General features: G+C 39.8%; 1 protein-coding gene and 1 pseudogene across 5 annotated transcripts; both read left to right on the forward strand.

Annotated features, from left to right (window-relative positions):
• Positions 1-12,412: 12,412 nt before the first annotated feature.
• On the forward strand, positions 12,413-100,115 carry LNPEP (leucyl and cystinyl aminopeptidase). 5 transcript variants are annotated; one of them, XM_075020779.1, is made up of 19 exons: positions 12,413-12,785; positions 58,229-58,335; positions 61,171-62,011; positions 65,848-65,986; positions 70,845-70,976; positions 73,515-73,635; positions 74,311-74,465; positions 74,784-74,897; positions 77,010-77,141; positions 79,902-80,033; positions 85,760-85,920; positions 88,581-88,669; positions 90,455-90,635; positions 91,372-91,525; positions 93,514-93,698; positions 94,377-94,538; positions 95,381-95,521; positions 96,495-96,576; positions 97,538-100,115. In XM_075020779.1, the coding sequence occupies exons 3-19, from the start codon at positions 61,194-61,196 to the stop codon at positions 97,667-97,669; spliced, it is 3,030 nt and encodes a 1,009-aa protein (XP_074876880.1). In that variant the 5' UTR covers positions 12,413-12,785; positions 58,229-58,335; positions 61,171-61,193; the 3' UTR covers positions 97,670-100,115. The 5 variants fall into 5 exon arrangements, with proteins under 5 accessions (XP_074876880.1, XP_074876879.1, XP_074876884.1 ...); XM_075020780.1 differs by lacking the exon at positions 12,413-12,785 and adding an exon at positions 22,279-22,348; XM_075020778.1 differs by lacking the exon at positions 58,229-58,335.
• Positions 100,116-106,512: 6,397 nt separating this feature from the next.
• LOC142026552 (uncharacterized) lies at positions 106,513-108,030 on the forward strand (annotated as a pseudogene).
• Positions 108,031-144,179: the final 36,149 nt, after the last annotated feature.

The following is a 144,179-nucleotide window of genomic DNA, read 5'->3' on the forward strand; positions in this document are numbered from 1 at the left end:
AGAGGTGAGAATCAGTTATTGTTCAGTGGCTGCATGCAATCACAGTCACTCTCCTCTGCTGGAGAAGTGCTCTGCCACTAGCAAGTAGAGGTAGGTGTCATGGTTTAACCCCAGCAAGCAACCAAGCACCACGCAGCCTCTCACTCACCCCCCCCCGCCTCAGTGGGATGGGGGAGAAAATCGGGAAAAGAAGTAAAACTCATGGGTTGAGATAAGAATGGTTTAAGAGAATATGAAAAGAAGAAACTAATAATGATAAAGATAACACTAATAAAGTGACAGCAGTAACTAAAAAAGCATTGGAATATACAAATGATGCATAGTGCAATTGCTCACCACCTGCTGATCAATGCCTAGTTAGTCCCCGAGTGGCGATTCCCCCACCCCCACTCCCCCCAGTTCCTATACTAGATGTGACGTCACATGGTATGGAATACCTTGTTGGCCAGTTTGGGTCAACTGTCCTGGTTGTGTCCCGTGCCAACTTCTTGTGCCCCTCCAGCCTTCTTGTTGGCTGAGCATCAGAAGCTGAAAAAAATCCTTGACTTCAGACTAAATATTACTTAGCAACAACTGAAAATATCAGTGTGTTATCAACATTCTTCTCATACTGAACTCAAAACATAGCACTGTACCAACTACTAGGAAGACAATTAACTCTATCCCAGCTGAAACCAGGACACTGATAAATAAAATATATTAAGTGAATATATCTTGAATGGAGGTTGTTACACTGTGGTAACATTTCTGATTACCTGGCTAGTGACACTTTCCCATCCACCTTCTGCCCAATAAATTAATCAGGAATTTTTGCTTAATGTGTAATGTCAGGACTGCAAGGAGAGGACTTTGAATGACAAATTATCTGAAACTTAGAAGCAATAGTGGGGTTTATATAAGGATGAATTTAGGAATGTTAGAAGCCATTTCCCCCCTGCAGAAAAAGAAAAAAAAATAAAAAGTTTTATATTGTTCAGTTACTAGTAATCAGGACACTTACCTAGGGCTTGGTAACTCATATTACAGTCCTTGTTTTACCTGACTCAGAGGTGATAAATACAACTAGATGACATAGTCTCAGGACTGCAGTATCACACCATCTGTTTCACTAGTGACCTTAATAACTCATTTATTAGGGAGGTATTTTGACCTTAAAACAGTTTCAACCATAATATGTACTATGCATAAGACTGTGAGAATTAGTGTGTTAACCAGGACACAAAGACCTAAAATCAAGTCTTTGCTATCTTCAAGTTCACACCAAAATTTGAGGACAATCCTATAGTTCACCTTTACTATTGCTCAGTAACATCCTGGCAGATCAGATCATCAAGGATCATCAGATGATCTAGGATCAGCTCTCTTTCTGTGGATTTACAGGCACACACCAAGCCAGAGGACACAGCCCAAGCAAGCTCTACAATTCTCTGCCTTTAGTCATCCTGCTCTCAAGTTTCTGTCTATAGTTATTAAACCAGAAAGAAGGACAGAGTAGACACCCTAAAGTGGACAGCACAAGAAATCATTAGTTCTTGTTAGTCAGGACAGGTTAGGATTGCCTTGTTCTAAGACACCTGCATTTTAGATGGCTACTGTACCTGCCAAGTAATTGGTTAGATTAATATCTCTTTAGATTTGTCGTGGTTTAAAACCAACTGGTAACAAAGCACAATAGAGCTGCTCACTCACTCCTCCCCCTCGCTCCAGGCCACGGTGGGATGACGAGAAAATATGAAGAAAGGCTCGTGGGTTGGGACAAGGACTGGGAAGGATCACTCACCAGTTATGGCCTTGGGCAAAGGACAGGCTCAACTTGGGGAAGAAGCAAAATCAATTTAATTTACTACAAATCAAATTAAAACAAGGATATTAGGAAGTAAACTCAAACCTTATAACACCTTCCCCCCACCCCTCTCTCCTTCCCGGCTCAACTCCACTCCCAGTTTTCTCTACGTCCTCCCCCCAGCAGCACAGGGGGACTGGTAAGGGGGGTTGGGCCAGCTCGCCACACATTGTCTCTGCTACTCCTTCCTCCTCAGGGGGAGGACTCCTCACTCTTCCCCTGCTCCAACGTGGGGTCCCTCCCGTGGAAGACAGTCCTTCACGAACTTCTCCCATGTGAGTACTTCCCACAGGCTGTAGTTCTTCATGAACCTCCCTGGTGTGGGTCCTTTCCGTGGGCTTCAGTTCTTAACAAACTTCCTTGACGTGGGTCCTTTCCATGGGCTGATCTTCAGTCACAAACTGCTTCAGCGCAGGCTTTCCCATGGAGCCATGGCCATCTTCAGGGGCATTTGACTACTTCGGCATGCGCTTCTCCACAGCCTGCAGGTAGGCAACTGCTCCATTGTTCACTTCCATGAGCTGCAGGGGAACAGCCTGCCGTCTCACCATGGGCTGCAGGAGCATCCCCTCCTCCAGCACACCTCCTCCCTCTCCTTCTGCACTGACCTTGTTGTCTGCAGAGGGGTTTCTCTCACATTCCAATCCTCTCACTCACTGCAGGTTTCCCTTCTTAAATCTGTTATTCCAGAGTCACTACCACCATTGCTGATTGGGTAAGCCTTGGCCAGAGGCAGGTGTGACTAGGAGCCAGGGGAGCTTCTAGCAGCTTCTCACAGGAGCCAACCCTGCAGGCCTCTCCCCTGCTACCAAAAATCCACGCCATACAAACTCATAACAAGACTCAAGTTGGAATTCCATGTCTGATGAGAAGAATGTCTTCCAACTAACATTTTATTAGCCACAGTACATTTCTAGGGGAAAAATGCAATTTGACAAGTAATATTTTTCCAAAAATGTATAGTTTACTGTAAAAACTCTCAACTGGTTCTAGGCATTGCATGAGTTTTCCTGTAAGTTTTCATTATTCATGGCTACCAGCCTTTCCAAGCATAAATATACAAGACATATGTCAAGGTACCTCCAATTTCCTAATAGCTGAAGCCTGTATTTATTCTGTATCTTAAATACGTTGTCCATAAGATGATGAAATATATCAAACAATAACTGCTTCTCCAAGGTAGTTAGGCAAGTAACAGTATTTCAATATTATCAGGTACATGACAGGTTAAGATTGTTCTTAGAATATTGTGTTTCTGGCCTGTGATTCATTGGTTGACATTTTAAGGGGAAATTTAAAATAAACCTGATTTTGCATCATCTCATCTTGCTGGTGTAAACAGAGGCATTAATGTTTTTTTTAAATCTAATTTTTTGCTAGTATCTTACCACAACTGAATGAGCAAAAAAGCTTTTTTCCTTAGCTTGACAACTATTTTTTGGTAATACGATGGTTACAGGAACATCAGCTGAAGCAAAGATAAATAAAGCTAAGTGCATTCACATCTCAAACCAATCTACATTTTGTAAAACCACCAAAACATACATAGAGAGTTTAGACCTTCCTATGTGTCTAAGTACTTTTTATCTTTCTACCTGATTTATTCTTCACTTGGATTTGTAAGAAGCTAAGCAACAGAGTTGACAAGCCTCTTTCGAAGGGGAATCTGGATGCAAGGAACCTCCTTTGCAGAAGACAGTGTCTTCTGATTAATTTAACCCAAGTGCTTAATGCAGCTAAGATGCCACATTAGTGCCAGAGCGGCGACTGTCTTAAGGAGGCAGTATGCTCCCACTGCTTCCCAGCCCCAGCCTGACTTGTTCATGATCAGCTAGGAATTCTCTGCGTGTAAATGCTTTGCTCTATGTGGGTGTGCCCAGAAGCTTTTCCCATGGAAATAGCCATGTAAGGCAATGCTGCTAATAGATACCAGCATCCTTTGGGCACTCACTCTTCTCACACAATTTTTTGTTAAAATGTGGCAGCAACACCTTGTCTGCTACCTATGGAGATGTTTTTCATTTAGCAGCCTTCTGGTTTTGTTTGTAGTTTGTCTTCTCATTTGGCAGTCTTAAAGCATTGTCTATACTTGAAACATACTGCTATGTATCAGTACTAAGTGATCCGAGGCAGCTGTTGACTACCCCTGACATTGTTACGTGTTGATTATATTACATATTCCTGGTATTATATCACCTCACAACACATTGATGTTTCAAATACTCTTGCTTTCCAGGCAGATACCCCATGAAGCACTGCTCTGTTCCAATACTGTGTGCATCTAGTGGTATTCATTGTTTTGCAAGATTCCCTCCAGACATGAAAAGTTCTTTGAAAGTTTCAGTTACAGCATAGTCTTATCAGTCTTCTTATAGTCTATACTCTGTTCTTTTCCTTCAAGACAGTGCCATTTTTCAATGCCCAGCCAAAGTAGCACTGGTGAGTGCTAAAGTTCTTGTAACAGTGAGTACAAACAGGCTGCTGCACACACAATCAAAGTCGTGTGAATTCCTCAGAAATAGGAGAATAAGACTCCTAGATGTTATTCAGAACCTTATATTTTATTTTCAATAGATATGCACTTCCTAAGACTGTTGAAGTAACTGTAACGTTCCTGGCATCACACTATTTGGTCATTGTTGTTGCTGCTGTGTCACTGAAGACTAGAGGTTAGTGTGGAAAGTTCAAAACTGTATGCTCCAGGTGAGCTGTTTTCTATTCTCCATTCTCAGGCATTTGGTCCAAGGTTTCTGAACTATCCCTGAGGTTCTCTGCCTAGGTTTCTTACACTAATGAGGGTAATGTGGGTGGAGATAGTAGGACAAGAAAAAATGGCATTTGAATTATGATGGAGACTGATAAGCGCCAGACATACTGTGGGTATTGTGTTAAGCTAGCTAGGATGTTGCAACAGTAGGCTAGCAATTGCATATGCATACCTGCAGTTGGTTATTCCAGAGAATGATATTTTTCCTTTTTTTTTCCTTTTTGGAAACATACTTTTGCACTGGGGTATCCTGGTTCACCAAATCATGACAATTCAGATTACTGTGAATTGCAGAGCTCTGTTTCTCTTCTACCTAGCTGGCAACTGTCATATGTGCTGGAGAGATTTTATTGCATCATTATGATGATGACTCTACACTTGGATAGGAACCACCGGTGTGAGAACCAAACATACTCTTGCAATTAGTGTGCAAGTAAGTGTGTATCATTCCCATGGTTTCACTTCCAGGGAATTTAGCAATTTTTTGATTGCTTCATACTAGTCTATGGGAAAACTAGTTTTCAGTCTAGAAACTATGGAGTTAATTCCTTACCTTTTGTAACTCATTGTAAAACTACTAAAGTCCAATACAGATATGTCAGTCTACCCATTCATATCAGTAGTGTGGCCCATTAACACAATATACAGTATACAGACAGTCTTGAAAATTGGGGGCTATCTAAAAAGTTTTCAAAAATTGGTGCATTTAAAACATTGCATAAAGGAAAAATAATTGACAGAACCAGTTAACTGAGCCTTTGGGACTGACATTGTATGTTATTTGATTCTCAAATAAGTTATAACTTAAAAGTTATTTCCCTTTAAGTCCTGTGACAATATATTATTTCACTGTATGACTCAGTCTGGGAGGAACTACTAAAGTGAAAGGAGCAGAGATCTTCAGATAAATCCCCTCAGGAAAGCTGAACCACAAGATGACTTGTTTTTTAGTGCAAGGGCTTGTCAATACTTGAAAGCTGTTCCAGATTAAATTTCATTATTCAGTACTATGTCTTATGTCCACAGACTATTTTTGTGCATTACTGGTGCTTTAATAACTGGTAATTATTCCCTGCTTTTGGAACCAGAGTTGTGGGGATAATGAATTTCTAATCCATACGAACTTTTGCTATCTGACAGTGGTATCCCTCTGGTAAGCCATGTTGCTTTTTATCTACTTGGCTTGTCTGTCTATTCACATCTATACCATCTACTGGTCCAAATTTACTGTGACCAAGTGGCATGCTGATTTTTAAATCAATGTTTTTGTACACCATGCAGAACTATCTTTTCCAATTGCCACCAGCTGCGAAGTTCACATCCCTGTGTATGAACATGTATCTTATCCATGAATATTTACAGCATTATTTTGTGACTCAGAATTCATTGACTTTCTCTGCAAAAATCTTGTAATTATCCCACTACTCTAATGACAAGAATCACATGAAATCAGTGTTTCTTAAATGTGGTTGTAGAACAAATGTATGGACAGAGACTTTCCAATGAACAGGATATAGACTATAATTTTAATACCAGTAACAATTCTGTAACTAATTTCTGGCAATACAAGCATAACTAGCATCAAGCAGCAGCACACAAGCCCCAGTAAGTCCAATCTACTCCTTAGCATGAATTACAGGAATAAAAAGGGGCTAAAAGCATTAAGTATGCCTTAAAAAAGAGAAAATAAAATGAGTTATATTAATCTCTGAAATTGTTTTCACTTTTTTTTTAAAAAACATAGTAGCATAATTGTAGTATTGATTAGAAACAATGATATGTCTCTTCAACATAGTATTATCAGGTTATTTGCTACCTGCCTTTCTCAAAGATCTGTTTTTGAAGGAACACTGCCAACATGTGATAGATGGACTTTCAGGGAAATAGATAAAACACCAGAAAATTCACTGCAGGCAAGTGGAAAGAACTCTAGCTGCTGAATATATACTTAAATCAGAGCTCAAAAGCATTGGCAAGACTTAATGTTTTCTTTTTGCCTTGAGATGCTGTATATTAGATTATCATGGTTTAAAAGATGCCACTGACCTGTACATCTTGTTTACCATATGCTGTGATCTCTATCCTGTTACACATGCTGTCTGACTGCAGGCTATATTTTCATAGCAAGTAAAAGCTCTACAGCCTTCTATATAATTTAAGACTATGATAGAGCATCACTAAAGAACATTATTTTGCTACGGAAGTATTATTCCCACTATTTTCTTACAATTTTATTTTATAATCCTCTTCAGGTGATTACAAGGGGTTTTGCATTCATGAAAGCCTTGTGCAACTGGAATCAAATTAAGGACGTCGACAATGAACATATCAGAGAAGTATGTGCAATAATATCTGTGTGTTCTCTATTAGTACCCTGACCATTCTACTATGCTTTGTGCTTGTTCCCACTGTATGGAGGATCAAGAACACATCAACCAGTATGGGACCCTATGGTATTCTGTGCTCTGTGAACATGCCTATCAGAAGCCAAGTTACCTACTTTGGATGATTCAGCAGCCTCATCTTTCCTAATTCAATACTTCCATGATTCACATCACTTAACTTTCTGATACTAGTACAAAAGTGAAAAAATACATTACATTCAGAGCCCTGCTGCTATCTTTGCACTGCTTCTGATAAGCAGTGACAATTTCAGTTCACAGTTCTTTTGCAGTTTTCCAGTTTGCAAAAGGAGAAAATAATGCTAATCTGTTGCCTAATGGGGTACTTCAAAGATGAGCTGTGAGCATGGATGACTTCTTAAATTACACAATGTTATTATGGCTATAAAAATTAAGATACTTATGGATCTTTTGAATAATTTTTTCATTAAGCACATTAGTGCAAGTTCTCAAAATTCATGACCGTTGCTGTGGCTTTACTGCTATTAATCTTATTTGATGTTGACTTCGATAAGAAACACTGAGTGCTTTTAAAATGCTTAGTGTGGATTTATTCTGACCAGATTTCCTACTTTATAAAGCTTCTGCCCTAGTGAATCAGTTTACTACCATTTTTCCAAATATTCAAGAACAGTTATTTTCAATGCTATAAAGTTTCAATTAGTGGCAGATAAGAGGAACTGATTGCTTCCTTAGCTGAGCTGACAATGGAATCACTGAAAAGGGAGACCCAAATACATATATGTAGAAAGCTGAAGAACTGAACCCTAATGGGGGAGATTGCTGTAGACAGCTCACCACTGGAAACAGAGGAGAATCTTCCTTCTCTTCTTTGCCTCTCACTCTGAGCTGAGGTTGCTTAGCTGTATGTTAATGAGCCTTTCTTTTACTGATGTTATCCAGATATTTTGTGGATTCTGATAAAACCCTGTAACCCAGAATTAAATTATCTACTGTTTTGCTGAATTAGTTTTCTGCCAGATTAGGCAGTTGAAGAGATGAATCAGCTGGCAGAGGAATATAACAAGTATCAGTTGGTACAAGGTAAGTAGTGAGAGCATGAAGCAAGTGTAGGCAGAGAGGAAGAGTTGAGCAGGGAAAAGGACATTGCTATTTTGGCAAGTGGCAAGCTGTTAGATCTGCCTAAATCATCATGCTTAATTGTATTCTAATTTCACCTAAGGAAAAAGAAACTTTTGAATGATGCCCTGTAGCATTCTGACCACAAAAGCTGGCAAGTTTCTTCTGTGCTACCTTGGGGATATATTAATAGCACATGATAATTTCTAGCTAGTACATGCTTCTTAAAAAAAAAAAAAGCAAACAAACAAAAATCCCAACAACTACAATAAAAACCCAACCAAAAATTAGATATGATCCTTTACATTCTAAAGTGAGATACAAACATACTAGAAATATTACAAGAAAAAGAGAAAAATACAATTATTTAATTTCAGGACCTGGAAGTTTTTACAGTATTTTATTTATTTTTATGACTTAAACAAAAACAGCAAAGCAGGAAGAGCACTTACAGGCAAAGTGTCTATACTGCAATAAAATGTTCTAATGTTGTAGCCCTGTCATGTTTTTCCTCCTTAGAATACATCTGCACTTGTTTTTTTTATCTGTGATATAGGACTGTAATTCATCTAGAGGCTCTTGTGCTGCTGTTGCTTATTTCTACATGGCTATTGAGAATGGGACTGCAATTGGCATCCTGCCAAATCCTTGTTTTAGGCCATAAAGAATAAAATATTTGCTGGATTCTAAGAAAATACACAGTTAAATGATTAAAGTAAATAATTTTGTGAGCAATGCAGCTAAATGAGATGTGGTTGTCTTTGCATATCTTAGCTCATTAGAAATTCTTGATGGAAACTTTTCTTGCATTAGCATCTTTAAATGCTCTCTCTCTTACCTGCCTCTACATGCACAATTATAAGTGTTCCTATGCAAGGATTCTCTGGTGTACAGTTCACATCAGAAAATTTTTTCTTATTGAGGCACTTACAGTACCTATCCTCTCAGATCTATTTTCATCTAACTGGTAGAAATTTTATTGCCCTTGAGATGTTTTCCCTAAGATAAATGCAAGTGATTTTGAAGTTTCTGAAAGAGACACAGAGAGAGGCAAGGTAACAGTGTAAACTTAACTGCACTCTATTCAAAAAGGAATGTACATCTAGGAAGTATTGCTGAAAGGTAGGTTGTGTGACAACATAAAATACATAGCAATGACTATTCTGTGGAAGTAGCTCCTTCTAGATATGGATACATCTGTAGAAATAGATAGATAGATAGACAGACAGACAGACAAGGATATTTATTTTGTAAACACAGTGCTATGGATTGCTTGGGATAATATTCTGAACAGATAGTTGTTACCAACAACTGTATTTCCTGCTGGCAGGGGATGAAGGTGTCAGATTTATGCAGAATAGTGTGCACAGCAATGAAACAATTTTAGCTTTAAATACAAAACCTTACATTAAGGAGGAAATTAACACATTAATCAGTAGTACTAACTACTTCAGTCAAGGAATAAAGAGAGCTTCACCATTCTTTTTCTCTGCTCAAGCTTTAGGCACAAGTGTTTGTTGGCACATTTTTTTCATCTCCTTTTAAGGTTGTCAGCCAAATGGTTCACCAGTCCCGCACCTGATTCTGAGCTACCTCTGACATGTTTTAGCAAGACTGATGAAGTAAGTCCTTTGTCTTCAAACTTCTGGAGTACTGGCAACTTCTCAGCTCTACATCCAGTGTAGATTCTTCTTATGTGCAGTTCTGGCTGAAAACAACTGGAGAATTTCCACTGTGTCAAAGGCACCTAAGTGCCTACCTGACAATTAATGTTCATGTGGCCAAATCTCTGTTCCTCTCACCAGAAAAATAAGCGAGAACAAAGAAGGTCTGAGTCATGTTTCCTGCTGTTTAAAAGCAGAAATATCTCAAGCATTCTTTAGGGAAAGCAAGTCTTCAAAGATAAGAAAGAGGCAGGGTTGCTAGCAACCATATTTTACCCCATGGAAAAGACTCAGTTAAGTTATTGCTGAATGGAGGCTGTCAAACAAAGGTGAAATATATGTCACTGAAGATGCTTCAAGGATATGTTTAAGGATTTGAGTAACTAAAGAAATGTTTTATTCTGCATCTTAAAAGAAAAAAAAATATTGTGGTAATAGTTGACTAAAGGCCTGAAAAAAGAACCAATTTAACATTCTTCACTTTTACCAATCACTCATACCACTAAACTATAACTAAAAACTGTATTTTATAGTGAAAAGGGTCTGTAACTTTTGGACACAGATTTTTTTTTTATCATATTAGAGAAATTCTAGATTTTTAATAACTCCAGCAAAGCTGGAGTTTCAATTCTGTTCAATTGTTGTGCTGGTTTTGGCTGTGACAGAGTTAATTTTCTTCATGGTGGCTAGTACCAGTTTATGTTTTGGATTTGGGCTGAAAAGAGTGTGGATAGTACAGGGATGTTTTCTTTATTACTGAGCAGTGCTTACAGAGTCAAGGCCTTTACTGCTTCTCACACCACCCCGCCAATGAGTAGGGTGGGGGTGCACAAGAAGGTGGGAGGCAACACAGCTGGGGCAGCTGACCCCAGCTGACAAGAGGGATATTCCATACCATATGACATCATGCTCAGCATATAAAGCTGGGTGGAAGAAGAAGGAAGGGGGGGATGTTTGTAATAATGGCATTTGCCCTCCCAAGTAACCATTATGTGTGATGGAGCCCTGCTTTCCTGGAAATGGCTGAACAGCCATCTGCTGACAGGAAGTAGTGAATAAATTCCTTGTTCTGCTTTGCTTGTGTGTGCGGCTTTTGCTTTCCCTATTAAACTGCCTTTATCTCAACCCACGAGTTTTCTCACTTTTACCCTTCTGATTCTCTGCCCCATCCCACAGCAGGAGGAGTGAGTGAGCAGCGGTGTGGTGTTTAGTTGCCAGCTGGGGCTAAACCACAACAATTGTGTTCTAAATAATGTTATACAAAATTACACTGAAACCCTTATTCTTCTAATATTGGACAGATGCAAATAGGTGCTACTGTGAAATGAACTCTATACCTAACTTCATCTGTATGAATAGTTCCCATTGTATTATCTTAAAAATTTGATTTTAATAGGAAAATCCAGCTATGGAGATTTCTGCACATGTAATGGAGCATGATCTTATTTTAGCTCTTCTGCTTCACAGAGATGTGTCATGCTAATTAAGGATTTTGGATTGATGAAAATGAAGAATGGTGAAAGCAAGTGATGAGGAGCTCTAAAAAAGCTATTCAGACCTCTCTGCAGCCTCTGTGCAATACTGTGTAGGATCCCAGCCCTGCAGAGTCAGCTACATCATTATTAATGTTTGTTTAATATATTTAAATATAGGCCAGGCAAGGTCAGTGCTTAGAAAAGAAAGCTCTCAGGACATGTTATGCTATTAAAACAAATGCTTTGGTGATTTAATAATTTAATAATGTAAGTTTTCCTTTTGAGGATGAGCTGTTGTCATATGTGAAGGAGTGTCTAAGAACACGTTGGTGAGTAAATGGTCATTAAGACTCATATAGGTCTGTGCTCAACATTAGGACTAGTATTAAAGTCCAAGTACTTAGTGTGAAATAGAACTACAACCTGGTTTATGCTACAGGGTTGTCAATGTAACCAAGTGTGTGAAACACGCTAAGGTGTGAGAAAGTGAACTTCTAGGTTTATGAAGCAGAACAGGTACAGGCCTGGGAATAGGGCCTGAGCTCTTGTGGACCTCTGGCCCTTGTCTCTCCCCTCCCTCCCCCAAAGAACAGTTAAACTTAAGATTTCTTCCCTTTTATTGGCAAAATAAATATTGGGCCTTTAGATTTTGAGTTCTTCAGTATTAATCAACTCCCATTTTCTTCTTTTCCAACGATCAGCAGTTAAAATTTTCCCATATTACAGGAAAAAAATGGTATTTAGTTAGCCATGTGATAGCAGAAGTGTAGTGGTCAGGGAGAAGGGAGCAGGTCAGGCAGAAATAGGGCTAAAAATAAATATTAAGGTTAAATCGCAACGAGCGGAGCGCGGCGGTGAGATGCAGGCAAAGCTGGCCTGGCCCGGCGGCATTGAAACGGCCGTCAGGCGCCTGCGGGGCCCCCGTGCAGCAGGCCGGGGCAACCCAGAGCCACAGGGAGGCCTGCGGGGCAGCGCCAGGATCCCGCTGCTGCCGGGTCATTCCGCCTCTGCGGCGGCAGGGCGGCGGCCGGCATTCGGCTGACACGCCCGAAATAGCCCAGACGAGCAGAGAACCGACATCGCGACAACCGTCCCCCGCCCCCCAGGGCTCGGAGAGCCGCGCGGCGCGCTGCCCCACCCGCCCCGGGCGTGCGGAAGGCGGGTCTGCGTGAGGAGTAGGCGGTGCAGCGTAGCCCAGCCAGGGTGAGAGGGACGCGGGCGCCGAGGCCCGGGCAGAAGATGGTTGGTGCGGACTCTCTCCCGTGAAAAAGCTGCTGAGCAGGGAGCTGCGGACTGAGCCTGCTGTGCCCCCAGCCGCTGGAGCGGTGGTATAGGGTCGGTAGGCAGTGACTGCCGCGTGAGGGGCCGCAGCGGCCCGGCGGAGCCCGCGGCAGCGCCCGTCCTGGGAGCATGCGGCGGCAGGAGGAGGAGGAGGAGGAGGAGGAGTGAAGACTCGAGGCTGCGTCTCCGCGTCGTCTTCTCATCCCTCGGCAGGGCTTCGCTCTCGCGGGCTGAAGGCGGACTCCGTGAGGGAAATGGAGCCGTTTCCCAGCGGTGAGTACTGCGGCGGCGCCGCGCTGCCAGCGGGCGCACCCCGAGCCGGCAGCGGAGCCCGGGACGCGGACGCGCGGCGTCTCCGCGGCAGGCCTGCCCAGCCTCCTGGCCGAGGGGCGCCCGGGCGGGCCGCCGCGCCGCAGGGTCCGGGCGCAGCTGGGCCGCTCAGCGGGAGCTGCTTGCCCAGGGGAACAGGGGAGGCTTCTTAGTCGTGGCGTCCCCTTGGTCCGCGGCTTGGAAATCGCCTCAGTTCTTGTTTTATTCGGGTTAATTAGGCGCACATGTCTTTAACTAGGAAGGTGAGAGGAGGCTCCCTCTCTTTTTCGGTACAGTTGTACTTTTTATTGCCCTGTCATAGTTGCACGGTGGCAGATAACAGATACTACAAAGCCGGGGCAACTTCTACACCAAGGTGTGCTCTCACTATGTGTTGCTCCGAGGAAAGAGCCTTAAATGCGTCTGGAGTGTCAAAGCCATCGTGACTCTCTGATGGGAAGGACGAACCAGACCCTCTCTTTATGCCGTTTTCCCGATCCAGGTGCTCTGGACAGTGTGACCTCCCAGCGAGGTAAAGGAGAAATGAAACACAGGAGGCTCTAGGGTGTTTGAAACAATGTTTCAGGGTGTTCCCGGAAGCCCAGAAAGTTTTCAGAACTGTCAGTGCATTGGCAGAAGTGCTTGAAATAAAGATTGTGGTTGCAGCTTTGAGAAAAGCATACACGAGCATTTGCTGACGTTGTGATACAGCAGTATGTGTGCATCCTGCGCTTGTGACTGAAACAAAGCTATGTGAAGTCCATGTTACTACTGCCTGTGTAGTAACAAATTCTACCCGTCCGGGGCAGAGGAGGAAATGAAGCTCTCAGATCAAACTGAAACCGAAGTACATTTGGTTAGACTCAAGAAAGTAGCCAAATATGGAATTAGGACAAGACACTGAGTAAACCAACAGCCTTCCTGTTGAAAATGCAGCACTTATATTACGGGTGGGATTTAGTCTGTTAAATGACAAGCATGCTGTGTAGCCATAGCTAAAACACAAGGTAGGGTTTGCTGCATTATATTCTAACTCCTCAGTGACCTGCCAAATCAGAGTACAAAACTTCTGCCAAATTCAGAAAAATCCATGCAGTAAAAACTAAATTTTCTGTTTCACTTGAGAAATATATTGTCATTGCCTTGTGTTTCCCTTTTCTCAAATATACTAAAAATTCCCTATCCTTTATATGCTGCCATTTAAAATCTGAAGGTTGTGAGCTCTGGGCATATCTTGTTGGTTTAACTAGCAAGATGGACTTTTTTTTTTTTTTTAAATTACACTTCTATAGAGGGTGTTTTTTTGTCATGTTAAATTACAGTTTGTACAAGCAGTTGGTACTTTCGTTTTGTACTTAATCCTGGCCTTGGTAGAAGATCTTTCAGCTACAGCTTATTACAATCACAGGGTTATAATCTGCATTCCTGTATGCCTGGTAAAAAGACCTTGTCTTTAATGGTAATGCAGTTTAGGGGAGCATTTTTTTTTAAGTCATCGTGCTGAGTCCATTCCCTTTGAGAGAGACAGCCGTCATGTTGCTATCACTTTAAAAGTCTGACATAATACTGTCACTGCATTGTGCAATAAAACCTTAAAAAAATTTTGCTCTTTATCCATGCAACTGGAAGAAATGGCAATGGGCTTGAGCATACAGCTCAAAGGTACTTTGTGCAACTGCTGAGAAGCGATGTTCATGCACAGAGCTTCCTAATTTTGTTCACTGAAGTGAAAAAGCCTGGAGATGATGGTGAGACTGTTTGGAAGAAAATTTGGAAGTGAAGCTGGTCAGTAAATTTCCTCCAGAAAGCTGGCTCCGCTGGAAGGGACACTAAAGACAATGTGCAAATATTAGAGCAGAGATGTTGCTTGTTATTTTGATGATCTTGTGGCATGTTTGGTACTCAATAGCAGCTGCTAAAATCTGAATTGAAGAGGATGCTTACACTATTGGCTTTTTGAATAGAGTTCTTGTTTCCATGGCTGGTGGTCTGGAAGCTTTTGTGGGCATCAAATCTTTCAAATAAACTTCATGGTAACTGAAAGGTTTTTTGTTTTGTCTTATATGGTAGTAATGAGTTCTGTTTGTGAGCCTGTATGTTGATTTCTTGTGCAAAGTGCTGTGTAAATTCAGAGGAAAAGATGGCTCTCAGAGGAAGCTTACAATATTGTATTTGTAGTGCTCAAGTTCTTTGGGGCTTTTACCCTTGTAAAACAAAACCATTTCAGTTGGATGCAGAACTCTAATGCCAATTTGTCAAACCGGTAAGAAAACAATTTCTTGTTTTACTTTACCTACCTAAAGCTGTGTCAGAATGGATGTGTATCTTAAAACAGTTTTTAAGGCAGCAAATGCACTGAAGTGGATGTGGAAGATCACTTTTTCTAATTCAATATTTGGTGGGGTTTTTTTTTTCTTTAAATAAAAGCAGAAACACAGCCACCGTTAATTTCAAAAGTCAAAGAAAGCCTTATCCTTTCCTTTAAATGCTACTGGGTGTGCTGAACTCTTTATTTTTTTGAATAGTTTCTCCAGTGGAAACACTCAGATAACCTAAACAAAAATATTTAAGATTTCTTTTGACTTCACGCCCCACCCCTGTACTGGAAACTTAGGCCGAGTCCTCTTTGGAGAGATCTCTGCTATGCCTTCCCTCCTGCTCCAGTGTTTGGTTGGAGATAATGTGTGAGGTCTGTAGCTCTGGAAGAACAGTTAATTGCAGATCTATTTTTAGGGCCTGGAATAGCTAAGTTAATCATAGAATATCTTGAGTTGGAAGGTATCTATAAGGATCACCGAGTCCAACTCCTTGCTCCTCACAGGACTACCTAAAACTAAATCATATAACTGAGTGTCATCCAGATGCATGGCACTCCTTGGTGCCATGACCACCTCTCTGGGGACCCTGTTCCAGTGACCAACCACCCTCTCAGTGAAGGACCTTTTCCTAATATCCAATCTGAAATTCCACTGAAATGTTATAAATTGGTAAATGTTTTAGAAGTGGTTACTGGTAAGATTTTATTTTTTGAGACAAATTTCTCTATTTTACATGACTGTTCTTAATTTGAGACCTTTCCAGAAATATGAATAATCAAAGTATAATTAAAAGTGCCTGGAAGACTTCCCTTTTCTTGCACATTTGTTGTATGATCTCAAATTCCTCTGAATTGGGAACTACAAATTAATGAGCAGAATTTATTAATTCTGACTAGTCATTTGTTACCTTAACAGTTTCATTAAAAAAAGCAAAAAAAGTGAAATACTGACTAAAAGGGATATGTCATGTAGCTTGGGACAACTCTTTTGGAGAATATTGTAAAATATTTGCAAGCCTTTTGCTTTTATTTTTAGATGGTATATGTTTCTGAAAGATCATTTCCTGTTTAGTTCATTAAACACGGAACTTGCCATTTGAGATGCAAGGAAAAGGCAGAAGTGAACTATTACAATGTTTCTCACTTAAGACAGATGATATTCATGAACAAGTAACTGCAGAAGAGATATCGTGATGATCTGCTGAAATGCAAATAACATTCACTGACGTTCTTGAATTATTTTTATCCTTTTATTTTACACAGCAAGTAGAAACTTTGAAATTAATTACATAACTAAACTGATGAACAAGGTAAAAAGGCTGTTGTGGGAAGAAGTGGGGTTTTTTGTAGAAGTTAGAAATAAACCAAGCTAGGTAACGTCATTTACAAAATGAAAAATGTCATTTGCAAAATCTAGTTACTTCAGCTAGTTCCTGTCAATTTCAAAATGTTTCGTTCTTTGTGTTAGCTTTGTTCAGTATATAAATGTATTGGAGATTGCAGGAGTGTGTTCTGTGTGCATAGCCTAAGTCTGTTGGGGGCAAAAAGCATACCCTTAACTGTCAGGATTTTATACTGTTGTGTCATGGAGAGGAAGGGTTCCTGTTTGTTTGAAACTGTATTATTCAGTCCTAAACAAAAGACTGAGTAATCTGTTGTGGTAAGATAGTACATAAAAAAACCAATAAATCTAGAAGGACTGTTCTCAGTGTCTTCCCCCCTTTCCCTTCCATGTTTTGCATATGCCAGCATTTTAATTTAGTCAAATATTACTGACAGAAAAAAATGCTGATTGCATCTGTTTCTAAATGTGAGTTTTGTGTTGTTCAAGTGTGTGTTGCTAGATAGTATTTTTCCACAAAGCTGTGTTGTATCATCTGTATCTTGTGTTCCTGTGTCATCTAAGCTAAACAGGAACCTGTTTTCTCAATGAGTTGGGTACGTATTTGCTTTTACTGCATTTCCTTGAACTTCCTGTCTAGCAGTAGATGCTCAGAAGTTAATTTAGTAATTTGGATACAGTCTGTATAGCTGAGAGAGCAATCATCCCTCTCTGGGCTCCATTCATGTCTATACATAGATTAAGACTTACACACTTTCTTTTGCTGGCACTTTACAATACAAGCTGGGATCTGGATGTATTAGTGTCCTGGTTTCAGCTGGGATAGAGTTAGTTGTCTTCCTAGTAGCTGGTATAGTGCTATGTTTTTGAGTTAGGTATGAGAAGAATGTTGATAACACTGATGTTTTCAGTTGTTGCTAAGTAATGTTTAATCTGAAGTCAAGAATTTTTCAGCTTCTGATGCCCAGCCAGCAAGAAGCCTGGAGAGACACAGCCAGGGCAGCTGATACTGAAAAAGCTGGTCGAAGAAACTCCTTTAAGAATTGATTTCAGAGTTTTAGAAAGCAGGCATTATTTATTGCAGTGCTGGGTGCATGGGGGATCGCTCCACCTATCGTGCACACCGTCAGGCCTAATTGTGCAGGTTAAGTACAGGTTCTACACACATATTCACTAGATTTCCGAGAAATGTTATACATATTCATTAGTTTTCTGGGAAACTATTAGCATATGCAAATGTCCTTTACGCAGGCACATTGAAGATCTCTGGTGGTCTTCAGGAGTCCTCTGGTGGTCTTCCATAGTCTTCCTCACTTGTCTGCTACTTGACCCTTCTTGGATGATTCTGCGCAGTGTGATCTTCTGCATGTTTGATGCATCTTATCCTAAAGAATGCTTGTTAGTGCTTCTATTACCTATGCTTACATTTTGACGTAATCCATATGGATACTTCTAAGCTAAGTTACCTAAGAGGGCTAAGTCCTTATCTTCTGCAGAAACTGCAATGCCATCCAAAAGCAATTTCTCATACATTTTGCAACATACAGAACTTTAATCTACTATTGACTAATAAATAATTGGACAAAGAAATAGCAAGGACATTGTATTTAGAAAAACATCTTGAATCACAGCTGACCTAAACTGGCCAAAGGGGTATTCCATACCATGTGACGTCACATCTAGTATATAAACTGGGGAGAGTGGGGTGGGGCGATTGCTGCTTGGGGACTAACTGGGTGTCAATTGGCAGGTGGTTAGCAATTGCATTGTGCATCATTTGTATGTTTTAATCCTTTTAGTATTACTATTGTTATTTTATCAGTATTATCATTATTAGTTTCCTCTTTTCTGTTCTATTATACTGTTCTTATCTCAACCCCCGAGTTTTACTTCTTTTCCCGATTTTTTCCCCCATCCTGCTGAGTGGGGGGGAAGTGAGTGAGCAGCTACGTGGTACTTAGTTGCTGACTAGGGTTAAACCACGACAATTAGTGACAAATCTGGAACAGAGTACTCCAGCACCTGTTACAAAGTGAAAAGCAATTTAATCATCAGAATAATGAGGGAAATAAATTAACATACGAAGAGAGAAGAAAGAACTTAATCTGCTTGAAATGTTTTCTTTTGACAAGATGAAACACTAGGAGTTGGAAGGAGATGGAAAATCTATTTCCCTGTTAAAACAATGTCTGAAGATCAGTGTATAGATGTTCACCATGGACTGTTAGTATTTTTCTACTGAGGAGATGGTATTCCACTTGTAGAATAAATGAAGCCACTGAGTACCTGCATGATATCTAATGAGTGAAAAATGTTGAAAGCTTATGTTGACATCAGTATCCACCTGTAAAAGTATTCCAGGACTGTCTTGTCATGTTTTTTTGGGAAGATGATGCGAAGTCCAACAACTGTGTTTGACATTTGTGAGGCTGTGTGTACATGTGCTAGATAAAGCCCCATAATGACTGCCACAGAAAGTGCTGAAAGCTAATAAAAGCTAGGATAAAACCATTTTTGTTTAACTAATCAGAATATTTTTTTTATATTTGATGGGCATTTGTATAATAATTACCCACAAAGAAGCTGAATTTACCTTTATTTAATGCATGTCTCTGATTTCAGTAGTGATTAATTCAGCTGCATTCAGAGAATTCAAGTTTTCCTTTTCCTCCTTCGCTTGATGATTTGAGTGAAGGAAGTTCAGTGAATTTCCAGCTCTGCTGGACAGTACTTGTTTTTCATTAAGTACAAAAGCAAAGATTGTGTATAAGAGCAAAACCATTAAGATTTCTTTGTGAGTGAGAGCCATATTATTCCTTTGTCTGTCAGAGAAATTTGTATGCATGGCAGCTACTGCTTAGACTTCTGTCCAACACTACCTTAAAATAACATTAAATTAACTAAAAATACACCAGCATTTTTTTGTGAACTGGGTTTTAATTGCCTCTGTTTTAAAAAGTACATATGTAGCTTTTAATAGCTGTGCTTTGACTATTTTTGATACTGCTTTAAATAGTGGTATTATATTAACCTTACATTGTAAGAATCATAAAAAGATTGTATACCTTGTAGCCAGGAAAAAAAGGGAGAGAGCCAATGGACATTCGAAGGAAATGGGGAGGATGGAGGGGAGACAACAGCTCTGGGAAACTCATTCAGTTGATCAAAGAGACAGGAATTCTGGGGTAATACGGTGTGTTGGGTTCTGCCCAGTTTGCCTCCCTGGGGCACAGCTGATGTTTTATTCCATCTTGAGTGTTCTCTCGCAAAAGATGTTCAAAGAAGATCTCAGTGCCTAGTTCTTCTATTTGATTATTCAGGTTGTGTGGTAATGTACTGCAGCAGTTGTTGTCTTTACTGCAGCTAGTGAAGAGTGAGAGAGAGGAATCCTGATTTCACTGAAATATGAGACACTTTTGGCATTTTATTTGTTCATGTGGAGATAAGGTGGGTTTTGATTTTTGGGATGGTTTCTTCCCACCAAATCTCCCACCAAGCTGGTTGGAGGAATCTGTTTCACTGTGCTTTAGTAAGCGTAGCTGAGTGCAGAGAACTTTTCTTGGGTTGTAATCAGTCTTTGACACTGAAGGAACAGATTCTGCAAATACTGGCGTTCTTGTGTAACAATATTTCCATCACAGCACCATTGACTTTTATGGGGAGTCAGTTGTGTTTAAAACTTAAGAATGTGCCTAATTTACCTACTGCTTCAGGGCCTAACACTGCTTTTTATTTAAGCCTTTCTTTGGTATAAAATCTGACAATTTCTTCTGCAGTAATAATGAATTGTTAACACATCAATAGAATCACTTGTAACTGTTTTTCATGCATGTAAACCAATCTTTCTGGAAACAGCCAGGCTTGTATTTGTGGGAGTCCAGAAAGCTTCAGAATACTTTAGAATCCTCATTACTTCTGAGCTGTAAACCATTATAAGAGAAAGACAAAGAGCAGGTTTTCAGGAAATGGAACTGTGAATATAGCATGTGTGAGTGTGGTGGATTGACGCTGGCTGGATGCCAGGTGCCCACCAAAGCCATTCTATCACTCCCCCCTCCTCAGCTGGACAGGGCAGAGAAAATATAACAAAGGGCTTGTGGGTTGAGATAAGGACAGGAGAGATCACTCACCAATTACTGTCACGGGCAAAACAGACTCAGCTTGGGGAAAATTAACTTAGTTTATTGCCAGTCAGCCAGAGTAGGGTAATGAGAAATAAAACCAAATCTCAGAACACCTTCCCTCCACCCCTCCCTTCTTCCCAGGCACAACTTCACTCCCAGATTCTCTACATACCCCCTCCAGCGGTGCAGGGGGACAGGGAATGGGGTTTACGGTCAGTTCGTCACATGTTATTTCTGCCGCTTCATCCTCCTCAGCAGCAGGACTCATCACACTCTCCCCCTGCTCCGGTATTGGGTCCCTCCCACAGGAGACAGTCCTCCATGAAGTTTTCCAATGTGGGCCATTCCCATGCGCTGCAGTTCTTCACAAACTGCTCCAGCATGGGTCCCTTCCACGGCGTGCAGTCCTTCAGGAGCACAGTGCTCCAGCATGGGTCCCCCATGGGGTCACAAGTTCTGCCAGAAAACCTGCTCCATGGGCTTCTCTCTCCACAGATCCGCAGGTCCTGCCAGGAGCCTGCTCCAGTGTGGGCTTCCCACGGGGTCACAGCCTCTTTCGGGCATCTACCTGCTCCAGCGTGGGGGCCCTCCAATGGGCTGCAGGTGGATATCTGCTCCACCGTGGACCTCCATGGGCTGCAGGGGGACAACCTGCCTCACCATGGTCTTCACCATGGGCTGCAGGGGAATCTCTGCTCCGGCACCTGGACCATCTCCTCCCTCTCCTTCTTCACTGACCTGGGGGTCTGCAGGGTTGTTTCTCTTGCATGTTGTCACTCTCTCTCCAGCTGCCATTTCTCTCTGTCCCCCAACTTTTTTTTCCTTCTTAAAAATTTTATCACAGAGGCATTACCACTATCACTGATTGGCTTGGCCTTGGCTGGTGGTAGGTCTGTCTTAGAGCCGGCTGGTATTGGCTTTGTTGGACACAGGGGAAGCTTCCAGCAGCTTCTTACAGAAGCCACCCCTGGTAATACTACACCCCCCTGCTACCAAAACCTTGCCACACAAAGCCAGTACAATAAGCCATCAGTTTTGTTATCCAAATGTGTGCTTTTTATCATTGATGGAGATACTGACGAGGCCTTGGTGTCTCTTTTGGCACAACTGAGTATTCATAAGTGTGAGTACTTTTTATGTAAAGTACTATTCTACAAAGAACTGGAAAATAATTAAAGGAACCATTACAAAATATGTGCTCTAGTAATTAAAAACACAAATCAAAATAAGAACTAATAATGTTTAAAAGTATGCAACCTGTTAAACTTTGCACAAGTAAAAAGCAAAATCCAAGCAAACAGATTAAATCTTCCTTCATATCTATCTTCTGTGATTATAATACTGTGATGCTACTATGACAGTGGTCTGCATTGCAGTGGTAGGAATGCTGTGTTTGTCCTGCGTTATGTACACTGATTAGGCTAGCAAGCTCCATCAGAGCAACTGACTTGTTGGCAACTCTGTTGATTGATTTGGCAAAAGTTCAGGCTAGTGCTCTGCTGAGGGATGGTGCCTGGAATAGAAGAGGCTACTCTAAATGTTAAAATGCAGGAGGGTTGATATCCGTTACACTTGAAAGTTCTTTGTGATTGGTTCCACACCCCATCCCTCCCCCTCCCCCTCCCGTATATATAACGCAGTGCAAGCCATTCGTGTGCAGTATCTAAAAGGACAATATGTAGATTCTAAACCTTGTCTTTGCCAAACTTGGGTGCTTTTCACAGAAAGAGTAGGCCACATTGTGGTAAGTTTTCATGTGTAAAAATTATGATTCTGAGATTAAGATCAATGAAGGCAAAAAAACCTTGTGTGGAGCAGAATAGAACTGTTATTATGAGGGGTTGTATCATTGGCAGGGCTATGATCTACAGAAGTTCTTCTCTCCTATGTAAAAATTGGTGATTAAAAATATGCTTCCTCTAGAGAGGAACCAAGGGTTGTCTTTTTTTATTTCTGTTGTATCTTTTCCTCTCATTTTACTATTTTATTTCTTTTTCTGGTAGCAGCATACGTGTTCCAAACTGTATATATATTCTAAGAACAGTGGTGTGGGCAAGGATATGTACATTGCTGGACAAAGCAACCCAGAGTACTCTCAGGATGAAAACAGCTGCCTGTATGCACAGCTTATTGATTGGACCTCCCTCAGGGCTGGCTCTAGAATGACTGTGCTGGTATTTCTGCAGAAACCTTTCACAAACCCTGCGGGGCATGTTCATCTGCTGTATAGATTGGTCTGGCACTCTGTGCAGTCTGCAGCTCTCCCACCTGCTTTTTCCATAGTGAGAATGAGTGAAAGAGATGATCCCCGGTGTACCTTCTGGTATGTGAGCTGCCCCCGCCCCCATGGTGGTGGTTGTAATGAAGCTGATTTCACAGCTGATATAAGATACTAGGGTATGGTTTTGGAGCAATTTAGATCTCAGTACGTCTTGAGCTACCATGGAGGCATGCTGCCTCTTCTTTCCTTGTCAAAATCCTTTGTCTTGTTATGTAATGAGACTGACAAAAATTTAGGGAGTTGTATTGTTGCTCTGTTAAGACCATGTAAAACTTACTGCACTGTGAGTCATAGGCAATAATGTTTAGACATTATTGCTTCTGTGAGCTGAAATAACAGTTATAAAGCAGTGGACATGCAATACTTGCTTGTGACCTACAAATGGTTTTGTATAGTATTATCACTGGAGTTGCCAAGTGTGTTAAGTAACAACAGTAATCTGGAGGCACATTGGGTTGTTTTTTTTAGAAACTGTTCAAGATGAGAGGGCATGATAGTTCAAATTTATTGTTTTAAAAAAATAAAAAAAGACTAACCAAGTGTCAGGTTGTATACAGTCTGTCAGATTGTATGCCTTGACAGTCTGTTGGATGTTTTGCAAAGTTCTCTAAAATTTTTTCCTCAGAACGACTGATACTGGCAGAGAAATCTTTTGTAACTTCAGCTGTGATGAGCCTGGTATTTATCAGCCATGAAATTGATGGACAGATATAGAGAAGAAGGTAGTCAGCAGTCTTGAACATGGGAGTTCAGTAGCTTGAGAAATTTGAGACACAACTTCCTGCATGTGTCCAATACTCAGGGCCTTTTCATTAGACCCCTGTGGTTAAACATCTTCTATCATTTTAATTGCAAAACATACCCTTGGTCAGATTAGAAACAGGAAACTAAAACCTCATGTTCTAAAATCAAAGTTCAAAGCCCTTTTTCCCCATCCTGTATTTTGTTCAACCAATGGCTGAGGATGGAACACTGGCATAATGTTGTTGGGACTTATAGAAGGTTTTTTCTCTCAGTAGTGCCCAAAGAGCAAAGTGTCATTTAAAACAACCTCCTCTTCCCTTCCCCCTGCTTTTCACTGTGGAAACCTAATTTGTACCAGATTGAAATTTGAAAATATTTGGTAAGATGTGAATGGACACTATATACCTGTGTTGGATATCAAAATCCAGACTAAGCTTGTATTGGCTAGCCTTAAATTCTCCAGTTATCTCCATTGACCTCCAGAGAAACAGTTATGAAAAGAGTAACTTATATTTTTGGCTAGTTGAATAGGTAGAGTGTTCAGTAAATGAACCACACTCTTTTTTGTCCCTTCCATGATGTTTTGTTTTTGTTGATTACCTGAATGTGAAGGTTTGAAAAGAGGTATCAGTAATATTCTGGCTATCTACTTATAAATTTAATTGGTAAATGTTAAAATGTAATTGATCCATGTGGTTTTCGGCCTGAGGTCCTGCTGAAGAAAATGCAGTTGTGCTTTCCTTAAAAATCAGGAAGAGACTTTCAGAAAAAACTCTTAGAAGCACCCAAGACTAATAAGCAGTGACTTACGTGAGATTACACTCTTAGCTCCTGTTTCTTATGGCAACTTAAGAAAGGGTCTTAAAATACATAAGTATGCATTGTTTTAATTTTCATGAAACAGCCCAGTTGGCAGAATTTTGCTCCAGTATGTGTGCAGAAGCTCACTATTGCAGTATTTGATCTCACATTCATTAACACCACCCCCCACCCCCCAAAAAAGCTAAACAACAAAAGTAGACCTTCCAGTACAGGCTGAAGGAGAGGGTGTAGAGAGTGACCTTGCATGGCTTAGAACTTATGTTCCGTTGTTTATTTTGGAATGGAAAGCAGCATTTGTCCTCCTTTGCAATACAGGAAAAAAATTTACATTTTCAAGTTAGAATGGTACAAAAATTGTAAAAAAAAAAAAAAAAAAAAGGCGGGGGGGAGTGTGTTTCCAAACCAGCACCTGTTTTGTGTACTTTTCATCCATCCATTGTGACTTCATTGTGGAAGCCATGATATGTGCTTAACTAGACAGATTCTTGTAAAACTCTATCAATTAGATTACAGTTAGCCTTATAGCCTTGTCAGTCTCCTGAAATCAAACCCTTGCAAAGTGGCATTTATCAATAGAATGCACTTCAAATCATGGACAGACTTCATGTATTGCCTGCCTTTTGATAAGAGCTTACAGTAAAATTGTACAGGGAGTCATCATTTGTGTTTGCATGTAAGTAATGACATTACAAAAAGCAACAGAGCCTGTCTTGGTTTTTACTACCACACCAAATGGTAGTGCCATTTTCTGTATCAGTGAAGGATGATGACATCTTAGCCAAAACAAAAAACCTCCCACTTTAGTTCAGTGAGGTTGTTGTTTTATTTAAGGCTTTTTAGGGGTTGTTCTGTCTGAGTCAATGTATGCCATTCTCTGGCTTTTTGTACTTAAGGAAGATTAAGATGACTAGAAAATGCTGGTTTAGGCTTTTTAGCAATAGGAAGCACAAGTTGCTTTAATGTTTCTGTTTCTTTTTTAAATGATTGCATTCAGCATATAAAAGTATGTTTGCATATATGTCTGTGTCTTTGATCAATTAAAAGCATGCATGTGTAAACCTGCAGCATCATGGGAATTAAGGACATGCTCTTAGCCTATCTATTGCTTCCGTTCTGTCTGTAAAAAGCAGACGAGGCACATGGATGATACACAGATTTTCACAGCAATACTTCATATTTCCTAGTATTTCCTGGCTGTGCTTTTTTTTTCTATTGGATTATTCCCTTCTGTCTTCTGAATTCAATAATTTAAGAGAGAAAATGGTGACATCTGTCTTACAGCAGCTGAAGTGGTTTGGTTTTTTTTTTTTTAGAAATGTTTTTCTCATGTAAAGGTTCTAAAAATAAGATTTAACACATTTAAAATAACTGCAAGCATGAAAGCCTTTATTTCTAAATTCAAAGATTTGTGTTTCCTATAAGTGGTTATATATTGCCCCATACACTGGCTATACCAGTAAGTAAAAATTCTGCTTAAACTTTCTTCTTGTGGTTGAAGGCAGCTGAGCTCCATGCAGCCGCTTGATCAGTCTCACTGGATGGGATGGGGGAGAGAACTGGAATGGTAAAAGTGAGAAAACTTGTGTGTTTGGATAAAGGCAGTTTAATAGGGAAAGCAAAAGCTGTGCACGCAAGCAAAGCAAAACACAGAATTCATTCACTACTTCCCTTTAGCAGGCAGGCATTCAGCCATTTCCAGGAATGCAGGGCTCCATCATGCATTATGGTTACTTGGGAAAGCAAATGCCATAACTCTGAACACTCCTCCTTCATCTTCTTCTTCCAGCTTTAATTGCTGAGCATGACACCATATGCTGTGGGATATCCCTTTGGTCAGTTGGTTTCAGCTGTCCCAGTTGTGTCCCCTCCTGACCTTTTGTGTACCCACAGCCTGCTCGCTGACAGGATAGCATTAGAAGCAAAGAGGTCCTCTAGACTGTTTAAGCACTGCTCAGCAATAGCTAAAAAATGGATGTGTTATCAACACTGTTTTGTTTACAAATCCAAACCATAGCACTATAGGAGCTACTACGAAGAAAATTAACTCCATCTCGGCCAAAACCAATACACTGCTGAAAGGTGAAACGTAACTTCAAAACAGAGCAATAGGAAAGAGTGAAATGTAAAAAGAGACAGTTACAATTTTGCAGTGAACAGCAATTGTCTTTGTGGTGTAAACAAGGACTTATTATTATATAGAGATATATACACTTGATACACCTTAGCAGTGATCAGTTATGATGGTTTAAGCCCAACTGGCAACATAGCACTATGAAGCCACTTGCTCCCTCACTCCTCCCTGCCCCCACCGGAATGAGGAGGAGAAAATATAAAGACAAACTCATGAGTTGAGACAAGGACAGGGAGGGATCACTCACCACTTGTGGTCACAGGCAAAAACCAGACTCAACTTGGGGAAAAAATCAAATTTAAAAAAAGATAATGAGGAGTAAACCCAAATCTTAAAACACTTTCCCCCACCCTCCTTCCTTCGCAGCTCAGCTGCACTCCTGGTTTTCTCTACCTCCTCCCCCCAGTGGCACAGGGGGACGGGGAGTGGGGGTTGGGGTCAGTTTGTCACACATTGTCTTGCTGCTTTTTCCTCCTCAGGGAGAGGACTCCTCACTCTTCCCCTGCTCCAGCATGGGGTCCCTCCCATGGGAGACAGTCCTTCATGAACTTCTCTGGCATGCGTCCTTTCCACAGGCTGCAGTTCTTCACAAACTGCTCCAAAGTGGGTCCTTTCCACAGGCTGCAGTCCTTTAGGCACAGGCTGCTCCAGCACAGGCTTCCCACAGAATCATGGCCTTCTTCAGGCACAGTGACCTGGTCTGGGTTGGGGTCCTCCAAGGGGTGCAAGTGGGCAGCTGCTCCCCCACTCATGTCCATGGGCTGCAGGTGTCAGCCTGCCATCTCACCACGGGCTGCAGGGGCATCACCTCCTCTGGCACACCTCCTCCTTCTTCATTGACCTTGATGTCTGCAGAGGTGTTTCTCTCACATCCCACTCCTCTCTCTGCTGCAGGTTTCCCTTCTTAAATATGTTAACCCAGAGGCGCTACTACTGTTGCTGATGGGCTCAGCCTTGGCCAGAGGTGGGTCCATCTTGGAGCCAGGGAAGCTTCTGGCAGCTTCTAACGGGAGCCACCCCTGCAGCCCCTTCCCACTACTAAAACTATGCCACACAAACCCAAACCATCAATGTACTCCCTACTGACATGGGTCTCTGAATTCACAGACTCTGTGTAGGCGCATACTAACTTAGTGCATACTAAGCTTCCTAAGGGGGTAAAATATGTTCTGGATATTGATTAAAACCTCCCTCTATGGACCTCAAATACAGATTTGATCTGATTGGAATAGTAAGGTCATTGCTTTTAAGTCTGTCTGTTGGTGTTCCCTTTTTTTTTTTTTTGTCTTCTTTTTGAAGAGAGAATTAAGATATTTGTGGTATTTATATGATGCTCAGAGTTAATGTTGAAGTGCTTTATATGTATATTGCTGCTGCATATGCTTCCATCATACCTTCGTGTATTGTTTTGTATTGTACCATACTGTGTTATGATGAAAACCCAGTTACAAGCATGTATAGCTTTTCTCTAAGAGCTGTCTCAGTTTGGTTTAATGCAACTGAAATGTCCTTAGGACTGTACTAGCCTGCCCTTTTGCAAAATTCTTAAAATGGCGAAGGGAGCATATGGTCATAATGATGGAGAGGTTTGCATCAGGTCTGAAACTATGTAATGCCAGTATGGAGGGGCAGGGGAAGGGAGGAAGCATGTGCTTCTCAGCTTTCTCATGAGTCCTGGTTACTTCCTTGCGGGATTTTTTTTTTTCTTCCCTATTCCCAACTTCTAGCTATAGTGTACATGACTTTGACGTGCGGAAACAGACGCCACAATCAGTGAGATTGTGAAGTAGGTATGTTCATTCAGCGCTGGGCAGCACAGGGGATAGTCCCACCAAAGTCGTGCACGCCTGACTCGGCAGTTCGCTTCAAATTGATACAGTCAAGTGTTACATATACATAGTTTCACAATACGCCTATACATAGGCATGACCTATCCCCCGCTTCATATTAAAATTAGTTCCAAGAAGTCATTTCTCTAAGTTCTTCCCAACTGCGCCTGCGCAGTGCCTCCTTGTGGTGGTCGTCGGGGGTCGCAAAGATGAAGGCTGTATGTCTTCTTCGCAGTGAACTCTTAACCTTCTGTCCCTGCACAGACTCAGTCGCTCCTTGGCATTTATCCAAATCCCAAGGCCGGTCTTGGCTGGTTCTTGGGGTTGACTTCTGCTTCTTATCAGGGACTATCTCTTGCCCTAGCCAGCCTCAACAATGCAAACGTTAAACATCATCTCTCATCCCTTTGGGCCATGTCTACCTCTATTGAAATTTCTTCAACTTCATTATAAGCTAGATAATTATTAAACAGTTCCTATCTACATCTATATATCTACTATACCTACTAAGGTTCCTTTGGTTCCCCATCTCAACTTTTTCATTGTTCTTCAGCGCTGAAAGGATTATGAAGTAAATTTGAGTTTCCCACATACTGTTGCAAGAGTGTCACTGTTAGGCCACTAGGCAACGTAGTGAGGAATATATATAATCCTCAGACAGGTGGGAATTTAGCTGTACAGCTTTCATAGGTCATCAGGAGAAGTGAACCAAATTCTGTGCACTGCTTTGGCAGGGTCTTAAACTGTGCAGTTCTTTCCTTTCAAAATAAAATACTTCAAATCCCAAACAGTGAAAGCAGAAAAACATCAGTTGCAATTTTGCAAGATGGAAACTGAAGTCTATTGTATTTAATTTGATTTATTTTTTTTTTTTAAACTTTCAGGGCTCTTAAGCAAATTATCTTGGAATAACTGCTGGATACTCATAGTCATTGTTCCCAACACAAAAGAAACTCCTACTAATTTGGCTTTCAGGGGACTTCATTAGATACATATAAACCAAGGGGGATGTTTGCAAACTGGGTCTGCTCTTCTGATACTGGATTCCTGTGGGTCTGTCCTGTATTACAGTTTTCAGGAGGTACTTGCATATTGGCTCTGTTATTTGAATGTTAACTTTGCACCATGACTGAACTAGTAATTTTTTGTTGTTTTATGAGCTGCTCTATCAACAGCCCTAGATTGTAGGTATTAATTCCTGTGGAATTAATACTTGTAAGAGAGTATGAAATACATGTAAGCCACTATTGTGAGTAAAATCCCTAAACTTTTTCGAAATTCTTCAAGCTCACTCTCTAATGTCCAGTTCTGAATGATTCCTGTGTCTCTTGCTTCTCTGCGTAGTGAGTGAAAACTACATACAGCTTGAAAATTCAGAGGAGTACATGTAACGTTTGCATAGATGTTTCCATCCAGAGCAAATATTTACAGCTTTAAGTCAGCATGCACTTTTAATGAGCCCATGCAATCTCATTTACAGCTCTAATTTTGATCATATTTCTGTCTTGGTAAAAACCATAGTTCTTAGGAGATTCTGTTGTCTTGTGGTTTTCCTTACATGGGTGGAAGTTGTGGGCATGATCCTGCATTCAAATAAAGCAGTAATAGAAGAGCCCCAGAGCTGGGAAATCTGTCAGGCTTCTGCTAGCCCTTTATAAAAGAAATGTGCATTTGTTTGTTGGATCCTGCTTGTCTGGAGAGGGGTGCTTCAGCTACAGCCACTGAACCTTTATTAATACCTGTGGAAATGCCCTAGAAATTAGGGACTTCAACCATGTTGTTGCATGTGAGTGTATATGGAACCTCTGCATCTTTTTGCATGTACAACTAATATTGCTGGGAACTGTAATTTGTTGGCAGGTTGGATTTTCTAAGATGGTGTGTAACTTTTGGAGTGGTGGATTCTAAGTTGTTTTTTCAAGTGTTCTGTGCTTCTCTTAATTTTTGTTATGGAGACTGTAATTCCATCTGCCATCCCTGTGCCCCAGCTCCAAGGTCGTAGGTGATATCATGGTGAAATGAAGCGAAACATTTTCAGGTAGGACTTCTGATTTGCCTGAAATTCCACTGGCTAGTTGTCTCCTTGTTTCTAAGCTGACTGAAGGTTGTAAATATATGTTTTCTTACTGTGGATAGATGCTGATTTTAAATTACATGAATGACATTGTGTACTTTCCTATAGTGACAGCAAATAATTCTTCTGTATAGAATTGAATTATTTTCTTGCTCAGAAGAAATTTGAAATGCATGGAACTATTAGTAGAAAAGAAGGAAACCTTTTGTCAGAATCTTAGCATAACTAACATGTTTGCTGATACAGGCTTCATTCACTGAACAAGCTTGTTAGAAAAGATAAGATGAGCTTTTTTATTCCTCCCCCACCCCTCCAGACAAGTAATAAATTTTTGTATGGACAAGTTTGAGACAGCCCAAAGCATAATGGTGCAGTAAGTATTTTGCATTGTAGAAGGAACTAAATTGGTATCACAAGAAATAATGATCATAAACCAAGGAGTACCTGATTTAGAGCAAGCTGAAAAGATTTCAAAATGAAAAGCCTGCCTTTTTAAAAATCACTGCTTTTTTGAATTCTGTAATTTTTAATGTATGATGTACCTGTTAATACTTATCCACAAGAAGAAATAGTGTAATGCAATATTGAAGTGATAATACAGTGACCTTAATTACTGCTCCAGCAACATGTGATTTTGCAGCAAGAGTTTTGAAAATAGGGAGATTTCTTTTTACTTACCCAGTGTTCCATTAACAAAGTGTAGTATCTGTCAAAACTCAGATATTGTAAGTAAGTTTTCAGTTTCTTTTTTTTTTCCTGTCAATGTGTGTGCTCAGAGATTTGAGCATGTCTTGAATTTAAGAAGTTATGCTTACCTTCTATAGGATCCATGCAGTGTATCACTGCATAGAGTTTTTCTGTAAGGTTCCAGGCCAGAAGTCCCTTAAGATGAGTAAATTGCTTTCATGCAGGCTCTGAATAAATAGAACTTTTTGTTTGAAGTTTGCCCTCACACTCCCTTTCCTTGGTGGGGGAAAGACCAGAAACATTACTGCTTGCCTGACCCACTGAAGCATGAGACTTTGGTTAGGATTTTGCATAGGTTTCCCAATATATTCAGAGGTTTTGCATGTGATCACCATGAATCTCTGCCAATGTCCTTCTACTCTTTCTGAAAGTGACTTTCTGTGTCCCAGAGAACTGTGTCTATGTACTGTGCATGAAAATAGCAACAGGAATCATTTACTGACTATGCTGTAAATCAATTATCCATGGACAAAATTTAAGAAATCCTATATAACTTCTGTTAGGTAGTATTTTAGAAGAACAACAAAGCAATTTTTAAAATTAGTGTTTGTTATTTAAGTACTTTTTTTCCACTTTAAAGTTTTTTAGTGCTTCATTTCAAGCTTTGAGGAATTTATTTCCAAGCTATAACAAGACATACTGTGACAGAAAGGGAGAGCAGGCAGTTAGAGAGGGGAGGAATTAGAAGTTAAGTGAATCCTCTGTTTTTGCTTGGAAACTAAAGTAAGGCAAGAGCTAGTTAAGAGTTTGTGACCATCCCAGGCTCCTAAGTAAGAAACCACAAGTTAATTTCTGTGTTAACTGCTCCTGGAAGTAGGTGTGCACTACTTGTGGTACATCTGTGGACGTAGTGCTCAGAAGGTAAGTAGGAAGAGCCTGCTCATGTTCATCTTCTGCTGGGTAGCAGCAGTAGGGAACCCAAGAGCTGCTACTCTGAAAGGAACAGAGGAACAAAGAGGAGGGTGGAAAACACAACAGTCTCTGTATTATCTTGGACAGAGCTGTCTGGGAAAGGATGGCACAATGTGGAGAGAGGACAATGTATCTTTCTTTTAGAGGTGAAAGTTAAGAGCGGAAATGGGCACAATTATGTTCACAATGTGCTATTCTACCAGTTTTAATAGGTGAGAATACAGTATGCCATCAGCAAATAAATTGAGAAAGTCTGTGCAAATTGAGCAATTTACTTCATTAGGTCAGGTTTATAAGACTTATACCTAATGTTAAAAATCCCCATGGTAAGCAATTAATTTATAGAATCATAGAATGATAGAATCTTTGAGGTTGGAAAAGACACTTAAGATCATCAAGTCGAACCATTAACCTAACACTGCTAAGTCCACCACTAAGCCATATCCCTAAGTGCCACATCTACATGTCTTTTAAATACCTCCCGGGATGGTGACTCAACTGCTTCCCTGGGCAGCCTGTTCCAATACTTGACAACCCTTTTTGGTGAAGAAATTTTTCCTAATATCCAGTCTAAACCTCCCCTGGTGCAACTTGAGGCTGTTTACTGTCATCCTCTCACTTCTTACTTGGGAAAAGAGGTAGATACCCAGCTCACTACAACCTCCTTTCAGGTAGTTGTAGAGTGCAATATGGTCTCCCCTCACCCTCCTTTCCTCCAGACTAAACAACCCCAGTTGCCTCAGCTGCTCTTCATAGTACTTGTTCTCTGGATTCTTCACCAGTTTCGTTGCCCTTCTTTGGATGTGCTCTGACACCTCAATGTCTTTCTTCTAATCAGGGGCCCAAAACCGAACACACTATTTGAGGTGCAGTCTCACCAGTACCGAGTGCAGGGGGACAAACACTTCCCTAGTCCTGCTGGCCACACTACTTCTGATACTAGCCAGGGTGCTCTTGGCCTTCTTGGCAATCTGGGCACACTGCTGGCTCATATTCAGCCAGCTGTTGACCAACACCCCAGGTCCTTTTCCAGCAGGCATCTTTCCAGCCACTCTTCTCCAGGTCTGTAGCATTGCATGGGGTTGTTACGACCCATGTGCAGGATCTGGCACTTAGCTTTGTTGAATCTCATACAATTGGCCTTGGTCCATTGATCCAGCAGAGCAACACTCCCACCCCACTTGGTGTCATGTACAAACTTATAGAGGGTGCACTTGATCCCCTCATCCAGATCATTGGTAACGATATCAAACAGAACTGGCCCCAGTACTGAGCCCTAGGGAACATCTCTTGTGACTGGCCACAACTGGATTTAACTCCATTCACCACAACTCTTTGGGCCCAGCCATCCAGCCAGTTCTTTACCCAGTGAACAGTACACCTGTCCAAGCCATGAGCAGCCAGTTTCTCCTGGAGAATGCTGTGGGAAATGGTGTCAAAGGCTTTACTAAAGTCCAGGTAAACAAAATCCACAGCCTTTCCCTCATCCACTAAGCAGGTCATCTTGGCATAGAAGATCAGGTTAGTCAAGCAGGACCTGCCTTTCATAAACCCATGCTGACTGGACCTGATAACCTGGTTGTCCTGTACATGCCCCATGATGGCACTCAAGACAATCTGCTCCATAACCTTCCCCCGTACCTAGGTCAGACTGACAGGCCTGTAGTTCCCTGGATCCTTCTTCTGGCCCTTCCTGTAGATGAGCATCACCTTTGCCAACCTCCAGTTAGCTGGGACCTCCCTGCTTAGCCAGGACTACTAATAAATGATGGAAAGTGTCTTGGTGAGCACTTCCGTGAGCTCCCTCTGTACCCTTGGGCGGATCCCTTCTGGCCCCATAGACTTTGATGTGTCTAAGTGGTGTAGCAGATTGCTAACACTTTCCCGTTGAATTATGAAGCTAGCAGGATTTATGAAGCTCAGCTGAAGCCAGAATATACTTCTCTGCAAGTCCATTGTTGCCCATGAGCTGTGCCCAGACACTGCCTTTGTGCAGGGAGGAGGGTTTATTACACTGTATTCTCTGAAGACAGAGTCCTGTGCAGTTTGCAGCTCTACATTATGGAAGTGATTCAGAAGAATCAACCTGCTTGTCATCTTTGTCACCCCTGCCAGATCCTGGTAGTTAGTAGGACATGCTTCCAATATCTTGTATTTTGATAGTTTTCATTATCTAACACACCAGTAGAGGGAAAATTGAAGTATAAATCTGTATTTAAACTGAGATTTTGTTTTAAAACTTTCTAACTTTTGTGACTTATTCTAGCATGACACCTTATTGTAATTAATTTCATTTAGTATTATATTTACTTAATATCAAAATATGTTTTATTCATAGAAAAATCTATCTGTATTTAATAATCTTATCATTAGAAAATTATTAAACACAGTCTTCTGTTCAGAAGATATTGTATTTATTTCTGTCCCTCACTCAAAAATGGAGAATTCATTATTTCCAGGTGTCATCATGTCCAACTTCACTACACCTCTCAGTCTTCAGTAACTAAGTAACTTGGAAAATTTCTTTCTTACTTAACTGTTGGTTTGGTTTTCTGTTTTTTTTTGTTTTTGTTTTTTTTTTTGTCTTGGTTTGGTTTTTTTCCTAGGATGTGCAATTGAACTGTGATATAAAACTGGAAATTCTTTATCTTGTATGTAAACTGTCATACAATGAAATAACTTAACTTAGCATTTTGGCTCTAGATTTGTCCCCATTATTTAAATTCCCTTAGATTTAGACTAATTTACCTGTTGGTAGGTTAGAAGGAAAAGGAATACCCCAAACCAGATTTAACCAAATAATTTAATTCCTGGAAAGAACAACTGGAAAGAAAGTATTAAATCTATATACTGACTTGAGTTCCTTCATCTTGAATATACCATAGTGGTTTTGAGGTAGTGGTTGATGAGGTAGTAACTCAAACCAAAGTAACTCTTTGTTGTAATTCCTATGAAGAGAAAATGCTTACTGATAATCATAGTTTTTTCCAGAAAAATTTTTGTGACAATAGCTGAACTTTAAGTTACACTTGTTTGTATGTTTTCACCCTAAGCCCATACAGTAACTCAGGTGCTCTGAGAGCTAGGTATTGGCATGCAAATGTCAAAGTTGCTTGTCAAGCCTCCAAATTGTGGCTTTTGTTTTTCAGCAACATGGTTATTTCACACTTCAGTTTGCTCGTTTCTTTCTTTCTTTTTTTTTTTGAATAACCCACTCTTTTCCTGTATTTAATGTATTTGAACTGATAAATGCAGAAATCTTTATGAACAAGCCCTGGGTATTTTCATGCAAGTTTTAAGTTGGACAGCCACAAAAGCTGAAAAATGGAAAAGTCAGTAAAAAATAGTCTTCTGAGTATTTTTGTTGGTCTGCCTTATTTGGAATTCACATAGCATGAAAGTAAAAAAAAAAGGCACTATGGGACAGGGAAAAAGGATCAGTGAACACAAGACACTGCATTATTGTTTCAGAAGAATTTTGAGGGCATTAAAAATATCTGCTGTATAGAGGAGTATGTGTAAATGTGATGCTGTTCTCACTTGGAATGCTGAGATTTAAAGTAATTAATCTCAGAAAAGATAATTGCTGAACTATCCAGTGACACCCTTATTTCTTTTTTTTAAACCTCTATTTTACAGGAGAGAGTTCTGTTTCTTTAACAGGGCTGGTGACATGAGACAGCTGTTGCTAATCACAGCCTTTGATTTTTATTTTTCTGTTGTCTGTACCAGCAATTTCAGAAATCAGACTGTGGACACTTGAATAGAGGCAATTTTATAATACTTATTCTACAACTTCAAGAGCTGTTTAGCTAAGCCTTTTGTGTTTGGTTAACTTTTGCTCAAACCTTAAAATGCCGCTTCTGACTCTACAGCTGTCACTGAAGGGTTCTACTCCCTCTGCAGCCTAACCTACAGGACATACTAAACCTTGAGGCCAAGGGTTCCCTTGAAGAAATTTATTTTTCTAAATGTAGTTAAAATAAGAGCAAATGTCTTTGAAGGAATTATCACATTCCTAAATAGATTAGAGAGTCTATAAACCATGTGAAATAACTTTTTTTTTTTAAACAGGTCAGAATTTTTTTCCAAAATTTTATACTCTTGGACACTGGGACACAGATGTATAGAATGGTGCTCACCCAGCACTGCCCAGAAAAGCCTATCAGCAAACTGTGAATGAAGTATTTAAAATAAAGTTCTTTCAAATGTAGGTACGTCTCAGATGGAATCATACAGCACTTCTTGTAACTATTTGTTAGCACAGGTCTGATCAACTGCTTTTATTACCATTTTCTGTTAAATATATAAAATTGCCATGCTTTTTTTCCCCAATTTCTACTTTTTGTTTTTGTTATTTAAAAAGCAATCTGCAGCAACCACTGTGTAGTGATTTTGACTATCCTAATGTATACAATTAATTAAGAAAAGATAAGACACTAAACCACAGCAATCAAGAGTTTGATACAAATGACAAATCTAATCCTTGAAGGATGGTTACTAGGAAGTAGTAGGAAACCAGCAGTTCTGGGAATAATTTCATGCTGAGCATGGAAAATTGCTAGCAAATCAACTACAGAAACTTCCCAAGAGTGTATTTTGCATTACTGAATAAGTATGTAATTTCCATTGCACTGTTTTTTTTTTTTTGTTGTTGTTGGTTTTTAAATACTGAAGACTTTTTCCTTGATGTAGTGAGTAATCAGTGAAATAGGCAGAAGGTAGTGCTAAGGTAAGGTAAAGGAGTTTGTAGGAATTGGCTTCAGGTTCATATTTCTGCTGAGATTTTTTTTTTTTTTTTTTTTTTTTTTTTAGAAGAGCATTGCATGTAAAGGGTGTCTGGATTGACTATCAGTTGTTTTGATTGTCTGTGACAGCAAGAACTGAAGAACTGGACTGCATAGTTCCACTGGCTCTGGTCAGTAGTACATTCCTACTGTTTAGTTCTCTGATACAGCAGAGATGGAAGCAAATTCTGCTTCACAAGTAACTTTGAAGATGGTCTCCTTTCAAGTGATTCAAAGAAATTAACTCAATAGTTTGATTAACTATTAAGTAGGTATTCTTTATTGGCAGCGCTGGATGCATGGGGGATCGCTCCACCTATCGTGCACACCGTTGGGTCTAATTGTGCAGGTTAAGTACATGTTCTACATACATATTCACTAGATTTCCAAGAAATGTTATACATATTCATTAGTTTTCCAGGAAACTATTAGCATATGCAAATGTATTTTACGCAGGCGCATTGAAGGTCTCTGGTGGTTGTCAGGAGTCTTCTGGTGGTCTTCCATAGTCTTCCTCACTTGTCTGCTATTTGACCCTCCTCAGGCGATTCTGTGCAGTATGGTCTTTTACATGTTTTGATACATAATATCTAAGTTTTCATTAGTGTTGTAGAACCATATGGTTAGTTTAAGCTAAATTATCTACAAGGATGAGAATAAAGACAGGAGTTCATATCTTTTCTGGCCCTATCTATTCAAGCAAGGCCTCTACTTGTGCCTTCTCAACAAGTTTGTAAGTTCATCAAACATTTAATTAAGTTTTGTGATTGTTCATAGTTCCTTCTTGCTCATCACTTCCAAGTACCAGTCTCTGACAGGCTTAATCCTTGACAAACACCAGTCTTTGGTATGTAAAGTTACAGAGAGACAATCAGTAAGCAATTAGCAGTTCCTTCTCTATATCAATCCCTCCTTTAAACCTTTGCAAATTCTTTTGCAACTATAAGATTCCACTACTTCTGATAGACCGTGTAAAATATCTTCTGGTTTCTACTTGATGTCTGATTTTATTTTGTTTCCAAATTTCGTAATTTTCTACCGTGCCCTGACAACAACACACAAAACACTTCAGCATAATGCAGACCATCATTCCTAAAGTCATTAAAATTATAACCATAATAAAAATTTGCTTTAGCCACCTGAAATTTGGCAGCCAGGATGTTAGTTTGTCCCACAATTCTCTAAATCACCATGAGAGGTCATCCTTTGTTATTTCATGTAGTATTTGGGTCTGTTAGATCATTTGAAACAAGTCATGATCTGGAGAATCGCAGATCTGTGGGTCCTGTAGGGATGACCGTCCATGGCCTCTCGGGTCCTCTCTTTACTCTTGAATAGTGAATCCAGGCTGGCTGTTCCTTGATCTTAATAGCAGTGAAGGTCGTCAGCAACACTTGATAGGGTCCGTCCCATTTCTCCTCCAGAGGTTGTCCTGAAAAAATCTTTACATATACATAATCACCCGGCTTAAAGGGATGGATTGGTTGATCTAACCCTCTAGTCCTGGTTCCTAAAACTTGTTTATTTATATTTTCCAACTGCTTCTGGAGGGATACCATGTAGTCACACAAATACCCTGCACCCAGTTGGGTTAAATCTTCTCCTGTAAATTGAAATTGATATGGTCTCCCATACAATATTTCAAAGGGACTTAAATTTTCCTTTGTTTTTTGGTTTCACTCTCATTCTAAGCAATGCCAGGGGAAGAGATTGGGGCCAAGTTAGATTAGTCTCTTGACCAATTTTTGCTATCTGTTGCTTAATTAAATGATTCATCTTTTCAACTTGCCCACTTGCTTGAGGTCTATATGGAGTATGTAACTGCCAGTCTATCTTCAAAGTTTTGCTCACCTGCTGTACTACTTTGGCACAAAAATGAGAACCTCGATAGGAAGATATTATTGCTGGAATTCCAAAATGAGGAATGATTTCATTCAACAATATCTTAGTTACTTCTCTTGCTTTGTTTGTTTGGCAGGGGAAAGCCTCTGGCCAGCCTGAAAATGTGTCAGTCATGACTAACAAGTATCGGTACCCCCCTTTTCTTGGGAGCTCCGAAAAATCAATTTGCCACTGTTGTCCTGGATAATTTCCTTTGCCAATTATCCCCAACTTTACTTTATTTGCCACATTAGGGTTATTACGTAAGCAAATTTCACACTGTTGAGATATTTGTTTCACCATTGTATACAGATTGCATCCTATTAATTTCCGATTTAAGTTTTTGTACAGGGCATCCCCTCCCCAATGCATCTTATTATGTTCAGTTAAAACTGTTGTCCATATTAAATTGGATGGTATTACTATATGATTATCTGCTAAATGAACCCATCCATCTGACTCTGCTTTACCATCCAGATCTTCAATTAATTTTAGGTCTTCCTTTGAATAATTTGGTTTCTGATTTGTACTTACAGTTTGGACTTTAACGTCTGGTATTAAGGATAATGTTTCTGCTTCCACTTCTTCCGCCACCTGCCTAGTCTCATAATCTGCTAGTCGATTTCCAATTTCTGAATCTGTGTTTCCTTTTGGTGTCCTCAACAATGCATGATAGCTACCTTTTCTGGTTGCTTCATGGCTTCTAATAGTTTTAAGATTTCTTCTGCATGTTTTATTTGCCTTCCTTGAGCAGTTAGCAATCCTCGTTCTTTCCAAATTGCACCGTGAGCGTGAACTACTCCAAATGCATATTTAGAATCTGTCCAAATGTTTATCTTTTTCCCTTTTGCCAATTCCAATGCTCGGGTAAGGGCAATTATCTCTGCCTTTTGGGCTGAAGTTCTGGAAGGCAATGACTTAGATTCGATTACCTGTTGGGTGGTTGTGATTGCGTATCCTGCTTTACATTGTCCCTGTTTTATAAAACTACTCCCGTCGGTATACCAGGAATTTTCAGCATCCTCCAGAGGTTCTTCTTTGAGGTCTGGTCGACTGGAATATATAGCTTCTACTGTTTCTATGCAGTCATGTGTCACTGGTTCATCCAAAGTTCCACTAAGAAAAGAGGCTGGATTAACAATGTTAGTAACTACAATTTCTACATCATCTTGTTTGTGATGGGTTGACCCTGGCTGGATGCCAGGTGCCCACCGAAGCCGTTCTATCACTCCCCCATCCTCAGCTGGACAGGGGAGAGAAATATATAACATAAAGCTTGCGTGTCGAGATAAGGACAGGAGACATCATTCACTAATTACCATCACAGGCAAAACAGACTCAGTTTAGGGAAAATTAGCTCAATTTATTACAAATCAGCCAGAGTAAGGTAATGAGAAATAAAACGAAATCTCAGAACACCTTCCCACCACCCCTCCCTTCTTCCCGGGCACAACTTCACTCCCGGATTTCTCCACCAAGCCCCCCCAGTGGCACAAGGGGGACAGGGATGGGGTTTATGGTCATCACACGTTATTTTCTGCCGCTTCACCTCCTCAGGGTGAGGGCTCATCACACTCTTCCCCTGCTCCAGCGTGGGGTCCCACCCACGGGAGACAGTCCTCCACGAACGTCTCCAACGTGGGCCATTCCCACGGGCTGCAGTTCTTCACAAACTGCTCCAGCATGGGTCCTTTCCACAGTGTGCAGTCCTTCAGGAGCACACTGCTCCAGCATGGGTCCCCCATGGGGTCACAAGTCCTGCCAGAAAACCTGCTCCAGCGCGGGGTTCCCACGGGGTCACAGCCTCCTTCAGGAACCCACCTGCTCCGGCGTGGGGTCCTCCACGGGCTGCAGGTGGATATCTGCTCCACCGTGGACCTCCCTGGACTACAGGGGGACAGCCTGTCTCACCAGGGTCTTCACCATGGGCTGCAGGGGAATCTTCGCTCTGGCGCCTGGACTATCTCCTCCCCCTCCTTCTTCACTGACCTTGGTGTCCGCAGGCTTGTTTCTCTTACATGTTCTCTCTCTTCTCTCTGGCGGCTGTTTCCGCATCCCAACTTTTTTTCCTTCTTAAAAATGTTATCACAGAGGCGTTACCACTATCACTGATTGGCTCGGCCTTGGCCGGCGGCGGGTCCGTCTTAGAGCCGGCTGGTATGGGCTCACTCTCTCTTGAACACAGGGGAAGCTTCCAGCAGCTTCTTACAGAAGCCACCCCTGTAACCCCCCCCGCTACCAAAACCTTGCCACATAAAACCAATACATTGTTCTACTAACACTGCTTGGTACTTTAAGAATCTCTGGGGTGAGAGCCAATGGCTTCCTTTTTGTTCCAAAACCATTGAAACTGTATGGGAGACCAACACCGTTATTTTCTGTCCCATGGTAAACTTTCGGGCCTCTTGAATATTGATAACCACTGCTGCAACAGCTTGAAGGCAGCCAGGCCATCCTTTGCTCACCTCGTCCAGTTCTTTGGAGAAATAAGCTACTGCTCATTTATAGGGACCAAGTCTTTGTGCTAGTACTCCCAAAGCTATTCCTTGTCTCTCATGAGAAAACAGCCGGCAGTCCCAGAGCAGGAGCTCTCATTAGTTCTCGTTTGAGCTGCTTAAATGCATTTTGTGTTTCTCCAGTCCAAATTATTTTTGACTGGTCTCTCTTTATCAATTCATATAATGGCTTTACCAATAATCCATAATTATATATCCAAAGGCAACACCAACCTGTCATTCCCAGAAAGGTCCGCAGCTCTTCTACCGTTTGGAGCTCCGGGGTTTGGCAAATGGCTTCTTTTCGCTCAGTCCCGAGCTCCTGTTGTCCTCCCAAGATTCCAAGTCCCAGGTAGGTCACATGCTGTAGAACCAGCTGGGCTTTCTGTTGAGAGACTCGATATCCACTTAAACCCCAAAATTAAGATGATTCACAGTCCATCAAATACAGCTTTCCCTGGTTTCAGTAGCTGTTAAGAGATCATCCACATATTGTAACAAGATTCCTTCATTATCTGGAGGTACCCAAGTTTCAAGCTCTTCGCCAATTGATTTCCAAAGATAGTGGGGCTATTCTTAAAGCCTTGAGGTAATACTGTCCTTGTTAGCTGAGTTCTTGTCCTGGACTCAGGATTCTCCCATTCAAAAGCAAACAAATTCTGACTTTCTGCGGCTAAGGTCAGGTAGAAGAAGGCATCCTTCAAATCCAGCACGGTAAACCAAACTTGGTTATCTTTTAGTTTTGTTAACAAAGTATATGGATTCGCGACTACTGGATGTATATCCTTAGTAATCTTATTTATGGCTTTCAGATCTTGGACTAACCTATAGCTTTTCCTGTCTGCCTTTTTAATTGGTAGTATAGGTGTATTATATTCTGATTCACACTCAATCAATATTCCATATTGTAGAAACTTGTCAATTATTTCCTTGATCCCCTTCCTATCATCTAATTTCAGGGGATATTGCTTAACTTTGACAGGTTCTTCTCCTGATCTCAGCTTAATTACTATAGGGGCTGCATTTTTAGCTTTTCCTGGAACCTCAGAGGCCCAAACTCCAGGATATACTTGATCAACAATTTCTGGAGGTACTTCAAATTTTGGTTCAGCTTGTATTAATGCCAAGCTTAAAATGTTGATTAGCTGGTCTTCCTTGATTTTTAATTCCATTTTTCCTTTTTCAAAAACAATTTCTGCTTCCAATTGTTCTAGCAAATCATGGCCTAACAAGGATTTTAGAGATCTGGGCAAATATAAAAATTTATGTATTCCTATTTGTTTACCCAATTTATATTTAAGCGGTTTTAGGAAATAAGCCTTTTTCTGCTGGCCAGTAGCTCCCACTACAGTCACAAACTCTTCATCTTCTGGTATCAGCCTTTGATTTAACACTGAATAGGACTCTCCCGTATCTACAAGAAAATCCACCTCTTGTTCTATTTTCCCTAGCTTAACTTTAACCAGTGGATCCGCTAGGGTGGACTCCCCCGGTCCCCCTCATTGACCAGAGGTAACATTGGCTACGACAGCTTGTGCTCCACTTAGCTTAGGACATTGTCCTTTCCAATGGCCTGTTTCTTTACAGTAAGCACATTGTTCCAATCTTAGGGGCTGGTGTGAGCCTCCTCTCCTTCCAGTTCCCCGACCCCTCCCATGAAGGGACTTGTCCTGCTTTCCCAGTGCAGCTACAGTAGCTGCAGCAATAGCTTTTTCCATTTTTTGTCTCTCATCCCCTTCTCTGTTCCGATACGTTCTCCAAGCTTCCTCTATCAATTTCTCCAAGTCCCTTATCTCAGGCTCTTTCAGTTTCTGAAGCTTTCGCCTTATATCTTCTGAAGATTGTCCTAGGAAACAAAGAGACTAACTGTTGTTTTCCTACTTCAGATAAAGGATCTAAGGTAGTAAATTTCCGCATAGCTGCTCTTAACCGATCAAGAAACTCTGTGGGAGTTTCAGTCTGACCTTGTTTTACTGCATACACACTTGACCAATTAACTGCTTTCGGTATCGCATTTTCAATACCAATCTTTATCCATTCTTGATATTTTTTTCAACAATTGGTAATCACTGTCATCATTAGGGTCCCAGTTGGGGTCTGTTCTCGGTACGTGATTATCTACCGTACCAGGTAAAACCCCAGCAGTTATCTGAATTTGGATCTGAGTCCAAGCATTCTTTATTATTAATTGCTTTTCAGTTTCGGTTAAGGCATCTAACATCAAATTCATGTCCTTCCAATCTGGATCTTGATTTTTAACAATTAACTCAAATCTTTTAGCAACTCCCTCAGGATAATCCCGATATCCTTTTACCATTTCCCTCCATGAATCTAAATTATTCATCGTAAATGGCACTTTAATCCTCGTAGGACCAGGGGCTCCTATTGCCTGTCTTAAGGGAGCCTGGATTATTGGACCGACCTTACTCCGTGTGCGAGCTGTAATAGGAGTAAAACCTAAATCTTTCATGCTCGTACCTTCATCAGGTTCTTTCGCACCCATATCGTCAGTAAAATTACCTTCTACGGGTGTTGGAGGTAGTAAGGGTGGTAAAAACCCCCAAATCTTCTATTCTTTCCTCAGTTTCCTTTAATTTTACACATCTTTGTCCTATACTACATGCCGAACAACATCTTTTCATCTTCCCTGTAGTCCTTTTGTGCTCCTTTTCCATTGCTAACACAAGAGGATCATGTGGGGCCAAATTAATGCCACATTCTTTCTGCCATTCTGAATGATTTCTTAAAGTGAAAAACATATCTGCGTACATCACCTCATCCTATTTTCCTTCTCATCTCAAAACCAACATATCAATTGTAACAAAGTGTTATAATTCAATGTCCCATTAAAGGGCCATTCTTCATCACTGTCTAACTTATATAAAGGCCACCACTGATTGCAATATTTTATTAAAGTTTTCTTATCTACACTTCCACCTGGCGGTCCCCCCTATCTCCTTCAAGTGATCCAAAATACAGCCTAAGGGGCTCTTTTTCAATATTCCACCACTTTGTTTACCTCCCATATTACTTGTTTATATATCTCAACTGTATATGTAGCCCGTTCCCTTTTGTCCCAGGGAGTCCAAACCCGACACTCAGAGCATTCAATAACCCCTCCACAATCTGTTTGCAACCTCTGTTTGTACCACACGCATTCCAGGACATATGAGGGCATACACTCATTTCCTGGATGTAAAAGACACCACTCAAATACCCACATTTATATGATGCACCATACAGGGACTTTCTTACACCAACACCACAAAATGATTGAGATAATCAAACTCAAACTTACAATTACAACGCTAACATATAAATTCAAGTTCCAAATCACCAGTGAGTCACACTTCGTTCGTCTCCGGCTGTACCCCTTGCAGAGTTACGAGACTGTGGATCAGAACTCCACACGCTCCGCAGCTGAGCTGCGTCTCATTTACTCAAACGTTCAATCCACAGTTTTAATTGTCTTATGTAGTTTAGACCAAAATCCGCAAACGATACCCGTAATTCAGTCCCAATAGTTGTTTACCACATTCAGTAACCAAAAACATCAAAATCAAATTCAAAACATAAACAAAAGCACATGAGTGGGTACCAAACCTAAAGCACACAAAGTGTACAGAAGCATACAGAGTGTACCAAAACAAAAGCACCCAAACATATACCACACCAAATGTCTACCAAGGGTGCTAGCTACCTGTTATACACCATCCTGCATAAGTTTACTTTTGTCTTATGACTTATGGATAGCTTTACAAATGACCGGTCCCAAAAATAAAATACACATAAAAGATTAAAGAATACCTTTACTCCTTTAGATGGTGTCCTTGTCTGCTCCCGCAGTGATCCGATTGAGGGGAGGAGTCCCTCCGGGAAATCCCGGGGGTACCCTAGGGAGTCCGGTTCTCAGCGGGTCCTGCAGCCGAGCAGAGCAGGTCCCACCTGGGGTGCCAGATTGATTCAAAGAAACTAACTCAATAGTTTGATTAACTGTTAAGTAGGTAGCTGGATGCACAGGGGATCGCTCCACCTATCATGCACACCGTTGGGTCTAATTGTGCAGGTTAAGTACATGTTCTACATACATATTCACTAGATTTCCAAGAAATGTTATACATATTCATTAGTTTTCCAGGAAACTATTAGCATATGCAAATGTACTTTACGCAGGCGCATTGAAGGTCTCTGTACATGAGTAAGTACATGAGTTACAGAGAGACAATCATTAAGCAATTAGTAGTTCGTTCTCTATATCACAAGTGTTTCAAAAGGTGATGAAGCTACTTTGTACTCATTGAGAGGTTCCATCCCATTCTTCTGGACTGGCCATAAACATTAGGATGACAAGCAGTTCTGCAGATGAGTGGGTCCATTTATCCGTTTGGTCTAGCTAACTGTTTACAAGCTAGACTCTGTATGTATGCTCCATGCTTAGAAAGCATGGCTTTCCTTTCATAGCTGCTGATGCTGCATCAACAGGGAATTACAGTTTAAATCAAAGTAAAGGTTAACTACCAGTACAGTTGCTTTTAGCCAGTTGATTTAAGTGTCTGTCGTATAATCCTTTGTTTAGATAATTAAGTGAAAATAATTTGCCTAACCAAGCAATCAGTCATAAGGCTGGAGATGTGTGGAGACTTAAAGAACTACTGCTGGTTTATCTAATGTGGTGTACACAGTTGAGCATTTGAGGGCACTTTTCATGTACATATTTGCTGAGATTAATAATTTTATCTAATGGATCATGTTCTGGGTTTCTTACAGAACTGAGGTTATTTCTGATTTGACCAGAAGGTTTTGAAATTGCAGTAACACAGAAAGGAACTCTGAAGCTGCATCCAAACATTCTGAAGAAGCCTAAAGAAGGCTTTAGATAGGAGGAGCTTTGTTACTCTTAAGCACTTGTAGACTGAGCAGTTATTGTATTCTTTGTATTTGTATATGTATAAATACAATAATTATTTGTATTCTTTGAGAATTTGGTGGGGAAATAATTGGATGTCATGTGGTGATATAATGTTATCTATGTGATCAAGTCTTGCACCAAAGATCTTAAGATATAGCATATAAATAGGACATAATAGATAGATATGGCTTTTAATGACACCTAAATAAAAAGGCAAGGGGGAATATGGAAAAAAACCCCATTGCCTCAGTATTCATATCTTTTGAGGATTTTATTCTTAAAATATTTATTTATTTCTTTATCTTTCATTAAGCTATTGATATAAAATATTGTAGGTTTTCTAAGTTGTCACTTTTGTTTCTTGATCCTTTTTTTCTTATTTCATTTGCTGAAGTGGTTAAGTGTGGTGGAGTGTAACAACATTTGAGTCACTTCTTTGCTAGATTTTTGAAACCCCTTTCTGGCTTGTTAGATTATGCAGTTCATAAATAGCATCAACTAAGTTTTCAAGCCTTATTTTATCTTTAAATTTAGGAAAATATCAGGTTTCTTCCTAAGAAAATGTTAACAATGAAAGTTTTAAGTGTGCATTTTAAAAGGCTACCAATTCAGATGTTTAGTTGTCAGTTAAAGCTTTACTTCTTTGCAAGCCAAGGCCATTTTATGCCTCATCTGTTGAAAAAAATATTGGATAACAAGTTGTACTTATCTATACCAGGTATTCTTATTTCTGTTGACTTAAACTCTAAAGCTTATTCGCAGTGATAAAAATTCTAACTAGTGGTGTTTGGAGCTAGTCATTTTTAGTTGGCACTCTGCACCAAGGAAATGATGGCACTTTCTGAAGTACTTCTCACCTTTTGGATTCCCAGTGTAGTATTTAGAATCTGCTTTCTTCAAATTGCCTCTGTATGACAGTTTCAGCACTTGTGAAAAATGAATCCGTGTTTTGGAACTACCCCTTGGGCTGCCTGTTTCCCTTCCTTCCCTTTAGCCAAAGCAGAAACAATAATGGCAATAATAGTTTTGGCTGAGAATAAGATCAATATCTGGAGCAAAACTCAAGCAGTGCGCCCAACATGGTGTCCACAAATAAGAGTGAATGTTCCCTCTTTCTTCTATGAAAACTTTAATGTTTTGCAGTTTGCAGTTGTGGAGATTGATTCATTTCCTGTTAAGCCAAACTGGTAAACTAACATTAGTAGGAGCAGAGCCTGGGTATATAGTTTTAATTTTTACAATTCTGTTAAAATTATATTTTTACTAAGTAACTCAGGATAAACTAATAGATTTACGGCTTTGATTAGGTAAATGTGGAATGCCACATTTGCGTTAAATGTCAAACAAAATGAATAAATTGGAATAAAATGCCAAATTAGATTAAAAAAAACCCTTAGAATTGAAAACCATATATCGTATGTTTTTTCCATAGTAACAATTCTGAAGTTTTAGTCAGGACAGTTCAGAGGGATTTGGAGTATTAAGAGAATATTTATCTCTCCCTACCCTCCTTTTATTTGAGGCTGAAAATGCAGATTTGGGGACAGAGATTTAGTTACATAATGTTAGTTACTGACAAGGATTATATAACTTACAGCTGTAGCATTTGTACAGTCTTTGTATCTATGGCTATGTATCAGTGCTTTAGCCTTCACTATCACATCCCTTTCCTTTGTTACCAATCCCAAAGTCCAAATAAAGGAGAGAAGATCAGGTTCCATGTACTATAACCAGCCCTACTATTTTTATGCCAGTATGTCTGTCCTCTTGAAGTGTGCTTACCTGGCAGACAAAGTGTATTTGCAAGTGCTTGTAAGTGCTTCAAATCTTTTCTTGGAGTCCTGTAAACATATAGCTTTATGCTGTTTGCTAAAACTTAACAGTGTAAAACTAATTTTCCAATGCTTAAGGAATAGCGGAACCTTTGCTCTTTTGACATTAGACTGTGTGGCACAGTATTTCTTCCTGCTGGCATCTTTTTCTCAAACTCACTTTACTGTCATGGTAACAGGTTCATTCATGTATTAGGAACCGCATATTCTGAGCTTATTATATGTGCCAAAATCTTGCAAGTGTTTCACCACTATTTCTAGAGAAGATGGCATTTAGACAGGTACATGAACATAAAATAGATCTTTAAAAGGAAAAAAAAAAACAGCTCAAAGTTGCTTTTCACCCTTTTGGATGGTCTTAGCAAACACAACCAGTCTTTAGTAGGGACAAAATTCCTCTGGTTTGTCTATGGTATTTGCTGTTTAGTCAGCAGCTGCTTCTGCTAAGAAAAGGCCAATGCTTTCAGATTTGGTCATAAAAGTTTGGTATGTAAAACAGTATTAGGGCCCTGAATAACTAACCCCATTATTTAAGAGCTCTAGCTATTCCTGCGTTGGACCGAATTATTCTTTGACATAGTATCAGTGAGTTGCTTGTAGCAAGTCAGGTAGCAAAACAAGTACTTTGTTCATAGTTTTTCTGTGTTCATTCCTCATAGATCAGGCACAGAATGCATCAACACATTAGTAGATGCCTATTTTTGGGAAGCAGTAACTCTGCACCCTCTATCCTGTTACTTAAATGTGACTGAAGTAGTTTACATTCTGTGGGAATAAGTTTTTACTCTAGCTAGTAGGCACACTTTATTCAAGGCCATTTGATCTGGCCTTGGGTTTTGCTGTGTCTGGTGGTAAAACATGCTACCTGTCGTGGTTTAACCCCAGTAGGCAACTGCTCACTTGCTCCACCCCTCTGGGATGGGGGAGAGAATCAGAAGAGTAAAAATGAGAAAACCTGTGGCTTGAGATAAAGACTGTTTAATAGGGAAGGCTAAAGCTGTGCACACAAGCAAGGCAAAACAAGGAATTAATTCACTACTTCCTGTCAGCTGGCTGGTGTTCAGCCATCTCCAGGAAAACTGGGCTTCATCATGCGTAACAGTTACTTGGGAGGACAAATGCCATAACTCTGAACATCCCCCCCACTCCCTTCTTCTTCCCCTGGCTTTGTATGCTGAGCGTGATGTCATATGGCATGGAATATCCCTTTAGTCAGTTGGTTTCAGCTGTCCTAGCTCTGTGTCCCCTCCCAACTTCTTCTGCACCCCCAGACTACTCACTGGTGAGATGGTATGAGAAGCAGAAAAGGCCTGGACTCTGTAAGCACTGCTCAGCAATAACAAAACATCCCTGTATTATCAACATTTTCCAGCACAAATCCAAAACATGGCCTGGTACTAGCTACCATGAAGAAAATTAATTCTATCCCAGCCAAAACCAGCCACTATATTAAAATAGTTATTTGGCTTCTAGATAATTCCAGGGAAACAAAAAGTTTCCTATGCTTATCTCTGCAGTAGGGGTTTGGTTGCAACAAAATGCCAGGTGTTACTGTAATTTAACGTTTCTTTCAGTTAATGAGCAGGTATCATGCAGTATTTTATTTAAAGACAATAATGTGTTGAACTTTAGTCTCAGAAAGTGGCAACAATCTATCTGACTCTACCAATAGGATTTGCTGGGTTTAAATTGTGCAGGTTTTTAATTTCAACCTCTTAATTAGAATATGGAAAGTTGAAAAAAGAACAATTGCCTTCGAGCATTTTCTGTGTACATTTTAAAAAGGGATGAACTTGAAGAATGGGTCACTTAGATTCATGTAAGAATTTTGAGTGTTGAGATTTCAGTTCTGAGATAGAATACCCAGACATGAATCCAGATAGCCAAGAGATTACTGATTTTGTTTTGCAAGGGAAAAGTACAGACTTCTAGCATTATAAAGAGGTATCAATAGCATTATAGGAAGATACTGACTCTGAAAAATAAAGTATTTTTTCTGTATTCTACAGAATATCTGTAATGGATTCCAAACCCAAAACACTGTAAGATACTTCATTGTCATACATACTGACATTCATTACATAGTGTTGCCTAAGGCTTTTACACTTCAGCAGAAAGCTTACATTCTCCTTGTTAATGGGAATGGAGCTCTTCAGGCAAAGTAAATACTTGGAGCAAATGCTACACAGTTTTACTACAGCCCCTGATTGTCCCTGCGTGATCATGTTTTATACTGAACTTAATTATTTTAGTAAAGTTGCTTTGTAAGTTAAAAGACTAATTTATGAAAGGGTATAGGAGCAAAAGATGTATGTCTTGTAGGAAAAAGAAAAGGGACCTCCTTCTGTTCAGCTTGGTCTGATTAATTACTCACCTTTGTGTTCTTAAGTCATGCCACTTTTTACCACCTAGATTTGACTATGCTGTTCTCATTAGCAAAGGATGCAGCACACACTGCAAGCCTATTGTAATGTTGGCTTGCCCTATTGTAAACTGAATTTGAATTTAATGTCTAAATATTCTGTCCTCTTTACAGAAAACAACAGACCGGGCTTGTTATGGTCCCCTGATTATTGTAATGAGGAGATACATTTCAATAGGTTTTTGGGCATCTGCATTGCAGGAGGCAGCTCTAAAGATACTTTTTCAAAACCATTGATTTTGAGAAAATGTCTGCCTTTCTTCAGCTTTGCAGTATTAGGAGGATTGGCTTTCTGGATTAGTCTATCACATTTAGTTTTTAACCTCAAATCTCTTCTCAGGATTGTTTCTAAACTGTGAGTATTCCCATTTTTCTCTGCTAGGTGTGATAATAGATCACATATTGAGGAAGATGTTGAAAATCTCTAAATTTAAGTTTGCAGATTTGTGGAAAAATTGTGTAAAATCTCTTTTACTTGGGTGTGTTTAAGCTTTTAGCTTAAGCTTTAAGCTTTTCGTGTCATTTCATTAGTGCTAATTAGTGAGCAACAAGACTCAGACCCATGACTTTTTTTTTATGTCCTTGTTCACTCTCACACTAAGCTTACGTTTAGAAAGATTTAGATTTAAATTGACATGCCTGATAACAGATAATTTTTGTAGTGCATTTTAGCAGCTCAAGTCAGTACTTCCTTAATTGTGCACTAGTGTGACCACAAAGGCTTCTGGTGCAACTGCAGTCTTTGGCATGGCAGTGGTAGTTCACTGGAACCATGCAGCTTCTTTACACGTTAAAGTTCCCCAGTCTTGCAGTTATGTTAATTTTCCCGATGTCATATTTGGAATCTGAATTAATCTGCTTTAATATCTGAATTAATATGCTTTTAGTATATTTTACAATGGGAATATTTGCCACTTGGCCTTACTTGGTGTGAAAGATGACAGTGAAATGTGATGGTTGCAATCATGTTCCTCAGGCTGCTGCTTATTCCTCATGGCTTGCTTCAGTTTAAAAATACCGGGTTTGTACTTCCTGTGGACTTTTTAGCTCATATTGTAGCGGCTCATGAGTTAAAAGTGGAAGGTCATTAGAGTTCAATTCACATGACTGATGACTCACAAATTCCAGTGAACCAGCAGGAAGCAAACAATCCAGGGTTTATCTAAGTGTAAAAGCTTTAAACATACTTGCCACTGTTCCTCTCCAAAAAAGTAGCCTGACTTCTATGCTTCTGTGAATGCATATGTCAGCATAAATAACTCCAGTAACCTTTTGATACTTTTTCTATGTGCTTTCTGTTATAAACGCTCGTGACAAATTGGAGGAGCCAATTTGTATTGGATAAAAAAATCGAATTTATTAGCAAGTGATAAGAGAGCAAAACAGCGCTGGGCGGCCGGGGAGGCAATGCTCCGCCACAAGCTCACTTCCACGCGAATCTGATAGCACACCGCCTTATAGTTTCAGGCCAATCATTCTCATATACTTCCCAGGTTTCAGGTACTAATAATTCCCACCCACAAATTAGTCTATTAATTTCCACTCTGTTCAATTGGTCTCCACAGGGGGATTGATACCCTCGACACTTTATACAATAATAATGTCTCCTTTTAGAACTACAATACCATTTCTGACCGTATTTTACACAGTTACAAAACACCCAACTCCAATGGTTGTGGTTACGATGCTTTAAACACGGAATCTCGCTAAAATATTCAGGTGGTCTAGGGACTTCAGTCTCCACTTCACAACAAAAAGCTAAGTACTTAGGAGTTCCTGTTAATTTATATATATCAGCTCCACCGGTTTGATGAGGTATCCGTTCTGTACGCCGAGGAGTAAAGTTCACCACCTGTAAATTATCTCCAGGTGATACCTGGAACCACTGGTATAAACTAGGTTTTACCGTTTTTCCAAAAGGATTTATTCATTCATGCAGTTTCTTTTTCTTCCTTATCACTAGTTTTAAGTCCTCTGAAGTCTTTGCTACTTCCCACTGGTCTCTAGGTAAAGGTCCTTTAATCTGCGAGGCATGTGTCCATCCTCGTTCTGCAGTCCAGACAGCAGTTTCTGTGGTAAGTAAAACAAGAAAGGGCCCCTCCCACCTAGGAGTGAGAGAGGATTCTTTCCAGGCTCTGATTAATACCATATCACCTGGCTTTACTGAATGTATGGATATATCTAGGGGTGGCCTCTGTACCACCATTCCCTTCTTCTGCAATCTCTCTCTCTTTTTCATCAGCTGAACAATATAAGGGTTAATACTATCTTCATCTAAAGTAGGGTAATTGGCTGGGCATTGCATATCATAGGGCATGTCATATAACATTTCAAATGGGGATAATCCAGTCTCACTATGTGGTTTAGTTATTTAAAAGTGCCAATGGTAAGCATTTTGTCTAGGGCATCTGTGTTTCAATCATCAATTTAGTCAGTTGTTGTTTGATTGTTTGATTTTTTTTTTTTTTTATGTGGATGTCACGGGGTGTGTTATTCCTACTGAATGTCTAATGATTGACATAATAATTTTAGATGTAAAGTGTGTGTCCTGATTAGAGTCAATGTACTGGATTATCCCATATCTGGGTATTAGGTATTCTAATAAATTTTTTTTTTTGTTTTGTTTTGTTTTTACTACCATCTGTGCAGTAGCTCGTGCTACAGGGTAAGCTTCTACCCATTGTGTTAAATGATCTACTATTACTAATAAATATTTTATCCTGCCTACTTTGGGCAACTCAGCGAAATCAACCTGTACCTCCCCAAAAGGTCTGCAAGCCGCTCTTTTTTCTTTCCTGTGGCTGCTTGTCGACCGACTTTTAAAATGTCATGAATGCTACCAGGGCTCAGCACATCTCTGCATATTAGCATTCCACATGTTATATCTCATAAGCAACTTCCCAATAGATACTGTCCCACATTCACCACTGACAAGCCAAGCAGCCCTGTGCATACACAAATCTTCATTCATTCAATAAATTCAATGAAATATTTTCAAAATATGTACAACAACAACCACCAAAATAGTCAACGTTTGAAAAAGATGTAGTCAACATTTGAAAAAGATGTTGTTACAAATACCTGTGAGACAACACACAACAGCCACACGAATTGGTCTCTACCTTAATCGCTCACAGTCCTTCTCTAAATCAAACAAGGAGCAAGCAAACAGTTTGAAACAGTTACTTTTTTACTTTTTTTTTTTTTAACCACTTGAAATGAGCACTACCTTTCAGATAGCTAGCAAAGTCTTCCAATTTTGTCCATAAACACAACCAAGCACCAACACAGGACTGTATAGTGGTTACACTCCCATCAACCTGCCAACAAGAATAGTTCACTGGCAACCCCAAATACCCAGAGGCAAAACACAATTCTCTGGCACAGAGGCTCCACAGCAGAGCAACATACTCTTTTCCCAGAACCACCACATAGGAACACAAAGAAAATTACCATGCTAACTCTAGTGACCCGAGTCCCCAGGGCTGCCCCTCGGGCCTCTCCATCCGACAAACCACTCTCCCTGACTCAGCAATCCAATCTCCCCCTATGTCTTCCCACATGCACCACTGCCATCTCTCCTGGCTCTCCCAACGTTCCCAAAACCCGTCACCAATTCCCGATGTACAAGATTCCTCCCCTGAGCATCAATCAAACCCCTGTCCTTCCAAATCCTTCCAAAAGTGTGAACTACATATGTATTTTTGTAATCTGTAAATATAGGGGTTGTTTGTTTGTTTGTTTTTTAATAATTTTAGGGCCATATATAGGGTATACAGCTCACAAGCCTGAGTTGACCATGATGGGCTTAGAGGTCCTGATTCCACAGGTTTTAGGTTATTGTCTCACTTTAGTCTGGGTCTCAATTACCTTTAAACAGTTATGTTGTAATTTTTCTGATGGTTCTCCAAACAAAATATGCTGGATTCTGAGCAGAGGTTATCTTCAGTTTTAAATTAGGGGAGTCAATCAATATTGCTTCATATTTTGGGATCTGGCTATCTGTTAGCCATTTTTCCACTTTCTGTTGTAAACACTTCTGACATTATGTGGAGTATACACTTTTATCAAGTAACTTAGAACAACACCCCACAGGTTTCTTAATTCCTGCTCAGTCTTGAGCAAGGACTATTCACAAAGAGATAAAGAAGGTTGGGGTTTTGTTTTGTTTTGGTTTTTTTTTAGATCTGTGAGGCTTAATACAGGTGTCTGTATTAATGTCCTTTTTATTTCTTCTAATTTCTGATCATCTTTTGTAGACCATTTAAGTTGGTTATTAGTTAATTTCTCACATAAGAATTTCACCTTTTCACTGTAGCTTTCAAGCCATGGTCTATAATATCTTAGTAATCTCAATATTTGTCGAATTTCCTTTTTAGTTTGTGGAGGTTTAACAATTTAATAGTAGTTTCTCGGGTTCTTTCTTCAGTTTCTCCCGCTATTAATAGATTGTCTACATATTGTAATAACTTTACCTCTCGGAGTAAAATGAAATCTTAAAATTTTCTCTTAAGTTTGTCCAAATAGATTTGGTGACTCTGTGAACCCTTGTGGTAGCACAGTCCATCTCAGTTGTTTTCATCGATAGCGATACAGCAGTCGCACAGAAAGCCCCCCTCTCTTTGGTTGTTCACATAGTTGACTGCAATTATCGCCTCGCGGCGCGAGGAGAGGCGGTGGCCGCTGCCGCGGGGAGCTGCCCCCGCCGCGGCCGTCGCTGTTGCCGCTGTTGCTGTTGCGGCTGCAACAAAGGACTTCGCCTGCTGCTGCTGCAGCGCCGGCTCCGCCGCGACTGCACGGAGCCGGACCCCTCTCCTTGACTTTGAATGCTTAAGTTTAATTTCAGAATCAAATCCCTTCTTGATAAATTGTATTCTGCCTTAGGGAGCAAAAGTAAATCACTAAGGACTTTAAAAGGTTTCCCTTTTGCTCTTACTACTGACATGTAACTCTTTCCTTTTTCTTCAGTAGTAAATAAAATCTCGAAAATAGACTGTATTTCTTCCCAGGTATAAGCATTGGGACCTAGGAATTGATCTAGTTTTTCAGTCACTCTGAGGGGATCATCTAGTAGGGTCCCCATTTCTTTCTTAAATTTTTTTTTTTTTTACATCTGTGGTATTTAATGGGACTGCCACAAACTCAATGCCTCCTTGATTGTCTCCGAGGGTTACCTCTCGTAAGGGATACAAGAAGGCTCCCTCGGATGTGGCGGTTTCACTTTTTGTACATGCAGCCGGAGGTTTTTCTAATTCCGGCGTTGTTGATGATGGAGGCAGGGACATCGGTGTTACTGGTGGAGGTACTACGGCCGCCAAAGGGGGAGCCGCCGCAAGAGGTGAATTATTAAAATATGGAGGCGGTAAGTTATCTAGTGGTTTTCATTTATCATCTTTTTCTTTTCCCTTTTTGTTTTTATCTCCTTTTTCCTCAAACTTCTCATAAATATTGAGGTTGGAAAAGGACATGAAGTCCCAATCCATAATTCTGTATGATCACTTTCCTCCTGATTAAAAGATTCCTTTGAGTTAACATATATTTAAGGCTTGGCAAACCCATTCCTCAAAAGATCCAAAAACAGGCCAGAAGACATGTGGTCTTAAAGGTTTCTTTGGCCATTCAACCATGCAATATTGAATTAATTTCTAATTTACTTTTTCCTTTTCATTCCAATTTTGAATCATTGTCCCTAGTGGACTTTCTGTTGGTATATCTGGTAATTTGCTCTTTTCTTTCTGGTCCTGGGTTCTCGACTTTGTTTGACCCATCTAGGAATTTTACTGTGGCAATTCCTACAGCCCTTGGTCACCGGTAAGAGTGTCTTGTAGGGGGTTTAGGACCTATCCCCCACCCACGAATCCTATAGGAATCGCTTCGGTCCTTCACCGGCCAAGTCCCTCGCAGGAGATTGGGACCGCGGTTAGACCTCCACAATCGCTTCGGAACTAAGTTCCGTCACACACACACACACTCTTACACACACAGGCAACTGAATCCCACCCAACTGAACGGTATACTCCTTTAAATACTCACGACTCTGTCATCTTCGTTCGGATCTTCGCGTGCAGAATTACGGGTAAAATAAACAGCTGCAGCCGGCCAGGGAGCCCAAAAATAAATTCTTTGCTTGTAGCATATTCACTCTCCTCTGGGCTGGCTGGTGGTCTCTTATTGTTTATCCATATGTTTAATTGTTGACACGCCCAATCCTTAGAGGACCCGAACACGGGCCAGAGTACATGAGGATTGTTGAGAGGTTTCCCAGCCCAAATCTCAATACAATAATTAATCATCTTTTCCTTAGACTTATCCTTTCTCGTTGGTGAACTGTCCCAATATCTTAACATCAGGCCTAGGGGACTATCTGGGGGTATGTTTGGTAACTTATCTTTCCTCCTTATTTTTATGAGTCCAGAGGGCTTGCTTTCCTCTGCCCCATCTTCCGAGGTGCCCTTATCCACACACATACTCACTTCCTCTCGGTCATGACTCGCTCCCTCGCGGGCTACGAGAACTGCACTACTGGAGGGTCCGCACTCGTGTGATCTCAGAGAGACCTCTCACACAGTCGCACCTCGGGATAACCACCCCAACCAAATGGCTCACAATTTATATACTCACCCGCTCCTGGGGTCTTCGTTTGGTCTTCGTGCACAAAATTTAAGGGGTCCTGCAGGTTCTTTTGCTCAGTTACCGTAATTTAGAGGGGTTCATGGGTCCAGGGTGTGGCGGCGGCACCTCCTCAAGACGGGGCTATCCGGGCATAGGGCACCTCCCCGCTTGCGAGGGTCCGCACCAAAGAACCTGGATCCGAGTCATGGCACCAAATTTGTTATAAACGCTCGTGACAAATTGGAGGAGCCAATTTGTATTGGATAAAAAAATCGAATTTATTAGCAAGCGATAAGAGAGCAAAACAGCACTGGGCGGCCGGGGAGGCAATGCTCCGCCACAAGCTCGCACCGAAACTGGGGAAGAGTCTCTTTATTTTTACAGTCTTTTAGTCCCTGATACGTGAGGGCTGGCTGGTATCTTCGGTATCTTGTGCCATCAGTTGTTAGGTGGTCGTAATCTGGCTTCTGGTGGTTGTTGGGATGAAGGCCGAAGTCTTTCTCAGCTGTTCTTTAGGTGACTCAAGTCCCATTCATGCTAATCATCAGTATGTAATTGTCTACTCAACTGGATACTTATGGTCTTAGATAAGTGAAGAATGTCCCTACCTTTACAGGTTTTAGATAAGCGAAGAATGTCCCTACCCCCACATGCGATTTCATGAACAAAGTTAACCCGTTCATTACACTTTCCAGTGGAGAATAGTGGTCTGGTGATGCCCTAGATCTTCAGGAAAGTTCTGATCTTACAGTATTTCAGCATTACAGAACAACCAAGACTTGTTGGTTGCTTGAAAAATTGATTGCTTCCAATTTTTGCAAATACTTGCATAGAAATTGGTTTTAACTGTTGTTTTCCTAGAAGTGAATGTTGCTTAGGTATTAAGACTGTGAATTGCCTTGAAACTAACTTTTGTTTTAGCTTTTCTTAGTTTCACTTTGAGAATTTTTGTATAATTCTTTTTGACTAAAAGAGTAATTAGTGCCTGCATGCAACTTTGAAAATATTAAGGTAGTTGGCTTTAGAAGAAACTTGTTAGAGAATAAGCTCTTCAAAAAGTAAACTGTTCTATGAGCAGCAGAGCTGATGAAGCCTACTTTCTGCCAGATTTATGCTCTTTATCTTTCTCCTCCTTCCCTCTTGCAGTGCCTCCCCTGTCTTCTACCTCTTTTGCTGGCCATGCAGCAGCACATGCCATGGTTGAGGTTGGAGCTGTGTACTGATTGGCTGCTACCTTTTGGAGTGGTTAAGATGTGAGTCTTAATACCTGCCTTTTCTACATAGCAGATACTGATTTGGGTGTCTTCCATGAGCAGCTGGTTGTTTTAGGGTGGGATTGCATTGGGACTTGAAGAAATTTGGTCTTGAGTCTTTTCAATTTTGATTGAAGCTAGCCAGCAGATTTGAAGAGCAACCAGCTGAGGGAGTAATCAACAAGAATCTCTGCTAGAAGTAGTTTAGTGAATTCTTGATAAACTATTCTTGGATAGAGGAATTGTAAAAGAGCTTCCGTTGCACAATACTGTCTTTCCTCTTTTTTTCCTCTGCTAGTTTGTCTATGTGTTTTCATTTGTAACTTAGCTTTCTACCCACTTTCTTTACTCTGTGAGGTCTCCAGTCTGATACGTGAGTGCCCATGCTCCAATGTAGACACCATATTGCTGGACCACTGAACTGCAACCACAACCTGAAGGCTGGAGCATGAGCACTGTACTGGGAAATGCCATAAGTACATAACTTTTAGAAACTGCTTTTGCCTGGAGGTTGGAGTAGATGACCTCCTGAAGTCACTTCCAACCTCAGGTATCCTGTGACCCTATGATCCTATTCGTAGTCAGAGCAGCATGTTTACAATAGGACAAAGGGTGAGCAGGTAGATCCAAATTTCAGCAAACTACCTGCTTTCATTCATCTCTGTATTACTTGTCCAGATTAACCAGTGCACCTTCTTCATACTGACCTCTGTGAGATAGAATTTTTTATTTTATTTTTTCTTATTTTAAGGCCTTTGCAGAGAAATGTTCAAGGTTGATCTTTTAAAAGTTAATGCAGTAGTTTTTTGTTAAGAGATGCAAGGTGCTGATTTATGAAGCCATTATTTGTTTTGAAGGTATCTGAATAGTCTGTCAGTCTAACTCTGAAATAAGCGGCAGGCAAGTACCATTAGAGGTTTAATACACAGATACCACACAAAGCGAAAAGCACGGTAGAACGTGGGCTAGAATAACAATTCTTGCTCCAACCTTTTCAGTGTTATGGCTACTGACACTATAGTTTTCTGAGTTTGTGGCCTTGAAACAGGAAGTCTTGATGCATTTTAGAGTAAATGTTGAGGGGTTTGGTATACCTGGTTTGAAAAGATTCTTGCCATCTTTTCTTTAAGATGTTTTATTTTCACCTTTGAGAATTTCAGCTATATAGAAACTTGACTTTAAAAAAAAAAGGAAAAAAAAGGCTACTACCAAACCATGAATCTTTACCCCCCCCCAGTATCTTCCATTAGTCTGTTTCAACATTTTAACTCCTATGAAGCAACTATATATAGTTATATTCCTGAAATTGTTCATGTAATTCATTTCTGTATAATATTATTGTCAATTATTGGATGGCAGCTTAGCAATATAGATAAAATCAGTAAAGTATTATAGGAACACTGATATTCTAGGCTGGATATAGATTGGCAAAATGCACATTCTTGTCAGAAATTAATAAAAGTCAACCTACTTTTCATTATGTTTAAATCCAAAGGAAAATTTATCTTATTCTGAAAACAGAATGTGGAAGATAGAGGTGTGATTTTGGTTATTGTTTAGTTAGCAGTAGACCTTCATGTCTGAAAGAGAATAGTTTTATTTCTGAAGCCTTGCAGTTGGACAGAAGTTTTCTCTAGTCCCTTAGAACCTGTGACAGGGGACTAATTCAAATTAACTGTAATTTCAAGGCCCTAAAAAGTTGATAATGGGATTTCTTGGGCTTTTGGAGAGAGAAATCTCCATATAAATGGCTTTTCCATTTGAGGTATTTTGTTCTCTAGACAATTCTGTGGTGTCCTAACAAAAGCCAATCAACATCCTTTCTATGTTACTCATAGTGATTTGGATTAAATACAGTATGAAAAAAAAGTGCCTTGCTCCTAAGTTAGCTACTTTTGGGTGTCCATATCCCATTCCCTGTATATTCTTTTTTCCAACATTGTTTTTAATTTTTTCCACTTTCCACTGAGCAATTTAGCTGAAAGATAGCCTTTTACATAAACAGTTATAGACATGCCCAGAAGTTTGATTAAGATATAACTGCATGTAGAATATGAGAGTATCTGATGCTTTTAAAATTTGGTATGAATTTCAATTCTTCTTTTATGTTCAGTGATCTGTTATTTATTAAGGACCAATTCTGTGGAGACAAACAGTGTGATTGGCACTGTTTTAACTATTTACCTGCATGGATTGTTTCAAGGGTTCTATTAGCTAGATCTTAAAAGAAGATGTCAATTGGAACTATAATTTTTATACTGTCACTTTTATGTGAGAAATATTTTTTATCTTTTTCGAAGTGTGTGTGAAAAATGAAGTTTAAAAAAGTCAAATGTATATTTTATTTGTGTAGCTGCCAGCACATTGGCAGATTTTCTACCCTATTAAAGAACTCAGTAACTAGCATATTCAGAAACACATCTAGAACTGTATTGGCTGCCTGTGCTTTACCCTGCAACATAAAGAATATTCTATTTTAACTAATTTAGTTGAATACTAATAGTTTACTGAGGTAGAGGAAAGGTAGTTAAGACACTGACATCAATGAACTGTGAGTGCTATGCAATGATATAGCTGATCCCCAGTTACGGTGCAATATATGTGATTGAGTATGCGCAACGGAAGCATCCCTCTGAAGATACTGAATGAAAAATTACAGTAGGCAGAAAAGCACAGAAATGTTTTCTGGAAACAAACCTGAGAGAGAAAATTGAAGAGCTCGTGATTGTATGTGCTGTAAAAGTGTTTCCCATTCTGTAATTCAGTAAACTGTCTTCGAGGTGTTATAATCATGCCTTTTGTTTATCATGTAACATATAGTCTTTTCTTTTTCAGATCGAATTCAGTTACCCAGGAATATGATTGAAAACAGTATGTTTGAAGAAGAGCCCGATGTGGTTGACTTGGCCAAAGAGCCTTGTTTACATCCCCTGGAGCCAGATGAAGTGGAATATGAACCAAGGAGCTCCCGACTATTGGTGCGTGGCCTTGGAGAGCACGAAATAGATGATGATGAAGAGGATTATGAGTCATCAGCAAAATTGCTGGGGATGTCCTTCATGAACAGAAGCTCAGGTCTCCGGAATAATATGTCTGTCTATAGACAAAATCCAAATGGGTCATGTTCGGTGCCCTCTACGAGGACCATGGTGGTTTGCACAGTTGTTCTTGTGATTGCAGTTTCATTAATAATGGCGATTTATCTTCTTCCCAAATGTACCTTTTCCAAAGAAGGCTGTCATAAAAAAAATCATACAATGGAACTAATATACCCTTTGGCAACCAATGGAAAACTATTTCCATGGGCAAAAATCAGACTTCCTCCTGATGTTGTACCACTGCATTATGATCTTGTCTTGCAGCCAAACCTAACTACTCTGAAATTTACAGGCTCTGTAAAGATAGTTGTTAACATCATCCACGTAACTTGGAAGATTGTACTTCACAGCTCAGGGCTTAATATCACCAAGGCAACCATTACTTCAGCAGGAGGGCATCAAGCAAAGCCAGTTGAATTCCTGGAATATCCATTGCATGACCAGATTGCAGTCATGGCTCCTGAGGCTCTTCTTGTAGGACAGAATTACACTGTCAACATAGAATATTCATCTAATTTATCAGACACCTATTATGGCTTTTACAAAATTTCTTACAAGGATGAGAATTCTAAGCAAAGGTATGCCCACAAATGCAGCTTCTCTTTTCTGTCACTTCTAGATTGTGCTTTGATAATAGAAATAAAAAGGGTTGCTTTTTCTATTGGGTGTTTCTTACAACTGATTCCTATTGAGCAAAATCAATCTTTAATCTCCTGATTAATCTACCTGAAAAATGTCTTTCATGGATGAGTTCATTAAGTCAGGGCAGCATCTCTGTCACTTAAATGTAGTGTAGTATAGTGGTTGTAGGTAGCTATGGCATGGCTTTCTGTTTGTTTAATTTTTAGTTTCTCTCTGGAAATTCTTCCCACATCTGTCAAGTCCCTGAGTCTCAAGGCAGGGACTGGGGGAACAAAGTCCCACCATTGTAGGAGAAGATCAGGTTTGAGACCATCTAAGACATCTGAACATACATAAGTCCATGAGACCCAATGAGATGCATCCAACAGTCGTAATGGAACTGGCAGATGTAGTTGTCAAGCCACTCTCAATAGTATTTGAAAATTCATGGCATTCAGGTGAACTCCCCAGTGACTGGAGAAAAGGGAAACATCACACTCATTTTCAAAAAGCATGAATCAGTGCTTTTTATGAAGAAGATAAATGAAATCGCCAGCCACTACTACCCACTTCAAACAGGCCTTACACTGATCATGTACTTAAAAGCGTTCATGTCTTTGTTGGCATGTAATTGTCCATGCAGGTTTTGTAGAAACAGAGCAGTGCAATAAACGAAAGATGGAAAAACAGTATGGGCCAGTCCAGGGCCAGCTGACAGGAAAGTAGTTTTGAAGGGCCCACAAAACAACTGCTAAGTAGAGCAAAGACATAAAATACTTAACAGCTTGTGCTAAGATCTAAGCTTAAAAAAAAAAAAAAAGAAAAAAAAAAGTTAAATGGGATGTAAAGAAAAAAGCAAGAAAAGTCAATATTATCACTGTTACAAATCTTGGCAACAACAGAGAGTTTGTATGGAAATTCCTAAAATATTGATAAGTAGATTTTGTTTTCTTAAAGGGGAAGGCAGATCTTGCAGTTAGCACCACCAGCCCAATCTTTTACAAATTGACAATATAAACTTGAAATTATTCCATGGGAAGATGGTCATGCTGTGATTGTATTTATTTTCAGTTGCTTAAAACAAGACCCTTCATTGAACTGTTGGAAACTTTTGCAGTGAGAGTCCTTTAAGAATAAAAGAAGTGTGCCAAACTTGGTCATAATTTTTCTCTCTGCAGTGAGATATGATAACTATATGCTGCTGAAGTTTAAATTTTTTAAGTCCCTCAATGACAGCTCATGTTTAAAAAAAATGAACAAAACAAGATACTCAGTGTAAACATGATTTCATAGGCTGTTAGGAAGCTGCATAACATAAGAAAAATGTATTTCTATTCTGTTCTCTAAACAAAAACCCAGGATATTTTGTTTTGGATTCAGCAAGCCTCTCTCTAAGCATTAACAACAGACATTTAAACACAAAGTTGTTTATTTTTCTAAAGTTTACTCACAGTTTGCCTTTAAAACTCCCTTTATCTAGATCCTAGTGGATCTATGACATAGTGCTAAAGTGTACAAGGAAATAAGTTAGCTGCAGCTGTTATTTTCAAATACATGCAAAATCTGCTACATTCAGATGAACTGTGGAACTTTAAGTTGGTTCTTGAGTTGGTCAGCAACTGAGATAAAGCAGGAACTCTCTCTTCTTTACTCTGATGTGTTTCTGTTGGTCCTCATGTGAGGCAGTGTAAGGGGCCTTCTTTAATAGATCGAGAAATTTTAAGAAATAAATTTGGGTTAAAGGTTTACTTATCTTTTTTAGTTTACCTGCATCTCCAATGAAGGTGGGTGTGTTTAATGAGGTGCAAATGTAGATGACTGTTCAGATCCCCCAGGTAAAGTGCTGCTGATAAGCCTCTTATGAAAGGGCTGTTCCTGAGCTTATGCTAAAATGTTGTGGTGTATGCATGATCATTAGAGAGAATCTGTTGCCACTTGGGAAACTGCTGATAGGTTTCAGAGCTCCATTTTTACAACAAAAATGCCGCAAGTTGTTGCTGTTGTAGAATGCATTGGATAATAAACAATCACAAAGGGTGCAAATTGCATCAGAAGAACATAACCACAAGATGAAATGAAATAGAGCTACGTAGCGTATTGCAAACACTAAAGATATGCAGTACCATGAAGTAAGTTAGAGTAAGAATACAGTAGGTGTAGAAGGCAAAAATCACTTGAATGATTAGCCTCTTTTTGAATTTCCATATTTTTTCCTGTTCTGATGTAGCTGAAGCTTTGTTTTCTCCTTATATTTACTGTAGTAGAAAGAGAATGTGTAAGTGTTCACAGAGGAAAAAGATGATCTGTCAGTAAGTTGCTAAGTTTTTGTCCCCCTTCAGTCCAATGCTACCTGCTTCTATTCAGGAACAGGATGTAGCACATGCTTTAACTTGTATGCTTGTCAGTAGACCCTTTTCAGATAACTCTTTGCTGATATCATTTCCATTGCCTTGCCTGCCTCTTCTATTTCTAGGGGCCTTGTCTCTGTATGCTTTAAGTCAGTGGTTTTACAAATACAGGCTACCTTGACAACCTCTGTTGTTACTGCATTTTTGGTATAAAACTCAAGCTATCAAGCTGTTTTTGCAAGAAAATGTCTTTTCTTCTAGTTTAGTTTTATTATCTTTTGAAGATTTTTTTATGTTGCCACAAAAGTATTAAATTTATCAAATGGCAAAACAACTTACTGTTGCCAGATGCAAATTTAAAAAAAAAATAATAAAATAAATAAAGTTGGGCCTTATGTATATTTTTTATGCAGAATGGTTCTTTATTGCTTGTTTTTCTTCTGTAAAATCTTGGGGTGAAGGAAAGAAAGAAAAGGAAACTTACCAAGATTGTCAGTGAGGGAGAAGAACAGCGTAAGAAGTTGAAAGCAGGCATGGAGATTAATCTTATAAATTATCAGCAGTATGCCTCCTCAGAGAAGTTGTATGTCCAAAAATGTTGGACGCATGGTGTAGAAGAAAAGACCCACCCCACCCAAACTTGTGGGTAGCTTGGCAGTAGTTTTTGGGGGTTTGTTGGTTTGTTTTTTTTTTGTAAGTAATGTGAACCACTGTTTAGCTCCAGTAAATACAAGACTTAAATCACAAACTTCTTGCTGAGCTCCCAGGTTTGTCTTGCAGGAGCAGAACATAAATCACAGATGGTCTCTAGGAAAACACATAATTTCTGCAGCTAGTTAGCATCAAAATACTGGAGAAGGAACGTAAACTTCTGAGAAGTTGTCTTGTGACATGACTAGCTGTTGGATCAGAGACAAGGCAGTGCATAAAGTTACACAGAATCCATCTACTAGCTGGCAAAGGCAGCAGGCATACAGTTAGATGAACTGTGGGAGCATCTGCAGGAGGAGGCATGACAATTAGATGAAAAGGTTTCCTTGTAGCTCCATCTGCTGCTGGGGTTTCAAAGCTTTCATTTAGTGGGCATGCTCACTAATTTCATTTTTGAATCTCCTTTTTGTGCTCTCTTATTGGAAACTGGCTGCCATATATTTTGGTGATTGTTCTGTAATTGTGTTATTTCATGTGTATTCTTCTTTGTTAAGGAAATAAAAAAGCCAAGCATGTTAGTCCTCAAATAAATAAATTTTGGGGGGTTTAAAAAAACATTTTTTTAATGAAACATTTATTCTGACCGGACCAAGCCTGTCATCTACTATTAAGAAAACTACTCCAATAACAAACTGTTATCAGGTTTGGTGAGAAAATGACTGTTCTGTCATAATTAAACTCACATGTATCTTTTTCATAATTCTTAATTTGCTATTCTGTACTCTTCCCATTAGGTGGTTTGCAGCAACTCAGTTTGAACCTCTGGCAGCAAGATCTGCTTTTCCGTGCTTTGATGAACCAGCATTTAAAGCTACTTTTTTAATCAAGATCAAAAGAGATGAGAAACTTTCTACTCTGTCAAATATGCCAAAGGTACCTGCTTTTGTAGAGAAATTTTAGTAGACCTGCTGCCTAGGTAATCTAAGTGCTTCACATTGTGTTTTTGTTGCATTAACATCCAGGAGATTGACTTGAGCAGATAAGCTGTAAACTGTATGACTTTATTATAAAAGAACTGTCTCTTCCCTGAAGACTTGAACTAAGTAACTTTGTAGAGAAAGCAACTGTTCAATGCACTGCACAGTGTAGGATGTTATTGCAGGGGCAGTTGAATGGCTATGGGAGGGATTCCTGTTGAATTTAAATGAATCATTATTTTGCAGGAACTTTGTTGTTTTCTACATCAGTCTCAACAGATTCACTTTTGAGTTTTCTGTGTTTGCTGGTACTACACACATGCAGAATACTGAAATACCTTTATCAATAGTTGGTGTAACTAGCAACAGTCTCTGTGAAAGATATGCCTGATCTTGAAGGAAGTGCTTTTGAGCCTAAACAAAGGGAAGTAGGGTGTGACTGCAGAGTTAACCCCAGAATATGAATGAGGCATCTGAATTTCCTTCAGCCAGATCTTTTCAGGCAAAATCTTGTAAGAACATATCTGAATTTTATAGTGATGCTTTATGCCATTAAGCCTTTGGAGATTTGGAGAAACATTTACAGAAGCCTAATTCATTTAGACAGACCAGCAAGACTGACTTATTACCTACTCTGTGTCTGAACTAGATCCTCTGTCATTAAACATTACCACCATTTGTCACCCAGTAGAAACTCATTACAATTGGCATTGATCTAAGCAGCAGTGAAAAAAAATTACACCCTTGGTGTTGGTGGTTCCAGACCACTGTCATAAGTTCAGGTGCTAATGTAGCTACCCTGTTTTTGAAAACCAAGCAGATAACTACAACCTTGTGAAATAATATCTTTTTCACAGTGCATGAATGTTTATGTTCCTGGATTTGTGGTGATTCTCAACCATTACTTTAACAGGTTTGCAGCTCTTAGTTTATGTCCAGGTCTAAAAGCACTTTATTTGCTGCTCTTTTCTTCACTGAAAGAAGAAACAGGCTCTGCTGGACAACTCTCCTGTTTTACGTAAACAAGAAAGGCTGCTTACTCGCTTTCCTCTGCTAGGAGGAGAAACTGCTGCATGTGTTTGTGGCATTGGGGAAGACTGTAACATTTCAGATTGCGTCTTCCAGTAAACTATGCAAGTGGGTCACCTGATGCAGTGAACAGTGAGTGTCAGTAGATATGAGCAGGCTTTTCAGTCTTCCTGAGAGAATCTGCAGAGAAGCTACTCAAGCTCTCCGTGGCCAAGAATTGTGATTTGAGTTAAGTGGTCCAACCAACATGCCTGAAAGAGCAACTCTGTATTTCTTGTTTAGGGAGTTATTATTTGCTGTCAGAGAATCTTCCTTTGGAAAGAGCTGACTGTCACGCCTCAGGACATGTGAACTAAATCTGGAAAAGACAGATTGTTACTTGTCTTAGTCTTGCATCCTCCCGTAACTTCTGCATTGCATTGGCAGTCCTGCAAAGCATGTGTCTGTGGGGTTCTGTGCTTAGGAAGGAGCTGCTCTCTATCCCATCTGTCCCCTGCTCAACTCTGAGTGCTGTTACAAAGCATCCGGTAGCTCTTTTGGTGCTGTCTGTGGATACTAACATTGTATACTTTATGTGTGTGCACGATGAGGAATCATCCACACAGAGAGAACATACTGATGAGCCGCATTTACTGCAAGGTCATTAATGCAGCTCTTTCTTCCTCCTTACTTCTGGACCCATTTACATTTAATTATCTAGCCTTTCTTGCTGCAGAGTAGCATTCATTGCACTACTTGTTTTTCAAGGAGATAGAAAGCCATTTGAAAAATGAACATTTGGGAGATGTGACCTTGTACCCATTCACTTGCAGTGAAAAATGGGTAGTTATTGCACATTTGTATCATCTTAAACATTGGTGTTATGGATTTTTCCGATTGGTCACGTTTAGATATATGCTGTTTGACTGTTCCTGTACTGCATGGAAAAAACGTCTTTTTCCTACCCATCTTTCTCTACATAGAATTGTTCTTCCAATGACTTATGCCATTCCTGCATCATGAATTCCCTTTTAAATTATATGATGCCTCTCTTGCATGTCTTTTTGGTGTTTTGATTCCTGCTACTGTTTGTTATACAACTTGAATTACCTTCAGATCTGCTTCTTCCTCTTCTGCATTGCATACTATGTGCCTTTTGCTCAGCTACCTATGAATGCCATAGGCAGAATGTCCTGTGCTTCCTTCAAGCTGAGAATTCTCCTTCCTTCCCATCTTGTCAGGCTTCTCCCTCATCTGGTTCTCTGCTTTTTAACCCACCTTCTCTGTCTTGCTTCATTTGTTCTTGGTATCAGACTCTTTCCACTGAACTTCCTGTTTGTCCTCTCTTTCTGTAACATTTACTGAGCTTGTTACAGTGAGAATATGTTTAAGACCATATTAAAAGTTTCACATGCATTTTCTTGCGTTGTTTTCATCTCTGTTTTAGAACTTGGCTGTTAAATCATCTGTATGATTGATAAAGATTTGAGAAAGCTTCCAGATGTGGAACAATAATAATATTAAAAACAAGACATTAAAACAATGAAGTTGTATGTTTAGTGCTGGGGATCAAATGTGAGTTCTTGTGTCAAAAGAACAGGTCAGGTTTAATTAGAATTTATCAAGAAGGTATATAAGAACATACAGAGGAAGTTAATTGATAGTTTTGCTAATGGACAATATCTCGAAGATAATTACTCACTTGCTTATACTGCAAACAATATTCTTTTGTTTTGTTCCCCAACTTGATGCCCTGATAACTTGATACTGTGCAATTCCTCTGTTGTTGTATGAGATCCAAACATGCAGTCTGTTAATGGGTTCAGAAGTGGTTCCTTTGGGTTTTTTAATTTGTCAAGATAACTTACATGTGTGAATTACAATAAAATCCTTATTGTTGTGACTGTACAAATAAAGAAATTAGACAGAAGAGTTTCTGTGAAATGGTATGCTACCTCACCAGCATTTCTTGTATCAGTGAGTTCTCTTGTAATAAAAATGCATTTTTATATGCAAAGCTTCTTTTAATTGGCATGTTTTTATGATTTATTTCGTGGTTTTTTTCCCTGATCTCACAAGTGCTCTAGCACATGCTGAATTCTTACATTTTAGACTTAGCCTGGATTAGGTATTCTGTTACGTAGTGTAGGGTCCCAATGCAGTAAGTACAGGGTAGTGTGTTGATTCTTGTACAAGAAATTTGAAAATTAAATAAGATGATCATGTTATATAGAAGTGTATTGCATTGGTGAGATCTTTACTAGGATAAGCTCACTTCTGAAAAGAAACACTTAAACTTCTGTTAAGAAAAAAACAGGTACAGATTTTTCTGTAGTAATTGCAGGTCTTGGTAGCAAGCTGTGCTGAATGGAGACACTTTTTAGTTTATCCATGGGAAGGTTAAATGTGAACTTCATAATTTTCTGTAAATACCTACAAGACATCTCAGAAGCAGGCCTTCTCAACTAGCATGTACGTTGCTAATATGGCAATATATAGAGGCTGACACACATTAAGGCTAGAAATAAACAGTGTGTGTTTTGGGCTTGTGGTGGGTTTTTTTTGTGGTTTTGTTTGTTGTTTTGTTTTGTTTTGTGTTTTTTTTTTTAAATGAGGGTAACTGATTTTTGAACCAGTTTATGTGCAGCCACAGTAGTTTTTCTTAAATAGGGTGTCACCTCTTGATAAAGATGGAGCTGTGGTAAAGGCAGAAATTTATGAATTCACTGAAGGAATTAAATGATGGCATTCTGTTCTTATGCAGTGGTCAGACTAAGTGATTATATTGATTATATCTTCAGACTTAAAAATCTATTCCTCTTTAAGGCTGACAATTTTTCAGTGGCAGTTAAATGTTAAATCATTGTTTGGTTTGAAAAGATCTTGTCTAAAACTGAGGTTGTTGTCGTTTTTTAAATGTTTGTGGTTTCTGGAAACAAACTTATTTATGAGGTTTCAGAAGGCACATGAACTGCCATCCCCGTTTCCAGACCTTTACTATTCTGTACTACGGTGCTTTTAAACATTTTGCTTTATTCTTTACGTAATTTATGTTTGTGAAGAACTATACAGAAAAATACTTTTAGGCATATACCATGCCTTTCCAGCACTAATATTAAAGAAAACTTCTGCACTAAAAGTAATTTAAGATACACCATGGTATTTTGCTTCAGAAGACTGACCAGACGGTTACTTTTGGCAGTGTATGTTTAAGCTGGGCATGTTTTTGCTTTGAATTAACTGAAACCTTGTGTTTTCTTCATTTTTTAAAATGTAATCTCTTTTTGATTTGTAAGGGGGGGGGTATGAGGGGTTTTTTTGTTCTGTTGTTTTAAACTAATGAGTGAGTATGGTTACCTAGTTTTGAATAGGTTTCTAAGAGACAAATGTTTAACTCAAGCAATACCAGTATTTTTAGTAGGCTATGTTTAACTGTGTCTCTGATCTAGCCTAAAGCTCTCTTGAATTAATGCTAATCTTTATGTTTACTTTGGATTAAACTAAATTAGATTGATGGTTTCTCCACCAATGCAGTTGTCTGGTAATACCACATAATAAAAGCTTGACAAATAATTTTGGGGTATGTAGGCTTAAATGTTCCATGTCTCCTTAGGTTTTGTTACACCATGAGTAGGTTGTGAGTATCATCTATCCTGCTGAAACACAACTAAAATATAAAGATACTTTGCAAGTTTGCTGATAAACTGTTCCTAGCGAGAAATTATTCTTTGATTTAACATTGATTCCTTGCAAGTCTTATTGTTCTTTTGTCTACATTAATAACAATGTTTTCCTTTCATCTGCAGAAAGCCACTACTCCTGTGACAAATGGAATTGTTCAAGATGAGTTTTTTGTGAGTTTGAAGATGAGCACCTATCTAGTAGCCTTTGTTGTTGCAGACTTGAAAAACATCAGTAGGGAAACTAATGGGAGTCTGGTATGTACATTCCACTTTAAGTTCTCCCTCACCAATCCCAAGGCAACAAGCCAATCAAAACAAAACAAAAAAATCCCCAAACCAGCAAGCAAACTCTGTCTTATTTAAATTTATTTATTTTCTTGGTTTTATTATAATCATCATAGATAGGGGACAAAAGCCAAATGCTATAGATTGGACTGACTTCAGAGCTTATACCAGATTGAGAAGACTTTTACAGCAAGAGACTCAGCATCAGGTCTTGTTAACAGTGGACGTTTACAAAACCTAAAATTCCTAAGAGCTTTGAGAGGTGGAAGCTTTAAACTTTTAGTTTAATGCTTCAACTCTGAGGGAGTAATGTCACACAAACCAGGAGTTGTTCAGATGATGTACAGAAACATTACCGTTCCCAGGGAAGCCTACATACTGTTTCAAGCAGTGCTCATGTTCTATTCCTGCTAAGATAACCTACCTAAAAACACCCATGGCCTACAGTAAAGCAAATTTAGACTAACTTTAAGTCTGCATTTAGTCACTTGAATACAATGATTTCATTGTGGGGTTTTTGTTTTTCCAAAGGTTCTAAAAATCAAACAGTTGGTCCTGTTAGATCTTTGTCCTTCGCAGGGTTATAGCCAGCAGGGTCAGTAAGCAGTTCCTACAATGCGTGGAATTAAAGTAACTAAATTAAAAGCATGGTAATATTAGGAGATGCTCCTTATTGTAGGAGGTGCAGGAGTTTCATGTGAGCAATGATTTTCATGACTCTCTAGCAGGAACTGCCCCTTTGTGGTGAAATGTCAGAAGTGCCAGTACTTAACCTAGAAGGAGCCAGAGGGAATACTGCTAGTAGCACTGCAGAAGGAGAAGCAGCCTTCTCTTTAATCCAATATACACAAGTAAAGATACCAGTCAATAGGCTTTGATTCTAACCTGGACAAGTATATCTAATTATAGCTGAATAGGACAGACTGTCAGGTCTAACCTGAAAAGTTAGACCACTACTTTCTTTTTTTTTATTCTTTTTCCTTGTGGCTGCTATTCAGGTCTGTATTTGAACTGTATTCTGGTAAAATCATATAGCCAGTTCTTTACCAGACAGAAAACTGATCAGTATACTAAATGTTTTGTGTTTGCAGAGAGCCTGAAACACCTATCTATGTGGTATGCTTTCCTTAGTTCATAATAATGAGGCTAGCTTGCATGGATTTTCAATAATTCAGAAGTCTTTTATGGCAGAGGCATGTAGGAGAGGAGAAGACCAAGTGATACATTCTGACTAAGGAAAGTGGTTCTTAACTGTGCCTCTTCATTCTGACCATGAAGCAAGATATTGGCCAAGCTAGGGAAGTCCAGCAGACCTTTAGAAGGCACCAAACACAAGGGATCTAGCAATGTATAAGAGTACTTGCCAGCTTAAAGGGAGAAAGCATAAGCATGGTCATACCAAGTAAGGCCAAAGTCTAGCTAGTGTGTTGTTCTGTTGCCAACAGTGTCTGTAGGCCAAGGGAGACTGTAAGAAGGAAGCATATAATGATGTTTTCAACAAAATGCATTCTCAAAATGCTTCCAGCAATTTGTGGCTGGGAGATTCAAAGAATTTGAGCCAACCAGTTCACACAGAATAAATTTATTGTCATGAATGTTACAAGATAGCTTAGAGTTGAAGTAAAGTTGCTCTGTGTTATTAATGCAATGAGATTTTTCTCAACTCCAGAAGATCCTGGGGAGCTTTTATGTTTTGTTTTTGAGCTTAAATTTTGCACCCAATAATACTTTTTTACTTCCGGGAACACTAGATTAGATCCTTACTGGTATGTGCTTGGTTCAAACTCAAAAGGTCACCCTATCCATCTATTTGAAATGTCATTTGTTTACTGATTTGTAACACAGTAAGAGGGACTTTATTTTAATAGAACAGGAGAATTAGTCTCAGCATATTTTGTGTTTGTGTATGAAAGGTGTCCTAAACCTGGATCAACCTGTAACCTAATCAATGTTATTTTCTTGATGTAGCCACTTCAACACGAATAGTGAGAGACTGTAACCTCTCCATTTTTATGAATGCTTCTTTTTTCATGTCTAATGTGGCCCTATCTTACATAGGGGCATGGATGAACTTTGTGCCAATTATTGTTTCTTGAGAGAACTTGTTGCAGATGATACTAGTGTTATCATACTGATAGCCTAAACTTAGAGATTAATTGAGGTGTGCAGGGAGAGTCACTTAACCCATGAGGGAGTAAAAAAGGAATTGGATCAATTTCTGTTCATGTAGACACTTCCTGAACACCTTCCTTAAAGGTGTCAGCCTTGAATTGTTCTTCCATACACATTGGTCAATTGGGTAGTCTGTCTGTATTTTGACTAATGAATAAGCTCTAGCAAAAAAATTAACTCTTTATTGACAGCTTCATAACTAGAGTTTGTAACTTACGTGTGTACTCCCAAAACTGTGTCCTATCTGTTTCAGGATCTTCTGCCAACTCCTGTTTTACATCCAAAGCTTTCATAGCTACATGTTTCAAAATCTTTTCTCTTCTCTGTTTGGACTAGGTATCTGTCTATGCCATACCACAGCATCTAAACCAAGTTGGGTATGCACTAAACACAGCAGTGAAACTTCTGGAATTTTATCAAAAATACTTTTTCATAAACTACCCTCTTGAAAAATTAGGTAAGTTCTTTTGAACTTTTTTTAAACAGAAGCAGCCGCCCTTATCAATTCTGAGAAATGCAGGGGAACCTTTGTTCTGAGAAGCTGTGCTTAAAAAAAAAAAAAGATAGTATAAAATATCTGTGAAATAAGGTTCCCTCAAAAATATTTTAAAAATTCATTAAATGTTTGACTGAGTATGAGTATTAAGTGATTCCTAAGCTGGAAAGTTTTTGTGAGCTTTTGACACCAGATTGCTTATAATTCGGTGTAAATTTAACATGATGTGCCTTGGTAGGGAGTCTTTGTGACTTTGTGACTGGTGAACCATGTTCACCAGTGCAAAATCTGCAGCCTGACTTCTCTGCATGTATTAGTTTGACTGGAAAGATAATGAAATGCAGTCTTCTAAGTCACTACTTTTAGTAAGGGCAGCCCCATTTACTCGTTAGTTGCATGTGTGCAAGATCTATAGGCAGTGTCTGTGTAGTGCTTTAAGTTGTTTGTGTAAGAGTACTGCTAGAGAAACATGGCTATAAATCTGTGGGGCTTTTATGCTTGAGATATGAGCACACGTTGACACCACAGGATTTAAATAATGAGTTTTTTAGGGATTAGGTAATAGAATAGGTAGACTTGAAATACAGAATTGCTTTAACTAGCAGTTTTCAAAAGCTTCTTTCAAATCTTTTCCAGATCTGGTAGCAATTCCTGATTTTCAGTCTGGTGCAATGGAAAACTGGGGCTTGATCACCTTCCGAGAAACAACACTTTTGTTTGACAGTAATACTTCTTCAGCAAGGGATAAAAAGTTAATAACTGCAGTGATAGCACATGAGCTTGCCCATCAGGTACTAGACTGGGGAGATTAATGTTTAAATGCAGTGGGTTCTTTTTTTTTTTTTTTTTTTTGAATGCAATTCTGTCCTTAAATTCTCCCCCACCCTCACTGTAATTGGGTTGTGCATTGTATCAGTTTAGAATAACTGCAGGTATATTTTCTCCAGTACAACAGGCAGAATGCAACTCTGTCATGACGTACTTAGGGAGTTGTTCATGCAAAAGCATTGCCATGGTTTTGACTGAACTTGATTTTGAGGATGGATGGAGTGTTACTGTACTCATTTGATTTTATTTCTGAAAAAGAATGACATTTTGGTCTTTCATAGTGGTTTGGCAATCTAGTAACTATGGAATGGTGGAATGATGTCTGGCTGAATGAGGGATTTGCAACTTTCATGGAGTACTTTGCCATGGAGGAGATTTTTCCAGAATTACATTCAGTAAGTACTTTCTGTAACTACACTTACTGTACCTTGGCTAGGATCTATTTTTTAATGCTGCCTGTAAAGGACTGATACTTACAAACTTGTATTGAAATTCACTTTGGGCACCACTGAGATTAAACTATATCTCCTCGCTTTGGCACCTTCATTATATTGGAAGTGGTTTGGGGCGAAGCTTTGGGGAGATTGCATTGTTCTTCTGTGGTTTTGTTTGGTTGTTTTTTTTTCCTGTGTTGGTAGTAGTCTACATGCAGTCTTTGCACAGAATGCTTTAACCTACACAAAACACAAAATAGCAGGTTTTAAAAGGTGTAGACATCTATATATCAAATTATAACTTAAAATCTTTATACAGAAAGTCCAGGCATGTTGTTGGCCAAGTTTGTCTGCCTCTACTTTTCCTAGTAGGCTTAGGAAGCACCAGAGCTTTAGGTTACTAAATATACCTGTCTTGCCATCATTGTGGTACGTGCTTGTGCCTGAATCAGTTTGGGATTCGCAAATTGAGGGAGCTGGTATAAAAGTATCATATGGTTCCAGCCAATGGATTCTGATAACACTGAGTTACACTAATAGTGCAAAGCACTGCTCCCAAAGGCACTTCTGTTTATGCACTGAAGGATAAAATCTTTTTTGATATGATTACCTAGTGATCACTTAAAAACTCACTCAGGTACTAAGTGACCAAACTTTTCAGACACTGGAAAACATTAAGGATTCGAACTTGGTCTTTCCCTTCTGAGGAATGAATACCAGCTACTGCTGTAAAACATCCCTGTCACTGAATGCAGGCAGAGAAACAAAGATTAGTGCAACTAAATGGATGGGGCAGTGAAGAGACTAATTCTGCATCCTGGGTAAAGGTATCTCCTAGGAGAGGAGATACCTGGGCTCTGGAGCCAGCTTCCAAGAGTGTTTATGTGATTTGCATTAGTCATGGGATTAAAAACCTGACCATGTACTGACTGTTTCCTGCTTGCTGTATTGTGTTCTCAGCGTACTGACAGAGTGTGAATTTTGAGTTCTTAATTCACCCTTGCTGCATTAAATAACTTGGGTTGCTAACTTAGTTCAGTAGAACTCTTTCTTGGAGCTGGGTGTTTAAAATTTTTTTCATTTGGCCTAGCTCGGTGGTTGAGTTTGATTGTGATTGAAAGTATGTTTGTATAGCTGTTCTGCTTTTTGGGTGCATATGTGGTGAGGGGAGGGCACAAAACTAGTCTAATGTTTTAACAAGGACACATCTAACACTTGTATACTTCATTCTGAAAGGTGCCTGACAAGGTGCCTTCACCAACATCTCGTTTCACCACTTGGTAATGCCAAAATGTGTTTTGATAAATAAAAAAAAAGTCACTCAGAACTTCTGCGTTCAAGAAGAATAACTTTAAAATTTTAAACTTTAAAGGGTATCTTTATTGTATCATACACAGGTCTTATCTTTTTATTTTTTTTGTAGCTCTGTACTGTATAGAGGAAACTGTTTAGAGAATTGTTTGCTCAAGCCTTGATGAAATGAGGTGGACAAATAGCAGTATAGTCAGCTTCTTTTCAGTGTTTCAGATTGTCTTGTTTGGGTAACAATGTATTAAATTAAAATATCTTCATTCTAGAAGAAAAGAAGGAAGAGACTTTGGTACTAGGATCACTAGATAAGGTGGTGTTTACATTCACACAAACAACACTGTAGTGAGTAATTTCCCTAGTCTTCATGCTTTAATATTAAAGCATACTATAGAAGTCATGCTTTTGTATTCCCTGCTTCCTGTAAATGAACTGAAAACATTGGTGAGCCAAATCTGAAGTTCGACACATACTTGGTAGGTATATTTATTTTCTGTAGTGCCAATGATGCATTTAACTGAGACAGGAGCTTAAGGGTCTAGATAATGACACAAACCTAAGAGTGAGATTCCACTGCTAAAATGTGGCAGGGAAACAATAGATTTTACAAATGCTACCCTGACAATTCTTTTGCTGATTCCATTGGCAGGAAGGCGAGCAATGGCATGTTAGAGCAATGGAAGAGCAAAGCAGAGACAACTTTTACTGTTCTGCTTACCATGTATGTTCTAGCTTCTCAGACACTTATAAATGTTTCTCTTCTAGGATGAAGATCTTCTTAATTTAATTTTCAAGGCTATGATGAAGGATTCCTTGAATTCTTCACATCCAGTCTCTTCTGCTGTGCAGTCTTCAGAGCAAATTGAAGAAATGTTTGATGCACTTTCTTATATCAAGGTAAATTTAAAAATATTTGGAAATATTTGGAAAGTAATATATTAGCTATTGAAAATATGCATGTGGAATCATGAGTAAGTAGGCATGTACTGACGATTATTTGGGGGTGATTTACACCTAGCACAAACAATGCAGGATCTCTTAGTACTGTTTCTGAGCGTCTACATAGCTTTTAATTAGGAAAAGATTATGTATGTGGATTTGTGTCCTTACTTAACATCCTTCTGCTTGATGCATGCTTCAGCACAAAGTAAAATACTCATGAAGCTCTAAGAGGGGACCCAGGAGGTGAAACAAAATATCAAATTAGACATATATTCTTCTTCTGAAAGCAGATTGTAACATGTGCTTAGGAAAAGAGTAACAACGATGCACTTACTGAAGCAATTGCTCCTTTTTATACTCTGCTTTTAAAAACCAGTATTTTAGAGGTGTCCCGAGCTGGAGGCTTGCATCTGGAATATAAAATTATTTCACTGCATATCCTGGTTGTCTACAACTTGATTATTTCTAATGTCTAGTGAGGGTTGTGTGTGAGGTTTATGTTTTTAAAGCTTCACAGTGCCTCATTGAAAATTCATGAGAGCGCAAATATCGTATTTGCGAAATTTTTACTCACGTTATCTCAGGTTTTAGATACTGTGTCCCATGATGTTGGTATTATTGGAGGAAAACCTTTTCTAACTTTTGGATTAACTTTCATTTTCTCCCCCCACTATCTGTGTATGCTTGTACTTTCATCTAATAAGAAACCATGGGAACAGCTAGTGCTTACTAGAAAACTGTCAAATACTACGTCTTCCTCTGCTCAGTGGAATGCAGTTCCCACAGCTGTCTTGGTTTGTCTCCTCTGATTTCTCTTTGCAAGTCTCAACTGATCAACTCATGTTGTCTGACATCCTTGAGTAGTCTGAGGTGCCAAATGGACCTACATTAGTGATGTGCTTCCATTTATTTTGGTCTGTGTTTTCTGGATTACAAGAACAGAGATGTGTGAATTTCAGCTTCTTTTGATTGTGAAATGGATTTGGTATATCAGAAGGCATGGCTGTTGTTTCATGTTTCTGAGTTGCTGTCTCAAGTAATTCCCTTTTTGGTGAGCTTCTGGAAGCTATGCTTCATGCACAATCGTGTCTGTAGACAACTAACTTCAGAGATAAGTCCGTCACTCTTTGCCTGATCAAAACTCCTCTATATAATTTTCTTGGAAATTTTGCATAAGTGATTGGGCTGGAATTTCAGTCAATTAGTAAAGTGTTATATTTGGAGAATTACTTTATTACTTCATTGCTGCTGGTAAGTATCTGCATCTTCTGAATAGAAATGTAGCAACCTACATCTTTGAGTTTAGGAGCTAACCAAAAGAATTTTTGCCCTTGCATTGTCAGAAACAGATTTTCCATGGCTGCTTTCTATATTTCAGAGGCTTTCATTGCATAGCTTTTCATTCATGCATGCAGTGTTTGTATTCCACTACTCTTGGCCCTGTATCTTAGCTAAGGCTCTTGCCAATTTGAATGGGAAGACACTTTCAATATGCTCCCTAATCAGCGAAGGGTAGTCTGTTATTGAATTATACAGCTTGCTTTGTTTTACTATACTACCGACTGATGCAGATTAGTAGGTGGTGTTTACATTTTACTGTCTGGAATAGGAAGTATTGTACAAAATTATTTTTAGTCTGGTTATTTTGCAGACTATCAGTAAACCTAAGACTCAAGGGTAGGACAACAATCCACCTGCAACAACAGAGTGTTTGGGAGGATATGACAGTAAGAAAAACAAAGTAGTAGAGCTACAGCTTAAGTACAGATGCATGCAAGAGAGGAAATTATGACCATATTATTAAAAATTGTACTAAGGGGTATTCCTTCAGTTTCATGAATAATTAGATTAACCAGGTAGCCTTCAGTTTCAGGCAAGATGTTACTTAGATTCTAAAACTTGAATTTGGAATGTGTAAGAACCATACATGCTCTTACTAAAATCTTCCTTTTAATTTTTTCCTGATCCTTTCTTAGAAATAGTACCAAAAATATAAAGTGCACCTTTAAACTTTTCATGATCTATGGCTGCTCATCTGCATTCAGTTGTACTGTATGCAAGTCCTCAGGCAGTTTATTTATTAGTGGCTGTTACATAGAAGCATTTCTATGGAAAGAAAATGGCTTTCAGTTATGTTTAAAAAAAGCAAAAACCAACACCTTTCTGTCTACACATTTGTGGCCACTTTGATACTAGAAATGCTTAGTTACTACTTCTTTTAATAAAACGTGGCTGTATTTAAACATTGTCAAAATGTACTTGTCCTTCTACAGTCAATTCCAGCCTACTAAGTGCATCTCATCTTTTTCCTATATTTTTAGGGTTTTTTTAATATAACTGCAAATCATATGACCATTAAACACTGTCTCACAAGTGCAGTTCTGTACAATATAGAAGAGTGTTGCTAATGAAATACAGCAGCCAGCAGAGACTTATCAGTAAGAAGGCAATATTTTTGAGATTATGTTAATTGGCAAAAAGGTCAAGCTCTATTAGCATGTTTTGCAACTGTATTTGAAGTTTATGAAATATTAAAATAATATTTTTCCAAGGCAACTGAGTGTTAAGCTAATTATTCAAATGATATAATTTGGGATAAAATCTACCAGCTTCTGAGTTATTCTTGTACTGTGGAAGAGCTATAATATGCATATGCTTCAACAAGTTCTATAACTCTAATTTACCAATTCTTTTTCTCTATTTTCCTCCCTAAAGGGGGCTTCGCTTCTTTTGATGCTGAAGCATTATCTCACTAAGGATGTTTTCCAAGCTGGCATTGAGGTGTACTTGCATAATCACAACTATGGATCTGCCCAGAGTGATGACTTGTGGGACAGCATGAATGAGGTACCCATCTTTTAATATGCCATTCTTGTTTCTTCACTTCTCTAAGTATGTTTTAAGTTTTGATTTATTTCCTTGTTTATGATATAGTGTTTTATAATAGACTGCAGGTGAATACTCTGAAGTTCTTGTTCATCATTGTCAAAAGTTCTGTCATATAGATATAGAGGTTCTTGTAGCTTCTAGGACTTCATTATCATCCCAGAAAAGTGCTGGAAGCAGGTACACACTACCATGCATATCCACATGTGTTGACATATCAGTATGTACATACTTTCTCTAGAGTTGCATTGTTATTGTGTTAAGACCAGAATAACAATAGTCATCTTAAATGCAGGACAAAACTTTACTTTCAAGGAATAGATGAATCCAACCTTTCTCTGTAGAGGTCTTGGGGTACTCTCTACTTGTGTAACTTTGTTTCAGTGATAGGTTCAGTTTCAACAGACAGTGCTGGAATTGTACAAAAACATTGTAGGGAACAATTTCGTTCAGCAGCTCTCCAAATGTTAAGGCAGGCGTAAGGCTGTGTCTGATTAAAGTGGGTGTATGGGCAAGGAGTGAGGGCACAAGAAAGCAAGGGCACAGGCAGGAGAAAGCAAGGGCAAGAGTCGGCACACCTGTGGGAGCCGGGGAGAGCATAGGCAAGAGGGCACATGTGAAGGAGAGGGGAGAGATGACAGGAGGGAGAGAGGGAGGAGAAGTGGGTGAAGGAGGGAGAGAGTGCAAGGAATGATTAGGGGTGGAAGAGTGTGAGGGAGAGAACACATGAAGGGGAGACAGTAGGAGGAAGAGAGCAAAGGGTGGGGAGCGTGCGAGAGGGAGAGAGAGAGTGCAAGACAGAGCGCTTCCAGCAAGAAAGAGCTGCTGAGTATCCCCAGGCAGTGTCAAAGTAGTTGTATAAGGGAAAGGAAGAGATTTCCCTGTGAGTGTGTGTACTGTATGTATTAAAGTCTCTGAAATACATGTGAGGTTCCCTCACAGAAGCTGAGTGCTAGGCAGGATACTAATTTAATGTTTAGTTTTGGTTCTTGGCATCTACTTTATGATATTTGAACTTCTGCAGAACTGGAGCCGCTGTTAGTTGTCAGCTTTCACAGGTGGCTGTAAATTTGTGTATTTAGTCCTACACAGTCACTAGTTTGCCAGCTAGTGATGGATTATTATTGATATCAGACTGTGATGCTGTTATGACAGAGAACTCTTCTGGCTTGTACAGCAATTTATATAGTGCAAAATAGACTTTCCCCTCCTCAACCTCTGCAAAGTGGAGCCTCCTGACCAACCATCTTCAGTCATGCACACATTGAGAACATACCACAGGGAGGTATATCCACATAGAGTGTCTAGAGACACCACACAGATGCCTCACATTTAATTAACGTGAGGGCTTAACTGTTACTAGGTGCAGGGTTTAACTGTTACTAGAGCATGGGAAAAGACTTGTTCTCAAAACTTCAGATTACTTGCTTAGTCTGTCTCCCTGGCTCAGAAAATAACTTTTTTTAATTGTTATTATAAACCTACTGTTTGTTCATGGGGCAAGTTCAGCTTTTCTGCAAACTCAGCAGGCCTCTTTCTCCAGTCTTTTGGAACCTTAGTCATCATCTTTTAAGAGTCAACTCTAGGATTGCTTCACCCACCTGTATTGTTAAGTGAAGCACATCCAACCAATTTTGTAACATCTGACATCAGAACTCAGTGTGTATTTCCTATTTTAATGAGAAACAACCCTTTGTATTTGGAGCTAGTTTAATAGTTACCAAATTCCTGCTAAGACCAGGTATTTAACAGCATTATCTGCCAAAAGTTACCATTCTGTGTGGAGGAGCCCACCAACTGGTTCTTTAGATGTCTTTTGATACTGATTACAATGTTTGCCTTTTCCTCTGTGTCCATTCCTGACTGCATCTCATTTCATGCCTGAATCTTTGGTTTGTTTTGTGGGTTTTTTTGCATGTAAGTGTTAATGCTGCTGTTAATTTTGTGTTTTCTGTAGCCTCCACTTTTATACACTTCCATATTCCCTTTTTCCAAAGATTTATAGTTTAGCTGGACTAGTCTGCTGTATTGGGTTTGTGTGGTGGGGTTTTGGTAGTGGGGGAGGGGTTACAGGGGTGGCTTCTCTGAGAAGTTGCTAGAAGCTTCCCTGGCTCCGAGTTGGACCTGCCTCTGGCCAAGGCTGAGCCCATCAGCGACGGTGGTAGCGCCTCTGGGATAACATATTTACGAGGGGAAAAGAAAAAAAACCCACAAACCTGCTCGAAAACCTGTAGGTGAGAGAAACACCTATGGAGACCTCAACGTCAGTGAAGAAGGAGGGGGAGGAGGTGCACTGGAGCAGAGATTACCCTGTAGCCTGTGATGAGGTGGCAGGCTGTCCCCCTGCAGCCCATGGAGGTTACAGTGGAGCAGCTGCCCACCCTCAGCCCATGGAGGACCCCACGCCGGAGCAGGTGGATGCCCCTGAAGATGGCCATGACTCCATGGGATAGCCGGTGCTGGAGCAGTCTGTGACTGAAGATCAGCCCACAGAAAGGACCTGTGCCAGGGAAGTTCATGAAGAACTACAGCCCATGTGAAGGACTCATGCTGGAGAAGTTCATGGAGGACTGTCTCCTGTGGGAGGGACCCCATGCTAGAGCAGGGGAAGAGTGAGGAGTCCTCCTCCTGAGGAGGAAGGAGCGGCAGAGACAATGTGTGACCAAGTGACCACAACCCCCATTGCCCATCTGCCTGTGCTGCTGGGGGGAAAGAGGTAGAGCAAATTGGGAGTGAAGTTGAGCCCAGGAAGGAGGGAGCGGGGGATGTGTTAAGATTTGGTTTTATTTCTCAGTATTGTACTCAGATTTGATTGTTAACAAATTAAATTGTTTTTTTTTCCCGAAGTTGAGTCTGTTTCACCCATGACCATAATTGGTGAGTGATCCCTCCTTGTCCTTGTCTCAATCCATGAGCTTTTCATTATATTTTCTCCTCCCCATGTCACGGGCGGGGAGTAGTAAGTGAGTGAATGGCCACATAGTGCTTAGTTGCCAGCTGGACCTAAACCACAACATCTGTTATTGCAACGAGTTAGTTTACATTTGGGCTTTTATTATTTTGCTTCCCTGAGAAGGTACCAGATTTTCTGCACTACTTTTTTTCCACTGATTTTTACCTATTGCCTCTCTGAATTTAGTGAAATTTACTTCCCCTTTGTCTATTTTCCTTTGGTTTGGTATTCTTTCTGTTTTAATATTTTTCTTTTTCTATCTCAAATTCTTAGTTTCTTTTGCTTTCTGATCATCTTTCACCTTCAGATTCTCAGCCAGACTTTGTTGGTTAACAGTCAAATCTAGACAGGCTGCACCTCTGATTACTTTCTCTGCCCTTGGTATCAAAAGTTCATCTATTCCAGGAACTTGATGGAAAATCTTTGCTCAATAATATTTCCCCCCAGTAGATGTCTGAGTAATTAAAACTATATGAGCTAGATGAATCTGAGTAGTTCACACAAAATAAGGGTGTACCTATCTGAACTTTGAGTTGACTGATACCATTATTAGTGTCCTTGGACTCCGCCAGTGCCCAGACCTGCTAAAAGTTTCTTTCAAAGTTTTATCTTTGTAATACAAGAGGCCATATGTCTGTCTGGACTTGTTGATTTGTCGCTGTTTTAGATGTGAACTATTTCGCTGAGTCTCCCTTATGACAATTAAACCAGTAGTATTATCAAATATTGAGAACTTTAGTATGCTTTTCAGATGTTTCCCATATTTATGGTAATAGTAAAAAGAAATCTATCATATTCAGCAAATTGACTGGCTTTTTTTCCTTTTGCTCCCATTAATTATGCCTAGGCTGGATGTGTTTGAAAATTCCAACTGTAAAAGTGGCCTTTTCTTTGCTCATAAATTTTTGCTGTCCACACAGCAAAATGCATAATCATTTCTTAAGTCCTTCTCTGAGGAATGCAGCAATCATAGTTGGAGTGAAGATGAGAAAATTGCATGTGAATTAAAAGAAATTTAAAAGAAAAAAATCTGTAACACAGCAAACAAACTTCTTGTATACCTTGCCTAGAAGGAAGAAGGGTGAAGTCATTTTCATACACTGCTTTCATTGGATTTAGGAGCTGCTGTTCAAAGAAGATATGTCAGTAAAATCAATTTATTTCAATAAAATTTTCCTATGATGAAACTATGAACCTATAATTTCTAATAAATTGGTTTAATTTCGGGTGACTGGGGAGGGTTCTATTTTGGAATAGAATTATTTCAGTGGTGCAAATTTCAAATTTGCTCATGGCTCTGTACAGATTAGACACAAATCTTTCTGCCAGTCTTTAGGTGTCTCACAATGTTAGCACACAAAGACTGAAATGCAAAACAGGCAAGTTGACAAGGTGCAAGTATTAGACTTAATTAGTTTCCTGATCTCGTAACACTGCTGTCATCATGGGTTTGGGGTCTTTTGGTTTGGGTTTGTTTTGTTTTTTTTTTTTGTTTTTGTTTCTTTTTTTTTTGCTGGCTGGCATTGGTACAGATTTCTTGGTGGTTTCAAAGTGTAACAGGAAGGAATGTGGAAAGAAAGTGAGAGCATGCATTCAACAAGTCTTGGGCAATTTATGAAAGTATTGCATAATGTAATGTAGTGAGAAAGCTAGCTTGTGATAACAAGACAGACGAAGAGGATTTAGCAAAGAGTGGGTTTGGGGAGTATGCAAAAAGTAAAAAAAAAAAAAAAAGAAGTAGACTTCAAAGTCTTCAAATTTTAAACTTTTGGTAGAGAATTGCTTCCCTGGAATTGAAAACCCTATTTAAAGTATAAACTTTATTCTCTAAAGTATTTCTAAAGTATAAACTTTATTCTCTACATAAGTGATATAGTATTTTCCCACGAGGGTAAACTGTGCATGTTATTGTTGGCTTGAACAGACAACAGTGGGCATTAAGATGCTGATGAGGTAAACTAGAGAAAGACACAGTATAGGTTGGTAAAAGTTAAATGTAACTTGAATAATGATATATTAATTTCCTTATGTTCCTGATAGCTCAACCTAAAACATATTTTCATAAGTTAGGGGACATATTGTCTTCTTCAGGTTGGATTATCATCTCTGCTAATAAAGAGGCAGTGATATGTAGACATTATAAAGTACTTGTCCCTCATATGTCCCTCAGTGGAGATGTTGTAGTACAAACAGTTCCTGAAAGATTAGAAAAGGTTGGAGGTTAAGCTATGCAAAGGCTGGTAAGTGGGAGGGAGGGGGAAAAAAACCCAAAACATGGGATAAAGGACATGTTGGTTTTGTTATACAAACACTGTCACTTTAATTCCATTTCTAACATTCATTTCAGAATTAAAAGAAGATACTTAACCTGAAACACCTGCATAATACCAGAATACCAATAAGGAAAGAGAAAGGGTAGGGGCAAGCTTGGGAGCTTACCAGAACTTTCTTTTCTGTAACATTCTTTTCTTCACTTTCATGACATACCAGTTCAACCTACCTGATATTTCCAATTTGTCTTTCCATGGCTTGGCTAGGATTCCCTCAACTTAAGAAAATAAACACCACTTGCTCCCCTAAACTGTTGCTTACAAAATTTACAAGGTCAGTGTCAAAGTTATTGTTTACAGATGCAGAATCATGCTACAACTTACCTAGTAAGTTTAAGGAGGAAGGTTTTAAAATGTTCTTCATTTTCTATTGCTATTTTCTTGTTATGTTATGATTTTCACAGATTACCAATGGAACATTAGATGTAAAAAAGTTGATGAAAACTTGGATTCTGCATAAAGGATTTCCTTTAGTCACTGTTGTCCGAAAGGGAAAGAATATTTCTGTACAACAAGAGAAATTTTTGTATCGCGTGGAACCAGAAAACTGGACAGCAGATGCAAGGTTATTACCTTCTTAATACTTTTTATCCATTAAAAACTACCTGTAGATATCTTTCTTGTATTTTGTGCATCTTTCTCACTTGTATTCAGGGGTCCTAGTAGTTTCTTTGAAGGCAGGTAATAACAAAGAATTTGGCACAGAAATTCACATATGTAATATCTGCCTGAAGATCCATCTGTTTCCACCTAGGCAACTGCTAAAAGTCTGTGGTATCCTTTGTAAGCTGAGTTTCTTGCTTGCATCCTTTCCTGAAGCTTTTAAGCTTGAGGTGATGAATTGTGGTAAATAGTAGAATGAATTCTTCAGGTTTTTTAGTGCCAAAAGGCAGATCTCACAGATAAAAGTTTTCTTCTAAGTTCAGAAAGTTTAGTGTAGTTAATGAGAAGCTGAAGAAAGGTAGGTTGCAGAAGTTTGCAGAAGTTACAGATGTATATGTCTGACTTTAGAGCCTCTGCTCTTTCCTCCCAAAATTTAGTGTACATCTTGGGCTTTCTTAGAGGAAAGCAGAGAAGCTAGAATCAAAGCATTCTTGGTTTAAAAATTTTAAGATGGCACTAATGCATGACAGTAAATGGTTGAATACATGAGAGGCAATATCCATTGTACCAAAACTTCCTTTTAGGAAGTACATACACAAATGCTGAAGAAGCAAAGATGTGGCAGTTGCTAATTGTAAAAATTAATTTACTGCAAATGTGTCTTATATTATGAACCTTACTGCATTTTGTAACAAACCAAAATATGTAAGTTTGAATCCTTTTGAGATTTTGGTGGGTTTATTTGGTTGTTTGAAGTCTTAACAGGAACTGAGTCCTTTGCATCATCTTGCAGAATCAGGCCTGTGAAAGGAATTTGTCTCATGAAATGTTGGAAGTTAAGGGGCTTTGTTTTATTTTTGTTATGTGGAAGAAGGGAAGTGATGTGTGGTTGAAAGGTAAGGGAAGAAGGGAAGGATTGTTAGGCTTAATTATTATTCTGTTTCTAGTTGATGTCAATTTGGGAAGTGCATGAAAAGCTTGTGAAGAAGAGCTCTCTGTGTGAGTTGTACACAGAAGGGGTCCCTGTCAAAATTGGAACACATGTGTGCAACTTGTTTCATCTCACTCAAAGTTGTGTTTTGTCTAAATAGGCAAGTCTTTATCATCATTATGAGCCACCATACCATTTATTCTTCCAGGCTGCAGTTCACTTGAGACAGTCTTTGTGGTATGCAATCAATTATGGTTTCTGTTACCATGATTGGAATTTGAGTCTTGTACTTGAATCACATAAACTAAAAAAAAAATCAAAAAAAACCACCAACAACAAAACCCTTGTAAAATTTCAGGAAGACAGAACATTGGAATCAGGTGAAAGTAATACTGGCTGAATTTCTGATACAGCCAGAGATTTCCTGGCTTTGACTGTCCTGTCCTTATGGCTTTGGACAAGCCACTTAGCCTGCTGGAGCTGAGGAAGAAGTACTAGGAAAGGTGGTGTCCATCAGGGATCTGTACTGGTAACAGTACTGTTTAATGTCTTCATCAATGACATAGACAGGGGGATCAAGTGCACCCTCGGAAAATTTGCAGGTGACACCAAGCTGAGTGGTGCAGTTGCCATGTCTGAGGGATGGGATGCCTTTCAGAGGGACCTGGACAAGCTTGAGAAGTGGACCCATGTGAACCTCATGAAGTTCAACAAGGCCAAATGCAAAGTCCTGCACTAGGGTTGGGGCAACCCCTGGTATCAACACAGGCTGCGGGATGAAGGGATTGAGAGCAGCCCTGCAGAGGACTTGGGGCTACTGGTGGATGAAAAACTGGACATGAGCCAGCAGTGTGCACTGGCAGCCCAGAAAGTCAACCATATCCTGGGCTGCATAAATAGAAGGGTGGCCAGCAGGTTGAGGGACGTGATTCTGCCCCACTACTCTGCTCTGGTGAGACCCTACCTGGAGGACTGCATCCAGCTCTGGGGTCCTCAACACATGAAAGACCTGGAACCACTGGGTCCAGAGGAGGGCCACAAAAGTGGTCACAAGGATGGAACATCTCTCCTGTGAGAAAAGGCTGAGAGAGTTGGTGGTGTTCAGCCTGGAGAAGAAAAGGCTCTGGGGGACCTTTCAATACTTACGGGAAAGGTGGGGACAGACTAGGGCCTGTATTGATAGGACAAGGGGTAATGGTTTTAAACTAAAGGAGGGTAGATTCAGACTAGATATAAGGAAGAAATTGTAAACAATTTCAGTTTTTTGGCAGAATTGTTTAGGGTGGTGAAACACTGGAACAGGTTGCCCAGAGAGGTGGTAGATGCCGTATCACTGGAAACATTCAAGGTCAGGTTGGATGGGGCTCTGAGCAACCTGACCTAGCTGAAGATGTCCCTGCTCATTGCAGGGGGGTGTGTACTAGCTGAACTTTAAAGGTCCCTTCCAACCCAAACCATTCTATGATACTATGAAATTTTCCCCCTTCTCAGCACGGTAGGATTAAAAAAATAATTGCTGTACATGTATTCTTTTATCATATTCTGATTATATGAGTGAGATTTTTACTTTATTATGCAGTGGTTCCAATACTACTAATATATTAAAATGCTTAAATTAAAAAAAACAAATCAAACTCTTCAAGACCAAATGTGTGTATAATATGTCAGTAAACATTTGCTTTCCTTTGCAGTTACCTGTGGCATATTCCTCTCACCTACATAACTAGTAGCTGCAACTTTACCCATTGTACTAATGCATATTTACTGGACCAAAAGTCAGGTATGTGGCTCAAAACTTCAGTAGCAAGTTACTTAAGTGTTATAGATTAATGATCTTTCTAAGTACACACTTGCGTAAGATGTGCAGGTGAAAGCATACATAGTACAAAATAATTGCAGAGATCTCGAGGCAAGGACTACTGGTGGTGTCATCATTACATAGTTGGTTCCCTATAGCATTATGTGTACAAGTAAATGGCAGCAACTGGGGCAGAAGCACAGGTTTGGAATTTGTAAAAACCTGTACTCTTTTCATCCCAGTATGTGCAAAAAATCTTTCAAACTACGTGTACTTTACAGAGTGAGTAATGGGAGAGTTGCTCTGCCAGTGTACTGAAATGTGAGGAAGTCACTTTCCACTGAAATATTGTTTTCTTGAATGGTATAAGAAAATATTGCATCTGGAACAGATTAAGTTTTTGAGAATGCTGTTGTAGAACTTGAAACACGTAGATTTTTTTTCACATAAACTCTCTGCTTTTGCTGCAGTGGCTAGTTTTGACCCTAAATTGCTAGTCTATGGTGGTTTGGGTTTTTTATTTTGCCCTGTTTTTTTTCTTTACCAAGTGAATAGTTGCTATACACTCTTATGTAGTATTGTGCTAAAATCAGTTTGGCTAGTCACTTTCCACTGACGTGAATAGTTTTTTGCATTTTAATGAAGCTGGTCTTAGTCATAGTCTTATGTCTGCTGATGTATTTTCTTCTCCCCTGTTAAAGTTACTATTCAGTGCATTGAGTTACTGGCAATTATTTTTAATTCATAAACCTGTCTTGCACCTCTACTTTTTGAAATGAAACTATAGAAACTTAAAATCAAATTCCTAGAGCTCATCTTGACATTTTTACTGTTTACTGATTTTTACAAACTGCCACCCCTCTAAAATGACTTTAGAATTACTATAATTAAAGTAAATAATTTTGGTTTATGTCATCCTAACATTGGTTTTACAAAGCCTTCAAGTTATTTCTGATCATTTTCATTTGAGATGGAGTTTTAGAATATAATATTATGAATTATCAGAATGAAAACCCAAAGCTGTTTAATTTAATGTGTTCTTGATCTTATTAGAACTAATAGGTAAGTAGCCTGATTCATCATTTTTGTTTCACCTTAAATGGCTCTGTTGGTGGTCTCGTTTTCATCATACTAATTCCTCACTCAGTGTAAAAACTTGGATGGGGAGATATGAGAGTAGGAGAGATGTACAAAACAGTTTGGGGTAGAATATTTGCTAAATTTCAAAGGCATTGTAGGTGCTATGCAAGATGATGGTTTTGGCAGTAGTTATAGAAACAACTGAAATGAAGAACTTTTTCCCAAAGCCTCTCTTCTTGTACCCAGTTGACTGAAACTAGAGTGTGGCCTTATATCTACTTAGTACCATCTCCATTTCTCTAATTCTTTATATGATGTGTGTAACTGCTCTTTTTATATATATATATATATATGAAAGTGGGCAGAGAGGAGACGGGGTTGTTTGAAAGGAGGACTGGATAAGAGAAAAATTACTGGACCAAGTAATTAACTGCATAGATACAACTTGGGGCAGATTGTGATATTGTTCATTCAATCAGATGTAGGAAGAAGGAGGAAGAAGTACAACCTGGAATTTTGGAGCCTCCCTGTGGAACCTTTATACTGGCTATTCCTTCTTCATAGTAGGGTGAGCTAGTGGGTGGAAAAGGATTTATTGAGTCTTTGGAACCAGTCTATTTCATAGATTTGGATCTGAACAAACAGTTGCTAAATGTTTGTTTCTGCTGCTGATTGTTTGTCCATTAGCTGTCATTGAACTTCCAGAAGAAGTGGAATGGATAAAATTCAACGTGGACATGAATGGCTATTACATAGTACACTATGCTGAGGACTGGAAAACGCTGATTGATCTGTTGAAAAAAAACCACACTGCTCTGAGTCCTAAAGACAGGGCCAATTTGATCAACAATATCTTCAGCCTTGCAGGGTAAGACTTTTATATTGGTAAACACAGTTAATATGTGTTTAAATTTTTTTCCAAGTCAAAGAAGATCAGACTTAGATTCTAGAGAAGACTGCTTCAGAGAAGTTTTAATTCAGCCTTTATTAGCCTATTGAAACCTTTCATCATTCACTAATTTTTTTTAAAGTTATTTCACTGATGCTTCTATATTGCTGTTATCTCCCTTTTCTTTATAGCAGCATCCATTAATTTGCATCACAAAGATCCACATGATAGCTTCCATTTCTGAAAGACATTGTTTTCTTCAGTGTTTGATAATCTGCCTAGTGGACTGTTTTCCTGCACTCTGTCAATGAGTGCTCCACTTTAGAGAAGTAAGCTATTTGCCTCTCAAATTTGTACTGGTTTCCTCCCTTGTCTTTCACCACTGCTTTCAGAGCAGGTGGAGGCTGAGCATTCTGGATGGCCTCTTTGACAGCATCTTCCTGTATCTGAGTACCCTCATTTATGATAAATATTTTCAGGCATCATTGTCGCACTTCCTTACCTGTTTTCATTTTTGTTAATTGAAGGCATGTTAGTGGCCATTGTTGCTATCTTACTAATGTTATAATATAAAAATGTCTACATCTAAAGTGTTTCTTATGTTACTCTCTCTATTCACCTATCCCTCTTAATGTAATGGAGAGTATCACTTCTTGTTTCAGAGAGTGCTTTTGTTTTGGAAGCCATTTTAATGTTTGTATTCATTGACCGATAGTCTAGGAAAAGAGTCTCTGGAAAAGGCCTTTGAGCTGATTGATTACCTTAACAAAGAGAGCAGCACTGCACCACTCACTCAAGCTTTGTTTCAACTGAGTCTTATATACAGCCTTTTAGAGAAAAAGGGTGAACAACTGGCAGCACGAGTCATGGTATGTCTTAACTTTCTGTAAATTATAATTTAAAATAATTAGCTCTAGTGTTACTTATAGTTACATTATCTTTTAAAGTGTTGACTGTTGAACATATTCACTAATCTCACTAAATTGGATGGGGATTCTAGATAGTCACCAGTCTTCCCTGCTTTTGATAAGTAGTAATGATGTCTTACTGAAATGCTAAATTTTTTTTATCTATTACCCCCCACACACTCACCCCTACAATGCTTTGTAGGGAGTGTAATGCAGTGGAGCACAGCGGTGTCTCGGGATTTGCTATAGTGGCTATAAAGGTCAATGTAGTACAGATATGTAATTAAACAGAGTCCATGACATTTTTCTAATACAGAAGAGTTATTTCCAAAATTATTAGAATGGCTGGAGATCGTAGATCTAACTGCTTTGTATAAAGGCAGTGGAAAAAAAACCAACCTATTTTCTGTAAAAATAGGAACACATGAATGGTTGTCATTTTCACACTCCAGCTGTGTGATAGGTTAACACATCGTGGTTTAACCCCAGACAGCAACTAAGCACCACACAGCCACTCACTCACTCCCCCCCCCCCCCCCCCCCCCCGTGGGATGGGGGAGAAAATTGGGAAAAGAAGTAAAACTTGTGGGTTGAGATAAGAACGGTTTAACAGAACAGAAAAGAAGAAACTAATAATGATAACACTAATAAAATTACAACAGCAATAGTAAAAGGATTGGAATGTACAAATGATGCACAGTGCAACTGCTCACTACCTGCCGATTGACACCCAGTCAGTTGCTGAGTGGCGATTCCCCGCCTCCCCACTCCTCCCAGTTCCTATACTAGACGTGACGTCCCATGGTATGGAATACACCGTTGGCCAGTTTGGGTCAGCTGCCCTGGCTGTGTCCTGTGCCACCTTCTTGTGCCCCTCCAGCTTTCTTGCTGGCTGGGCATGAGAAGCTGAAAAATCCTTGACTTTAGACGAAACATTACTGACCAACGACTGAAAACATCAGTGTTATCAACAATCTTCACATACTGAACTCAAAACATAGCACTATAGCAGCTACTAGGAAGACAATTAACTCTATCCCAGTTGAAACCAGGACAACACAATACAGTGCTACAGACTTAGCATGAAATCAACGTTGTAGCCTCAGTGCTTGCTGAGGAAATGTCTTTCATTTCTGTTTACCTTCTTATTATGAAACCTCCTCTCTATATTCATCTACAGGTTTAAAATTATTGTTGCTGCTTTACACTGTAGAACATCAGCAAAGGGATTTAGTCTAGAAGGAAAATTATTAAATGATTAGATAAAATAGCAGAAGTTTTTCTTTAAACTAGGTAAGGGTAATTAGTGAGTGCTTATGGAAACTTAAAAGAAATAAAAAAACGCTGCTATAATAATTTTCCTTATCCAATATTTATTCAAAGGTTTTATAGATCTACTGTGATAAACAGCCCAAGCTATAGTTTGCAATGCAGTGTCTATGAGGTAATATTTAAGTTCAAGTGTTTCAGCTGAGATGGGGTAGCTGGTCAGGCATCTAGCTGTGGTTTTAGCAAGCTACAAAACTACAAACATGAAGGGTGTTCAGCCTATAGATGAAGGTTGGTTGTTTTGTTTGTGCTAAACTAAGGTCTATTAACTGTCACTTGATGGAATTGAAAGCAGTTAAGCATACAGGAGTTGTAGTTAGTTGAGATAGTAAGCTGACTACATACAAGTCTGAACTGTAGCTAGAAAAGTAGTCTTCAGTTTCCATGTGCAATTTAAGATGTAGACCTGGCCCATATTTCAGATCTATGTGGTGTCTGATATTTATTCATACAGGTAAGAAACGGTATATGTAAATTGGAATAGGTAGGTGAAAAACTACTATGTTTAACTTCCACAATTCTAAGCCTTAACTTTTTTTTTTCTTTTTTTAAACTGATTTTGTATATAGAAAATCCTCTTGGGAAGAATTAGCTTTTGCTAATAATTTTTCCTCTTTTAGCATAGAATAGACCACCTGCTTGGAGATAAAATTGATCAACAGCGTTGGACAGATGATGGGACCCTGTCTGAACGAGAGCTCCGGTCAACGCTGCTAGCTTTTGCCTGCACCCATAATATGAGAAACTGTAGAACAACTGCCACTGAGATGTTTGAGAAGTGGATGAAGTCTAATGGAACAATGAGGTACCACAAAAACTGGGCTTCCACTTCCTTTATCTACCTGTTTTCCAGTTACCTTGCCTCCATTGTTTTGGGGAAAAAAAACAACAAACAAAATCAAACCAAAAAAACCCCACACCACCACGATCGACTGAATATTGATAAAGTTCTTCATTCTGTCTTTCACCGTTCCTCATGTAGAAGTAATTGGTGTTTTAAGATGAGAGAGAGAACTGTGCTAGAATTTAAGACTTCGTCTGCAGTCTCATTAAATGTCACTGCAAAACCAGCCACAAATTGCTTCCATCTGCATTTCCTAAGCTGCATACTCAAGGAGGATTACTTAGTAGCAACATCAAAGCATACTTTTTTATCTTGCAGAATTTATTCTGCTCTGGATTCATATGCATTTTGAGCCACAGAAAATTTCTGATTTTTGTACAGTTTACTGTTCTTTCATGTGACTAACGTGATTTGCTTTTTCCTTGTGACTTTAAAGTATTAGACTGGCATGAATTCAGTCCAGCAAATTTACAATTGCTACAGAATTAAATTGTTCAAAAGAGAGGCATCTCTTTCAAGCTAATCTTTTCATTTTGTGACTTTTCTTCCTTCTTTTCTCAGATGAGCATTTTTATGTCCCCCTTTGGTTGGTTTTTTGTTGTTGTTCTGTTTTGTTTTTGGTTTTGTTTTTCCCTGTAGTCTGCCTAGTGATGTTATGAAAGCCATATTTACAGCTGGAGCCAAATCTAGTAATGGCTGGGAATTCCTCCTAAAGATGTACTCCTCTTCAGTTTCTGAAGCAGAGAAAAGCAAAATGATTGAAGCCTTGGCCAGCACAGAAGATGTCAGAAAGCTGATCTGGTATGGAGGAGTCAAAAAGTTGTATGCTGTGTAAATTAAAAGCTTTAAAATCTTCTTTGAAAAAAATGCATTGCCTCTTTTGTATTGTTGGAAAAACTTCCGATTGCTGCAGAAAATCTGTCTGTATGTTTTGTACAAGCTTCCATAAAGAACCCAATATTTTTCACTTAAAAATAATTTATGTAACAGAGTAGCTCAAAAGGCCAGATTCTGAATACTGATTATGAGAAAACAATTTAATGTAAAGGCTTTGCACTACTGGTAACAAAAAATTGCAGATTTTTTTGTGGTAAAGGTAACAAAATTGCAGATTGTTCTATGGAGTCTTAGAAGATTGGTGTATCTTTATAACCAAGATAATAACTAGTTGGGTTTGGGGGTTTGGTTTTGGTTTTTTTCTTTCTTTTTTTTTTTTTTTCTTTCTTTCTTTTTTTCTTTGGGGGAAATTATGCTCCAACACCTCTATAGACCAAATCTCAGCATTGCATGGAGGACACCAAGGTTGTCCTGCTAGGTGTTTCTTGTTACAGCTTTCCTCTCTTAACTTTTCAATGTATTATGTTTTCTTTTACAAGTTCTTAGAATTTACTTCATCTTTTCCAACAACAATGAATATTCAGGTACTTGATTTAGAGCTAAAGTCACTCTGATACTTGGAAACTAAAGCTAAATAAGTACAGTGGTTACAAAATGGAGTGTCAGTGTGTTCCAGATGCCAGAAGTTGCTTGTTGTTTGATCTATTATATAATCTTTTCCATCTAATTCAGGAGTCTCAGGAGACTCATGTGAAGATATGAATAGATGTTTTCTCATGTCCCTTTTCATATGCTTTGTCTTTTAGGTTAATGCAGAACTGCCTTGAAGGAGAAGTCATCAGGGCACAGGAGCTTTCTCATATCATAGCAACCGTTAGTCAGAGTTTGCCTGGATATCTGCTGGCCTGGGACTTTGTCAAAGAGAACTGGGAAAAGCTTACACGAAAGTATGTCTTTTGATGTAGCTGAAACATCACACTCACAGTGGCAAAAGCACCTGTTTGTTTCTTTCAAGCACGAGATAAATAGTTGGATTCATATAAGAAGATTTGTATTAAAATTGTAAAGCCTGTTTTAAATCTGATTTTACAAAAATAACTTGCAACATAAACTTTGAAGTCTTGCCAATAGTTGATAGGACTTTGGAGCCTCCTATAGCCTCATTCTAAAAAATCATGATTTGAATTTCTGTTAAAAGGATGCTGTCTCTAAGATGATTGGTGCAGATGCAGGATATTTATGTGGATCAAATGCATTCAAAAGCATACCCAGGGAATTCATTTAGGATTTTTTTTTGCCTTTTTACAGCAATCCCCAAACCAAACAACAAAAAAATCCCACGTGCTTTACAAATATGTGTTCTCCTTAACTGTCTTTGAAGGCTACCCAGCAGAAAAGCTGGCCTGCAAGTCTTCAAAAAGCTAACAGTATGTGGAAAACTGTATTTCTAAATCCACGTTTTGATTTGGAACAGTTTCACATTGCTAAAAAAGCTTCTTCTGGATGAAAATTTCTGCTCTAGCAGGCTCTTAATAACCAATATTAAAAAATTACTTTGCTTGAAATGAAATCTGGTTGCAAATTTAATTACTGTAGAGTTTTGGAATACATACCACAAACACAGGTCTTGGTATTCAGTGTGTGGTGTCCTCAATTCTTTACTAGTTGAGCTGTGATAGAAGTGTGAAAATTTTCCATGTCTTTTGTGCTGAAGTTCAATTCTTAGAGGGATTAAGGAACTAGATGCTTGGACTTCTAAGACCTTGTATCTCTTCTGAAAAATGAGGTTTGTAAATTCAAATTCAAGTGCTTTTAATGATTTCCAACTACTGAAGCAAAAAAGTAGAAATGTGTACATATACTGAACCTGCATCTTAAAGTGGCTTCTAGTTAAAAATAACTTCTTTGTTTGTATTTCAGGTTTCACCTAGGCTCATATACTATCCAGAATATCATTAGTTCGTCAACTTCTCAGTTTGCAACAAAGGCACATCTACTTGAGGTTGGTGGCTTAATCTACCAGAAAGGGATATTTTCTAGTGCCAATGCTGTTTTCATTTAACTAAGGAATAAGCAAAACACGTGTTATTTCTGTCCTGGAGGCCCTTTTGCAAGGATGTACATGTATTACTTTCCCTATTTCATACATGGCAAATATATACATAAACATGTTGAAGATTACATACTGAGTCTGTGGCAGAGTTGGATATGGAGTTGAACCCAGCTATCTGTTTATACTGTTTTGTTTTCCTGTTCACTGGACACACCGTCTCCCCAAAATAATGATTTGGTCTAGGTAGAATTTTAGTCTAGATTTTGTAAACAAGCTTTGCTTTCTGCATCTCTGGAATGTGTTGGAGTGCCATAAAAATTGCTTTATGTTATTTTTCCTGTCAACAATCCCAAGGAGCTATTGTGGAGGTTGAGTATCAGTTAAGAACTGGTTAATAGCCATTAGAAATCTGTTGTCTTCCCTAACAAGACCTTGAAGTTAATGTGTCAAGAATGGTTTATGGTTTGGTGTAATGTTTTCATTGGGATAATTTGGTAGAGAGGGTTGTTTATGGTTTGATCTATAGTATTGTAAGTGTTAACATTGACAATTATAATGATGAGTGGGTGTGCTGAAGAGGGTTGCTTGCAACAATCTGTTCTTTGTCACAGAATGAGACTCCTTTTCCAGAAGCTTGAGTGCTCTCTGATGAATTTGATAAGTGAATATCTGTTTATTGGTGAAATAATTTACTGAAACCAAATGAGTTATTGCTGCAGTTCCCATGAAAAATGCTTTCCTTGCATTTTGGGAACTCCTTTGAGAGGTTTGCTTACTGCATAGACACAAATGATTCTCAGGAATGGATTTCCTGCCATATATGTGTAGCCTTTGCTTCTGAACCTATTTGTGTGGCCAGTGTTGATTTTAATTAAAATTTTATTTTTCTTTCTCTTCTCTTGCTATGCAGGTGAAGTCATTTTTTGAGTCAAAATCAGAGGAGAGTTCTCAACTGCGTTGTGTAAAAGAGGCAATTGACACAATTCAGCTCAATATCCAGTGGATGGAGAGGAACTTAGCAAAGCTACAAGAAATCCTGTAGTGTGCATAATGCCATGGTGTGTCAGACATTTAGGAGCTCTGTGGGCAGTTGCTTTGTTTCTTTTGCAAAAGCCAGGGTAAAACCAGGCATCACTGCAACATTGTTTGCACTATAAAGGAGTCTAGATAGCTCAGGGCATGTCTCAGATAAATTTTTATTTTCCTTGGAGCATTTATGAGCAAGATGTAAGTATTTATTCTGAAACTGTTTTCATCTATAGATCAAACATCTGCACAAATTATTAAATATAATTTTATATTTGAAACATATGCCCTTTCATTTGGAGTTGTGTTGTAGTTTCTTAGCAGTGGGTTAATATTGGCAGTTAGGATCAGAAAGAGTTACCCCGCACTGTTACTTTTCTGCAGACTGCTTATTGAGCAGTAGACTTTTTCATGCAAAACTGTAGGTGGTTTCCACATTTATAGATATGGAAGCTGTTGTGAAACAATATCATACTTCAGATAGATGAGTAGTAGCAGATTTTATGAAGTACACCAGTATGAGGCAAAATAGATACAGTTCCAATTTGATTTAAGTTTGGATTTTTTTATTTTCACAGTATTTAGGTTTTACACAAAAAAAATAAGAATAATATCTCATGCTAATAGTATACACTTTAACATATAAAGTGGCTGGGTAGTAGTATGGTAAAGAAAAAGCAGATAGTAAACCCAATTGTTTTAGAGATGGGATTTCCAGAGACACCTTGAAACTTTTACTCTAAATTTATTAGACATTTTTGAGAATCTCATCATTAAACATTGAACTTTAACTGATTTTGCTGTATTGATCTCTGAGCAGCTGCACAAAATTGCATTTTTCCAGGTTGGTTCATCTGTTGACTGACTACTGATTTGTGCCCTTTTAACTACTGATTTTTAATTTCACCACTTGTTGCAGAGGGTCTGCAATTAATAGATGTGTCAGCCACTTCATTTGGGTAAACTTCTGGTTTTTCCTTGCCTGATAACTTGCACATCACTGTATAATTTCTGAACATTGCTCGCTTTTTATGACATTAGCTTTAGGAAAGCTTCTCATTTAGATTTTAATGATTTATTCTTCTACAGTTGTGAAAAATCTTGTGAGACAAATCTTCAAAGTCTTTTAAAGAAAAGGATCTAAAACCCTAATGTGCTACACTAGAAAGGCAAAATACCTATTGCATCTCTTTCAAAAGCAGTGAAAAACGCCATTGTTGAGGTATAGCTTATATATACAACACATGCAAGAGCAAACATACTTTTTTAACTGGAGATCTGTTCTATTTATTTCACTGCTGATGCACCTTTTGTGTAATTCTTGCAAGCAGATTCAGACCTGTTGTTGTCTTATCATCATCCAATTATGTGATCAGTTATAAACTATGATGAAAGCACTAACAATTAAAAATTATACTATTTTAATTAAACTAATTTAATTACAGCTACAGTAAATTCTGAAGAAGATGATAGTTTGAATTAGAGTTAAAATAATGGACTTAAAAATGTGTCGCAGAGTAATTCAAACTGAATGCTTTAATATATGAAACTGCAGCATTGGCTGTTTATTTGGTTAGCAAAAATTGTAAGCTATGATTGTTTAAACCATGCCATACTTTCCCATCTTTTCAGAGTATATGTCAAAACTCCTGGAAAAGAAAATCCTCATTTTCCAGCTCACATTAGAATTGCAGATATTATTTTTAATCTTGAAATTATCAGAAAGAATGTTAGACCTTAAGAGTGGGCAAACACTTTTTTGCCCAAAAGGCCCAGAAATGAATAATTTTTACATGCACTGAAGAAGGAACTGGCAGTATGAGCATTGGAAATAAATCATACTTCCTTATAAGTTATGGAATTAGAATTGTAATTAAGTATGTTCTTGGAATTTTTGTACTGCCATGTGTTACAGCTTCATTTCCTCCTTTATTTTAAATCTTTGGAATCTCTACAGAAATAGTAGTTCCGTCTTTGCATATTTGTGTGTGTGTGTATATATGTATGTCATCTCTTTTTCTTTCTAGTCACTTCTTCATATGAAATGAGAAGTCAGTAGCAAACTTTCACTCTTCTCTCCCTTCTATCCTCTCACATGTGTTTTACCTTATGACTGACTGCAGTATTAAGGCATATAAAATTTAAAATGGAAAATGTGGAAGAAGATCCCATCTTCCTCCTGACTCCTGCTGTGGAATTTTAAAAAATTACTGTTTTTATTCAAATGCTTTAATGATGGATATGAGGAGGTAGCATGGAGCTGAGCTTTAGACAGCAAACTATACCAAGAAAATCTGGGAAGCTGGGGATGTTGTGGAGGGATTACTGAATAATTTTTTCATTTTCCTATTTGTTGGATATGCATACTTTCGGTGTATCAGTTGTAGAGGTTTTAAAATAATTTTTCTGCCTTGGAGTCACCAACCGTATTAAAAATTGTGCTGGAGTCCTTCCATGAAAAATGCTTAAATGTACTCCTCCCTTTCTGAGTATATTGGAAAGTGATGAAGATTCAAATGGTACAGGACAGAGAGCCATTGCTGACAAGGCTCCGTTTTGGACATGGGCTTAGGGTAGGGTGAGGGTCAGGAAAAGGGTTAGGGTTCAGTGCCAGACAAAGTATATAGCCCAGTGCTAGGGGTGCTGTGAAAAGGCTGCCAAGGGAAGGTGAGGGCTCACAAAAGCTTTCAGTCCTGGGCACTTTTTCTTGGGAGCCATAGCTGGCAGCATCCCTGTTGGACCTGGGGTCTGGCTAGGGTTAGGGTGAGGGTGAGGCTTAGACATAGGTGCAGGACAAAAAGCAGAGCCCCTTTGTTTGTGGGGCTGCAAAGGGGCTGCCAAAGGCATGGGGGGGGCTGCCAAAGGCATGGGTGGGCTGCCAAAGCTTTCAGTACTGGCCATTTTTTCCTGGGAGCAATTGCTGGCAAGGCTTTGTTATGAACATGGCCTTAGGATAAGGTGAGGGTCAGGAAAAGGGTTAGGGTTTAGGTGGAAGACAAAGAGCAGAGCCCCAGTGTTAGGGGGGGCTGCAAAAAAGCTGCCAAGGTAAGGTGAGGGCTGCCAAAAGCTTTCAGTCCTGGGCACTTTTGCCTAAAAGCCATAGAGCGTGGGGTGTCCCATTATACCTGGGTTCTCGTTAGGGTTAATGCAAGGGTAAAGCTTAGCCATAGGTGCAGGACAAAGAGCAGAATCCCAGTGTTTGTGAGGCTGTGAAGGAACAGCCAAAGGAGTGTGAGAGCAGTCAAAATCTTTAAGACCTGGAGCTCTTGGAACTGGCGTCTGTTATGGGTTAGGGCAAGGGTAAGAATTAGCCATAGGTGCAAGACACAGCACACAGCCCCAGTATTTGTGGGGCTGTGAAGCAGCTGCCAAAGGAAGGTGAGGGCTGCCAAAGCTTTCAGACCTGGCCACTTTTTCCAGGGAGCCATTGCTGGCAGAGTTTGTGATGGATCTGTTCTCTGCATAGGGTTGTAATCATGGTGTAGGCGATGGTTACATGCAAGAGCAAACACAGAGCTCTGGTGTTTGTTTGACTGTGAAGGGGCTATCAAGGGAAGGTAGGGCCACCAACACCTTTCAGGCCTGGCTACTTCTGTTCGGACCCCTAAGTGGTGGGTGTCTGGTTTGGAGCTGGGCTCTGGGTGAGGCTGAGGTGTAGGTGAGGGTCAGAGGGTAGAGCAACCACCGAGCTCCAGTGTTAATGAGGCAGCAAAGAGGCTGCCAAGGGAAGGTAAGGGCTGTCAAAAGCTTTCAGTCCTGGCCCGTTCTGTGTGAGTCCTAGCTGGCAGGTGTCCATTTTGAAGGTGAGCTCTGGCTAGGTTTATGGTCATGGTGTGGGATAGGATTAAGTGCTAGAGCAAGCATAGAGCCCCAGTGTTGGTGGGGCTGTGAATGGGCTGCTGTCATGGTTTCAGCCCAGCCGGTAACAAAGGACCATGCAGTTGCTCGCTCATTCCTCCCTGCCCCCCTGCAGCAGGATGGGGAGGAGAATCAGAAAGGAGAAAAGAAAAAAAACATGGTACCTCGTGGGTTGGGATAAGGACAGTTTACTGGGACAACACAAAAAGAGAAGTTACAACAACAACAATGGTGCTAATAAAAGAATACACAGAACAAGTGATGCACAGTGCAACTGCTCACCACCTGGAACACGGCGTTCCGCCACTTCCTCAACTGAGAGCAGAAAGCTCTCCCCAGCCTGCTCCCCATTTATATACTGAGCATGATGTCACATGGTATGGAATAGCCCCTTGGCTAGTTCAAGTCAGCTGTCCTGCCTGTGCCCCTCGCAGGTTCCTGTGAAAATTAACTCTGTCCCAACTGAACAGAAGACATTATCCACGCCTTATTTTATACCATCTACATCATGCCCAGATCCTACATTTTCCAATTAATCACCACCACTTTCCTTGTCTTTGACATATACATAAATATATATATCTATATACACACACACACGTATATGTACACCCCCACACACAAATAGCATTCCCTTAGTCTATGGGTCATCCCTCTAATGTGTCCATCAATTTTATTTAATCCATGACTTCGGGGCTCCATCTGTTGTAACAGTCCTTCAGGGTAGGATAAATGGTGTGTGTTATTGGATTGTTGCATGCTGCCTCTGGAGCTTGCAGCTGGTTTACTTGGTGCAACCCACGCCCATGGTCTGTGGGTTGAAGATGTCGATCTCGAGGAAATCGCTGGGCACCAGTTCAAGTTCCATCACTGTTGCACTTGGCTCAATTTCAAAGTCCATCCTTCAGTCGTTCAGGTACTTCTTACCCTTGATATGGTATATAGCCACTATAGATGTAATGACATACAGTGGCAGGTTATTTAGCAGTTAACATCATACAGCCTAATTCACTGGCTATTCTCTCCCAAAATCAAATCTCCCTGAGGTACACTTCGAAATTCCCCATCCTTCTGCATCACCCACCAAGTGCACCTAGGTCCTTGAGAAAAAGCAATCCCTTGGATGGGTTTGTCTGTGCCTGAGGCTGGACTAACCCAGACTGTCTTCCCTAAAATACTCTTCATGCGCACTACAGGAACTTCATGTCCTTCTACAGTATGTGGAAGTCTTGGCTGGGCAGGGCCAGCCCGATTGGCCGATCCTCTAGTATTAACTAACCAGATGGCTTTTGCTAAATATATATCCCAATGTTTGAAAGTCCCACCCCTTGTTGCTCTCAGTGTAGTTTTTAGCAGTCCATTGTATTTGATTTTTCCAGAGGCCAGTGTGTGATAGAGGATGTGATATAACCAGTCAGTGCCATGGTCTTTGGCCCAGGTATCTATAAGGTTGTTTTGGAAGTGAGTCCCATTGTCCGACTCAATTCTTTCTGGGCTGCCGTGTTGCCATAAAACTGTTCTTCAAGGCCATGCTGGGCAGTGGCATATTTCCAGGGTATATTTCCAGCCATCCGGTGGTTGTTTCCACCATTGTAAGCACATGGCACTTGCCTTGGTGGGTTTGTGAGAGTGTGATATAGTCAATCTGCCAGGCCTCCCCATATATATATATATTTCAGCCATTGCCCTCCATACCACAGGGGTTTTAGCTGCTTGGCTTGCTTAATTGCAGCACGTTTCACATTCATGGATAACCTGCACAATTATGTCCGTGGTCAAGTCCACCCCTCGACCACGAGCCCATCTATATGTTGCATCTCTTCCCCGATGACCTGAGCTATTGTGGACCTACCAAGCTATAAATAGCTCACCCTTATGTTGCCAGTCCAGATCCACCTGAGACACTTCAGTCTTGGTGGCCTGACCTACCTGCTGATCGTTTTGATCTTTTTCCGTGGCCTGATTCTTGGGTACATGAGCATCTACATAATGTACTTTTACTACTAGCTTCTCCAGCCAAACAGCAACATCTTGCCACAGTGCGGCAGCCCAAATGGGTTTACCTCTGTGCTGCCAGTTGCTCTTCTTCCATTGCTGAAACCACCCCCGTGGGACATTTGCCACCATCCATGAGTCAGTATAGAGGTAGAGCACTGGACACTTCTCTCTCAGCAGTGTCTAACGCTAGCTGGATGGCTTTCACTTCTGCAAATTGACTTGTTTCACCTTCTCCTTCAGTGGTTTCTGCGACTAGTCATGTAGGACTCCATACAGCAGCCTTCCACCTCCAATGCTTTCCCGCAGTGTGATAGGACCTATCAGTGAACAGGGCATATTGTCTCTCATTTTCTGACAGTTTATTATGCAGTGGGGTCTCTTCAGCATGCATCACCTCCTCCTCTGGTGACATTCCAAAATCTTTGCATGCTGGCCAGTCTGTGATCAATTCCAAATTGCCTGGGTGATTGGGGTTTCCTATACAAGCTTGTTGTATGATCAGTGCAGCCCACTTACTCCAGGTGGCATCAGTTGCATGATGCGTAGAGGAGACCCTTTGAACATCCAGCCCAGCACTGGCAGTGGGGGTACTAAGAGGAGCTGTGTTTCAGTACCAGCCATTTCTGAGGCAGCTCAAACTCCTTCATATGCTGCCAATATCTCTTTTTCAGTTGTAGTATACCGGGCCTTGGAGGATCCTCCGTATGCCCAACTCCAAAACCCCAGGGGTCGGCCTCGGGTCTCCCCAGGTGCTTTCTGCCAAAGGCTCCATGTAAGGCCATTCTCCCCAGTTGCAGTATAGAGCACATTTTTAACATCTTGTCCTGCCCAGACTGGCCCAAGGACTACTGCGTGAACAATCTCCCACTTAATTTGTTCAAAAGCTTGTTGTTGTTCAGGACCCCATTTAAAATCATTCTTCTTCCAGGTAACTTGATAGAGAAGACTTACAATTTGACTGTAATTTGGAATATGCATTCTCCAAAAGCCCACAACACCTAAGAAAGCCTGTGTTTCCTTTTTATTAGTCGGTGGAGACATAGCTGCTATTTTGTTGATCACATCCATGGGGATCTGATGACATCCATCTTGCCATTTTATTCCTAAGAACTGGATCTTCTGTGCAGGTCCCTTGACCTTACTTTGTTTTATGGCAAAACCATCCTTCAAAAGGATTTAGATTATTTTCTTCCCTTTCTCAAAAACTTCTTCTGCCGTGTTGCCCCATACGATGATGTCATCAATGTATTGCAGGTGTTCCAGAGCTTCACCCTGTTCTACTGCAGCCTGGATCAGTACATGGTAAATGGTGGAGCTATGTTTCCACCCCTGGGGCAGCTGATTCCAGGTGTACTGGATGCCCCTCCAAGTGAAAGCAAAATGTGGCCTGCACTCCACTGCCAAAGGAAGGGAGAAAAATGCATTAGCAGTGTCAATTGTGGCGTGCCACTTGGCTGCCTTTGATTCCAGCTTGCATTGATGTTCTAACATATCTGGCACAGCAGCGCTCAGTGGTGGCATGACTTCATTCAGGCCACAATAGTCTACTGTTAGTGTCCACTCCCCATTAGATTTCCACACTGCCCATGTGGGACTATTAAAGGTTTGGCAAGTCTTGCTGATCAATCCTTGGCTCTCCAATTGGCAAATCAGCTTATGGATGGGAATCAGGGAGTCTCAGTTGGTGTGATATTGCCACTGGTGCACTGTTGTGGTAGCAATTGGCACCTGTTGTTCTTCAACCCTCAGCAACCCTACAACGGAAGGGTCCTCAGAGAGGCCAGGCAAGGCGGACAGCTGTTCAGTTTCCTCCGTTTCCAATGCAGCTATACAAAGGCCCACCGGTAACCCTTTAGGTCCTTAAGATACCCTCTCCTGAGATAGTCTATGCCAAGGATGCACAGGGCCTCTGGGCCAGTCACAATGGGGTGTTTATGCCACTCGTTCCCAGTTAGACTCACTTCAGCTTCCAATATAGTTAGCTCTTGGGATCCTGTGATGGCTAGGCATTTTGTCTTAAACGGACAGACATTTTTGCCTTAAACTTTTCTTGGTAAAACAGGTGCAAGCTTTGCTGCAAGGTTTCCAGCCCTGCAGAGGCTAGACTAAAACCCACAGCAACAGTTTTACTCCCTGCTACCTGCCTGCAGAGGTAGGAATGAATTCCCATGCATCCTCTGGTTTTGGTGCCCGCAAACCGCTATCTTTGCATGTGCAAGGATACTAGGGCAATGACCTCAGTGAGCGTACCATCATCACAACCCCAAAATTGTCTGATACACCCCACAATTGTCTCCCCTGTGACCACACAGGACACACCGAGCCTGCGCAGAATGAGACCACACCTACCCTTGCCTTGCATCACATCCACCATGCATATGTATGAAGTTTCTTGGAACTGGGCGGAGACTTTGGAACTTGGACTGTATAAAAATGGTACCATCAAAAGCTCTGTGTGCACTCTACTACCAAAGACTCAAGGAACATGCACCCACCACCAAAGAATTGAAGACTGAGGACCAACAAGACGCCGCGGATCCATGGTGGTGACTATTCTTGTAACTCTATCCCGAATGCTTGCTTGATTTCTGCCTTTTTATTCTAATCTATCCTATTGCTTCTATTTTCTACTTTTCATAATAAAGGCTATTTTGGGTGTATGGCATTTGACCTTGTTTGTGTCTTAATCTAGCTCTTGGGATCATATCAAAACCTCCCTAATATTGGATTGGGACATTAAATTGGCATCATGGACAGGATCCCTTGAGACGAGAGCACCACACTGTTTTCCAATTACATGAGATCTCTCAGGAATGTAAGGGGAACGAGCTTATGTTGTGTTTAACGATTTACATGCTGCCTTCCTGAGATGACCGCTTCCCCACTTCATACTGTTTCTTAAATATGTGAGACCTCTCAGGAACGTAAGGGGGCGGGTTTGTGTGATATTTAAATGTTTACATGCTGCTTCCCTGAGATGACCACTTCCCCGCTTTGTACAAGATGAATGATAATGAAATTACTCCTTTGGGGAAAGAAGTTTTGTTTGATTTCTTAGGAAAACGTAAAGCGCAGCCCTCTGTGCCCGGGGTAGACTGGGCACAGGGAAATCGGCATAATCTGCAGACCGTTGTTGATCGGATGGTTGCTTTACAGAAAGATGCTAGAGTGCGGTCAGGAAAAGGAAGAGCTATCATTTGTGCCTTTCTCAGTGCTAGTTTGACCACAGCAGTAGAGGCTGGGGATTGCCGCCTCATGGCAGAATCTCAAACTATTGAATCCCTCCAAAACCTCACCCGGTCCCTTCAGGGACAAGTGGTGGAATTAAAAGAACAACTTGAAACAGAAAAGAGCCAAGTGAAACATTTGCAGACTGCTTTTAAGGACCGTCGCCTTGTGGATACTGTCCTTGTGGAAACTCCCCCCAGATTAGAAATTAGCTACCCCTTTAATGACCTGCAGGCAGCAAAAGAGAGAGTAGAAAAGTTGGAACTGCCTTCACTGCGACACTTGGTCAAAACTGAGTATATTTACAATGATGAGCAGGACCAGTTCCCCCAGATTACAACTAAAGAAGTCCCCTTTACCACCACTCAGTTGGCAAAACTAAAAAAGGAATTTGGCCAAATGCCTAAGGAATCAGAAATGGAGTATGTGTGGAGAGTATCATTGTCTGGGGGGGACCAGATTTTGTTAAGTGAAAAGAAGGTGGGAGGGTACTGGGGATCAGGAGTGTTTTTAACTACTGGGAATCACCGTGCCCCCCGGTCTTTAACCCAATGGGCAGCCTATTGGGCGGGGAGTTTGAACCCCTTGGAGATTGGGGACCCCCTCACGATTATGGGGACTGTTGATCACACAGTAGAGACTGTGCAGAAGGCAGCTTGTCTGCAGATGATATATGATTGAAAATTGGAGCCCAGGCAGGAGTCCTCAATGATGATGTCCGTGGATCCCGAGCAAATTACTCCCCTTATAAGGGGACTCTCTGATTCTTTGAAGCCGATTACTATACAGTTACAAGGAAGGATACAGGTGATGCCCCAGGGCGAAAGAGTCGCAGCTGCTTTAGAAGGACTTACACCTGATCAGCACCACTGACCCTCAGATGACAAGAAAGTGTGGACTTGGGGAGAAGTGGCCCAGGAATTGATTAATTATGGGCACAAGTACGGTTCCGTTAACCTTTCTGCCACCAAAACAGACTCCAGGGGTTTGAGGCGAGTGGAGGTAAAAATAGTTCTGCGCCCTGGGAGTGATAAGAGAACACGCCTTGCGAAACTGCTCTGAGGGAGAGGCATCCCAAACAAACATAATAGACTGTGGTCAAAGGGGCAGCAGAAGGGGCTCCCACGTGACTTAATGGACAGGCTGCCAAGAGACAAATTAGAAAAGTTGGTAGCAGGGTGGTCCGATAAACCAGCAAATGGAGAGGTGGATTTTGTGAATACTATTCCCAGCACACTGTCCTTGATTGATTTATCAGGGCCAAATGCCCCCCAAAAAACGGTGGGAAACTAGAACCTTCACCCTTCAATGGTGAGCAGTTTGGGGAAGGCTGGATATATATCAGACAGCTCACTGAAAACAGCTGGGCATTGTGGGACCAAAACAAGTCCCAGTCACATTTTTGGTAGATACTGGAGCTCAAATTTCAGCTGTCAAAACCAAAGACACTGCTAACTGTGCAATTACACCCTCCAAACAGCCGCTGTTTGTGGCAGATGCATTCGGCAATGTTCAACCACAGGCATTAGTAATGGTCAGCCTGCGGTTGCCAGGATAAGACAGTGCCACTAGAGTGGGATAGTTGTGGGGGAATTTCCTCTTAACCTCTTGGGACTTGATGTTTTAAAGGGGAAGACGTGGATTGATAATAAAGGGAGGCAGCGGCCATTTGGCTCTCCCACCATAGATGTTCGGCTGCTACAAGCTGCGCCTCTACTTCCCCCTTCGAAGTTTACAAATGCTCAGCCTTACCCGATACCCTTGGGGGCCAGAGAGGGAATAGCGCCTGTATCAGAGGACTTAAAGGGACAAAGTATCGTGATTCCAACCCACTCTCCTTTTAACTCCCCAGTGTGGCCAGTACGAAAACCTAATGGCAAGTGGACATTGACTATAGATTATCACTGACTTAATGGAAATGCCAGTCCATTAACATCTGTGGTACCTCCTATTGCTGAGCTTATAACTACAATCCAGAAACGAGCCCACCCAATTATGGCAACAGTGGATGTTAAAGATGATAAGTTTTTTATGATTCCCCTGCAAACAGAGAACCAAGATTGCTTTGCATTCACTTGGGAAGGTTGGCAACTTACTTTCACCTGATACACACAAGGATATAAGCATTCTCCCTGTGGTGGGTTGACCCTGGCTGGACTCCAGGTGCCCATCAAAGCTGTTTGTCAAAATTTAACCCCAGCCAGCAACTAAGCACCACGCAGCCACTCTCTCACTCCCTCCCCCCAACCAGTGGGATGGGGAAGAAAATCGGGAAAAGAAGTAAAACTCGGGGGTTGAGATAAGAATGGTTTAATAGAACAGAAAAGAAGAAACTAGTAATGATAATGATAACACTAATAAAATAAGAACAGTAGTAATAAGAGGATTGAAATGTACAAATGATGCACAGTGCAATTGCTCACCACCTACCGACCGACACCCAGTTAGTCCCCGAGTGGCGATACCCCACCCCCACTTCCCAATTCCTATACTAAATGGGACATCCCATGGTATGGAATACCCTGTTGGCCAGTTTGGGTCAGGTGCTCTGGCTGTGTCCTGTGCCACCTTCTTGTGCCCCTCCAGCTTTCTTGCTGGCTGGGCATGAGAAGCTGAAAAATCCTTGACTTTAGTCAAGATCACTTAACCAATTACTGTCACGGGCAAAACAGACTCAACTTGGGAAAATTAACTTAGTTTATTGCCAGTCAGCCAGAGTAGGGTAATGAGAAATAAAACCAAATCTCAAAACACCTTCCCTCCACCCCTCCCTTCTTCCTGGGCACAGCTTCACTCCCACATTCTCTACCTACCTCCCCGCAGTGGCGTATGGGGACGGGGAATAGGAATATGTCAGTTCATCACACATTGTCTGTGATACTTCATCCTCTTCAGGGGCAGGACTCATCACACTCTTCCCCTGCTCCAGCGTGGGGTCCCTCCCACATGATACAGTCCTCCAAGAACTTCTCCAATGTGGGTCCTTCCCATGCACTGCAGTTCCTCACAAAGTGCTCCAGCATGGGTCCCTTCCACGGCATGCAGTCATTCAGGAGCACACCGCTCCAGTGTGGGTCCCCCGTGGGGTTACAAGTCCTGCAGGAAACTTGCTCTGTGGGGTCCTCCCTCCATGGATCTGCAGGTCCTGCCAGGAGCCTGCTGCAGCGGGGGGTTCCCACAGGGTCACAGGCTCCTTTGGGCACCCACCTGCTGCAGTGTGGGGTCCTCCCTGGGCTGCAGGTGGATATCTGCTCCACCATGGATGTCCATGGGCTGCAGGGGGACAGCCTGCCTCACCAGGGTCTTCACCACGGGCTGCAGGGGAATCTCTGCTCTGGCGGCACCTGGAGCACCTCCTCCCCCTCCTTCTTCACTGACCTTGGGGTCTGCAGGTTGTTTCTCTTACATGTTCTCTCACTCCTCTCTCTGGCGGCTGTTTCTGTGTGCCCTGCAACTTCTTTTCCTTCTTAAGTATGTTATCACAGAGGCACTACCACTATCACTGATTGGCTTGGCCTTGGCCGGTGGTGGGTCTGTCTTAGAGCTGGCTGGCATTGGGTCTGTCAGACATAGGGGAAGCTTCTAGCAGCTTCTCACAGAAGCCACCCTTGTAACCTGCCCCCTCCACTACTAAAACCTTGCCACACAAACCCAATACACCCCCACTCTAGCCCATCATGCATTAGCACAGGAGCTAGAAATAGTTCAGAGAAGGAAGCCAGTATTTACCAATATTTCAACAACATCCTTGTGGGAGGGGATGAGGCAGAAAAAGTTTGAATACTCAATAATAATATAATTTCCCATCTAGAAAGTTTTGGGCTGAAAATTCCACCTGAGAAAATACAAAAACCTTCGAGTGAAGTAAAGTTCCTAGGGTTTTGATGGAAGGGAGGAATGACATGTTGTCGTGGTTTAAACCCAGCCAGCAACTAAGCACCACGCAGCCGCTCACTCATTTCCCCCTCACCCAGTGGGAAGAGGGAGAAAATTGGGAAAAGAAGTAAAACCCATGGGTTTAGATAAGAACAGTTTAATAGAACAGAAAAGAAGAAACTAATAGTGATAATGATAACACTAATAAAATTACAACAGCAATAATAAAAGGATTGAAATGTACAAATGATGCGCAGGGCAATTGCTCACCACCTGCCGATTGACACCCAGCTAGGCCCCGAGTGGTGATTCCCCAGCGCCACTCCCCAGTTCCTATACTAGATGTGACCTCTCATGGTATGGAATACACCATTGGCCAGTTTGGGTCAGCGGCCCTGGCTGTGTCCTGTGCCAACTTTTTGTGCCCCTCCAGCTTTCTTGCTGGCTGGGCATGAGAAGCTGAATAAAACCCTTGACTTCAGACTAAACACTACTTAGCAGCAACTGAAAACATCAGTGTTACTAACATTCTTCGCATACTGAACTCAAAACATAGCACTGTACAACCTACACAATTAACTCTATCCCAGCTGAAACCAGGACGAATGTATTCCACCAGACACCCTTTTCTCATTAGGTCATATTAATATGCCAGAGTCAAAAAAGGATTTGCAGCAAGTACAAGGCTTCCAAGGGAAGGTGAAGAACAGCAACAGCTTTCAGGGCTGGCACCTTCCTTGTGGGAGAAAGAGATGGAAGTTTGCTTTTTCGGAAAGTGGCTATGACCAGAAAGAGAGCGATGAGATATCACATCTCTGGGAAAGCACAGGTCCCCAGAGCTGTTGTGCCTGTGAATAGGCTGCAGAGGGAAGGTGAAGAGCAGCAACAGCTTTCAGGGCTGGCACCTTCCTGGTGGGAGAAATAGCCAAAGGTTTGCCATTTCGGAAAGAGGCTCTGCCTGGAACGATGAGCTGTTACATCTAAGAGAAAGCAGAGATCTGCAGTGCCGTTGTTCCTGGAAATAGGCTGTCAAGGGAAGGAGAAGAGCACCAAGAGCTTTCAAGGCTGGCACCTTCCTGGTGGGAGAAATAGCTGGACATTTGCATTTTGGAAAGAGGCTCTGCCCAGAAAGACAGCGTTGATATGTTACGTCTGTGGGAAAGCACAGATCCCCAGTTTGAATGTGCCTGTGAATAGGCTGCCAAGGGAAGGTGAAGAGCAGCAAGAGCTTTCAGATCTGGCACCTTCCTGGTGGGATAAGTAGGCGGACGTTTGCCATTTCTAAAAGATACTCTGCGCAGAAAAAGAGTGATGAGATTTTCAGTGCTGGAAATCACGTATGCCACTGCTGATGTGCCTGTGAATACACTGCCAAGGGAAGGTGAAGACCAGCAACATCTTTCAGGACTGGCACATTCCAGATGGCAGAAAAAGCTGCACATTTGCCACTTTGGAAAGAGGCTCTGCTGAGAACGATGAGCTATAAGGTCTCTGGGAACGCAAGGATCCCCAGTGTTGTTTTGCCTTTCATCAGGCTGCCGTGCAAAGGTGAAGAGCAGCAACAGCCTACAGGGCTGGCACCTTCCTTCTGGGAGAAATAGCCTTATGTTTGCCATATAAGAAAGGTTCTGCTGAGAAGGAGAGCGATGAGATGTTGTGTCTCTCGAAAAGCAAAGATCCCCAGTGCTGTTGTGCCTGTGCATAGGCTGCTGAGGGAAGATGAAGATCAGCAACAGCTGTCTGGGCTGGCACCTTCGTTCTGGGAGAAACAGCTGGACGTTTGTAATTTTCGAAACAGGCTGTGCAGAGAACGAGAGCGATGAGTTGTTTTATCTCTGGGAAATCACGGATCCCCAGTGCTGTTGTGCCTGTGAATAGGATGCAGACGGAAGGTGATGAGCAGCAACAGCCTGCAGGGCTGGGACCTTCCTGGTAGGATAAATAGCAGGATGTTTGCCCTTTCGGAAAGAGGCTCTGCCGAGAACCAGAATGATGATATGTTGCGTGTCTGGGAAAGCACGGATCCACAGAGCTGTTGTGTCTGTGAATAGGCTGTAGAGGGAAGGTGAAGAGCAGCAACAGCTGTCTGGGCTGGCACCTTCGTTCTGGGAGAAACAGCTGGACGTTCGCAATTTTGGAAAGAGGCTCTGCTGAGAACCAGAGCGATGAGTTGTTTCGTCTCTGGGAAAGCAAGGATCCCCAGTGGTGTTGTGCCTGTGAATAGGAAGCTGATGGGAGTTGAAAAGCAGCATCTTGTAGCTTGTACTCTATCGTATGCTGTAAGATAGTAAAAAAGACTTCCGTTTTACTGGCAGTATGGTAAAATCTTCAATGTTAAATGGCATTATTAGACTTTTCCAAGGTTCCAAGGCTTTTCCAGGCTGGTCCCTTTTCTCAGTTTAATTGTCCTTGCTTTTCATTATTAACATGGCACTGTAGCTTTTGTAAACTCTTATTTATTACCATTTTCTATTGCTCTGTGTGTAAGAATTTGATCATATGATTTTGTTTAATGAATAGTGGCAAGGCCATCTGGAAGAGTAGTCAAGACCTTACAGGTGCTGTACAAACACAGAAAGAATTTATGAGCTACAAAGTGTGAAAGATCTCCGTGCACTCCTTATTTAAAATACTGTGTTGTAAAAACACAGCATACGATGTACCTCAAACTGGTAGTCTGAAGTCTGGGCCTCATGAACCCATGCCTTAAGGTGACATTATCTTGATATGATCTTGTTTACTTCTGTGCAGCCCACAGCTGCACAGCCATACAGGGGAATATCATGCCATGCAATAATGGAATTTGTCTCTCTCTTGTGAAACAGCCTCTGTTCAAGCTCATTCATGTAGTATGCCATACTTTGTGTAGGAAAATCTACAATCTTGTACTTGTTTTGTGAAGACATTTGCTTTTCCTTAAAATTACTTAATAAGAGAAAGCTGCCTAAATGACTTACACCTGGACAAAGGCATCTCAGGAAGAAAACTGACACAGCAGGCAGAAACCCTGGGTGCAAAAACCTGGATGTTAGATTGAGGGAGCATAATAATGGACTCAACGACAGATCAATATGATCATAGTTGAAGATCCTTTACTAGAGCATCAGACATCATTTCATACATTGGTTACATCTGTACATGTGCTTAGCTATTTTACTATTGGTTACATTATTCACGCTCTGTCCATGCGCCTAGTTACACTTAATGATTGGTTGTATCAACTCTGTACACGCGCATAAACATAAGACATAATTGGTTATACTAACTAAAACATGCAAAACTTCTCTCAGTCTAATTGGTCAAGAAAAACTGCCAAATTGAGGTTCTTTGTGCCAAGTTCCCTTTATCGTGGAATGCGCACCTGTGTTCTTCTCATTGGTATCTTTCTTTTTTTGTCTTCTTGTTTATACTGTTCAAGGCCTTCTAAAGGCATCTGGAATGCTCTTGTGACCATTAGCTAAATATGTGTCCACATTAGATCTTTAAGAAGAGCAACCTAAGGAGTGGCAATGCCTTTCTGAAGCTCAGCAACTGCAAGGTGAGCTCTATGCTCTCCACACTGTACTTGGGCAACAAATGTGAAGCGCTCAATGGAGAAGCAGTGTTTGTGTTCTGGACAATTGGGCATGGCACCACAAAGGTGGAAGAGGTTAGTGCTGGACTCACTTTGAGACACTGGTTTAGGAGCTTCTCAATCCTGGTGCTGTGAATTTGTAAGGTGCTCTCAGGAAGATTTGAACTTTAGTTCTTGCTGGTGTCAAGGTTTGCATGTACAAGGTTTGTCTGGGGATCACATGTTCAGTACTCAGTGGCATGTGCTCGGTTTGTACAGAAATAGTATGCAGTATGTTACTGGGCAAGCACGTGAGGCTATTTTAGAGACAGGAATAAGTATGACTGAAACTGCTGAATTACTGAAACTGTTGATGCCCTTCATTTGAGATAAGTTAGTTACTGCTGAGTAGAAGTAGAAATAATGAGAGAAAACGTGAAGTTGGAGTAGGAGTTAATACTGAGAATTTTCTCTTGTCTTAGGACCTGGATGACAAGGGAAAAGGAGGGTTCAAGAGCAGCATAGAAGCATCTGGAGGGAAAAAGCTAAAGAGACACTTTGGGTGAAGTACTCCAGTTAGAGAGGGTAGGAATGACACTGCTTTCTGCTATATGATTCCTGCCACATTTAGAGGAAAAGGACGTTGTGTACTTCTTTATTAAAGTGTACAGTATTGTATGAGACAGTAAGACGCCATATCTAGTGCTTTCTTTAATAGAAAGTACTTACCTGGTTACGAGACAGCTGCTTGTGTCAACAAACCATTTTGTATTCATATGGACATCAAAGTCCTGAAATTTTTTATGATTAGCAGATTTGGAATAATTATAGGCTCCTGTCTGTGATCTTCCTTACATTTTTATCACTACTTCCCCCAAAATTTCCTTCAAAACACTTAAATTGACATTGGACTGTGCATCTTAAAAGTACATATCTGAATGTGTATATAAAAAGCACAAACAGATACTGCCTGGAAAAGCTGTTCTGGACTTCATGGCTGATATTTTCAAATATTGCCTAGGTTGTTTGCAAGTCTTCAAACTTTGTACAGCAAAATGCTCATTTAAACTCCTAAAGACAATGTTTTTGGAACAAATCTTATTTTGCTAAGTTTCACTCTTGTTGGAGTTTCATGTACTGTTTATCTTTTCCTCCTCCCCTCAGAAGGCCTTGATATTTTTTTAATTGGAGTTTGTGGCAACACAGCCAGAACCTGACATGATTAAGTGGAAATATATAGGTTTAAAAAAAGTCTGAGCATCATTGTATTTTAATTACCAGTAGGTTGCCAATTACCAACAGTAATCCCAATATCAGTTTGCTCCTTGGTGATCATGATGCGTTTTTTTCTTCCAAGACAAATTTGAGGTGTCCCGTAGTTGATGAAGAGTGTGAATTCTTAAGATGTTATTCCTACACCAAAGCTACAGTATTTCTATCATCATGTAGGTGACTTCTGAGAACTCCTTTTATAAACCACAACATTCAACTCAGGGTACACATGGTGATGATTGTGAAAAACATATGTAAAACCATAATGGCCAGTAGTCAAAAGAACATGCATGACTGTTGTGTGAAAAAAATGTTATTCTAAGGAGACTGCCAGATTCTCCTGGACTGTATAGATAATGAGAAATAAACCTAGATTAAAAATAAAGTGACTGAGTGTCACAAATGTATGTTTCACAAGATGGGCTAATATTGTCAAAGCCAGTTTGGCTGAGGCTTCACATTCAATCTCCTGTCTGAATGTATCCTCAACTGAAATGGTGCAGAAATATCTACCTTTTCATTTATCAAGCTATGAAACAGATGGTGTAATTGATAGGTTGTCAGCTAACAATTTTAATATTGTAGGCTGGTAGATATTATTTGCCATATGCTTCCAGTGTGATGAAATTACAACAGTCAGATTTTTAAGAATCTTCTAAGAGGGTCTTCCTAGAAGTTTGAAATTTTGTGCATAGTAATGGCTTATTTTTAATATATCTTTCCTATGTTTGTATGCTAACATTAAACATTCATGTTAATGGATTTAAAAAATAACTAAACAAACACATCTGCCAGACTTGTGTCTGTCTTATGAAAAATGTTTGATGCTAAACTCACCTGAGTAATATGAACTAATAACATCTTCTACAGGGAAAGGAAGTTTTGCTTGGTCTTATTTAGCACTCAGATGCTGAAAGAAGCAGACCTTAGTCAAGTTTTAAGCAACTTCTCAACATTAGCTTCTGTACTACAACAGCACCGTTGTGTATTTCATTTCAGCTGCAACTTTGTGCAATACTACACACAGCTCACTAGATTTGTACCACAGTCCAGACGGCAAAAGTGAAAGAAATGGAAGATGTGTTTATTTGGTTTGGGATTCATTCTTGGAAACAGAAAACATACTTGTGGTACTTTAAAAGACTGAGAAACAAATTGGAAACTCGTACTTGGAAAACATGTATTTTGACAAGGCAAGTCTTAGAAACAATGTTGTGAATTACAGAATGTGTTCAAGAATTCAAATAAAATTAGACTAAACGTTGTTGGCGCAGCCTGGGAGAAGTTATTTAATTTAAATTCTGCAGTTCACAAAACTTAATTCAGTGCAACAGATTAAAAGGGAAAAAAAGAAATACAGAGTGAAAATTCCAGATACTTTACACGCAAATATTTTTTTCAAAATTATTTAGGAAAGATGTAAAATATCTTGTTCTAAAATCATGGTACCTATTGTCCTGGTTTCAGGTGGGATAGAGTTAATTGTCTTCCTAGTAGCTGGTACAGTGCTATGTTTTGAGTTTAGTATGAAAAGAATGTTGATAACACTGATGCTTTCAGTTGTTGCCAAGTAATGTTTAGTCTAAAGTCAAGGATTTTTCAGCTTCTCATGCCCAACCAGCAAGAAGGCTGGAGGCACACAAGAAGTTGGGAGGGGACACAGCCAGGAAAGCTGACCCAAACTGGCCAACGGAGCATTCCACAGCATGTGATGTCACATCTAGTATATAAACTGGGGGGAGTGGGGGTGGGGGGATCACCGCTCGGGGACTAGCTGGGCGTTGGTTGGCAGGTGGTGAGCAATTGCACTGTGCATAATTTGTATATTCCAATCCTTTTATTATTACTATTGTCATTTTATTAGTGTTATCATTATCATTATTAGTTTCTTCTTTTCTGTTCTATTAAACTATTCTTATCTCAACCCACGAGTTTTACTTTTTTTTCCGATTCCCTCCCCCATCCCACTGGGTGGGGGTGAAGTGAGTGAGCGGCTGCGTGGTGCTTGGCTGCTGCACAATAATAATTACCAGTGAGATGTAGAAAGTAAAAGAAATTAAGGACTAGTTTGATTACTCCTAGATTTTCATTCATGACTGTGGTTTTTTGAGCTTTCTCTGTTTCTAAGAGGCTGTGTTCTTCTTTTTAATAGTTGGAAAACTTGTTCACTTTTTTTGCTACTTGGCTACTGGGGTCTTCCCTTTCACCTGTTTCCAGAGAATAGCAAAAGGCCACAAACTACCTTAAATTGCCTTCAAACGTGGCAGACAGCATGGGAGGCAAAGGACATGCTCTTTTAGCATCACAGGCACTGTGATGTGTCCTGCAGGTGCCCTTTCAGAGCAAAGGATTCAGCTGTACCACGTCTGTTTTCTTCATTACATGGCACCTGGCTCAGACACAGGTAATGCAAGGTGGTACAACTTAGTCAGGGCCATTTTGCTAAGACACTAAACCAAGAAATAATGAATTTTGCATCGTTTGGTATCTCAGGTGTACAGGTCAGCTCTAACTGTAACAAAATAGTGCATTTGAACCCTTGCCTTGTAACTGACAATAAAGGTAACATCCAAATACCCAGCTACTTTTAATCCCTACTGAGCAAAGTGAGTAAGTGCCATAGAAAGCTAAAGTTACAGTTAATTCAGGAATGGCCATGTTTAAACAGAATGGTGCTATCTGTCAGTACTTGAGTTTGTTTATTTTAATTTCTTTGCTGCAGTATTTGGACCTGTCCTTTGGGCAAAACTGGTGATGGTTCATTTTTAGCTGATTCCCTTCAGAAAGCAAAAAGATTTGTCAGCCTAGATACAAGGAGAACAAACCCAAGGCATTCCTACTCAGGTACATGTAAGGAAGTAACAGGCCATGCTGCTCCAGGCAAAATGTGCAGAAGTTCCAAATGAAAGTCCCTCCAACTATAGCAAGATGCAAACAGCCAGCCAAAAGTCTTGTGGAATATTTTCATCTGATGTAAATTACCATCATCTCTCTAACTGAGGTTGTAGTGTCTGCAGGTAGTAGATTTTCCTTCAATTTGGAGACAAAAGATGCAGACAGTTTCCTGGCTTGGAATATTCTGAAGCTGTAAGTAGGAGGGATGGGGTTTAGGCAATAAAAAGAAATAGTGAGATGTGTCTTAACAGACACAGAAAAACTGACTTATTCTGAGTTTTGGCATGGTAACCTTCATTTGATTGTGCCCGGGACTTGTTTTTCTACATTCAGCTTGTATGCTTAGATAATGGAATGGCAAAGTGCACTACCTTTTATAAAGATGGACTGGTAGATTTTCCTCACAGTATTCAATGAAAGCAGATGACCTTACTATGATCCTGTCATCCATAACAATCTGGTTTGTCAGTTGCTGAATCTCTATGTGACTTGGCAGCTAGCACGCAATGAAATATCCTTGAAAGTCATTTGACTGTGGTTGGACTAATTTGTCATAATCATTTAGCTATTAAAGACATTTTAAAACTAAGCTTGTCTTGATGTTTTGTGGGAAGTCAAGTTAGTTAGATTTAAGATATGACAAAAAAGCTAGTTCCTCATGTTCTCTTTGCTTTTAATATGAGAATCATGGCTACCTCAAAAAGTGGGACATGTGAAGATTTTTTGGTTTGATGAATACTCACCTTGGCCAAAAATTTGACTGTTTGACCCAGAACAGCTAAGGAATACATGCCAAATTTCATATTTCCAACTTCATGTTAAATAGTTTTGAGAGCAGCTGTGTGTATATATATATATATATATATATATAAATAGAACTGTATATATATATATATATAGGTAAGTAGGAGGGCAGCTTAAGAAGAAAGCTTTGGCAAGGACATATCCCAGAGTTAGCTTCTGGAAGAAAAATGACTATGTGTTTGGAGTAGTGGTCACAGCATCAATTATGATATGAACAACAAAGTTAGGAAGTGACAATCATACATCATAAAACCTATATCCATTCAATGAACATTTGGCAGGGAAAGCTTATAGGTCATTAGTGTTTATCTTGCATATGCTGAAAAATCATACTGCTGAAAGCTTGCAAATTAAAGCCTCTGAGCAGAGAATACATACTTCAGGAGACAGTCAGACATAGTTTAAATTCAACCACAAGACTCTTCTATATCCCCACAGATCATAGAAAAAATGCAAAGGTATGTGCTTGTTTATAGGCAGTCACTTTCAAAGTGTGTTGAACATCCATTGCAGCTAGCTGAAATTCCTGAAAGAATTTTCACAGATCTTTCTGTGAACCTAGACAGAAAGTGGTGATTACAGCCTGTTGTGATTTAAGCCCACCCAGCAGCAAAGCACCATGAAGCTACTCGCTCAATCCTTCCCCTCTGGCCCCAGTGGGATGATGAGGAGAAAATATAATGAAAAGCTCATAAGTCAAGACAAGGAAAGGGAGAGATCACTCACCGATTATGGTCATGGGCAAAAAAAAGACCTAACTTAGGGAAAAAACAAACCCAATTTAACTTACTACAAATCAAGTCAAAACAAGGATAATAAGAAGTAAAACCAAATCTTAAAACACCTTGCCCCCAAGCCTCCCTCCTTCCCAGCTCAACTCCACTCCCAGTTTTCTCTGCCTCCTTGCCCCAGTGGCGCAGGGGGACAGGGAATGGGGGTTGGGGTCAGTTCATCACACACTGTCCCTGCCGCTTCTTCCTCCTCAGGGGGAGGACTCCTCACTTTTCCCCTGCTCCAGCATGGGGTCCCTCCCACGGGCTGCTGTCCTTCATAAACTTCTCCAGCGTGGGTCCTTCCCACGGGCTGATCTTCAGGCACTGGCTGCTCCAGCATGGGCTTTGCCATGGAGTCACGGCCATCTTTGGGGGCATCCACCTGCTCCAGGGTGGGGTCCTCCATGGGCTGCAGGTGGGCATCTGCTCCACCGTTCACTTCCATGGGCTGCAGGGGGACAGCCTGCCATCTCACCATGGGCTGCAGGGGCATCCCCTCCTCCGGCACACCTCCTCCCCCTCCTTCTTCACTGACCTTGGTGTCTGCATAGGTGTTCCTCTCTCATTCCACTTTCCCCCGTTGCAGGTTTCCCGTCTTAAATATGTTATCCCAGACGTGCTACCACTGTCACGGATGGGCTCAGCCTTGGCCAGAGGCAGGTCTGACTTGGAGTCAGGGAAGCTTCTAGCAGCTTCTCACTGGAGCCACCCCTGCAGCCCCCTCCCCCATTACTAAAACCCTGCCACACAAAGCCAAAACAGAATTAAATTCTTACATGACTGCTGCTGCCTCCTTTGTACCCTGTTCCCAAGTGATTAGCCAGGAGCCATTAGTTGTCATTCTCCAAAAGGCCTCAGAAATTTTCATCTTCGATCACTAAAATATTCCAGGTATCTAGAAAATCCCCTGGTAGGCCCTGCCCACAAGTTAACATGTCCAATGCACCATATGGTGTTTAAGCTAGTTCTGACCACAGAAAACTATCAAACACCAATAGGACAATCAAGCAGGGCTGAATATCTCTGCATGCCACCTCTGTTTCCCACAGCAACCTTCTCCTAATGTTGTTAGGTTGGTGGGGATAGCTTCCTTCAACACAGAATTAACTGGTTTTGAACCATCTTCAAAGTTGAACTGCTTCAGATAAGCAGGGTAGCTAATATTCCAGTGTTCAATAACTCAATAGTTGTCTCTTCACATTCTTCAGCCATGTCTACCTGCAACAAGATATCATCTATGTATTGTAGCAAGGTAGTGGTAGACTTCTTACCTTGCCATTGTTCCAGTTCTTTTGCCAATATGTTATCAAAAATTGACTATTTTTGAATCCTTGAGGAAGCAACATTCAACATAACTGCATTTTGCATCCCACTACAAGGGTCTCCCACTCAAAGGCAAACAGCTTCTGACTTTGTTCATCCAATGGAATGCAAAAGAAAGCATATTTTAAATTCAACACTGTAAAAAACATTTGAATCAACTATCATTGTTAACAGAGTGTAAGGATTAGGCACCACTGGATGTACATCAATCACTATTTGATTAATAGTTCTTCAATCTTGTACTAACTGATACTCCTGTGAAAGTGGCTTTTTAACAGGCAAGATCAGGGTATTATATTCAGATTGATAATCTCACAACAGTCCATATTTTTAAAAAATATTAATTATAGACTCTAGTCCAGCCTGTGCTTCCAGTTTCATGGGATATTTTTTTCTTCTTACCAGCTTTGCTCCTAGTTTCAGTTCCACTTTTACTGGTTCTGGTGATTTGGCTTTTCCAGGTTTCTCAGTTGCCCAGACAAAAGGAGTCACTGCATTCACGATTTCAGAGGGGGGTTTCAATTCGTCCTTCCTTATTGTCAACATTCTTCATTTGTGACAATTCCTCTACCACATATACTTCTGCCTCCCAGGCATTATTTTGAGGAATATGTATTTTATTCTGATCAAAAGTTACTTGTGCTCCCGATTTATTAAATAAATCCCTTCCCACTAGAAGTAGGAGACATTCTGGCACATACAAAAAATTCATATGTAAGTATTTTGTTTCCAATTTCACACTTAATAGGTTGAAAGAAAGGTTTGATTTCTTGTTTTCCTGTGGCACCGCTCACTGACATGGAGAATTTACTCATAGGTCCTTTACAATTATTTAGTACAGAATATGTTGCTCCTATGTCAGCTAGAAATTTAACTACCTCATTCCCCAGCTTAACTGAAACCAGAGGTTCAGCTGGGGAAACTAACTTCTCAACACCCAGTCCCCATCAATCTGAATCTCCCATACCAATCATAAGCAGGTCTGCCTCCAGAATGGGGGTGTCCAATTAGTTCTTTCTTTGGACATTTGTTTTTTCAGTGTACCTTTTCCTTACAAATTGCACACCGACATTTCCTCAAAGGACTTCTATTCTCTATATTTCCTCCTGCTCTCTGTCCTCTGTCATACCCTTGCCCTCTTGGAAAAGCTCTTCCCCAAAAGGAGGTTTGAGCTTGGGTGAATGCAGCTGCCAAGATTGCAGCAGTTTTCTTCTGATCTTCTAGTTTCTCCTTTTTTGTTTCTTGTTTTTCTAACTCTTCTCTGTTATTATACACCTTATAAGCAATCTCAATCAATTGAGACATTGTCATTCTTGACATACCATCTACCTTTTGCAGCAGCCCATGGGAGGGACCCCATGCTGGAGCAGGGGAAGAGTGAGGAGTCCTCCTCCTGAGGAGGAAGGAGCGGCAGAGACAATGTGTGACCAACTGACCGCAACCTCCATTCCCTGTCCCCCGCGCCACTGGGGCAAGGAGGCAGAGAAAACTGGGAGTGGAGTTGAGCTGGGAAGGAGGGAGGCTTGGGGGCAAGGTGTTTTAAGATTTGGTTTTACTTCTTATTATCCTTGTTTTGACTTGATTTGTAGTAAGTTAAATTGGGTTTGTTTTTTCCCTAAGTTAGGTCTTTTTTTTGCCCATGACCATAATCGGTGAGTGATCTCTCCCTTTCTTTGTCTCGACCCACGAGTGTTTCTTTATATTTTCATTCCACTGGGGCTGGGGGAGAGGATCGAGCGAGCGGCTTCATGGTTGCTTTGTTACTGGCTGGACTTAAGCCATGACACCTTCTAAACTGTATTTCCTTAAGCTTTCCTTGAGTAAATAAAACTTTACTTAAAGACAGACTTCTAAGTCACATTGTATTGCAAAACAATGTATTCATCCTAAGATCACTGATCATTTGAATAAAAGCCTAGAATCTGGGAAACTCTTTTAGATTTTGAGATTCTTCATGGGTAAATGCCTAGTCATGCTGGATCATCTGATGTTGTGTCAATGATATAAAATGTAGGAAAAGATATTCTGAAAGCTATGGAAAATAGCTGTCATAGAAATGGCCTGCTTGTACCATGATCCATTCTGCATACTCTTTCTGTGAAGTCACAAGATATACAAGATGAAGCAATACGCCAGATGTTTAAAGAACCAGGATTTCTATCCCTTCTTTTCCTGTTTTAGAAATTCTCTCTTTAGTCTGCCATCCTGCCTGAATTTATTTTGACAGAAGAAAAAAACTTAATCACATGATCAGTAATAGAAAACAGACCTGGGTTGGAAAAATAAGCTTTTGCCTGCCTCACAATATTATTAATCAAATGAAAATATTAATTATGATAATTATGATTAGGTGACATGATTTCCCTGCATGGTGTTCTGTTTGTATTATATGTAACATTATGATAAACAGAAATTTCTCAGGAGTGTTTGGCAAGCATTAAAAGCTAGTACTTGAAAAGAGGGATGCTTTTTGGAAATCCATTTTATCTGTTCTGTTCCTGCACCTGTGCACACATACTTCATTTTCTCTTTAGGTTTAGGACCCTTTTGATGCAATGACACATTTTGATACTATGATGCAATTGAGGCAGTACCTAAAAACAAAATTTAAAAAAATTCACTCAAATCCTTCTCTCTTCTAAGACGTATCATGTGTCCTGTTTTTTAATAATTTTCCATCCTACTATGAGCACAGCATTTCTCTAATGCACCCTTATCTGTTGTACATCTTACCTGTTTTCACAGTGTGTGGTGAAGCCACATACATATGCATCTATAGATCTATGGTGCACATGTAGAAAGAAAATACAGCATGATTTTACCTGGTATTTAAATTGGAAATGGATTTAGTTACCTATGTTAATACAGATAAGGTGCTTGAATTTCAATATTTTCTGTGCAAGGCCACCACAAATGGTGAAATTACCTGCATATTTCAGTATGCTGCCTCTTGCTTTATAAGTGGTTAATTCATAATTTCAGTGTCACATGCACTCATCTCTGGCACAGTTTCAGGACACCTCATTATTTTTTGATGTCTGTGATGAATTGGAGATGAAGAGTATTTCTGGCCTAAGGGTTCACTAGGTCTGCCTGTCATATTTGTCAGTTACAAGTCAGCTCTAGAGAAAGATTATAAGGGTTTTTGGGATAGCAGGCCCTCTAAAAAGCTGTTCCATTACTTACAGTCAGTTAGACTGAATAAATGTAGGGTAACAGGTGTGAGAATTCACTCAAGAGATCCATTTTCTTATTATGCACCAATAAAGAAAATTCAAGATGACAGCAGAAATAAAAAGAAACTTCATCAACACTTTTCAACCCTATCTTGTAGTTTCTCACTGCCCTGCTTTGTGAAGGCAAAAAGTGTTTGCTTGATTAACCACTTAGGTGATACTTGCAGCTCTGGTGTGGAGGAAAGATCCTAACTAACACACTTAGAAGACTGAAGAATCCAAGACAAGAGAACTTAGGATGGTTCTGACATTTTCATGGTCTGATGAAAATTATTTTCTTCTGGCATAAGGCTCACTTTATATTAAGCACCACTGGCTTATTAAAAAAAAAAACACAACACATAAGAAAAGAATCTGAACAATCCATTAACTGCATCTAAGGCTGAACTGATGTAACAGCAGCCAATAAAAGATTATATGTGAAGTCACATGTAAAGATACATGAACAGAAAAATCTGTGGGCAAAAATCGTAACTTGTTATTTAGGTTAAGGTTTATGAATTTCCCTGTGAATATATAGGGACAAAGAACTCAGAATTGGATTTTATAAATGCAGAGAAAAAATAAGACAATGTAAGCATAACATCGCACAAATTTGTATACACTGGGGATTTTTTAAAATATTTCATGCTAAAAGCAAAGCAAAGGCTTTTTATCAGATTTATATAATACCCTTACAACTTGAGAGGTTGTGAAGTTGAAATGTTTATGAGCATCCTACAGCATAGATAATGTTTGGATAGAGGAAATACACTACTTTAGATTATGTCCTAGACTTAGAGCTTAAAAAATCACCATGTTTTGTTGGAGTATTTTCAAAAGCAGTTTAGCATGCAGTGGAACATTGACGAATGTTGTTCTGGACAGATGTTTAAGAAAAGGTTAAGATCTGCATGTTCCTTATTTTGTGATTTATTTCAATAACATCAAATTAAAGAAGTTACAGAAATGTGCTGAACATAATGTCCACAGTTACCCCCAGCATCCTTTCACAATTATCAAGATGAATGATAGATTCCAATGAATTGTCCCGTGCTCATCTAGCCTTTCATTAATACAAAAATTTTGTCTTGTATGCATTATTTAGAAAATTTTTACTGTATTTTCTATATGTGTATATAAGATCTTCCTGATGTTTGTAGTGAAGTGTATCTTCATACCTGTGGTGATGGTTTAAAAACATTTCTAAAAGTGGGTGCATTAACTAAATACCATGAATACATCAGGAACACTCCTTTGTATGTGTGATGTGCTTTGTGTGTGGAAGGAAATGAATCTCCATTTCTGGTTTAATGACTGTAAATGACTCTCTGGAAAATCATGTCATTATTTAAGGTTTGCATTTATTCTTGATGGAGCCAAATGTTGAGATTCTTATTAAGTTAATTAGTATGATATGCTGTACAGAAAGCAGGATCTTACTTAAAATTTCCCCCAAATGTCTTGTTACCACGCTGTCTGGGCTATATGGGCTGCCTGTCCTGAGTCAGAGGACCATGACTTCAGAAACGGTGATTTTCCATTTATGAACACTGAAATTGTAAGGAATCAGTTGTAGCAACTGAATGTTTGTTAAGTCCATGGAGTGGGATGCGATTCATCCCAGAGCACTGAAGGAGCTAGAAGACGTCGTGGTAGGACCCCTGTCAACCATCTACCAAAGGTCTTGGGAGTCTGGGGAGGTCCCTGCTGACTGGAAGCTAGCCAACTTTATTCCAATTTACAAGAAAGGCATGAGGGAAGACCAAGGGAACTACAGACCTCTTAGTCTAACCTCAGTACCTGGAAAAATTATGGAGAAGATCATACTAGGTGCTATTGAAAGGCATTTAAACGCCAATGCAGTCCTCAGGCAGTCAACATGGGTTCACAAAGGGAAAGGCCTGTCTAACTGATATCTTTCTATGATAAGGTCACCCACCTGGTGGGTGAAGAGAAGGCTTTGGATATAGTTTTTCTGGGTTTTAGTAAGGCTTTTGATACTGTCCCTTGCACCATCCTTCTGGACAAGTTGTCCAACTGTGAGATGACCAGGTACATGGTGCGCTGGGTGATGAACTGGCTGAATGGCAAGTCTAAGAGTGTTGTAACAAATGGGGCTACATCTGGCTGATGGCCAGTCACAGGCGGTGTTCTTCAGGGCTCAGTTCTATGGCCAGTTCTGTTCCATATTTTTATCAGTGAGCTGGATGCAAGAGTTGAATGCACCTTTAGTAAGTTTGCTGGTGATATAAAACTGGGAGGTGCTGCTGACACTCTCACGGGACAAGAGGCCTTGCAGAGGGATCTAGATAGTTTGGAGCATTGGGCAATCACCAAAGGCATGAAATTTAACATGTACAAATGCCAGATTCTGCACCTGGGGTGGAGTAACACAAGACATAAGTATAAATGGGAAGAGGATTGGCTGGAAAGCAGCCCCACAGAAAGGGATGTGTCAGCAGAATGCCCTGGCAGCCAAAAGGGCAAACCGCACTCTGGGGTGCATTAAACACAGCATAACCAGCCGGTCAAATGAGGTGATTATCCTGCTGTATTTAGTGATAGTGTGGCCTCACCTTGAGTGTTGTGTGCAATTCTGGGCCCCACAATTTAAAAACGATGTTAAAGCACTTGTATGCCTCCAAAGGAGGGCAATGGAGTTTGTGAAAGCTTGTCTTGTGATGAGCAGTTGAGGACTTTGGATTTGTTTAGTTTGGATAAAAGAAGGCTGAGTGGCAACCCCATTGCTCTCTACAGTTTCCTGAGGAGGAGAAGTGGAGAAGGAGGTGCTGATCTCTTCTCCCTGATATCCAGTGACAGGACATATGGGAATGGTTCAAAGCTGCATCAGAGAAGGTTCAGACTAGATATTAGTAAATATTTCTTTACTGAGAGTGTAGTCAAACACTGGTAGATTTTGAAAACTGCTACAGGGATGAGGAGGGAACATACGGCTGAGGCTTGGGAAGAGGACAGGACTCTCACCTTTACTTTTAGATTAGTGCAACGTGCTGTAGATTTCCACTGTTGTTTACTCCTTGGCAGTGGCATTCTATTTTTATTTTTTAAGATTAGGAGCAAGAGGACATCTGGTAAGGGAACCTGGCTGAGACACTTATCTTCTCTTCGTTCTTCCAGAAATAATAAGAAATTTTCTATTCTGATGCTTACCAGCATGATAAGTATATCTTTGCTGTCCTTTAAAAAAGAAATATTTATATCCCTGAAAATAATGTGAGCTAAGTGGGTGGAAATCCATGGTCCATTTCCAAGCCTTCTGTGACCACTCTGAAGAATACGGCTGCTTGTCTGTTGTATCAAGGCAAGGTTTTTTTTTACACTTGCCCCACTCCACTGCTAGTCCAAATTTCACCTTCCTAGTTCTTTAGTCTCACCAGTATTACCATGGTTGATTTTAATGTTCTGAAGTTCTTGCTCTACTCAATTTCTCACAGTAAGTTTCTCACATCTTTTCCTTTTATTCCTTGTTGCCTCTCTGCCCCAAACTATTGAGATTAGATACATATGTATTTTTTTTTAACTGGAATGAAAGTAGCATTCAGGAATCCCTGTGAAAAGCTGGGGTTATGACTAGTCATGGTGCAGACAAATTAATAATAGGGCAATCTCAGACTGAGTTGCATATCTAGTGATATTTAAAAGGGCTGAAAAGTACAAAGCCATGACATTAAGACAGAGGAAAATGTTTTGAAGTAAACTAGAATGCAGAACTTTCTGTTTGCCTAGTAATACTGAACAGAAATGGTATTTTAAAATATATTTTTGCTGATGCTTTTTAAATAAAATTTAATTTGTCCTTTCTTTCCAATGTAAAAGGAATAGGAAAAATTGATCAACACCCACTTATTTTTCCCAGTGAGTCGTGTGAGGCTAGCTTCAATTCTTCATGAGATAATTTCCAGGCAGAAGCCTTGGGTGTTTTGAAGTTCTTTACATTGGTCAGGTTCTCTGAAACACTAATACTGAGATTTTGTCTGGGGAATTTTTATTATTCGATAGAGGCTTACATTTATACCTAATGCCCAATTCATTATAGCAAATGGTGTTCTGATTTTTAGGAAGTGGTTATTTTGTTTTCTAGATTGATTTTATTTATCTTATGTGGATTCCAAACATCTACTAGTAACCACATTTTACATACGTGGTTTTGATTTATATCACGTGTGATGTCTCCCTCTGCTTGTGGTAGTTGAAATCTAAATTCTAACAGCAAAAGAGACAAAACAATGACGCTGAGAGGCTTCAGAAGCAAACAAAGAATGCAACCCAGAAGAAAATTCCTTTCTTATTGGTTCTCACTTGTCAGTGTGTGAAGGTGCTTCATATGACTCTTACAAGTAACTGTACTGTGAAGCATAATGCATATAAAAAGATGATATAAACAGCTTTTATTGTAGGATTTCTAAACAATCAAAAACTAACTAGAGAGATTTATATATTGTGACAGATATTTCTTCTGTGCTTCAGCCAGCCCAGAGAAATGCAAATATTGCATGGTTGGCTTGGGAAAAAAAAATAATTAATATATTTTCTTTGGTTTTTTTAAGGAAATTGCAGGTGTGTAAGCATTTAACTAACGTCTTCTTGATGTACTGCCACATGATGATGACATGATTCCTGAATCTGCTGTTTCTGGTTTTGAACATTTCCCTTAATTTATGGCCCAACAGCTTCTTTTCCTCATTAAAAATCAGTTTTGAGGTAACATAGCAACACCTTCCCCAGATGTGGTACTTGATCAACACACATTAATTGAACATTTTCATTTTAGAAGTATTTGATGACAGAAGTAGCTTTTCTGTTCACATTAATCATGATTTGCTCTTAGCATGGATGCCTATCTACCTTCTGAGAGTTACATTTTGAAGAAATGTTGAACATCATTGCCTCAGCATTAGAGCTAAATGAAAATATGTATAAGATTAGATCTACTTGAGTATTAGATGTGATGTAAGTTGTTCTTTAAACATATAAAGGTACTTAGGAATGTCATATTTTTAGAAGCTAAATTTTGTAATCAGCTCCCCATGGGAGTTTTTCCCCCTGAATTTTGATCTGAATATTCATGATGCTGTGTTTGAAAATTTTGTATTTCTTACTTGTCCAGTGAGCCAAAATATGTATTTGAGTTTCATGGTAGTTCCTAATTGTATTATTTTCTGGCAGACATGTAATTTCAGCTATTTTTGGCTCATATATTATTTGTATATATTTCATTACATGACAGTAGAGCTATATGAAGTCTCACAAATCTGAATATATAATCAAATTATATTATAATATCTATATATTCTGGTTTTTAAAGCTCTTTAAAATAGAAAGCGGGTTAATTTACTATGGTAAAATGATAACGTACAGTCCCATTGACTGAGTTTAGAAGTTGCAAATATTTTTTTCTTCTTGCACTCTCCAAGATTGCTACACTTTATATTTTGATGTTACGTTAAGTGACATCTCAGATTGGCTCTTTTATTTGTCCAAGAAGCGGAGAATATTCTAGCTTAGATGTAAATCTATTTTTTCAATTTAATTAAATTTAATTTTTGTTTTAAACTTCTGTTGATATTGTAGATTTCATGGAAAATTTTCTCTCTGCTACTCTGCATACCCACTTCTCATTGACCTTTTTTTTCCCCCTTTGAATAATAAGTATCCTCCTCTGTTTCTTGCCTATTTCCAGATTATAATTTCTAGTAAGCACAATAACTATTTCCAAAGTGTCCACAGAACACAGATGAATAGAATGGCAGCCAGGTGTTTCTGCTCATTTATGGTATGAGTAACACAGGAGGTTATGAAACAAGAAGGTGCAGCTTTTTCTCCACTGGCAAATTGATGTAGTCCTGGCTAATGTAGTAAGCAAAATAATTAAAATAGGGGGTAGTTGAAAGAAAAGAAGTTACTGCAATGTTACTAGTCTGTCACAATTTACTGTTCAGAGCAGAATGTTCTCTATTAAATTCACAACAGGAATAATAGTTCTAAGTCTAAGTTGCAGATAAAGACTGGATGAGGAGATTTTGAAAATCTAGCTAGAAAAGGGCTAAGCATATCTACTATATAGATGAAATCTGACTGGATAATTATGCAAGTTGCAAATTCTTTTTTTTTTTGTCTTCTTAAATAGAAAGAAAAGATTGAACTTCTATTGATGTTTCACTTTCTCTTGTTTGGTTTCCAGTTCATCATTAATTTTAACAGAATAGCAAGAATTTTCAAGAGTAACTGAGTGTATTTTTAAAAATGAGCTGGCTAGGTTTTTTAAACAAAGTAATTTCCACTCCTGTTCAGCAGGAAATAGAGAATCTTTATCTCTACTGCCTCTCTTTCTTTCATTGATTTCCTGCTAAGGAAATTATGCTAAGCCAATACTTTAACTGAAAACCTGAATTTCTGATGCTGTCTGCAGGGCTGATATATGACAGACTACTCAGTCAATTCCTTCACTTGTTTGTTTGTTTTCATACTCTTTGTGTAAAGTATTCAGATAAATTCCCAGAGAACCATAAAACTGCCTGTTCTTAGTGACCTGTACCTTTGCAAGCTAGACTGTATCCAGTTTCAGTACAGAGGGCCTCACTAACTGTTTTTGTTGTCACTATTTCATTTCTGGTTACTACAGATGTTTTTCTCAAAGTGAGTTGAAAGTTCGATGGTGTCCTATCTATAAAACATAAAAGCTGGATGGAAAACATCTTGTTAAATGTATAGTCTTATCAGGCATGTTTCTTGTAGATTTTTACTTCCTCTGAAAGAAACAATACTTTTTTTCACATTGAATTTTGCATTTCGCCAAGAATGAATGTGCAGCAATAAAATTGTGCTCTGGTCAATACACAAAATGAAGCTGGAATCATATTAAAAAATGGCCAGTTTTTTTATATTTTGTGAGGTTATGTACTGGAAAACATAACTATCCATGCACACACAAGCTCCAATAAAATTCATCTTTGCAATCAGACAGTGAGTTTAATATATGTTTTGCAGTACCCCGATGTGTCAAAAAACTAAAAGGCCTCAGTCCCTACCCAGTGTGGAGTAATGGCCGATTTTGTTGCCTTTCTCTTTAACTTTTTTAATGGTATTACTTGCAAATTCAAGATTCGTTTTGTTTTGTGCCAGCATGCCAGAAAGACAATATTTTTTTCTGGACTGGCTTAGACTGGTCAGCACATGTTTACACATCCTTCCACACTCTTAACTATGGAATCAGCAATTTCTGAACTCGAGATATTCCAAAATTACATCGCTCCTATGTTATATTGAGACCCAGAAGACCTTACACGGAAGTTATCCAAATCCAAATTTGGTGAAAGCTAACCAAAGTGTCCTGGAATTTGCCTCTAAAGTGGAATATCAGTACTCAATGCACCTGCTCGTCTTCCTCCCTTCCACCACCCAAAAGTGGTTACTAAAACTTGCAATGAATAAGAATTTGAGAAAGTTTCTTCCTCAGATGGCAAAAGTTGCATGAACAAAATAGACATGAATACTTGTAACAGTGGGTGTGGGTAAGTGGTAGGAATGAGAAATGACAGGCTTTAATGAGTTTTTAATAACTTATGGTTCCTCTCTATATGTGGTATATTGCATTTTGAAAGTCCTGTGTTTGCAAAGGGTTTAGATGCAAAATCCAGTTCTGCTTATCCTGGAAGGAGAGCCTGCAGCTAGTCATTCAGCATTCAGCATGCATCGTCATTGGAAAAAGATTTTGTTTGAAATCTTCATATGGTTTGATTCAAGTAGAGGTTTTTGTTAATAGCTGTACAAATATAAATTTATTCTCCTTAAAGGCTTTTATTAGCACATAATAAAATAAAACCTGAATGGAAGCCATAAAAATCAGTTAACGTTGGCAAAGTTACTGATTTACTTTGTGGAATGGCTAGGTATTTTTCAGCTATTGAGGCCTTTTCTAATGACTTCTGTCTGGATTATCGAGAACAGGACTAGGTGGATATTTTTTTGGTATAGAAAAGTCAAAGATAAAATCCACAAGATTATTCACATTCTTATACTTTTCCCCTCCTTAATTCCAGACTAATTCCATAAGATCAATTCCCTTCCTTCCATTCACTCCCCACCTACTGCCAGATTTTAATGTCCTATTTTTTGCGATATGTTTTGTCCCCAAACTGCAACTGTCTAGAAGAAATTTAGCCTATAATTTTACTTTTTTCATCATTTCCTGTTTTCAAAACGGTAGTAACACAGCATTTATCATCAAATTTCTGCAGTCCCAAAAGTTTGGCCTTGATTCAGAAAGATCCAGTATTCTAGATTTTCAACGTACATAATAGCTATTATTTGCAAAGCTTTGCTTATGTGAAAGAAAAATCAGGCAGAACAAAAAAAGGTTTCCCCACAAATATCTATTCTAATCTTCAGGTGATTTTTTTCTCTATTCTTCTGCCGGTACTGTGTTCTGGTTTTAGCAAATAAGTGGGCATTTGAGACATTCTGACAAAATGTTAACAAAAAATTAAATAGAGAATTTCCATGGGTGGATATTATATATGGAACAGACATCTGCTGTAGAATTGCTTACCTGTTAATCTCACAGACTCACAACAGACACTAAGCAAAGTAATCTCTCTGATTTAAGACAAATCGGACTAACACCTGCAATATTTCAAATGTTTAAAACACTTCTTGAGGGAATTTCTTTAAGAATAATCAAATAAGTTCAAATAGTCAAGAATGTGAATTTATATCTTACCTTCAGGGAACTGCACATAGACACAGTCATTTTCAATCATTTTACTTCTCAGAAATATTTTTTTTTCACCTAGCTTTAGAACTAATTAACCTGCAGCAAGGCTTATTTACACATTCCCATGTTCTGTCTGAAAAAGGCAACAATTTTTATATCTGCAATATCTAATTAAACAAAAGCAATTATGAAAAAAATAAGAAAAAGTTAGAAGAGTGAGAGTGCAATTTCTATTCCTAAACTGAATGTACATTTTGAACTGCAGATATATACTTGTATATATTTAGTTTATCTTACAGACTGTTTAAGCAGGTAACATGAACAGGTGAATTACCTCAACAGAGCCACTGGAGTACAATTATGTCCCAATTTTCATTGATTATGCAAATACTGAACAATGCTTAAAGTTTCTCAGGAAGTTACAAACTTAAAACTGGTAAATACTGCTAAATACCATTAGAAATACTCTGCAAGTCTGTTAGGACAGAAAATTCTATCTGCTACTGGTAAATTACAAGTGTACTCTTACTGTCACAATCCGTGTCTTAAATTTAATTATTAAATCTTGTTTACTTCCTGATGTTCATAGACCTACAACCTTTATATGGCACAGAGATAACATTTCACTTTTTAAAACAAACCCATCACCAATCACAGCTAAACTTTTAATTTTATGCTGCATGTACTGGTGTTACCCAGGGAAAATAATAAAATATGTTTATTTTCATTGTTCTTTTGAAAGCTAGGTCTAAATGACAGCAAGTCCCCTGCAGGTAGCATGTGAAATTTATTTTCATTTTATTTTTATCTTTGCTTAAGGTAGTGAAGAGTGAACACTTCTCCAATAAAAGCAGAAGCCGAACAGTTCTGCTTATCATACCAATATGGCAACATGTGGACCATACTACTGCCTAGATCATTCATATGGGTAATAATCCCCTATAAAAGTGTCATAACCATGCATGTCAAGATCTCAGTGGAAAAGCTGGGTTAACAGTAATATATTCAAATTCTGAAGTACTAGAGAGGAAAACTAAAACTTCTGAGATGCTTTTTTGAGGTTTACTAGTTTGACTCCTGTCAAACATATTATCTTTAGGCCCGCCACATGAGCTAGAAATTATTCCAGATATATCTAGAAACATATCTAGAAATATCTTATTGAAAACCTACTTATCTACTCTCCTTATCTTTCACCTGTTTTGATCAAGAATGTATAATCCATCTCCTTTTCCTATACCTACCATAAAAGGCATAGAGTCCTCCAATCTTTTGATGGACCTAAAGTCTGAAATCCAAAAAAGCAAAGTTCTAATTGTGGCAGGTACACCCGTCCTGACAGAAAATGAAACTTCTCTGGGTCGGAAGGAGAGGAGAAAAAAAAACCCCAAACCCTAAAGGCCACAGGCTGAAAATCAAACTGACCAATACGAGATGCACCAGGTATATGGAAGTGTTGACCTTTTGGCCAATGGGGATTAAAATGACCACAGATCAGATTCGACAAAGGTATAAATGGGGTCCTGCCAGAGGACATTTTGAGTCAGTCCTCCTCAGAGCAATGGGTCTGCAGTCAGGGACTCTGCCATTGGTTCAAGATGCCGCCCTGGGTAACTCCTCGAGGTTGAGAGCCCTCATCTTTTAGGTGAGTGGTATGCACATTTTGAGTCACCATTTTTAAACCTTAAGAATTCTTAAGTCAGGTGTGTAGTACTAATTCCCCTTACACCATTGAGCCTGTGGTTCACTAATGTTATTGGAGTTTTAACTAACTTTTTCTACTGAAGATTAAATCTGACTTTTAACACCTGTTGGATTTTACTGTGTGAGCCTCCATAACTCTAATCAAGAACTTGAGCCTTAATTTTCATCTAAACTTGGATAATGTGTCTAGCATTCCCCTTTTCTATCCCTCTGATCATAAGTTCATGCATTATATATATTTCAAGTCCATTTTCCTTTATATTGAGCAAGTCCTTGGTCCCAATTCCTGAAAACTGTGGTTTTCACTTTACTTTCAATATCCCTTGCTTTTCACTTCTTATGATAAAACTCATCCATTTTATTTTGGTTATACTCTTAAGGTCACTTTTTTCAGGAGTAGGCATTGCATTAGTGTACAGATGACTTGAGGAATATTCTTCTTCTGGACAACAATTAATGTTTCAAAAAATGTTCTGACAAGAATATCCAGCTATATATAGTTTTGGGGGTTGGGGATTTGGTTTTGGTTTTTTACTTTTCAAAATATGAGATTAATTTTTTTTTCATTAAGTATGTGCTATCCAGCAAAAGGAATGTATCATTAAGCAAATAGCAGACATACCTGCCACTGATAATACAAAAGGACATTAAGAACTGTGATGGGAAATTGAGTCTGAGTCCAGTGTAAACTTTTCTGGTAGTAGCCCTTCTATGTTAAATTACTAGCATTATCAAGATGAATGACTGTGGATGATATTTTTAAAAATATGGGTACATTAAATCTGGCTTTTGGGAAGAAGTAGCTGAAGAAGTGATTCAAGAGATTGGTCATCTCTCTTACGATGCTGGCATTGGATCCAGGGTTTGATTTAGCTGGTATAATGACTCAATTAAAATAGACTTATGCAAGAAATAGAAAACATCAATGGGAAAAATAAAATATAAGGATAAGACAGGTTGTCTATATAGGGCCTGTTATTAATTCTAGCTGTACTTGTAGATGGTTACATGTTTCTATTCAATGTATTATAGAGCTTCTTCCATATAGCCAGTAGTTTGAAGATCTCTAAATAATATGAAATACTGTCATTTGTCAGCACACAAGAAGAGTAGATCCTTTAAAGATAACTGTCCTCTCTACAGATAAAACCAGGACAACAAAAAAAGCCCAAGCACCCTCAAAAACACAACTGGAGCTTTAAATTGTGGAAGTGCTGGCCAAAACACTTCCCAATAACAGAGAATTATTTCTGCTCTGCCAGATTGTGTGTTGCTGGCATCACAGCTCACTGCTCTCACAAGGTAAGGTCTGTAGAACCATCCTTCAGAATATTTTGACAAGAAATTCCGTCACAGTCCTGGAAAATTTCCAGTGAGAATGTCACAGAAAGTTTTTGTCTGAAAACATTTTTGTGACAGGAAAAGAAAAACAGGACTTTAGCTCACTCTGAAAATATTAGTATCCATATTGTTTACTTGTTCTGTGCATTTCTAGTGTCAGCTAAGATCTGGTTAAAATCCCAAACTACAATTCTGCTTATTCAAGAAAGCCCACACTTCCTCAGTTGATATACAACCTGCAGCATTTCCTTCAGATTCCAATTGGCTGAATATCATATTGGATGTATACTTATAAAAATGGTTCATTGTGTTTTGGAACTTTTTCTTTAGTCCTAGAAAGCCTTTTTTTTCTCCTTTAGCATTTGCAAACTTTTATTTCTTTATTTTAAGCTTCACAATCATTTGCTTTATTAAACCTTGATTTGAAAGTACATAAAATTATGTTTTCCTTCCTCTTGAACTCCCACCTGAAGATTCTGAAGAGCAGTTCTTATTTTGCTTTGAATTTGCACAATTATTTATAAACACTCTGAAACTTTCAGCTAGCAAATGTGTTTCTATTGATATCTTTTTTTGTGTCAGTCTGTGATTGTGGCTATATAGTTTCAGGATGAAATGGAAATTTAGCATCAGCAATAGCAACTTCTTGATAGAAAAAGTCAGAGGGCCCCTGCAGGAGACCAGTATTGCAGAGGGTAGATTACAACACCACTAGTATTTTTTCATAAGGTTATGTAAAAAACATGTTTAGTAGTTAAGTTTATATGATGTTCAGAAATCAAATGTCATCTGTCTAGTGTTATAAACATGTGAGTTCAGGGATAAATAAGACTGCTATGAGTTACTGCTGTGATGGCAGCATTTTGTTTTATTTTTCAAGACATTCTGAAAACCCACAGTAGAAGTCTCCACATCACGCACAGAAAATTGAATTGCTTTCTTACTCATTGTCTAACCTTGCCAGAATTATCTCAGAAAGCTTTTAGTCATATAACTCATCACTTTATTTAGGTCTGTAATACCTGAATCATTAGGAAATGGGATATTTAAAAATAATGAACTTCCTTTCCACAGGAATGGACACTGGCATTATATGAAGGTAGTTGTAGAATCATTGTCCTTAGAAAGAAAAGTCTTCCTGACCTGATCCCATCTTATTTTGTTTACAAAGGGTATTATTTTCCCCTCTTAATTTAAGTAAATGAAAAAGCCTGCGCAGTGGTCTGGTCATTAAATCTGAATCATAGTTATACAGAAAACTTCAGGTTGGAGAGCGTTATGGGTTTGTGTGGCACAGGGTTTTTTGGTAGCAGGGGAGGGGCTCCAGGGGTGGCTCCTAGAAGCTGCTAGAAGCTCTCCTGGCTCCAAGTCAGACTCCCCTCTGGCCCAGGCCGACCCAATCAATGATGGTGGTAGCTCCTCTGGGAGAACAGATTTAAGAAGGGGAACTGGTAGTGAGGGGGGGATTGGAATGTGAGAGGAACACCTATGCAGATACCGATGTCAGTGAGGAAGGAGGGAGAGGAGGTGTGCCGGAGGACGTGATGCCCCTGCAGCCCATAGTGAGATGGCAGGCTGTCCCCCCCCAGCCCATGGAGGTGAAAGGTGGAGTGGAGGCTGCCGAAGATGGCCATGACTCCATGGGAAAGCCCATGCTGGAGCAGTGTGTGACTGAAGGTCAGCCCGTGGAAAGGACGCACACCAGGGAAGCTCAGGAAGAACTGAAGCCCACGGAAAGGACCCATGCCAGGGGAGTTTGTGAGAAACTGCAGCCTGCAGAAAGGACTCATGTTGGAGAAGTTCGTGAAGGACTGTCTCCTGTGGGAGGGACCCCACGATGGAGCAGGGGATGGCTGAGGAGTCCTCCTCCTCCTGAGGAGGAAGGAGTGGCAGAGACAATGTGTGGCGAGCTGACCCCAAACCCCATCCTCTGTTCCCCTGCGCCACTGTAGGGAGAAGGTAGAGAGAAACGGGAGTGGAGTTGAGCCAGGAAGGAGGGAGGGGTGGGGGGAAGATGTTCTAAAGTTTGCCCTTGACCTTGTTTGTCCTAATGTACTTGTTTTGTTTTGATTTGTAGTCAATTAAATTGATTTTGTTTCTTTGCCAAGTTGAGCCTTTCTTTTGCCCATGACCATTAGTGGTGAGTGATCCCTTCCTGTCCTTATCTCAACCCAAGACCCTGCCTTTATATTTTCTCTTCATCCCACCATGGCCGGGGGCAGGGAGGAGTAAGCAAGGGGCTGCATGGTGCTTTGTTACCAGCTGGGCTTAAACCATGACAGAGAGGCATGGTGGTGCTCCCCTCACCCCCCAGCCTGACCTGTATTTCCCGTAATGCTGCTCAAGTGATAGCCACCAGTGGCAGCTGTAACGGATGCATCTGGTCGTGGTGGCTGCATCCAGCTCAAATGGGTTTGGGGGAGACAGGTAACAACACAATAGACAAGGGCTAATTTGAGCAATGTGCCCACCTGATCACAGGGCTGGTCAATGTTCAGACATTGCCAAAAATGTTCAGACTCAAGCCAAATTTGGAAGAAGCTAACATCTGCAATTGGTATGAAAATAAGACTATGAGTCAATTATCTCACTCCGTAAATAGTGGACAGCCCAGGGCCCGTTGAGCTTTCTTGCACAGCAGCAGGCTGCACGCCAGGATCTCCCCTTGGGTAGGGATGCGTCTCAAGGTTGCTCCTCGAGGTTGAGAGATTCCTTGCTGCAACAGATTCTTGGTAAGTGATTAACAGCATGCTAAGCTTTGAAATCTTAGCTAAGTGGTATAAAGGATTGATTGTGCATGTATAATTCTTTAGACATAAACCGTTGACCAAGTCTGGCACTAGGAGTGAATCCAGCTGCACCTAGACTCCTCTCTGAGAAGGAGTTTAGAAAACAAATGGGTCCTTTCTGAACCTCATGACTCAATGGGAGGGTGTCCCTGACAGTTTTGTTTGACCCTGTCCTCTATGCAGCGAATATCAAGTGAACCTTGCCATTAGATCTTGTTAAACCACTGTCACGTTTACCATTGAAGTTTGTTAACTCACTCTCACGTCCCAGTTTCTCAGGACGATGACTCAAGTTCGCTGATTCCGAGGTCAGGATTAAGGTGGAATGACACCAACGAACCTTTAACTCACAAAACTCAACTTTTATTTGCTCACAGCAAGAATTGGCATGAAACTATGTCAGTAAACTGTGTAAGATGCTAACTGTATGTCACCAAACATATGCTACAAGCTTTGCCTATTTGGGGATCAGTTCAGGGAAGACAATAAGGAGAGCCCTCTCGATGAGTCACGAAGTTCAGGGTGGACCCCCTTGCTTTCTAGGCTCCCTCTCAGAGAGGAACATAGAGGCAGCTGGATCCACTCCTAGTCCCAGACTTGGTCAATGGTTTATGTCTAAAGGGAAGAGGTGTAGGGATCATGGGGGAAAAAAAAATCTCAGCTTGCTGTGGGTTAACCCTGGTAGTCAGCTAAGCCCCACACAGCCATTTGCTCACTCCCACCCAGTGGTATGGGGGAGAGAATTGGAAGGGTAAAGTGAGAAAACTCGTAGGTTGAGATAAATACAGTTTAACAGCTAAAGCAAAAGCTGCACATGCAAAGCAAACCAAAATAAGGAATGCATTCACTAATTCCCATCGTCAGGCAGGTATGTAGCCAGGAACATCAGGCTCCATCACAGCAGCAGTCAGCCTCCATTACTTGTATCAGTTCCTTGGGAAGACAAGTGAACTTCCTCCTCTTCCTTCTTCTTCCCCCAACTTTTATTGCTGAGTGTGACACCATATGGTCCTGGGTATCCATTTGGTCAGCTGAGGTCAGCTGTCCCAGCTGTGTGCCCCTCCCAGCTTGTGCAGCCCCAGCCCGCATGCTGGCAGGTCAGAATGAAAAGCAGAAAAGAGCTTGGTTCTGTGTAAGCACTGCTCAGCAATAATGAAAACATCTCTGCATTATCAACACTGTTTCCAGCACAAATCCAAAACATAGCCTCATGCTAGCTACTATGAAGAAAATTAGCTCTACCCCAGCCAAAACCAGTACAAAAGGACAGAAGTATATCTGCATATTCTACCTTGTGTTATATAGCCATACCTTTATCTTTGATGACACTTACTGAAGGTATGGAAGATTTCCTTGCTAGCTGTGCTGGTTTTAGGATCCTTTTACTGTGAAAAGTGGGGTTTAAGAAAATAACAAAATTTCATAATGAATCAGGAAGAAGATTCAGATGAGTAAAAACAATATCTAGGTCTTTCAGAGAGAAGAGGAGATAGTTTTCACATAAGGTCAGTCTGAGTAGCTTGCTCTTTGCTAATAAAGACAAAGTCTCTAGGCAAAGGGAAAGCGTACTCCATCTCATGTATGTTTTGAAACTACTTGACCGAAACAAATTTTTCAATAGCTGTTGTTAATCAATTACATCAGATGAGAATAGTGCACTTCAAGAGTGTTTTCATTTCTAGTTTATAGCAAATTACAGCAGTTATAGTTTTAAAAAAGTCAAAATAACATCATCTTCTGCGGAAAAGTGCAACCTCTTACTGTCCAAGAGATACACAGTATAGAGTTGGTCTCACCCTATTTTAAACACACATGGACCAGAAGTGCTGGGAAGAACAAGTTAGCAGTCTCTGATGATGAAGAAAAAGGAGTGAAAAGAAATAGATGGAAAGCTTGAACTATTTGAAAGCATGAAAATGAACAGTTCCTTTTCAAATCATAGAGGTGGAACCACAATGCTTCCAGAGAGACCTTTGTGAAATATTGGCGATTCAGCAGGAAGTTGTATCCAACCTGGAAAATTAGACTCCTCTGTTCCAAAGTCCTAAGTATCATTACAAATAAACATGGGGAAGAGTTATTTTCTTAAATTGCATAAAACCTTTTACATACCCAGGATAAGTCCAGGATCACTTAATAGGCTTGGTAGGTATTTTTACGGCTTTGCAAGCTTTCAGGCAAGTCTCATGGTCAATTTTCAGGGATCCTTGGAACACTGTACACCAAGAATAATAATGTATGTGGGCTGAGAGACACTGGAAGAAATTAGGTGTCACATAGCCCAGGCAATTAGGTTTTAGAGGATGAGAGCATTGAAATCTTACTGCTTCCAGCAGAGATCATTTGGGTGGCACTTGGAGCATCACTATGACAGTGACAGCGACAGTGTAACCAGCCTGCTTAGTGATGGGAGTGGATTCCTACTGTGGCAAAACTGAGAGAAAGTGTATTGCTTTTCCCCACCCACCCCCCCGCAATGGGTGCATCACTTACCCAACATTATAGCAGTATAAATTCCCAATACCACAGTCAAAGGCAACACCTGAACTGCAAAGATCTAAATATACTAATGTGTCATTCATGTTTAAAAATATCTAAATAACATGTGATGTCACTGTAGCCTGTTAAGAAAATCTTTTAATTTGCTTCAAGATTGGACAAACAAGAGCGGGTATGATTCCACTTGCAAAGGTGGCTGATTGTGAAAATGTCATGCCTGGCCTCTGTGGAAGGAGGTCAGGTCTGCCCTGTGCTGGTCACAGCTGGTTCCAGCTGGCTCAAAAGTAGATGAAACAGACCCTCCCTGAGCCAAAACTTTGCCAGTGAGAGGAATTTATGGTGCCACTTCAAAAAATAATTAAGAAAGTGTGATAAACACCAAAAGAGGAGACCTGGGAGGAGAAGCAGGAGAGACAACACCAGAGCATGAAGACATGCAAGACACAACACCAGGGCAAGAAAGACTGCCATGTAGGGACAAGGGAGTAACAAGACTTCAGGGGCAGTAGGTCAGGAGAAATGCTGAAGGAAAGGACCCACCTGAGCAAGGCAGAGGTAGACTGAGGAGAAGGTTGCATGGCTGCAGCTGGTGGAGACCACACTGGAGCCATCACATGCTGACCCCTCACTCCACGGTCTTCTCAAGTATCCCTCTGAATGAGCACCTTGTGTCTGTTGTATCTACTGCATGCTTCTGTGGATTTTTGAAGTCTCTCAACTGTTTCTCCCTCCTTTTCAGGGGCCCTGTGTCATGCTCACAAATGCTGCGGAAATGTATGGAGCCAGAGCAGGGAGGAGAGTGAAGGAGAGGACAGGGAGTTTGCCATGTTTTCCCAGTTAACTTCCAGGGCAGGAACTGGTATGTAACTTCGATACTCTTCTAATTGCTTTGCTTCTCATTTTCTGCTCTGGAGTATCACTCTACACTTTCACTTCCATACTCACACCATTATAGGTGCTCTTCCCACTTTTGTCCCACTGTTTTTTAATTGTCTTGGAATAACCCATGTTGGTATGATTTACCATTTGTTATGGTAAACCATGCCAACATATTAAAACTGTACTGTGGGAAGTGTGAGACTGAATCATGGATATTGTTGGATGGGATGATGTTGACAGTGGTAGGAACTTTGTATGTGATGACAACTTATTCTCAAATAGTAAATTTAACTTGATTTTGCAGGGTCTCCAAATGTATTCCAACAAAAAGATTATTTCATGGCCTGCACAGAAGCCCTCATAATACCTTGAATACAAATATGTAACAGGGTGTAGTCTGGCCTCGTACTTTGCTCACCCTCCTACAAGATTGAGGAGTGAAAGTAAGATTGATAGCCATGTAAAAATAAATAGGGCTTCTATTGTGCATACCTACTCTCTAGAGTAGTAAAGGGTTTGTGTCTCCTACACATTTGTGTCTCTACTATTAAGGAGAAACACAAGTATTTAAAATGAAAGTGGGATTAATTTGTATAGTTCTTGAAATAATAAGATATGGAAAAATCATACTTTTTTTAGCCTCTCACAATTTTTTTCACACAGGTATCAGAAATATTATTTAACTACTTTAAAGACTGGTTGCCTTCAATATTTCTTACAAAAATTTATTTTGGATTTATAGCTTTGCAAAATACCCAGATGTTCTGAACTCTGAAGATATGTTCTCTGACACTGAGATTTAAAAATTGATAGAGTGAATAAAATCATGTTTTAGCCCAGTGTGAATTTATCTAGGTCATAATATCAGATTCTGATTTATTTTTTTTTTAATTTGAAAATACTGGCAGAAGAACAGAGGTCTATAATGAGAGTACATATTCTTGCCAAACATGCAGGTCAATCTGCTAAAGACTTTACCAGATTAGCTACCTTGCTAATTTCTTAAATGTGTGATCCTCACATTTTTTTGTAATCAGAATCTTATAAATTAATTCACTAATAAAATTATGTTTTCTTACCTTAATCTTATATTACTGTGGCAAGCAGCCAAGGCTGAGACAGGATGAGTCAGTTATTATGTACCATTAGCATTACATGATGTTTTCTAAGGCAGCAAAGTAAATGGATATGCATATGGAACTTTCACAGCAGACTGGAATTTTTAATAACCTTAACCCTGGCCTACATTGCCTTGTTCTCTCTAATAACTATGTTCTGTAATTAGAACCTCTGGTTTACTTCTGTTTTCATTAGTGTAGTAGCATCATGTTGCCCTCCTTTCGACTGATAATAGTTGATTAACCAGTGGCAAGTACTGAGTCACACAATCTGCTTGCTGAAGCAACTGATATTTCTCTCAGGTATTGCATGTCAGTTTCTGCTATATCTGTGATCAGCCTTTGTGTTTAAAATGGGTGGCACATGCTTCTTACATGGTGTATATTGTGATGAAAATACATGTTAATCTAGATTTCACGTAAACAGCAGTGCACTTCAAGGTAATTTCCACTTTAAAAACCAAACCAAAACAAAACAAAAGCCCCTTCATGCTTCATCCTGGCCATTCCACCTTCTCATGTATGACACATCCTCCTACCATTTTTATTTAGGCAAAAAAACCCTTATAACATCGTTGGGGTTTTATTCAATTTATAGCTGATTTTTTTCACATCTGCCTTTTTATCATTTTGCAGCTCAAATTATTTGTTCAGTGCAATATTG

Source organism: Buteo buteo, chromosome Z (genome assembly GCF_964188355.1).
Source record: "Buteo buteo chromosome Z, bButBut1.hap1.1, whole genome shotgun sequence".
Taxonomy (NCBI): Eukaryota; Metazoa; Chordata; class Aves; order Accipitriformes; family Accipitridae; genus Buteo; species Buteo buteo.

What these genes read in the sequence shown, in the direction of transcription:
- LNPEP (XM_075020778.1), top strand. An exon ending in GATGAGAATTCTAAGCAAAG is followed by an intron (nt 62,012 to 65,847) that starts GTATGCCCACAA and finishes TCTTCCCATTAG; the next exon opens with GTGGTTTGCAGCAACTCAGT. An exon ending in AACTGGCAGCACGAGTCATG is followed by an intron (nt 91,526 to 93,513) that starts GTATGTCTTAAC and finishes TTCCTCTTTTAG; the next exon opens with CATAGAATAGACCACCTGCT.